At 44.0% G+C, this 113,795-nt stretch overlaps 5 protein-coding genes across 12 annotated transcripts in view; 2 read left to right on the top strand and 3 right to left on the bottom strand.

Annotated features, from left to right (window-relative positions):
- Window positions 1-13,015: 13,015 nt before the first annotated feature.
- znf385a (zinc finger protein 385A) lies at window positions 13,016-67,014 on the bottom strand. Its single transcript, XM_062392900.1, has 8 exons — window positions 66,708-67,014; window positions 38,065-38,216; window positions 32,187-32,297; window positions 26,991-27,165; window positions 20,879-21,226; window positions 16,949-17,133; window positions 16,743-16,835; window positions 13,016-16,448 (listed from the first exon to the last, which is right to left on the bottom strand). The coding sequence occupies exons 1-8, from the start codon at window positions 66,715-66,717 to the stop codon at window positions 16,191-16,193; spliced, it is 1,332 nt and encodes a 443-aa protein (XP_062248884.1). The 5' UTR covers window positions 66,718-67,014; the 3' UTR covers window positions 13,016-16,190.
- A 9,620-nt stretch (window positions 67,015-76,634) lies between these two features.
- birc5b (baculoviral IAP repeat containing 5b) lies at window positions 76,635-79,133 on the top strand. Its single transcript, XM_062392581.1, has 4 exons — window positions 76,635-76,883; window positions 77,620-77,729; window positions 78,712-78,829; window positions 78,926-79,133. The coding sequence occupies exons 1-4, from the start codon at window positions 76,758-76,760 to the stop codon at window positions 79,016-79,018; spliced, it is 447 nt and encodes a 148-aa protein (XP_062248565.1). The 5' UTR covers window positions 76,635-76,757; the 3' UTR covers window positions 79,019-79,133.
- A 6,574-nt stretch (window positions 79,134-85,707) lies between these two features.
- Window positions 85,708-88,473, bottom strand: neurod4 (neuronal differentiation 4). Its single transcript, XM_062392300.1, has 2 exons — window positions 88,311-88,473; window positions 85,708-87,487 (listed from the first exon to the last, which is right to left on the bottom strand). Exon 2 carries the CDS (start codon window positions 87,478-87,480, stop codon window positions 86,401-86,403), a length of 1,080 nt encoding a protein of 359 aa, XP_062248284.1. The 5' UTR covers window positions 87,481-87,487; window positions 88,311-88,473; the 3' UTR covers window positions 85,708-86,400.
- Window positions 88,474-97,479: 9,006 nt separating this feature from the next.
- Window positions 97,480-107,775, top strand: zgc:153867 (uncharacterized protein LOC337226 homolog). 8 transcript variants are annotated; one of them, XM_062391520.1, is made up of 7 exons: window positions 97,480-97,671; window positions 102,870-102,897; window positions 104,796-104,939; window positions 105,054-105,227; window positions 105,486-105,563; window positions 106,440-106,487; window positions 107,528-107,775. In XM_062391520.1, exons 1-6 carry the CDS (start codon window positions 97,495-97,497, stop codon window positions 106,466-106,468), a joined length of 630 nt encoding a protein of 209 aa, XP_062247504.1. In that variant the 5' UTR covers window positions 97,480-97,494; the 3' UTR covers window positions 106,469-106,487; window positions 107,528-107,775. The 8 variants fall into 8 exon arrangements, with proteins under 8 accessions (XP_062247504.1, XP_062247502.1, XP_062247500.1 ...); XM_062391518.1 differs by having other exon boundaries at window positions 104,796-104,945; window positions 106,440-106,474; XM_062391516.1 differs by having other exon boundaries at window positions 104,796-104,945.
- A 2,003-nt stretch (window positions 107,776-109,778) lies between these two features.
- c1ql4a (complement component 1, q subcomponent-like 4) overlaps window positions 109,779-113,795 on the bottom strand; it is a 9,190-nt gene continuing 5,173 nt past the window's right edge. The window contains exon 2 of the mRNA XM_062392761.1: window positions 109,779-111,025. Within this exon, the coding sequence (XP_062248745.1) occupies window positions 110,846-111,025 (180 nt within the window). The 3' untranslated portion in view covers window positions 109,779-110,845. The remainder of the gene's footprint in view (window positions 111,026-113,795) is intronic.

The raw sequence follows: 113,795 nt of genomic DNA, 5'->3' as shown, positions 1-113,795 counted from the left end.
TTTGTAAGTGAATAAATGTTTGTCTGAAGTTAATCTATAGCGTCTGGGTTAGGGTTCTCCCTTTCAGATGTTTGCCCTATTTTCTCTGCATTGACTTATTGAATGAACAGGCTGAAAGGATTGAAATAACCTTGCTGTGGCTCATATATTAACAGAGAAAATATTAATAAAAGATGTTTGAAGGCCAAATCAACCGCGTAGGCCTGAAAACAAACTGGCCCTTCACTTTGCTGTGGGGTCCCTGTAATGACATGAGCAGACCCATTCATTCTTCTATAGTGGTGGAGGAGAGCAGCAGATGGAGCCTGGAGTACAGTCCCACTGTTATTCCTCTCCGGTCCCTCTAATGGAGCTGCCAATCATCCATCTGTGCAGGCTTTCATGGCCTGAGAGGGCGAAGATAAAGAAAGATGCACCCTGGAGTTAAGAGGAGACAGTGACGCCACAGCCCTCATACGGGAGAGGTGTTATGAAAGGACGAGCGACCCTGGGAAGACGGAAGCAGCGCCCGGGGGCGAGAGAGCGAGATCGAAAAGATGTGCCACAATTTTGCAGGACGTGGATCTAGCCATATTTGCGCACACGCAGGCTTGGCTGGACGCACGGCTCGAATTATCTCTGGCCAGCAAGTCCAAAGGTAGTTCCGTCTGTGTCAACATGATGAAAGCAGTCCCTCACACACCCGGTGGCCGTTCCTGCTGTTTGCTGTTGCTTGTGGCGACTAAATCTAGACGCCGATGCACACACCTGTCAATAATTGAGTTAACAGGCTCTAATCTAATCGGGGGGGGGGGGGGGGGGGGGGGGGGTGAAGACGACTTAGAGTCGTCTTCAACTTCGCCTCGGGGCATGCAAAATGACTTTGATGAATGCATTTTTTTTTCTTCATTCCATCTACTCCTCCCTGATCTCTGACTGGTGGGGTCCTGCAGTGTCACTTCCATCTAAATGTTAATTTGAAGGCTGTTTCTTTGAGACTGGCACGGATGCTGATTCGCTGTGAAGGTCTATCTGCATCGGTCGTCACCGGGTATGAGAAACCGTGAGCTGTGGAGTTGCCAAAACAAACGACAATGTCTCTTTCTCCCCCCTTACTTTTCAGACAAGTGTTTTTCAGCTTCCTCCTCGTAGACCGCTTTTCGCTCCCTTTAATCTTCTCTGAGCGACACTAGTTAGCACAGAAGCCTTTGGGAGAAAATAAGCCACTCTGACAGCATTTAGGTTCCTGGACCCCTCCTCAGACTGGGGCACTGTTTTGATCTTAACGGAACAGCCTATTTTCCACTCGTGATGACACGAGAATACTCTGGAAGACGCATTACCATCTTGTTTGTCACAGACACAATCAGTGCCTTTTATAGGCTACGCACTGTAGTCGAGGAAACAGATGCAATCAGACGCTCAAGTGAGGTTTTCAACTCTAGAAATGTGTTTTCTGTCCTGAGGAGGTTCGGTGTTGGAAATCAGAGGAAAAGTGCAGAATTTCTTCTTTTATTTTCGGCCAAAGGATTCACCTTTTTAATAATAAATCTTTATTTTAAGATGATCAGAAATGGAAGATGTTCCAGTTCCAGTGTGATGCTAACTGCCTTAATTTTTCTTATGTGTTTAGATGTGATGATTGCTTCATTCTACATTTCATCTTTCCTTCCATTGCCACCCGCAGCTCCTCTCTTCCCCCTTTATCTGTTCTCACCCCCACCATTCAACTCAAAACGGCATTATTTACTTGTTTTTAGCCTAAAACTGTGAAATATCCCTTTTAAACCATGAATGATTTGCATTAAAGCACCAAGACTGTGCCAAGAAAAACATTACCACACACTATTACACTACTACTAGCAACCTGGACTGGTCAAACGGCTTCATTCTGATCCTACCGTCTGTGCATCTCAGCAGAAATCCACATTCATTGAACCAGGCAATGTTGTTCCTGTCTACAGCTGAGAACCTGAGAATTCACCATAGAAGTCCCAAAATGCATCTTTTCTTCTTTCACGGTCATAAACGTAGACGGCAGCAGCATGAGTAACGATGGTGGTGTCAGTTTTTGGACATCTGAGTGGATGATGGGGAAGTAAAATGGGGTTTATTGCCCATTATGCTGTGAAAGAGAGCTGGAAATATTTGAGTTGAGCCTCCAACACCTTCATGTGAGGCTGAGTGACTGTGCCCTGCAGGTGTGAACTCTCGCCGCTGCTTATTTCATTTCTGTTCCTCCAGCTCTTAAAAATCGTGTCAAGGGAAATTATGGAATCATGAGAGCAACGTGTGCAAGGTAGTGACTGAAACCATGTAACACTTGATTGTTGCATTATTCAACGCGATTGTTCCCCCTTCTCACTATGCGTTCTTCTGTTTGAGCATGTGACCATATAGCAGTAATGACGACGTGACCATTTTTCAGCTAGAGATTAAATAAACAGGAACACCAAAGTGCACATATTTTATTGGGCTGTAATGTGACACATGAGACGATGTTGAAATTTCCCCGGACAGTGCTGGAGAAAAACGATAGGTCACATTGATCCGACCTCCTCTACGGCAATTACCTCAGTCATTTCCTGGGGGGCGTTGGATTAGTTCACTGTTCTTTGCTAATATGGTCAGTAGGCTCCATATTAGATCCATTAAAAAAAGCAGAAGAGGATTTAGGATTTTGCTGAGCACTGTACGCTCATAATTGCAGAATTTCAAAGCAGGAGACGTGTTATGGATGCGACAGGGATGAGACTGGACCAAGGGTGGAGTCCTGCATAAAAGGTAATTTCAGAGACCATAAAAAACTTGTCTATGAAAGGCCTCTGGCCTTTTTGGGTTCCAATTTGTCTTTCCTTCACAAGAGACCAAGTCGATGAAACACATTATTCATGGAGCACTCACCTCGTTAACTGGACACATTCCCTGCAAGAAACAGCAGTTATTGCTTTCATGGCATGAGGGGTCAGCTGCTGATGAATCCTGACACATCAGCACTGTCGGGTCTCTGAGCTCAGAGGGTGTGAGGCACACAGACGTCAGGTAATCATGAAATATCACAACAAAACTGGTTGTTGATTATAAGGGGTGTGGGGATATTGAGAGAAATCAGTCAAATTAAATAAATACATTGATGTAAAAACATACTTTTCATTCTGTTCCATGTAACACTCTACAGATCTAATCATTTTCTAACCAAATAGTTTTTCTAAAATTTTTAATGGACTTTTTTGGTTAAATATGAAGAAAAATATATACATATGTTTTAAAATCAATTGTCCTGATTATCTAAGACCTTGTTTTTTCTGTTTTAAAAGAAAATTAATTTGAAAAATACCTATTTAAGATTATCATACTTGTTTAAAACCAGGATTTTAGACTGACGCGGTGCACACATGGGTGGCATCGGGATAGTTTCAGGTTGTGTTGGTTGATGTAGCAGTAGCATTATTGATTGTGATGACATTTTTATATTAACAATGGATCAAAGTAGGTTTGTGTAATGGCAATAGAGTAACAAAAACAACCCCAGGCACTAACTTATTTGTAATATACATAGTACACTGCCTGGCCTAATGTGTGAATGTCAACAGTGTATTCTAACAAGTAAAATTTCTTGCGTTGCCCCATTTCATACAAATTGAAAATCTGTCTTCCATCAATGGCCAATATTTCTCAAGATTGAGAATGTACCAGTTTTATCTGGGTGTCAGACTCTGGTGGCCATTAGAGGAAGTGCAGCCTACATTAACACGTGGTTTTGACTTGGTACACTCATGTCAGTCATGATCTCTATATAATAGCATTGATTTCCACCTCCCCTTATCCTATTGGAAGAACATTATTGAGATCACAGTTGTAGTCGGTTTGAATGTGCTCCAGCCAAACATAACCGAGAACTGTTTTGCATATGTTCTAATTGCATCTGACCATTTGTGCGCGTTGAACTGTTCAAATGTGTGTGTCCCCCTCAGTGAGTGCAGCATTTTCATTTTCTCTGATTACTGATCATGCATGAGAAGATCAAACCAAGCCCACCCCCTCAACCGCCCACAGACACACACACAGTCATGTCTCCAAGACATTTCCTGGACTAAGATTAGTTTCTTTGAGTCACACTCTAACCCTCAGCGATAGCTATTACCTGCCCAAACCTAGCCTTAATGCCCCTGCCCTAAAATGTATCATTCACATTAACCATATGAACGTGTTAACAGATCAAGGTCCCCACAACATGACAAATACGCAGACCACTCACACACTCCCAGATGACTGATGGCCCTGGGCTCTCCTCTGTAAATGACAAGTGCCATCCATAACAGGCAGGCAGGGGCTGGTAAAGTGATTACTTTCATAACACACAGTGTCCTGGTAAACACAGCTGGCACCACGTCTGTCACCCTAGACACCGAGGCAAATTGCTCAGTCCATGTAAAGTTACAGATGATGTTTTAGGTTGGTCTTAACAGATGGATGGGCTGCACCTTTATTCCACCTCACTGACCGAGGCAATGGTCTGAGCCCGAGGATGTCAGGGACGGACGAGTATGATAAACATGGATAAGATACCGGGAGGCACGGGGGAGCAGAGTATAAACTCATTATATGTCACTATCTGATAATCACATGCATTATAATTCATTACAAATCTGGCACAGCTGTATAATGAGATTTTTTATCTGACTGCACCATATCCTGATTCTAATGACTGTACTGTGATTTGCTTATCATATTACAGCATAAGTACAAACACAGAGTATTCTCTCAAACATTTCACATTTGTCTGATTGGACCTGTGGGGTGCAGCATAGACTGTTTCCATAGGAATTCAGGTCTCATAAAACGGGCAGATTGAAACTTTGGGACGTCACTGACAGTCAAGAAAGTATCAATGTCTTTAACGGCTTTTGTTGTCCAGGTTCTGCATGAGTATGTCATGAACATCCATTTTATGTTTTAATGTCGTGCAGCTGCCAGGATCATTGTGCATTGCATCATGGGACAATAACGTACTGAATACTCAAAGTATGAACACTGACTTTTTCAAGTTATAATTAATGTTAGAGCCGAATGGATGTTTTTAGGTTTCTTTTTGGCGTGTTGTTATGCCACGCCAAGAAGATTCAAAAACTGGTTGGTGATGGGTCATTTCCCCCAATTAAGTATTTAATATATATATGTGTGTGTGTGTGTTGGACATATAAAGATTCATTCAAGTTAAAGTTCACAATGCAGTAGTCTCTAAATTTTAAACAAATACTGATGATTAAGAATTCCCATTCGGTGGCTGTCCATAAGTGTTGAGCCAATTAGTCCAAACAATGAATACTGTTAGCGTAAACACACTTCATACTTAGAACTAATACTATTTGTGGTAGACACTGGAAAACCACAGGTTCAATTAATGACGATATATTTTCAGGTCTCCTTATCGTGCATTCTCGCCTATTTCATGAAACATGCATCATTAAAAAGCTGAGTTTTATTCATTGTCATATTTCCCAGGTGACCTCAACACAACCTCATCCAACAGAATAACTGAAAACACCAGCGTGGACGTGTTGATAGGGAAGGAGGTGCAGGTCGTCAGTGATTCCATTAAAACACTGACGGGGAAAACGTTGATTATGAAGAACTTGTTTCATCTTGAAGTGAAATAAATGCGCAAACTGAGTAAATCATCTTCAGGGCTGAGGATTGCAAATGACCGCAGCTGCTTTGTGAAAAAGTCGATGGTCCTCTCTTCCTTTTTTTTCTTTCTTCCAAAGACAAACACTTGCTCATACACGTCAGTTCCTTGGGTATTCATCAAGACTCAGTTATTTTCTCAATTATGATGCTTAGTGTGATTTTTTTTTTTTTTTAATACAGCGGCATGTGAAAGAGATATTGCTTCGGAGCTTCGGAGATGAAGACACAGATGTCAGGGGACATACAGATAATTAGTGAGCGGCTGTCACAATAGGATACTGTTGAATGACAACATTATTTGTTTTCCTCCATCAGTAACTCATCATCTAATTAAAGGTGGCACTTTCTCCTTCACATTATATCCATTGTCTCACCATCAAGCCTCAGTGTCACTGTTTACCCGTCTCCCACTCGTCATACCATCGGTTTAGTCACCACAGTTCCCTGAAATGCTCCGGGGTTTTACATTGCATGCATTGTGGGAGATTTAATTAGAACATTCTTAGGAGAACATCTGTGACGCACTGTGCCTTTTGGGTAATCGCATCATTAAGGAGCTGTACAGTAAGGACAGTGTAGGTGTGGACAGCTGGGCAGGAGGTTAAACACCAGAGGGTGGATGTGTCAAAGTGATTCTCTAAACATCAAGGTTGTTGATAGAAAATATATATTATATATTCAAAAATGAACAATATTGAAGTGGAATGCTTTCAAACCTGCCGATCCAGGTCCTGCAATGTGACCTCGGAGTCCATTGTCTGAAGCTGAATGGTTGTGTAGTCTTCGGTATTTATTTGCATCCTTTAAGTTGTTGACTTTTTGAGTAAAATTACATGTGTAGTTCTTTTTTATGCTTCAGTTTAACTGTAGTATTGGTTGACTTGATTAGAACAGACCCAATGATCTTTCTTAATTCTCTTGTTGGGATCTCCAGTGATTAATATTTATGTTTTTTTTGTCTGCTTTTAATCTTATTATTATTCTTTTTTAATTATTCTACCGATATGTGGCTTCTCTGTGTCTTGCTGTTTGAATGATCAAGTTTTATTCAGTTTGTACTTTGACTGAAATCCAGTTATTATTATTATGGCTGCGTGATAAATGTGTGTATGATACTTGATGTATCACCGTGTTCCTTCCATGCACTAGTCATTGAGATGGTTTTTGTTGCTTAAAACCATCTCTGTCTTTTTATTGAAATATAAACTTAAAATAAAACACCAAATAAGTTTCAAATATTGGACCTCAGCGTATGCATGACAAAATATCTGCTGTAAAAAAGTGAAGGCTGTTTTATCTTTTGTAATTTCTTTGACTCATGACTTCACTCGATCATAACATTGAGATTATTTCCCAGCATGCATTGATTACGTATTAAACTTGTCCTTTCTTCATAGTCTAAGAAACACACAGTAGGTGATCGGGACTTGATGTGCATGTTTAATAAAATTTGTATGATGTAAGATGTAAAAGTTTCTTTTGATTATAGTTAAGTAAGAGATGATCACAATAAAGGTCAGTGTCAAAGTCTGTACTTTCCTGCATCTTCATTTGAATAACAGCATTGGAAGCAGCTTCGTATTGTGTTAATAATGAGCTGTATTACAAAATGGCTCCTTGGAGCAGCTGCACCTCTAAGTTCAAAATGTCTTCAAACTGGGAACATATAAGTGATGTACAACTTATTACCTTGAGTTTATTGAAAATAATGATAAACTTGAACATTTCCAAAATCTCATAAAACTGCTTAAATTGAGTTAACTCTGATCTGTACAGCAGCGGGGCGACTTTTTAAATTAAACCTCAAATGATTTACATTTATATTTGCTCTGTTGGCGACTCGGTGCTCCACGATCAGTTTATTACAGTATGAAAATTACACAATCCATAACCAGTTCCAGTGTCCAGTATACTGCCGCTCTTAGTGTTTTCTTCGAAAGTTTACTCATGATATAAAAATTTTCACTCATGTACACCTGCAATTGGCCTTTTGAAAAAATTGAAATGATCTAATGTTAATTAGCTACTCGCATCATGATTGCAGTATTAAGCTGTAACTTAAAAATGACTGTAATGAAATGATGCTTGGACCGAACTCGTTTCTCTGACACTTGACAGATATTAATAAATGTCCTAATTTACAGCAGTTTATTTACTTTCTAAAGTCCTGTTCTTGCTCAAGGACAACAATCAATGTTGGCTCACCGTCAATTTCCTCCCCCCCACACATTTTATTACATTGCTTCCATTCACTGCTCGAAAAAAACGTTGATTGGATTCACCCTTGCCATGGCCTGTGCTGCGTCAATGCAGGAGGGCGATTTTCCTTGACCGCCTACTCCAGCATGAAGCACGACACACAGGTCTCTCTCTACCTCGGCTTTTGTATTGAGCAGCTGCCATGCCAACACTACTCAGCCATCCGACTGCCAATCGCCTCGGCCCTCGAACTGATGTCAAACTGTTAAAGCTCCTCTAAAGACAAGAATGTGAGGCTCAAGATCTACCGCAATATACACAAAACTTAGAGCTGCATCGTGTAAATCCCCTTGTATCTAGAGTGTGGTGATTTGGAAGTTTAGTTATTGCATGTATTGTTGAGGATGTTATTTCCAGAGCCAGAGCTTTTAGTCATCAAGCCCCTCTGCTGTGGAATAATCTACCACTATCAGATCGGGAGGCAGACACCATCTGTTTGTCTAAGAGAATGTAACTTGTTCTATTTTCTAAAATAGGAAGTGTTTAGTCTAAAATGGCATAGAGGTATTGATGGTTGATCTACTGAGTGGGCCACATGGTTTTCATCGTACCATCATACAAACCAGTAGCCAGTCAGATTTACCTTGAGCCTCAGTGTAGCCCCAAGTTCAGCCTGTATCATTGTATCATTGATTACAAGGCAAAACCCCCTGATGACACTAAGACGCAAAGGGAATTTATGACACATGACACACAGAGCTTCTCTTTCCAGCTTGTCCTTCCTCTTCTCCATCCCTATCCCCCTTCCCCGGAATCCCTTGAGGCGGACCCTGTGTCGCGTTGGCAATGGGTAAGGGCGGTGGACCAGGACCGCGGTGGTGGCTCGTGGTGGGTCCTGGTGGGCGGCGGTGGACGGTGACTGAGGTTTGGAGTGGCGTCTGGTCTGGATGGTGGATCGTGGTCCTGCTGGTTGCTGACCACGGACTGTGATTGCAGCGGGACTGCTTGGCATGTCATGTTGGGGTTGTCCTTTGGGATGTTTACCCTCAACAAATGCTGCTAAAAACTTAATCTTGATGATGTTTTCCTACACGTGGCATCTATTGCACTTCTGTCCGTCCTGGGAGAGGGATCCCTCGCATGTGGCTCTCTCTGAGGTTTCTATGTATTTTTACCCTGTTCAAAGTTTTTTTTTGTAGTTTTTCCTTCCTCTTGCTGAGGGTTAAGGACAGAGGATGTCACACCCTGTTAAAGCCCAATGAGACGAATTGTAATTTGTGAATATGGGCTATACAAATAAAATGTGATGATTTGATTTGATTTCCATGAAGAAGACAAGATGTTAGGCAGGGGACGGATCCCTCTGTCTCGTGGCCTACACACATTCCAGTCTTGAGGTTTTCACAGAAATACTGCGGCCAAGTGAGGGTTGATACATCATAGGGTTCGCCACAGCAAGATGGTACCTTAAGTTAGAATGTAGAGAATACAGAAACAAAAGAACATCAATGAAACAGGGAAAAAGACCAAGCGCTACAGTTGGTCAATTTCGTGACTAGTTGCAGAAATGAGATTACATTTGCTTGCGTCACACGGTCTTCTGTCTCTCTCCTCCCAGCCTGCGCTAGTAATCTCTGATGCACTCGAACCTGCCAGCTCATGTTGGTGGAGATAGACAGGAGAGCACACGCCTGGATTCACCTTAACAGTAACGCTGAGGGAGATGTGTTTTCATGCTGATGATGTCATGTTCCATCCCACTCTGCCTCTGATACGGTGTTATCTTAGGGTGCTGACATTTTGCATTTGGGATCACATGTTTGAGCCCGTTCACTCTGCGGATGAAGGGCAGCGCAGAGTGTACACACTTTGAGTCGGTGGCAAATGTTTGCTCGGAGGAGGTCTCATAAAATGAATGGCTGTCACGATCGTTCTTCTGTCATAGGCATAAAGGCTTTTAAAAGCTTTTATATTATAGTCATGTGGACTAAGATATTAATCATGTGGACTCATATCCTGCGTATGATTCCTTTAAATTCAATTACATTTTATTTGTGTAGCGCAAACACAACATAAAACATATTCACTCATCACACTTGGACAAGATCGTCAGTGTCATGCTCTTTCAACAATCGCACAAGTGGTACCTTTTAACATTTCATATCAGGGTTAAGTTAACATTCCGATATTAGAATATATTTAAACATTTAATATCCAGTGAGACTTCATTCATCCACAATATGGAAATTTGTAGCAACCAAGAAGAGCTTGCTATTCCCTGCTATATTTCTGATCCCAAATGCCTCAGATTTCTTGTTTTTTGAGTCTCTTCAGTCCTGAAAAGATCATGTTCCCTAATTAGATTGGAAACATGTGCATTGGACGTAGTTTTAACATCTCAATCATGCTCCAAATTCATTTGGATTGTTTTATCAATTTTTTTTTTTCACGAGGATGCCAAAATTGATTTGATTGATTCTTGTTGGCGAACAGCTGTCAACAGCTTATCTTCTTTTAAAAAGCAGAAAGGGACATTCTTGTTTTTCATAAGTATCAAAGATCAGATCTGTCTTGCAGCTTTCGCTTTGCATTTTCCACCATTTGTGATGCAAAACTCTTCACAGAGAGAGGGAGCCCAGCGAGGAGGAGAGACAGGGAGGCTGAAGAACATTGGCTCTATTCCGCAGACTTCCATTTAGACAAAAGTGCAGGTTCGCATTCTACCTCTTCAAATTCCATTTGAGGATCCCCGTCTGGCCACATCTCAGTGTGTTATTGCCACATCTCAATGTACGGAGTTCTGAAGATAAGAGCTTTTTGCTCCCCCTCTCATGGCTATCTAGTGCCAACCAAGGTCAGTGCCATTATGCTTTTGCTTTTAGGACTTCTGATCTTTAGAAATGAAACCTTTTTCACCCCCAGTTTGTGCAAAAAGGAGGAAAAAACCTAGTGAGGGCTCTTAATGTCAAAAAGTGATGCAGGGTTTAACTATCTGCCACGATAAATATACTATATTTCAAATTCAATGTTGAGAACCTTGATTTTCATTATTTAGGATGACTATTACTATTATTTAATATTACAGCAATATTGCACAGAAGGACAGTGTCTGTTGTATATGATTAGGACAGCCTCAGCAAACCAAGATGGTACATTTTTCTGTTAATGCTTTTACATTTTTTAATTCATAGCACCAAATAAAGATACATTTTTATAAAAGCGATTATGTTCCCACAATTCCTGCCAAAGTGCAAGAGTTTCCTCTCTTAATACTGTTTATTCTATCTCAGGAGGGTTAAAGTATAACAACCTGCGATATAAAGAGTCAACTTTGAGTTTAAAGCCATATAATCCTACTGTAAGAAACACTTCACTTTTACAATGGCCGTCCAGCATACAGAAAGTGATGATGGTAATGATATATAGTGTATATATTTAAATATTCACAGAGCTGAAGGTACGGCTCTACTAAATGCACTGGATAGGTACTTTCTGCAGATATCAGTACTGAATGTCCTAGATCATCGGTCTTCATTTTAAGTCTAAAACACAGCGTTTTTACAGAAGGCTGATGTGCTCATAAGTTTAACTGCTTGTGCTGTGTTGAATAAAGAGCTCTTTGTTGGTCTCGCTGCATTGTTCAATACGGGACCTGCTTCCCCTTCAGGACAGCAGGACCATCTAGTGGCAGATTTCTATATTGTTAAAAGAGGCAGAGAATTGCAGTCATTGTAGTTAGAAATTGTTTTAAAAAAATGTCCCAGTGGAACGACACAAGGGTCGTGTCTGACAGGAAATCAGCAATCCTCTGAAGGCAGAACAAGGCCGCTCTTCATCACACAGCACAATGCAGCACCAGTCTTCTGACTGAATCTGCTCCTCACCGAGGAGTCACAAAGTCTCTAATATTCTGGCCCCTGTCTGAAGAAAAGCTGAACATCTTGAGCTCTGTATAGAAACATGACAGAGAAGTTGTATTAGATTGCCTTCGACTAAAGTGAAGGAAAAAATTTGCTCTTTAGGCTTCTCAAATGTGTTTTTTCATATTTACAATGCAATGCAAATGAGCTCATCCAAACCTGGAGAAAAGAAAACTGAAAACAACACACATGAAAACCTTACGTGAAACAATCCGTTGCAATAAAGAGCTTTAACTTTGGGCCCTTGGTGCCGACTGTGGCCCTCTCATGAAGGGATGGTCTGAATCTGAACCATGACATCAGGGGAGAAGCTCCCTCCACTGTTTATAGCTCCTTCTTCTCCAGGAAACAGCACTTGAGTTAATGTTAGTGAGTGTTTACCGAGAGATAAATAGTATTCATTAACAATAGAATAACACTCTTGAAACAATGATGTTGTATATATGTACATTTCCAGTGGAACAATTCCACATGGAAACAAGTAAAGGGCAAGAAAGGGCAGAACCAATGATAGTTAAGGTTTTGCCTACGGGATAAGTCACCGAAATCTCATCTACTCACCACTATGCCGATGGAGGGGTTGGTGAAAAGTGAATTATCCCTTTAAGGTCGGGAATTCTAAATATTGTGTCTGGTCTTCCTTTCCAATAAATTCAGAAGTGTCTGTTTGTAAAGTGAGCTGAGCACTTTCATATACAATCGATTCCTGAAGAGGTACAAATTTGTCTAAACAAATTTTCTTTGTCAATCTGCAGCTCCTCAAATTTGTGCTGTGGCCTCCTGGAGTAATGTGGACTCCAGAAGCATCAGGCAAATAGTCTTGTCAATAAATCATCTTCTGACTTCATTCCACAGTGAAGTTATAGTGGTTAATTATCAGGCATCATCTGATCAAATCTGAACATGTCTCCCCTTTTGTTTGAAAGCAACAGATGTGACATTGGTGTCATTTTGGGATAAATCTCCTCCGACAGTTAATAATTGAGCAACTCCTGATTAATGGAAGCAGGTTTTACTTAGTTTTAAAATATATGTATATATATATATATTTGTGGTTGCACAAATTCTCTCCTAAAAAATTAACTTTGAAATATTTCATTTCTTTAACATTTTGATTCCAGCTTTACCACCTAAAACCATTAATGTCAAGTCAACCAAACAATTACTGATTCATAAAAAGCACAGACGTTCATTTCATTTAATGATTTATTGACATGTACTTTTTTTTTTTATATCCACCATGGTTTCTCTTGATACCAATAGTATTTACCATAAAGTTTCTTTTTCATTTAAATTACATTTATAATGTTTTACTCACATACACATTTATTGTTTCATTTTCTTATTGCAATAAACAAGAGTAGCCAGAATGAGTCAGGTATTGCTACAGTTCGCCATACAAACTCGTTGTCCCCCGTGACAATGAAATTCAAAAAATAACTTTATTGGCAAGACAAAAAAAGTACACCATAGCCTCTCTATCTCTCTCTCTCTCTTTTCTCTGGGAGAGACTGAGGGCAGAATAAGGCTAAGGCTAGGAGCCTAAACACAGCTAACATGAAATACCTGCCCAATAGGAATCTAACATTTATTTCCCATACGTGAATGATGAGATGGATCAATGGAAATAACCACAGACTGAACATGTTAAGGACAATATGAACATATCTGTGGTGCTGCTACCTGACTGACCTACCGGGGACAGGACTGCAGTACTTTTTCAGGTCGGGTCTTTGATGAAGTCTAATAGGAATCCAGGATGGCTGATAAATCTTCCCAAAACCAAACGTTGGTGCAGGTTTTTGTTTTGATTTGTTAGGGCACTTTAGCTCCAGGTCACTTCTGTCTCTGATTGGTGGGGGAGAGGGGGTGAGAGCTGGTCCCAACACACACAAAAGTACATATGGTAACAAACACACACACACACACCGATGGGAGCGAGAGAGAGAGCACAGATCCTGGAAGAGTGATCTCACACGCAGAATGAGCTGCAAAGGAGGCTTCGTCCAGCAACAACAGAAAAAAGAGCACAATGGTGGAAGCTGACCCAGAGCCAGCTTCTTCTTTAAGTAATGGCATTGATAATGTTCCTCAGGACTTACACTTAAACACATTTCACACACACAGAAAAAAAAAATGCAATTCAGTAAGTTGAGAAAAAAAAAAGATACACATCTATCTTTAATCCCTTGATACCTGGCATTGTACCCTGTTCCCCAAGCAGAGATTACCATAGTAAAAAATCCCTTTAATATGAAGGGTCGGTACCTAAACCCAGCTCCACCTCTGCCTCTCCCTCTTTAAATCCCTGCGAGGGTCTGCACCTGCCTCATGGAAGAACCGAAAAGTCTGTCCGCTGGCATGCTACCGGTTTACACATGAATCCAGACGACATGTCACAACGCTAACAGGTCACTCTGATAGAAATTGCTCATTGCATTGCAATATTCAGACGAGGGTAAGACATTAGAGCTCATTGCTTCTCAATGAAAGGGCACAGTGTACATCTTGTTCAGAAAAAAAAAGGGAGTGATAGCTTCAGGCAGTCGAGCGGGACAGGTCTGCGGCCGCCGAGCTCAGCTGGGCTTCTGTGGCTGCCCGCTGAGTTAGATTCTGTGTCTAAGTCAAAGCCACGATCCATCAAACTCCACCCCCTTTCTGCTCCTACCTTCACGGATGCAGATATCAACATTTTCCATCTACAAAAATATTTTTTATTGTGTTTTTTTCTTATCCAGCTCATTTGTACGCATGATATAAACACGAACAGTCCCATCAAACAAAACAAAGTGCTCACCAGTCTTTGTTGAAGAAAACAAATCATGGTGCGTTTCATGGCTTTCAGTTGCAAGACAGGAAGTATTGATGGATGCCTTGGGCTCAAGCTCCCAGTGGCCTCGCTGTGGGCTTCTGAACTCGGCTGTCACTCTGGCTCCACATCATCTCTCCGAGAACGTATTTGGCTTGGCTTTCATCTTCCTTTTATCAATTTGTTCCCTTTCAGCATTATTGTTGCCAGCGCCGGTGTGCCCTCGCCCATAGACTAATTTAAACCTTTGGATACGGGGGAGGGGAGGAGGATGGGGCAGGAATGGAAGAGTTTGACCCAGTGATGCAGAGGCCTGACCCTTCAGGAGCTTATTGCGTGGCGGCGGCTGTGAGCAGGAACAACCCGAACACATCGGAGCCCAGGGTCACACCTAAGTCAGACCTTCACACCTACACAGCCAATCAAAAGACCAGGGCGACGTCCAGGATGTCAGTAAATGTTTTTTTGATAACATGTGAATAGAAGTCTCACGCTTAAATCATATGTGTTATGTTCCTGAACATTCCTCTCTACTGTGAGTAAAAGCACACAACCTTCCCATCTAAGGGAATCTAGGCTGTGGACGGGGATTGTGTGTAATACAGCAGCACAGTACGTACCAATGTGTGAATTCTGTTGTTTTCCCCATCGTCTCTCCCCTTCGGAGAGGTTCTGCTCTGACTGATATGAAGGTTGGCAGACGTGCCCTGTAGCGATGCATGTTGGTGCGGTCTATTTTAAAAACCACAGATTTGCTCAGGCCTGTGTGTGTCTGCATGCCGCCTGGGGTCAATCCCTCCACTGACCCGTGCCAGCCCTCCTCTCGCCTCGCCCTCCCAGGAAATGACAGTGGGGAGCGCAATCCCCCACAGTCACTTCTCTGCTCCCTTAAACCCCCCACATTCACACACACACATACACACCCACAGAAAAACACGCACACACACCCATCAGACGTGCCAAGATGCGGCCACCAACTGCCTGTCATGCTGTATCTAGCGAGAAGCTAAGTGTCACAAACTGAGTAGTCGCTGGCCTCCGGTGCAGAAGGGGGCATGTACAGTATGGGTGGAGGCTGCCACAGCTACATGTGACGCAAACAGAGAGGACCCCACTAACATTACTGCCTTGGTTTTTTGAGGTGCATAGGATGAGGAGAAGACGTTGAGCCGTGATGACTGAATAATGACGTAACACTACATGTGGTTTAATGTTTCTAGAAAGGTCTGCATGGGTTTTGTCTGTAGCGATCGAGGCGGCCGTGACAGGGCCACAGTGCAAGGGAGAGGGACCGGGGGGAGGTGAGAGATGCCCAAGGGAGTTCAATGCATAATGAAGATGTCTCCTCTGCTCATTCCATCACCCAGAAGTCTTTGAAATGAAGGGAGAGTTTCAGGTAAAGGGAAGAAAGAGAGACATATACTTCTACTCCTCTCTGCGGCTCCTTTCCCTTGTTTTCTCTCAGTTCGTTATTTAAATGATTGGATTCCCCCGCCCCCCCTATCAATTGCTGTTTGTTGATCATGTTTGTATCTTCACAGTGTGCTTTTGGAGTGGCTGTTCCTGCCGGGCCGGAGTCAGCCGGTGATGTGTCAGTAAGGGGAGAAGAGGATTGGCCCGTGGGTGGTGCGCATGGGCCCCGGAGCAGGTCTTAGGATGGCGTGGCTGAGAGGTGGGCCTTGCAATAGGTGATGATGATGATGGTGCGCGTGTTGCCCGGAAGCTGCCACTCGAAGGGCCATCTGGTTCGACGATGCTGCAGCGGCCATTGCTGCAGCAACAGCCAAGGGGCTGGGCAAGAGGCCCGCACCCAAAGCTTTGGTGAGATCCTTGGAGAAGGTCAAAGTAGACTAAAAACAGAAGGGGGTGAGGCAGGAAACACAAGACCAGGGGGAAGGGAGAGAGAGGGATAAAATAATTAGAACCAGAAGGTCGAAACATGTCGGCGAAACAAATATAGACCTCCTTTTTCAGACTCTTTGGATCAGTCATAATGCAGAGGTTTCAGACACAGCCAAAAGCAGGGCGACCGGATCAACATGCTTGAACCACGCGTCATGTTCTTGTTTATCACTGTGTATTTGCTTTTTGGCTTTCGGGTTTGTTGACTCAGTCAGAATTAGACTGTGAGCTTGAAAGGTTACCGTCAGATCAGCTCCCCTGTGCTTCTTGTGTCGGCTGAGGAGGGGGTTAGGCTTGCCCGCCATGCCGTCCCGGTGCCTTCGACTCGATATGTGCTGGGAGGAAAGAACACAGGAAGACAGATTAGCCCCACTATCTGTAAGCATAAACGTTTTCCAGTCAAAAGGATGAAAAATCCAGCCACTTGGGTTGATTATCTTCCTTCTACCTGTTTGAGTTGTAGTTCAGAGTTGACCCGCACGTTGCAAATCTCACAGTGGAAGGTTCTTTCCTGAGTGTTGGGGTCCACCGGCCCCCCTCCCTGCTCTCCAATGGGTTTGGGGCCCAGGCGAGGATACGCCTTGATTGGGCCCAGCCCGCTCCGTGCCTCCAGGATAGTTTTGTGTTTGGTACCTGCACAAAGAGACGCACACAAACAAATACACGGCAATGTCATTAACCGAGATGAAATAACCTATTTAGAGGCTAATGGAATAAAATGGAGTAATATAGTGGAGATGTATCACTATATATAACATATGAGTCATGCTGCTTCCACCTGACTAAATCAAAATGAGCGTGGACAGGGTTTCTCTGCAGCACAATGCACTGAAATCAGTAACAGCCACAAAGATCAGAGCATAAAGAAAAGAATATGTATGGGGCCCTTGATTCTCCAGTAAATCATAACATATGCAGGACATAAATAACCGAATGTGCTGTAATATAACGTTGTAGTGCCAGCTTTTCACCGGTAGATGGCAGCAGCTGGACAGCTGTGCAGCTGGTGATGTGGAGGACGAACTCCAAGCCCCCTCTAATGTTAATATTATTATAACAGATCTATTATGTTTAAATGAGGGGAGAGGTTGAGATGAGGTCATACATTATTTGCAGTATGTAGTAAATTTCCTCCACCACATGTCCCAACACCGATGAAAGCACAAAACCACCGAAGCTTCACCTTCAAAATAAATAATTTTGGCCGTAAATGTCAAAGTCAGAAATTTGAAGGGCAGGTTATTATGAGAAGCAGGTTTGTCCTGGCAGGGATTACAGAGTCTTTGCTGTAAGATCATTCCACCTGTGCTTTTCACAGTTTCACAGTGGGAACAAATAAAGATGTTGAACTCTGAATGAAGCCCATGCTGTGAAATGGTGTCTGCTGTTGAAAGGCCATTGTTTCTGTCGACCATCAATAATGCTGAGCAGTCAAAACACTGAGCAGCTTCATTATAGAGGTGTGTTCAACACAGTGGACATAAATCAACATATAACACATAAACTCAGACATCTTAATGTGCTGACCCCCTGCGTCCTGCTTTAAATCCAATTATTATTCCTGCAATAATAAAAATTTGAATACTGAGCATTTCAGAAGAAATATATTCTGTCAGACGCCTGTGATTAAATGATGTCCACACACTAAAAATAATATAAGATATTCTGAACTGTGGGGATGCATGTTTCATACTTTCATGTATAGCATTTCTATGTTCAGCATATTTATCTAATAATTTCAACAAATGCCAGCGGCGGAATTGGCAACAAAGATCTGATATAGAAAAGAAGCTCTCTTACTTTCCATTTCAAGTGGTATGCAAAGCAGCACACGACAAGAGTGTGCCAGAATAGTATCTCATTAAATAATCACACGTTTTGTTCCTGGCTGAGGGAACAACTGCTTGGCCTCTCTGCTCTGAGAGTAGAGTCTTGCACTGTCACTGGCTCCGACTTTGAATCGCAGTCACTCTCTAAAATCCCTTTGAACAGAGTTAAGGTTACAGAAGAGAGCGGAAATCATGGCGGTCGGCTGGTAGACGGGGAACATGGAGGCTCCACTGGGGAGGAGAGGGGCTGGAATGGTGTAGTTTGATCGTGGCCAGAAAAGTGCTCCTTGGGTGTCTGTTATTGGTCTTTGTTTTATTCCGGTCCCACAATGGATGGCTCAGTGGAGTTCTCGTCTTCGTAAGGTTTACTCACATCGTAAACCGACACACATGGAGACAAGGAGCATTTGCGAACTCAAAAAAATGCAGTGCGTTGACAGCACAAATACTAAAAGAACATTACATAGGCTTCATCAATCTTACTCTCCTCTTTCTTCTCTGCAGTGTGTTCTGTGTCACGCATTCTGCATGGCATATGTGTCTGCACGGCATATGCTTTTTTTTGGAACTATGCTAACATGGATCGTAGAGATTTTGAGAAGGATTGAGGTGATTGTTTCCAGATCATTTCGCTGTTAGAGCTTCAGCCATTTCCTCTCTTATTAATCCAGGGTATAAACTTTATTAATTATCTATCCAGGCTGTGGTTATGTTTAGAAGCTGTAGTATACTGTGTGTGTGTGTGTGTGTGTGTGTGTGTGTGTTTGTGTGTGTGTGTTTGATATATTGCTTTACCTCCATGTTCATGTACATAGTCAATGTGCTAGTGGGCAGATGTAATGCAAATGTACTGTTAGGTGGTTGATGCAAGAGAATGAATCAAAGCGTGATATAATGTGAATTCAAAAAGCCTTCCACGGGTTAATCGGACCATGAAGTGAGTCCATATTTATCGATTAACACTTCAGCATTAAGAGGTATCGGTTGGCTGCCTTCTATCAATCCTCAAAGGAAGCAGGATTGAGTAACACTGGTGAAGAGGCCGTCCCCTGTTGTGCGTTGTAGTTTTTTTTTTGTGGAGTAGAAGACAGGGTGGAGATCCAGCAGATAGAAACTGTTCTCAGAGGTAAACAGGATCCCAGGCAGCACTGACGTGTGTAGGCCATAAAGAATTAAAGCAGGCAGACAGAACCTCTGGGGATATATGGACCCCATGAGAAAGTATTGTCATGTGTGAAAGCTGTCTGACTGAATGTTGAGGCAGGTGTTGTGGTGAGCTCACACACATACCCGCCTATTTAGGGCCCGAGCACTGACAGGTACTGACAGTGAGGCCCTTTTCAATTTGAGAGGATCATTATTTATTTTTTTCATGCAAATTAATTGGCCTTTTGTTATTATATACATTTTTTAATGTTTTTAATTTTATTTAAATTTTCTTTTTTATTTACCTCCTGCGCAGGAATAATTAAATTAAATTAAATCATATTTTTTTCCGCTTATTTTCCCTCTAAATCCCGATACAGTGGTTACACGCCTAAACCATCCCTCTCTACAACTTCTCAAGGGAAAGGCTCCAGGCTATGCAATACCCAGTTTTTTTTTTAAACGTCTCCAGCTGCCAATGACAAGATAAATCATGAGTCCCTGAGTCGAGGGGAAAGCTGTCTTTTAGATAATGATATGTCTTGTGTGATTTGGGTGTTGCAGCATGCCATGGGAGAGAGCAGACACTCTCATGTGAGATGAGCCACCCTGACTGAGCCGCTGGAACCTGGAGATCAAGGCTCGGTTACAGAGGTGCTGCCCCTCAGTGTCAAACAGATCAGCTATCTGCTGATCAGTGTTATTCTCAGGATCCTGTGCTGGGTCGCACTCAACCTGAAACGGCTACTAAGGACATTTCTTCAATCGACTTTATGCGTGTATGTGTGTGTAACTTTGAGGAGGATAAGCGAATTTAAATATGATACATCAGTCCATTAAATACATCTTCACCGGCACTAGTTTACATGTGATTACCACCAAGGAGGATATCATTTCATCGGTATTTGTTTGTTATTGTGCAGGATCTGAAATTGTGAGAAATTTTGTGCAGTTCCAGATAAAAATCCTAATCTTTGAATTTCAATGTGGTTTCATAATGGGGCTGTTGGGCCTTGGCAAAGGAATTCACTCTACTGAGCGACATTCTATTTCTTTATGAAGTTACTATTTGATTGTCCTGGCAACAGTGATGTTAAGCTTTCAAAGTTGTGAAATAAAATATAAATTTTCATTTCAATTTAAATTCTCTCCCCACTTTCCACCCACCTATCTTCTCTCCTCCCTTTCTGATTTCTTACTCCGACTAGTCGAGGACAAATTACTTTTGACACACACAGGTTGGGAAACATTGTGTTTGCAGCAACAAAATCAGCAGTGTTTTCACAATCCTACCACAGAGACAACCCAGAAACACAACATCCAAAGAGGAAACACACTCAACCCCTCATGGTTTGATTGACAGTTATTTTCAGGCGGCAGTCAGAGCTCACACATGAACTCACCTTTGTTGTGGGCCTCCAGCTGTGACAATGAGTTGACTGCCACCTTGCACAGTGAGCAGTACAGCAGCTTCTTGGCCTTGTCCTCCTCTGTCTCGGGGTTGGATGGGCTGCTGGAGGCCGGAGCGCCGGCGGCTCCCATTCCGGATCCCAGCTGCTCCGAGGGGGCGCTGCCACCGCCGCAGCCTGGGGAGGGGGAAGGGGGGATCAAGGGAGGGGTAAGGGTGGGCAGGAGGGGGCACACTGTGGGCACGGAGGTGTCCATGGGCGTGGTGGGCGGGGTGGTCAGGGTGGGAAGGGGACCCGGGGCCAGGAGGGGCACATTTAACTGTGATAGAGGCCGTGGTTCATCTGCAAAACACAAAGGAGAGAAAGAAAGTGAGCGTCAAATTCGAAGTGTGGAAGAAAATAAGCAGTTGTTTTGTCCAAAAACTAAAATACACACACAACAGAGTCAGACGCCATTGTCTTTAAACTCTGTGGTGAAGGCTGGAGTACAACTCTACCACGTCAAACCACATGGGTAAACAACAGCCGGCTGCACGAGGAAGGCTGCTCCACAGATCAGACAAACCAGCATAAAGCGCTCACAGGCGGAAGTGCTCTCTATATCCTACTGTACAGGCCCATCCAGAGAGCACCCCCTTTTAATTAAAGCTACACATAAAGTGGTTGAGTGGAGGAAAACTCATGTCCCACGTGTTTGAAGGGATGGCCATGTGTTTAATATGTTTCAAGGCTTTTTGAAGTCTGCAGGCCAATCTGTCACTGATGTGGTCTGAATATCTTCTGAAGCGAGGAATAGGAAACAGATAGCCCAGCCTGCATGTGCATGTTTCCACTCTTTCCTGCACACCTGCTGTTCTTGGCAGGGGTTGAAGCTAAATGACACCTTCTTTGTCATAGTTCAGTTCGGTGGGTCCAAAGAAAATATCATTAGGTGAGTCCTGCTCTCGCTTTCTGCACACGTCTCCCTCTGCTCTCTCTCCCTCACTGCAGTTTCTTATTATGGTATTTTCTCTTTCCCCTCACGGAACATGTTTATACATACATTTCCAAACACATGTTTCTGGTCAGCCACTCCCATGTGCAATGCCTTCGGTATTCACCAAGTGGTGGGCGTTGACTGATAAAAGACCCCCTAAATTTGGGTGGGGTATTCTGAACTCTCCCATCAGGAGGCACCAGTAGGCCCCTTTCTGGAGCTCCCCAGGATGTAGCGCCAAAGACACACAATGCAAAAAGCCCCAGTGGATTATGGTCTTAAAGGGATAACGTGGAGTATTTCTGTGAAGAAAGAAGTATTGACTTTAACTACTCTGTGTCCTTTTTAAGGATCACATCGCTTTGTCGTTTGTGTCACGTGAAAGAGACCATACATGGGCGGTGGAGTTTTCTGCTTTTGTTCCACCCTGAGACTCTTATGTGAATATATGGTAATTTGTGCATTGTATAACTACAGAGCTGCTCTGCCTATTCTATTGCATCATCTCTGGTGAAAATGCCATTTTGAGTGCTTTCCATTCCACTGCTTTCCAGGATCAAAATTCCCTCTCTTTCCATGGTTAGAGTTTCCAGCTGCAGAGCTGCTGGCTGCATGTAGCGTTTGTCAAACAGATGTTTAATTAAAAAGGATAAAATAATTTCTAGCGCCGACTCTCTGCAGCAATAGAGAGGCCATAAAGCAGGATCAAAGTGCTGTGTGCAGCCCTGAAGTGGTAATTGTGACTCTTAATGTGCCTGCTTGTGCCACTGTGCAACAGAGCTAGATGGGTTGAGTAGCCCAGAATGACTAGGCAGAATAATAATAATGATACGTAATCTCCAGTATGGATGTCAACGTTTGCCCACACACAGCACAAACACATGCCCTTTAATTCATAAAAATGTGGGGGGGAAAACAAAACTCCACAGAGCCAATAACATGTGGTTTGAGTTAAAATCAAGAGGGGAGAACAGAGGTGGCTGCCCAGATAGAAGTGAGGGATAACCTGGAGGACCGCCACACGCTGAACCATCACATCCAGTCACCATTACACATCATACCACACTGAACGTATCCTACACCCCCCCCCCCCCCCCCTCAGTACAAGTTCAGCTTGAGGCCAACCCCTTTAGGCTGCCTAGCAATGAAGCCACAGTAATGCACTGAGTCTGTCCCAAAACCAAATCCCCTCCTCCCAGGGAGTGAGTGTCTCTTTTTGTCACAGTTAGTGTCTAAAATCCAAAGCCTGAAAGATTCTGCACAGAGAAGATAAAATGCTTTGTTTTTCCTCACCCGAAACTCAGATTATCCAATTTTTCAGAGTTCCTCGATTCTTCAGAAAGTGCTGTAAGTCTAATTAAAGATTGATAAGGCAGTTGACCTTTGTCCCCTTGTAGCTGGCCTCACAGCCAAACAGAAGAAGGGATTATTCACAGGGAGAGGTCAGCGGAGGGAGATAACTCAGTCCAGATGCTTTACACTACAGCCTGGTGTGTCTGCATGGACTTAATCCGCTTCAGGAAATTAAAGCTATGTATAGAATGCAGTCCATGGGGAGAGGTTCTGTTGATAAAGCCACGGGATTGAATACAGACAAATTCAAATTCAGGCCCAAGGAACTTCCACTGGTGGCGGGGGGAGAGTCAATGTTCATCCCAACTCCTTGGGGGGGGGGGGGGGGGGTGGGGGGGGGGCATTCTATCCTCTCGCAAAAGCTTGTTGGAAATTAAAAATATATCTGATCCTGGAATTGGTGTGGAAGGCAGAGAATTAAAGAGTTCCTGCCTAAGCTTTGAATATGCCTTTACATCATGGAGTCTGTTACTCCAACTGGTCCTCACAAAAATAGAAATTCTGTGTAACTTTCAGTTTCAAGTTAACAGGTTTGCCTCAGCAATGGGGTATTGAGTGAGCGCTGGTATGGCCATTTGTAGGGCATTTGTGTGTGTGTGTTTGTGTGTCTGTTTGTGTGTTTGTGAGTGTGATCAGGGGTAAGAGTTACATAGGCAGGCTGACATTTTCTGCTACCAGTGCCCTGCTGGTGTCCTGCCAGTGCCCATTCTTAATGATTAACGAGCAACGAAACGTAATGCAAGACCCGAGCCTCATTCATTATGCAGCTTGGTGCTGTTTTCCCCCGTCTGGCCCACATCTGAACTCTGAGTCGCACACTCCCACACAAATGCACACATACACACTGACAAGCAAATTCTGTTTATCAGATACCCGTGTTATTGCAGGTACATTTCATCAACTAGCTCACCAAGGAGGAAAAATCGGGTGAATTCCCAGAAACTAAAAAGTCCAAGGCAAACAGCAAATGTATCAGCTCCGTGTAAGCCGACACTGCAGTCACCTCACTGCCGTGCAACACTAGCCCTCACACGCAAGTCCTCTGTTTAATTGACCTTGGGTGTGTGTGTGCGTGCCCTGGGACTGTGTGTGTGGACTCAAGCACGCTATAATATCAGGGTGGTTTTAACAGGGCCCTTCATTAGTGTGGGAGTGGCAGCGGAGGGATGAAGAGAATGGGGAGGCAGGGAGGGAGAGCAGGGTTTCTCTCCGAGTAAACAGCTGCCGCTCCATCGGCCAAACCCTCAGTTCTCTAGGCCAAATCCCCCAGAGCCAAGGGCCTCGTCTTTGGGGATGACACCGACCACAAACCCGCGAAGGGCCATAAAAGTCCCGACCTGCTCTGGCAGCCATTCGGTTGAAGAAGAAAGAGCAAAACAAAAGCATAACTGACCTTCCACTGTTTAAGCCGTCAGCAAGGTCTTAATGTTATATCCTGCTTATGGCCATCACTATTTCATGTGAGGGTGTAACGAAAAGATCATTATTGCCATGCTAGACTGTGTAATTGTTCAATGTCTCAGGATACCGTGATACTGTTCAATATCCCATATCAACAAATAAACCATTCACAAGAAACACATGCTGTTCTAAGGGATTTGGACTGGGAGAAATACTCTTCTTCCTCACAATAGGGCTTGCACCGGCCAAACCACATTGTTTGTGTATGTGAGTTTGTCTACGTGTGTTTGTTTATGTGTGTGCATAAACTTATGTGTGTAGCCCAATGTGTCTTTGTCAGTTTCCGGGTGACTAGCCCCTGTGTGACCTGTGTCTGTCTATAGATGCATGCATTCCCAGTTGAGGTCATGCACAGATGTCTGCTCCCAGAGCTCTGCCCCCATATACCATGGAGCAGTGGGACAAACAGGATGTACATACACAGACACACAGACACACAGACACACTGACACACACAAACGCACAAAAGTAAGCAAGCATACAGGCAGATCAGGAAGAGATGAGGTTCCAGGGTCAAGAGAAAAAGGCTTGGACGGAAAAAGGCATTCTTTCACATGTTGCTACTTTCAGATCTCAATCATGGCAGGCTTGTTTTGGCTCCTCGAGTTTTTGGAGCTCACCCCGGGAAGTCTCACTAATGGCGATAGGCCTGGAGTTGATGTAAGATCCCCCATGAGGGAGAGTGAGTGAAACGAAAAGGGCTTGCTTCTTACTACTCTGGATCAGCAAGAATAAATGTGAAAAGTTATTTTTATGGACAGTAAAATATAAAAGTCAAAGACAGCGCTCTGGCAATACTTGCCCTTTTATTGGACCTGTTTCATCTCCGTTCATCATCTTTGCTCTGTGCCCTCCTGTCAATAAGGTGGAAATGTCTGGTAAACAGTCAGCGACAGGAACCTTTTGTAAATGTCACCGAAACACGACTAGTCTATTCATTCCCCCGTGTTTGATCCAAAGACAGAGCGGTGACTCTGAGGCAATGGAAAATCTCCTGAGTGGAGACAAGAGAAGGGCAGAGGCCCACGTGTACCCCAGTCTCTGAACTATAGCTGGAAATAGGAAGATGAGCACGACAGGAAGAGAAAAAGAAAAACCAAGTAATTCTGCCATGTGAAATTACTCTTCACTTTTTTCAGATCAGCTGTTATCTCTGTGCTTTCTGTCTTCTGGTCCCATTCAGCAATGGTGTCCTCTTTATTTGTCTCCCGTTATCCCCACGACTCAGGCGACATGGTCTATTTTGAAGTTGTGGTGTCACACTTACTCGGTCACACAAAGACAAACACATGGCAAGAAACTGCCACGTTTTCATCGCTCAATGCCAACACACCCACTCACAGTCTAAATGGACGAGCTCCAAACCAGTTTCACTTTGACCAGCTGAACAAAGCATCGCTGTGGTTGGACTGGACTAATACAGAGGACAATCTGTGGTGGGATGATGATGTGTCTACTTTCATCCACCTGTCACTCAGAGAGCGAGACACCTGACATCTGGGTTGGTTAACTCCCCTATCTCTCCCTCTCTCTTTCTCTCTCTCTCTCTCTCTCTCTCTCTCTCTCTCTCTCTCTCTCTCTCTCTCTCGCTCTCTGCTGCTCAGCTGTTGGCCAGACAGGATCAATAAAAAGTGATCCCCTGGCATGTTGTACTAAATTAAGCTGAAAAAGAAAAGCCTGTGATGTAAACTGATGGTCTAACACTAAACATCTGTTTGTTTGAGCTTCATACAAGTTCTTTATTATCTTTTTAAAAGTAGGCTCTGGTTGGAGATGTAAATATTTTGCCTCTTGGCAGAATTGACTGCCCAGTGCTTGTAAACCGATGAGAACATTCTGCTTAAAGCTCAATTTAATACCATTTAATATCTTGATTAAACTGTATGTGTCTAGATTCACAGAAGCTGATTGCTTCATCGGTGTCCAACTTTAACGCAACTTCCCCGGAACTCTGAGTCACATTTAGGCATTTATGAATTCTTTGTTTTTTATTTTCTCCATCCAATAAACGCTGTCAGTGCAAGCCCTTTCTGGAGGTTTGTGTTGTTAGCCAGAAAAATAATGCCCGAGCCAAATCAGACCACACACAGTGCTGAATGGCACACAAGAAAAACAACACACTGCAAAAAGCTGCAGGGATCAGATTCCTTTGTTATTCTTGCACATTTTCCATTTTACTTCCATGCAAAACGATATAAAAGCCACCAAACACACTGCAAGGGTTGAAATGATTATTCCTACATCAAAAGACACATCTTATTAATTATTAGTCTCTTTTTTTAGTTCTAGTCCTGGCACCAGTTTCTGCTCTCTCACCCGCTTTGCTGGGCTCAATGTCTGAGATGATGCTCAGGGGTCCGGGCGGAGACGGGGAGCAGGTGGGGGGCACAGTGTGAGGCTTGTCCCCCTCCTGAGGACGACTCTTGGAGGTTTCGATGCCTTTGACTCTCCTGGCGTGGCGGTTTCCTTTGTAATGCGCTTCTGCCTGACTCTGAGAACACGGGACAAAGTACACGTTAACTTTGCAGGCGAACAGGTAAAAAAAAAAAAACATATCAAAAGGGATACATATGCATGTTATTATGATGTAATCCAATATTCTGAGAATGGAGCCACAGACAGCAGGCAGGTTTACAGTGGACGATCAGATTGATTACAAGCATGGGAAAAAAAAAGATCCGATGGTGCAGTGAAGGAGACACCTGAGACATATACCTGTCTGCCCCGCCTGCAGCTCCGTCCTCTTACAGGTTTCCAATTTAACAATAAATAAATCATGCAGTATATCCAGACTTATGCGTATTGTGGGTGATCTGTTTGTCCCCATTGGACTAACTGCTCAGCTCAAAGTGACATACATCCTCTAGCCTCTACTGTATTTGACTGACATTACTAGAGACCTCCTGAGGGAAAGTATGACGCCATGCTTTTTGCCTGGAGAACCTATAAACCCCTTCACTGACCGGCCCTACCTCCTACAACACAAACACATTATTAGCGTACATATTATCAACAGGCATATCCGGATTCTTACAACAATGCTGACTGCAGCGGCTACTGCACAATACCATATAAAGTGATAGTTGAAATGAGAATTCACCCAGTCTGCAGATGGAGGGGTGAGTGAAGTGTTTGAGTCCATAAAAAGCGTTTGGAGTCTCAGGGGTAAACAACTGAAGGAAATGGTGACAATTTCTTCAAATATTACAAAACAACAAAGCTAAAACATAAAATGCCTCCATACTGCTCCTGTGGTGTCATCCAAGTGTCTGTAAGCCCCGAAATACAAATTCCACTCGAAGAGAGAAAGACTCACTGGAGGAGGCTAACAGCGGCCATTTAGGATAACAACATGGTGTAAATGATGGTGTTTCGAGTGGAATTTGAACGTCGGGTCTTGCAGACGCTTGGATGTCACCACACAAGCATTTGAAGCTCCAAAAGCTTTTTATGGACCCAAACACTTTTATTTTGGAAACTGAAGATCACCGGGGATGCAAGCCAAGAAGAAAACAATGGTGCAAGGAGGTTTATTACAGAAGCTTTAGCCACTATATAGATAGAAAAAGCTACGAGCTAATGTGTTTGTTCGGCGCGTAAACAACAGAGGTGAGTCATCTGAGAGGAGACTCAGCGGAGTCTGTCTCCAGTCTGTGTTTGCTTGTGTCTGCAGAGAGGTATGTGAGTCGGGGACGAAACGGTGGACGAGATGTGCGCTGGCTACACTGAGCTGTCACAGGTGGTCTGGCCTCACAGTATGGTGACTTTAAAACAAAAACACAGTCACACACGCACACACACTCGCACGTTGGCCGGGTGGCATACATGACACCCTATTTGCCATCTGTTCACCCGCAATCTCCCCTCTTTGACTCAGATAGCTCCCTGCTGTCTCCACGAGTCTACTGTGTGAGCACTTGTGCCAAATACTTTTCGCATCGAGGGGCCAATGATGAAGATGATTGTTAAGTGGCTGGATTACAGCTCATTGCCAGGGAGCGGGAGCGTCATGGTCTTGACTCGTGAAGAGCGGCTGACAGCTGCCATAGGTGCTGAAAGGCTTAGAGAATTTGACTGACACTCAGGCCGTCACGCCGGCCGCGGGCTCAACAGCGAGGGTCGACTGGCTCGGCGAAGGAGGCAGGGGGTCGATGAGCTATGCATGTGAGCCCCGGTTGTGTATGTTTGCCTTATGCGTGCCTGATGGCATCCAGGACACCAGCCGGCAGGGTAAACCAGGGGTTTGGGCTGCAGTGATTGAGAAGATCACATGAGTCTTGTAAATCATGAAGACAAATCGGGCTGTAACCGTACGCTGTCAGAGGGGTCTTAAGGAGCTGCTCCAGCAAAGCCAACTCCGTTAGACCAGCCGATCAAGGTGGAGGGAGCCGTGGGTGGAAAGAGGGGTGGGTCAGGGGAATAGGGGCGGGGGCAGCTGAAAGAAAAGTGATCTCTCAGATGAGGAAGGGAATGCGGGCGGTTGGAATGTACATGGTGGCGAATGGTGAGGCAGAAACAAGAGGCTTTCTTAACCTCTCCCACCAAGCCTAGGGGATCAACCGCCAAGCTGCTGAATGACAGTTTGAGGTCCTGGATGGAGAGGAAGGAGAGAACGGAAGGAAAGATAAAGCTCCTCGCCAGGGAACAAGACAAGGTGATTCAAAAAGATGAACGGAAAATAGGAATGATGTAAAAGAGAAAGACAAGAACTCAGACATGAAACACTGTGCGGCATCAGCCTGTGATGACCGTATTTCATTATCACTTCCCAGCACGACTCTGATTTTCAGAGGAAAGCTGTGTGATGTCCGAGCACAGCTTCAGCTGCAGCTCCAGATAAGGGGGGGGAGAAAAAAAGGAGAGGAAGTTAAAAGTGACAGAAAAAATTAAACAAGGGAGGAACAGAGTGAGGGAGAGAGTCCTGAAGGAGAGAGCAAGAGGAAGGAAACGAGTGAAGCATATCAGCCAGAATCTTGCTGCAGCGGCTGTGACGTTGGTCAATGCAGCGCGACGGACCCTGTGATGTCACTAATGCGGCACGCCTCCAAGGTTACTCTGCATAAAACCCCCGTTTAGCACCTCACAGCACCGCACAACGCAGGGACAGTGGGGCACAACACCCCCCCCCCCTTCCCCCTCCAAGCCTCCTCACTCCCACTTTCCCAAGATGCACTGGGGCAGGCAGAACCAGACAGTAATCCATGCCCTTGACAAATGCATCTTATAATAAGTAGTGGCAGGCAATTTTAGGCATTTCTACACTGTAAATAATGCATCCTGAGAGGGGGAGACGGACAGAAAGATGGGGGGGAAGGTTGCTGGGAGAGGGGAAGGCGTAGAATGGGGGGGAGGCACAGAAGAGAAAGATCAAATGAGATGAGTAAATGATGGCAAAATGAGGCGTGAAATGAGGGGCGCACAGGGCGGGTGCAAGGAGCCAGAACTGGATCCTTCTGAAGACAAATAAATTGATTACGACATAATACGTTAGCCCTCATCTCCATCTTGGACCTGAGCAGACCCGGTCCGCTCACAGACAAAGACAGAGAAATGTCAATATCAAGGGCAGAACTGGAAGAAATTAGGCTGGAAACGGCGGCGCAGGATTCTTCAACGCGTTTTCCTGAAATATTCATCCTCACTTGAGAGGGAGTAACAGCGAGGAGTGTGGGTGGGAAGTAATTCTACAGCAATATGGAGGCCAGTGTTTCTCCCACCGAACGTGATGGAGCAACGACAGCCTGCTGCAAGGGCGTCGCTGCGGACACATTACGTCGCAGTGGGGGCTTTAATCGGGGACATGTGATAGTGACAATGACAACAGAGAGGTGGCGTAGTCCTGCAGTCCCGATCCTGAGGCTGAACAAGCATTTTGCAGTTTTCACTCGCTTATCCCTGCAGATTTTACAAACATAAATGCTCTATTAAGCATTACAACTCAGTGTTGTACTTAATATGGTTAACATTGTGCGACATATATGATAAGAGTAAATCCTGACATATTTAAGGGTTCCTTTGTCTTTTCCTCTTCGCTCTCCGGTTCAAAACAACACATTTACAGTGTACATTCACAGTTACGTTATGTATTCAAATTCTACACAGATGCACTGCATATTTTAACCTCATCCAAGAGGACACGTCTTAACTAAAGATGCCACTATTTGATGGCTAGCTGCAGGTCTCTAAGTATTTCACTGTTTAAACATCTCGGTCCAACGGTTTTCTTTGCCTTGGAGGATATACAGCAGAGGACTGTATAAAGAGCAGGCTTCACATCACAGCCCTGCAGCTCCCAGACCACACGGAAACCATGATTGTAGGCCTGAGGAGTATTTAAAGCACGGGTCCACTCCTTAATTTTGTGTTTTGAGGATGGATGCACGCCCTAGACCTGAAGTCTGCACCACGGAATATGGAGAATCAGCCAAATTATACGCTGCACACTTGACATTTGCCGTGGTCGTGTGTCTGTCCTCGTGTGCAGCAAAAAGACAAAACTGATCCTGAGTTGTTGTCACTGCACCTAAAATGCTTCCATATGATTTTTGTTTGCTTTATTTTGTCCATCAGTAATCTATGCAAGTTGTCCAGGGGCACACCATGCCATTAAACTCACATTACGAGTTAGGATAAACTACACCATATGGACAAACTGATGAAACTGCTGCTAATATTAATTGATAGAATTATACAAAAGCATGAAAAAACATAATTAAGATTTTACGTCATGCCTAGTGCCAATGTGAAATTAACTTTCCACACGCTCTAGATATCAATCAAGCTTTGTCCGTGTTGACGAGCGAAAGAAAATCTCTTTGAAAAAGCTGGAAATAAAATCCCATCTCCAGCTCCTTGCCTCTGCAGCGGCTCTTGAGGCTTTGTGCTGCAGTGATTATCGCTTCTAAACTCTGCGCTGTCTTGAAACACAAATAAATTCCACTCGGAGCGCATCTGCCAAAACTCAGCCCAAACAAATGTACCGCATCCTCCGTGTCGGTACGTGCTCTCAGGAGAACAAATAGGATGGACAGCCCTCCAACACATTCCTCCGGATAATGTGTTTGTGAAAGGTGGTGTTGGATTGTGATGCTGGATAATGTTCACAACTTGAGTTATACAATATTCCTACTCTACACATCTATCATTGGCAATACATCTTTCATTAAAGGTGCCATTACTGCTCCTTCATCTCTGTTTTACATTTTCGTAATATTTATGCTGAAACATTGATATTGTAATTATTGTTATTTTGTCGAGACAGAGAAATGTCAAGAGTGTCACTCTTGCTGAGGGTTAAGGACGGAGGCTCTCACATGTTTTTAAGCCCTATGAGACAAATTGTAAGTTGTGAATATGGGCTATACAAATAATGTTTGATTCTTTTATTGATTGAAGATGTGAAGGATAGAATACAACATTTTTAATGCTGTGTAGGGAAAATGAAACAACATGAGACATGAAGGCAGAGAAATGCTGCGTATGTGCTGGTGCGTTTCTTCAGCGTCCCTGTACCTCTGAGTTGAAGCGGATCTGGCAGACGTTACAGGAGATGACTGGCCGCTTGGTTTTGACCAGAGGAACTCCAAAGGTGTGGTTGATCACGGCCTTCTGCACCGGGTCCATCTGACAGAAAAACAACAGGGGAGGAGACAGAGAGAGAAACGAGAGAGAAGATAAGGAATCTGTGAGCTACAGTTCATACTTCATAATGACAGGGGTCACTGTGCTCCGCCCACTCACTCTTATGGAAGAGGACGGACAGTGTGGGGTAAAGAGGCCCCCAGTTTTTTCTGCCCCTCTACAAAGACCACGCAAAATCCAAAGACACGAATGTTAAACGCATCTTTCCAGTGTTTATTGTACGTCTGTGTTTGCAGTCAGCAAACACTGGTCAACACTGTTGACAGCTTGTTGCTACAACTGAGACACCTGTTGTGCCCTACCTAAGCTCAGGCTGATGATCCTGACCAAGTTGTAGCTTCATACTGTCCCTGTGCTAATTTCCTCAGCTAGGACGTCCGTCATCTATGTATAAATTTAACTGACTTTCTTCAGCATGTGTCGGCGGCTAAGCCTCCGACTTAAAGCCTGACCCAGACACCAAAGGCCTTGTCTGTACTCATCTAAAAGGGCTTCCTTTGAGTTATTTATCTGGGTTTGAAGCTGAATTTAACCCGCGATCATTGTTAATAGACCTTTAGAATTAGTCTGGAGTCAATGACTGGTTGGGATTTCCCTAACAAACAACTGTCTGGCATGGAGGTCTGCAGATTAAGAAGATGATGTGGTTCGGTACGGGTGTGCAAAAGAGAGGACAACAAACAAAAGTACTGGCCTGAAGAACAATATTGACATGGAGTGTGTGTGTTTGTGTGTGTTTGTGTGTGTGTTTTGAATTAATAAGAGGGAATGTTCCAGAGAGTTCTCCTGGTCTGATGCAAGTGTTTTGGTTTGGGGGGGCCTGACAAACTCTAAAAGACACAATTTGGGTCTTCAATGTGTTTAATTTGGCTAATGCACAAGCTACATTTCACCCAGAGCCATGCTCTCTTGTAATATTCAAAGACTCTTTCCCTGAAGAGTGAAGAGCTGGGAGAGGAGGATATGAATCTCCTCACAGCAAGGACAAGTTTAAACAATTTGAATTTCTGCACAGAGCTTGTTCCTCGGCAACTGCAAAGAAACAGGGTAAACAGTAAAAGTAAGGCGGGGGGGGGGGGGGGGTGACCAAGAGGTTTAGCTGGGTGACAGGACAGCCGAGAAACACACCATCTGGAGGAGCGGAGGAGTGGGAGAGGAAGATGTACTGGGAGGAGTAGAAAGAGGAGGGGAGGGGGGGGGGGGCGAGAGCTAGAGAAAGAGCGAGGCAGAGGCGCAGGGGCCGGACATCCTCACATCGCACATTCTTATCTCATTTGGCTCTGTTCACCATACTCCTCATTCCATGACTACTTCTACGTCTCTCCCCAGAAACACAACATCAGCTCTGTTGCTGCTGCTGCTGCTGCGGATTCACATAGACTGAGGCGTGGGGGTGGAAGATACAATTATGCACTAGCCATCCGAAACCAACACGGATGATTCGTGTTGTTCTGGGTTTGTACCCTCACGGTTGAATGCACTTATTGTAAGTCACTTTGGATAAAAGTGAAATGTAACACAATGAGTGCAAATAAACACTAGTTTGTATCAACAATCAACTCAACGTTGTGAGTCCAAAGACCACCAAACGTCACTTTATTAACTCCACACTCAGGGCGTCCACGCTGTTACCCATCATCGCCCCTTCCAGTAAATGTGAACAATAACAAGCGGTGGAGTAACTGCACATGTGAATCATGGGCCTTTCCCCATCCCGTCAGTTCAGTGCAGCACTCTGGGTGCGGGTCACCAACGATCCCTCCAGTAACTCCTGCTGTTACTAAACCCGCTCTCCAGCTGCCAACAAGCCTTTTTGGATGGCTGCTCACACGGACTCTCAGCCCAACGCTCTCCAAAACATGTCCTCATGAAATAGGAGTGGAGCGCTATGATGTAATTGAAGAGAAAAGTTTCCAAAACACGCTTGGTTGCTTGGACCGGTTTTGAGACAAATCAGCATTGGGGTTTCAAATTGGCTGCAAACCACTCAGTCTGAGAAAAGAACAATTAGCACATAATAGGAAGAGTTGTCTTGTTGAATAAAACCCAGCTGGGTGAGTTCCGTAAAATTCCATGTCACCTAGAGTCCGGAGACGTTTGGACGTGGTGAGAGCGTTGGATGTGAACCACACAGATCACTGACCTCGAGCATAACTCAGTCACTCACTCAGACATATCAACAGCTCCACAGGCCTTTGAGACCCAAACACCGCAGAGTATGTATTTACCACAGAGCCTCTGGAGTAGAGAAACTGATAAAAGAGCCACAACGCATCCTCTGGGACTTCACTGACCTACGCCTCATCTACATCCTCTTTCTTCTGTCTTTCACTTCTTTTTCGTTATAGCTCACTTCTCCCCACTCTTTCTTTTTCACTCTTTCATCCTTTTTGATCGTTTCTCTTCTCTCCCTCTTGCATGTTTGATCAATTTCCTGCAACAAAATGCTTTAAATTCCTGAGTTCCATCAACACCGATCGTGTTGCTGTGGGACTCTTTGAGGGGCCGTGCACTGTGGCAGTCACAGTGGATGCGTGCACGCTGCCAGATAAAGAAGACAACACCCCTTTGAAGTTCAACACCACGTCTGGATTACGTCCGGAAGAAACCAAAACGAAGCGAAAAAGCTCCAAAGGTTCAGGTTCTCACTCACCTTCTGCTCCTCCGTGTCTGTGGGAGCCTGGAGCTGCATTGGTCCAGTGTGTGTGCTACCGGCCGAGGTGAATTTGTGGGTCTCAGAATGTGTGAGACTCAGAGCTAGTGTTGCACCTTCCTCACTCATTCAGCCTCCTGCTCAGTTGCCAATGCATAAAACAACTAACTAAAAAACTTGGTGCCTAATGAATGAAAAACCAGTGTCTGCTGAAGGGATGATTTCAGATCTCTCCCTCACACATTACCTAACAAGTGCCTATCCTTCCTGCTCAGCCTCCACCTCCTCTCCTCTCAGCTGTTTTCTCTCTGTATCACGCGTCCCCTCACCACGCTTCCCAGTTTTCTCCTCCCCTTCTCTCTCTTGCTCTCTCTCTCTCTCTTTCTCTCTCTACCCCATTTCTTCATGCCTGCTCAGAGTGTCCAGAGCCAGATGCAGCCGAGGATTGTGTGTCCCAATGTCCTCCTGCTCAACTTTTCCCCTTTTCCCCAAGTTCACACAATCAATCAAAGGTTATCATCAGCCGGTTGGAGCCTGCACCCCCCCCACACCCCCCCCCACCCCAGCCCACAAATCCCCCACTTCAGCCATGTGTGAAAACACACAATACTATGAGGTTTTTACAGTGGTTTTAACAGGTACAGTGTGTGATGTCTCTCACATAGGCACGATACACATACTGTGAGCCCCACCAGGAACTGGACAAAATGAACCTTTAACTGGTGCTAGTTCTGATTGATCCACCTCAGTGTGAAACCTGCAGAGGCAGCAAGTTTGATGAAACATCAGTGAGTCCTGGGATGTTTAATACTGAGATAAAAGTGCTATGAAGGAGGAGCTGCGCTGTGTTTAGCAGGAGAGGGGAACAGAGATGAAAGCTGGACCAGCGGCAGGTCACATTCAACAAGTAAGCGCGCAGCCTTTGCATGATTCGACACCTTCATCAGAAATTCCTGACTCTGCTCAGAGGCTCAGAGCTGTGTGTGAGCGTGTTCATCTACATCAGGAGCCGCTTCGGCAGATACATAATTCAGCCTCATCACTGTCTACAGGCACATTGGGAGAGACAGGCAGGTAGAGGACGAATCACATTAGAGCACCATTAAAGCTGAATATGGCTTCTGGAGAGGCCGTTCCTCTAGTGCGAGGATAATAACCCTCAACGTGAAGCAGCGTCTCATTAAGACTGTACAAACTCAGCACAGATCACTTATTAAGAGAGAATGATAAAATAACTAGCTGCCAGCTTTGTGCGGGAACATCTCTCATTGTAACTGCTGCTATTACGCTGTGCTTTCACTGAAATATTGTGAATATCCGTATTTATTACAGTGCGCCGGTGCGGGCAGAAAGCAAGAGGCATCAGAGATACATCTCAATGTGAAATAGTAATATAATTCAGCCTCCATTCATACAGTTGTGAAGAGAATACAGAAAACGATTGTTCAAACATTTTCCAGCCCAAAAGCCTAACAACACATAAAATATAGTCTGGGATGTAGGCAGAGCGGCAAACTCATTAACTCTGGGACTTCCTGTATAAACTGACTCAACTACACGGCAGTAAATCAAACAGAGAAAGTTCTCTGGGAAAAGCTGAGGGCCACGACTTCATCTGTTGGAAAACATCAAGACAGCGTTTTCATCAGCAGCATCCTCAGTTGTATCCTTTCATTTGTTTACAGCTGAAAATATTGCAGAGTTATTCAGTAAGCGATAAAACAGCTTAAAGTCAGGCACCAGCTCCGGTGTTTTTAATGCAATGCAATGTGCCAGTGTGCAGTTGAGCTATAAGGTCACTTTGTCCTCCAAGACCTCTCCTATGGCCCCATCTCCTGGACACAGGGCTGTAGAACACCCCCCCCCACACACACTCAGGCCTGACTCACAGTCACCAGCAGCAGCTACAGCAGCTATTATCATTCCCTGCGTCCCTGCGGACCCTCAGACGCAGGTTGATGTTCTGAGGATGAAGACGGGGAGCGGAGGGATGTTACAGAAAGAGGAAGAGAGAGATTCAGAGAGGGGGCTGGGGCCGCAGAGGCAGCGAGACAAAAATGAAGAAAGAGCGAGCAAGACTGAGTTTCAGGGCTGTGCCAACAGATGCAAGAGAGGAAACCGAGTGGCTGCATCATTTCAGTATCTCTATTAATCCATGTCTGCTGGCTGCGCTGCAGTTTTAAGATCAGAGCTCCCACTTATGCCCTGGCCCTGTGGAGGGCAATTAGAATGACTGTATAGTTAAAAGGGGGTTTAACAGTGTCTGGACCTGTGTCACTATCCCTGTAGTAACATACATGGCTACAGCACATGCCAGTTAATTCCAATTAGTGACAGGAGATTGCCATGTCTCGTCTTTGAAGGATACAGCCAACTTAACCCGGATGACACGCAGAAAATAACTCCGGTGCAGACATGGTCCAGGAATAGCAGTGCCCCACATACTGCACATATACAAGGTTCACTAATTTTACATATTGCTGACAAGAAATGTGTTGACAATCCCTAATGGAGTCTGGAAGAGCAGGCAGCCCATTATGCTGAGCTGGTGAAATGCCAAATGTCTCCACAGTCTAATCTAAATTATAAGATGTTAGTCGGGGCCTGGGGAAACAGGAAGATCCCTCTCCGTTAAAATAAATACCACATCAAACAAGCTGCGATGTTTGAAGTACGTAGCTATAAGGATGGGCTTAGAGCCGCTCTTTAATTCTCTGGTCTTTGATTTAAGGAATAGGAGAAGGGTGTGTGTGTACAAGAAATAATACAGTCTCGGGAATGTCTTGCTTCCCTTATAGAATGCATTTTTAATGTGGGTATAGCAGCCATTCAACAATTAGAAGACACAACTTATGCATTAAAATGTATAAGTTGCACATGGATATCATGATGAAATCATCATGAAGGTAAATACAATGACAACTTTAATGTCCTGAATTCAATACAAGGCTGATTACTGGGAGAATCTAAACATCTTGTGTGTTCCTCACTGCACAGACTGAGTTAGCAGACTGCAGTGTGTGTGTGTGTGTGTGTGTGTGTGTGTGTGTGTGTGTGTGTGTGTGTGTGTGTGTGTGTGTATCTGCATCAACTCACCGTGCTGAAGTTGTGGAAGAGGTTCATGCTGTGTGCGGGATGTTGGGTCTCCATGGGGAACTGCAGGAAGGGCTTCAAGTCCAGGTGGGGCTGGAGCATCGTGGGGGTCCGCAGGAACGTCGGCACCGCCCCCCCGGCCCGGTTTATTCCTCCTACAAGAACGCAAAAGGCAGAGATAGATAAATATACAAATAATTTGATACTTGAGTGTATAACATTATTCAGAGGCATAAGGTTCCCATGGTTGTTTCAACAACGTAAAGACATTTGTGCAAGTATTAAATGTCCTAGATATATTTCTTAAATAAAATAACAACCGTTGTTCACTGAAAATCTTCTATTGACTTCCAAAAAGCACAATGGACCATTTTAGCTCTGCAAAAGCAATTATTTCTCAATGGACAGAGTAAAGTTATGTGGCCCCCAGTGGAACACACAAGCTCCAATCTGTGTGAAAAAGCAGCATTTGCCGTTAACAGCCCTGCAGTGATTGCTGCGGACAGACATCCTGCTTTCTCCTGACAAACTGACAAGACTTATACACTCTGGGTTTCTGGGCTTTACGGAGTTTGCAGCACCGAAGCCTAAAACATTCACAGCAAGTGAAGCAGGAATGCCACAGAGGCCGTGGGGATTCCTCCACCTGCCTGCCAGTCTCCTCTCTTCTCTCTCCTGCTCTCCTCCCCTGGGAGACATCTGCAGCTCGATGATAATGAGTTTCATCGCAGCATGTGTTGCTTTATGTCATCCTGACCCGTGCACCAGAGTTGGATCACTTGGTTGCGTCTAATTGTAGAATGAAAGAATCATAGACCCTGATTCCCCTACGCCCGTCTGACACATGCTCCTCTGGCTTTGATTGTATCCAGCATACTGTTTGATGGGATAGAAGAACAAAGACACCTGTGAGCAGGTACTACGAAGGTACACACATACACACCCACCTGTGCACTATATGTCAGTGTTTAATTCTCCTACAGAAGCGTGCCGTGCTGTCATGATGATACACAGCTCCCTCTTCGCATTGTTGCTCCCATCTGCCTCCTCTACCTCTCCTCCTTATCCCTCCCTTGTCTCCTCTTTAACCTCTGTCAAGGATGATAGTGATGGGACCCACACAGCAAAACTCAACCTCAGCAAGCTCTTAGATTAAGCCTCTTAATATCCGCAACTGGATTTTCTGTGGCTTTCAAATTCCCCCGAGACTTAAAGCTCTGCCGCTTTCCTTTTTGGGTCTGCTCTAAGATATACACTCTCTCTCTCTGTCTCTCTCTCTCTCTCTCTCTCTCTCTCTCTCGCTCTCTCTCTCTTTCTCTCTCTCTCTCTCTCTCTCTCTGCTTCCCACAGCAATTTGTTCTTCTGCCCACCTCCACGCTTTCACATGATAATTTGGACATTGTGAGGCACCCCTTCATTTTCATCGAGCTTTGTGTTGTCTGGATGTGATCAGGGAAATGATACGGCTGTGGAGTGGAGAGAGATAGTGTGGGGAGATTCAGTGAACAAAGTCTGGATTAGAGCGAGTGGCTGAGAAAGATGGAGAGAGATTGACTTTGTCAGACTGGGTGAAAGTGCTGTCTCAGCTGAAGCCCAGCTGCCTTCTGCTGCGCATCTGTGGGCCTGGAGGTGGAGAGTACTGCATCATTACCTCTAGTTAGGTAGGGAGGTTCTTCCAGTGAACCAACCACTAATACACACACGCACACCCACAAACACACACAAAACTATTCTTCTAGTATTAGAAACAAATTAGCTGCCTTGTGCCTGTTGGTTTTCCAGCTGGTGCATTGTTTGTTTCACCAGCTGACTCTCTCACACACTCCATTTGCGTTTCAGTATGTTCCAGTGTTAAAACTGGACCTGATGCGTTTGTGTGTGTTGTCCCAAATCATTTCTCAGAAGAACAAACAGCCCGCCAGCCAATCTTCTGTCAGTCTTTTAAACTGAGCTCCACCTCGATGCCGTTGGCTGTGATGCCAGAGGATGTGAGGTCCTTCAGCTGCTCTCTCCTCTGCCTTTCCCCTTCATGACTGATGAAGGCAGTTTGATCCTCTGGGTCTGCGGCAGTAACAAGAGGACTAATCCACTGCCTCTTGAATGCATTTATTAGGTGCCTATGCGTGTGGGTTTTGTTTAGAATGAGTGACACCCTGTCAGCTGTAGTTGCACAGTAGTAATGTTTTTGCCGCTCCCCAGCGAGTCTGCACTTGAACACGGAGGCTGTTCCTGGCAGTAGGTCAGCCAGCCTCTGGCATGCAGACACACACAGAGACTGGCCGACCAGGGACCACAACATGTCTCTGCAGCAGCAGGAGGAGCTGCAGTCTAAAGTGAATGGAGCTCAGGATCAGCCAGGAGAGAGAGAGAGGAGCAGTCGTCCTTGAAGCAAAGACAGTCTGTCCCATGGGGGGGCATGCATGCGTGGAGCAGGCACGTGTGTTTGCCAGTGTGTGTAATTCAAGTGTGTGGCTGCTTTCTTCTCCCAGTGTATAATTACCCACATTAATTTAAACCTCTCTTTGGGGACCTTCTCACAGTGTAAATCAAACAAATCGCTGTGTAGCAGAGTGCCTGTGTGACCCACACAATGTTTTTTTTCTTTTTGCATATGTGTGTTTGCACAGATTGTGAGTAAGTGCATATTTGAGTATGGTCCCACCAGGCTCGGCTCTGCTCATTGACAAAATCTGGCATTAGAGCCAGAGCTAATAAAACGATAAAACCAAAACGAAACGAAGTCATAAGTGCTTGTTATTAAAAACAACTGTTGTGTAACAACAAAGAAAGTCAATCAAATGACATACTAAAACCACAGCACTCTGTGCACGAAAACAAGCATCTTTGGAGATGCAACCTTCAGGAAATTAAAGAATACTGTTTTCTGTCATTCCATTACTTACCTGATTATCATTTAATAGATAAAACAGAATGGCAAAATGGCAATCAATAATGGCCAAACCTGTAGGCTTTAACCCTCTGTAGTGCAAATTAAGACCTAAAAAGCCAATAGCACCACAGAGAAGCAAGTGAGGATAAATTGTGTCTTTATTATGTGTTTCACCATATTTCCTCCCTCTGTCCTTTTCCCTGACATTTTGAGCTTGTTCTGCATAGATGCCAGAGTGAGACAGACTGACTGACAGGCCGGTCTGGAAGAGCAGCCAGGACTCGGTCAGTGATTTGGATGCTGTTTAACTCTCAGTCATGCCAGGAACCCACTGCTCTACCAGCGACCATAAAACCAGTGCCCTTAAACAGCCTAAAAGCTTGTGGCTGCAGCTCATATTCACATGTGTGTCTGTATAAGCTCTCACACAACAGGCAAAAACCAATACTTGCATTGCTGATCCGCAGAGACACAGATGACAGTAAGAAAGGATAGAACTAGCCATGTGCAGGTGGAGGCAGCGGGGGAGGAAAGAAAGATGAAAACTGGTGCAGTATAGACAGAGTGGAAAGGGGGAAAAGAAGGAGGGTTAAAATTAGAGAGCAGGCAGCAGTGAGATCAAAGAAGAGAGTGACTGATTCTCCTATTTGGAATAATTTGCCAGCCTGCATGGCCCTGATAAGTCTGCTATTGGTCACATCAGCGCTTCCACTCTGGAAATACATACAGTACGTACACACACACACACATACAAAAAGTGTGTGTGTGTGTGTGTGTGTGTGTGTACATGTATGTATGTGTGGTTTGTACAATTGGAGGAAATCAACATAACAGTTAAGTGCAAATAATAGATTGGGGATCATTGCCTTCTTATATTGTTTCTATTGCCTATGTATTGTGTGATGTGCCCCTATGTCCTTCATGCAATGATTATGAAAAGTTGTAATATTGTTGATGATAGTAGAAAACAAACCTCTGAAACTATTAAAAACTAAAAAAAAAATCAAATCGATGAATGTCTGACTCTAGAAACAGAAGCTAATAGAGGAAGAATCTTAAAAATATCCCTGTCGGGGGTTTTCCTAGCCAATGCTGCAAAACAAAAAGCTGTTTCTAGAATCTAGGCTGAGAGAATCTTTTCATGTCTGGAGATTATCTAACAGGCTGTGTAGGTTGTGCCACACTGTGTTCAGCCTTCTTTCCCATGGGCGTTGGGTGCATTCAGGAGAGAACAATAAGAGCGGGGTAAGTTGGCACACTGCGGGCTGGACAGGCACAGATGTGCCAGGGCTGTTGGCAGCAGAGGCCGGGGAGAGCGAGGCGGCAGCAGTCGGTCTGCCAACTTGCCTTTTCTGCAGGGCCGTAAAGCGGGCACCTGTCCTGCACATGGCCCAGTGGGGAGGGGGACATCAGGAAACACACACACACACGGTTTAGTCATAGCTGTCGATGTACTTGATTATGGAATATCAACCAACAGGGACACAGATATGATTCAATACATCTGATAATAGTCAAGTCAAGTTTATTTAGCAACACAATACAATTAAAGAAGACACACTGCGGATTACCAGAAAATAATCAAATTGAATTAAATAAAAAGGCTTTATGATGTGGAGCAAAGCAACTCAAGGACACTCAAACTCCCAGAGTATTCAGTCTAGTCTTAAATATGTCGACAGAAGGGGAGAAGACTGGGGGCAGCTAGAGAGAACGCACCCTCACCCTCACCCTCACCCTCACCCCTCACCCCTCACCCCTCACCCCTCAGCCTCGACTGGAAGTGGAAAGGGGCCAAAGAAGATATGTAGTTAGAAGTCAGGACTTTTTGTGCTTTAAAAACCAATAGAAGAACCTTTAACCTGTAATAGACAATACAGCGCCTTACTGGGGGTTAATAAGACAACAATTCAGAAATACTTTTTGGGGGATTCTCAAAGGTTTGTGTCAAGCAGCAAGTAATGATCATAACTGTCTTAATCAGCCCTGTGTGTGTGTGTGCGATGCAGTGAGATATCAGAGAAACGACTGTCTCAGCCGGAGAAAACCTGCCCTTGCTCCATGTGTTCGTTGTTGACAGAGCTCTGAGACGGTGGGATGATTTGAAGAGACCGGGAGCTGGGAGCTTCCTCGTAGACCCCAATATAGCTTCTCATCAAACCTCCACTCTCTCTCTCTCTTGCTCTCTCTCTCTCTCTCTGTTTCTAACACAAGAGGGAACAGCAGACTGGTACTGTAGAAGCACCATTAGTGGCTGCTCAGACCCAGTCTGACAGATCAGAGGATGAAGGCTGTCTGCACATTGACAAACTCATGGCAGGGAAACAAACTGGGGATGCCAGACTGTCTCATAACCACGGACGAGGGGGGGGGGGGGGGGGGGGGATTCCCATGACCAAAATGACTGGTTTACTTTTCAAATATTGCGATCAGGCGAAGCTGTCAGATTTTGCACTGTTTCATATGTGTTGTAGAGTGTGACGGATGGCTGCCCCTCCGTCTGGCTGTCCACCTCCATTTCTCCGACCATCGCTCTCTCTCTCTAAATTCGTTCCTCGCCTCCCTCATGATCAGCTCAGTGTGTATTCGGTGCTGTACACAGCTGTGCCCAGGACTGCAGGAATAGCCAATTCATTTCAGTGGCGGAGGCAGCGGGATAGAGAGTGGACACAATGCACAGGAGGGAGAGAGAGAGAGAATGAAAATTTCGTCCTGTTCCATTCAGTATTCCCTTCCAGTCTCAGGCTCAGCAGGACATTGTGCCTCCCTTTCCCCTGACCACCGGGCCAATCAACAGGATCACAGGCCTCGCCAAAAGCTCTGCTGAATGGTACAGAGATAATAACACACTCACACACCACTCACACACACATACACACACACACACACACAAACACACACACACACATACACACGCACACACACACAATATTTTTAAGGTTCAATCTAAGGTTGGCAGATGTGTATGTACGTAATAGATAAATGCTTGATCACACACATTACAGACACAAACATATGTCCGTGCACACACTCACACACACACACACACACACACACACACACACACACATACTAAGGTTGGCAGATGTGTATGTAGTAATAGATAAATGCTTGATCACACACATTACAGACACAAGCATATGTCCGTGCACACACACACACACACACACACACTGTTCCAAAAGACTGAATGCACACTTACACCTCAGTGCACTCAGGTTTGCACATTTAGGATTATGAAGTCAGGCCCTTTAGAGCCAACATTCCTCTGACTCACATGTCACACTGGCTTTATACCGGTGTCCATCATAAGGCACATGACTCTGTTTTAACTTTGCCTCCCCTGTCACCTTGATCATCAGTCCTAAAGGTTTTTTAATATTTCTGCTGGCCCTATTCTGAGCTGCTTGCCTGGATGTTCCCCTCACAGACAGCGGTGGCAGCAGCATCCCTCCTCCAGATTGCTGCCTCAGCCCGAACTCACAGTGCCTGACTTACGATGCACTCCACCGGAGGAGGTAAACAAGGCTCACACAGCGCTGGGAGTCACACAGTGAAGCTTCCCACCTTCACACAAGCAGGCTAAACCTTTAAACCCCGAAACTGGAGCAGGTTTGACTGTCAGTGACCACAAGAGGGTGCTGCTGAGCCCCTGTGTAAATGTCAGAGAAGCAACTTCAAGTCCATCCTTTGGCATCTGAAAGTGATTATAAAATATAACTGCGTGTTCCTATCAAACTCTATCTCCCCCCATCTCCTCTAATCACGGTATGCTAATTTCTAGCTTCCTGTGAAGGTTAATATATGCACACGGGGCAGGTGGATGGTGATAAAGATCTGTTTGGTTTGCTGCAGCCTGGAACCGCTGGTGTTATGCTACGTTATGAGAGGATTACGCGGGGAAAGCTGAAACTTTGTGTGAGTGCCACAAATCAGAGTTGGCTTCTCTGTTCGCGCTAGTGTTGTGTGTAAGGTATGTCTGTGTGTGTGTGTGTGTGTGTGTGTGTGTGTGTGTGTGTTTGAGAACCTGTTTGAGTTATAGACCTTATGGTGTGTGGACATTTGAGGAACGTGAGAACATTTTGACTGGTCCTCACCTTCGGAAAAACACCTTTACGATTGGTTGGAATTGGGTTTGGGTAAGCTTTAGGATAAGGGTCGGGATGTAGGCATTTAGTTGCATGGTGAATGTCAGGGATTAGGGAATGCATTATGTGGATGAGTAAGGCAGAAGTACAAGTGTGTGTGTGTGTGTGTGTGTGTGTGTGCGTGTGTGTGAGTGTGTGTCTTCTTGACAGTGTTCACACTGTGGGGAAGTGTAAAAAAGGTTATGAGAGCTTAGTTACTGTGATATGATACAGTGGTTGATGCTCAAGACTTCAGCACAGTTCCTAAGTATTAGTCAGAACATGTCTCAGTGCTTAAGCCAAATATAAGCACTGCAGTGAGACTCGTGAACACACAAACACACAGCGACACACACACACATACACGCACACACACACATGCACACTGCAGATATTCAGTAATGTGCCGTGCCAGTAGTAAAATGTGATGCTTTACCGAAATGCCTTAAAAATGAACTGCAGCTTTTATTTGTTTTAATTGTTTTTTCGAGCATCGGTGCAGCACAATCAACATGTTTGTGTCTGTACATTTTTCTCCGCGTCACTGGGAGGGTGTTAAACTTTCCCCTCTAATTGTAGGTCTTTCAGATTTTACCCAACCTACCAATTTTGAGAACAGCAATTTACCTAATTTCATTGTACTCTAAAGTACGGCTAAAGTACAGCCTGGTGCAGCACGTGCACACATGTGGTGTTATGCTCTGTGGCTGGGTTAGGGTTAGAAAAAAAAAAAAACAGTACCAGCATAGTGAAGGTCAAACAAAGTTAGAGCAGCTTCAAAGTCTCACACGCATAGTTTACATTTTTAGGTGAAAGGACAAATGAGGGTGAGTCCCCTCCCTGCACACAGTCACACAGCAGAGAGCCAATCTGCTGCCACTTGCAATCTGATCGGAGAACTGAATTCCAATCCAGAGCAGCTTTTATTCCAAAATACTAACAAACAACATTCAGCTTACATACCAGCTATTAAAAAACAAGTAGACATACTTTATATAAGGAAGAGTAAAGCCTCAGTCTCGCCCACAGAGGATTATCATGCATAATGACAGAGTGGAATGGGGTGGTAATGACACCCTAGTGAGATAATATGATAGAGGAAGGCCCCCCCCCCCCTTCAAAAAACCCTACCTTGATCTCTCCTAAGTAGCTGAATCAAGGCCAGGAGGATTTAATTGCCTGGCTGAATCTTTGGTAGGAACAGAGGAGCTGCTGACTGGGGACTCCAAGAAAGATAGTTTGAAGAACGATGGAAGCTCGGGGAGGAGAGGCATGATGCGAATATAATGCAAAGGAATGAGGGTGAAGACAGTGTGTCTCTGATCCCCCCCCCCCCGTCTACGATGCCTGTCGGCCCTCAGCCTGTCAGACGCATGTGATCGAGCCACAGAAGCAGATGCACACCCCCTTTAAATCCTTCTGTTAAATCCCTGGCCGGCTACCCGTCCAGCAGTGACTGACCTTTTGGAGACTGTTGGCTTTCGTTGCAACACACAACCACACGAGGCACACTCACACACGCACAGACACACACAAGCGCACACATCTAGTGGTCTGATCTCTGCTGTGACCTGACTAATTCGTTCTGTAGATATGGTGTAGCGCTCCAAACGCCTCTTCAAGGCTAAATCCTTTGGCTGCGTAATTTTTCTTTTGATTTTAAGTTCGATCTGTATTATCTATCCATCAAAGTGCAGTAAAGGTGGGCTGGTAAAATGATCCAGGTGTATTTCTTCCCTGACTGATATCCCGGATGTCTCTGGTTCCACCTTAAATCAATATCTGATAAGGATAGTGATGACACTTTGGGAGAGTAGCCATACGTCTGGCTTCATGTTGGAACCAGCACCAACACATTCAGGACGGGTTGAATAGATTTAATGAAGATATTATGAATTTGGTCTTGTTACATTCCAATGTGATATTTATCACTGGAGCACCTTTTGCGATGAGAGCATACGGTGTAATTACGTTTAAACTGTAGCGCAGGCACATAATAATTTCGCAGTGCTAGGATCAGCAAGTGTGCAGCCTGTGTGTGTGTGTGTGTGTGTGTGTGTGTGTGTGTGTGGTGACGCAGAGTGTTGGTGCTGTTTTGAGGTCAGTAATGACAGACAAATAGCTGTCAGGGCTAATGGATGAGGACAGCCAGGAATGATGGGAACACAGAGAGAACAGTGCAGCACAGCTCGATGCAGGCCAACTGCAGGGACACGGCACGGAGCACGGCCACAGTGTTCACACAGAGAGCGGGTCACAATGAGCGCATAAAACACACACACAAATATGAACAAACACACACCCCTGTGTGGTTACCCTTGTCAGTGCACAGGCTCACATTCATTCCCCTTTCGCACTAATCCTAACTCACAGGGTCAGACAGCTAACCCTGTTTTATGTAACTTTAATCCCAGTATAAACGTTGACCTTTTACCAAAGCATGTAACCCTTGAAAATAATTAAGGGCTATAATCCAAATAATCACTGTCTGTTAAAGATAGAATATGTAACAAATCTTCATTAATATGTCTACAAATAGACCTGTGATACATTTTTTGTGTACTGAGATGTGAATGTTTCCAACCATGTTCAAACCAACCATTTTTAGGTAAGAGTCATTTTTCAGATAAAACCTGCAGATAAAGTCTTGAGATTTGGGTCTGGACTTCACTCGCGGTTTGTCTTTCTCACATGCACAATGCAGCGAGGTTTATTCAGTTCAGATTCTGTTCACAACAGCAACAAATCTTCCACGTTATTCAAGCCAGAGGTGGTGCAGCCGGGTGCAGCCGGCCGAGGCAGGAATGAATTTGTATTTATTCCACTGCAGAGAGCACGTGATTTCACAACACACAGATAGTCAGCTCTTTTCACCACAAATTCTTTTGACGTCTTTGTCTGTGTCTTCTATGACAACGTTTTTCACCTTGAGATATTTGGGATTTGTTTTTTAAGGTTTTTTTCCATCCTTGCATCTGTCGTGTGCAGGAAGCGTCATCAACGCCCCCACTCTCTGGCTGAGAATCCAGCAGGGACACTCCTGCTGTGTTCTCTTATCAGATTCTACAGAATGTCTAAGAATTTTAGAAGGGGCCAGGCAGATAAAGTCTGCAGATAATTCGGAGGCTCTCACTGGTAAATTTGCGTTCACACATGCACCTCCTCCAGGGAATGTGCGAAGAATCTCCAGAGTTCGATGCATGTCTGAAAGCGGCTAAAGTAACAGGACGCTTCATTTTGGTCACCTTTAAATTGCATCATAACCGCTTTGCCAATGGCTTTGCTCATCTCTGCTATGGAGGCAGCCTGCTTTAACCTTTGGGGCAAACAACTTATGAGAAAGGAAAACCACACTGCTAGCCAGTTGGCTAGTTGGCCAGGAAGCAGTTTTTTTCCTTCCACTGTTTGTATTGGTCACACCTGATGACATCACAATGATTCATTAAGCACAACAGAGGAATCAAGCGATCCAAGAAGCTGGGACAAGAAATGGTGGTGAAGACAACAACTCCCATTATCCCACGCTGCTTTGTGATGTCATCAAACTAGATCTTTTGTTTAGACTGAGGGACCCCTAGCTGCAGAAGTTACATATTGTACGTTTAAGAACGTGGCTCTGAAAAGTTTCCCAAACGACCAGTGTTGGAGAGAACTGGTATGACACGTTGCTGTAGACATTAGATACTTGGCTCTGACTCTCTACACACGCTTTTTGAATATGTGAATATGTGAATGTGACAGTATTCACTGCCGTCCTCACCTTACCAGCCTCAAGGTGACACATTTAGAACTTCAAAGACTGATCTTTTGGTGTAGTATAGTGTTTATTTTCATATATTTATATGTTGGGGATAACCTGATTGACTCACTGAATCATCCAGCAGCAAAAAACACAAAAAGATTCACAGCGGATTCCAAATTAATCCTCTTTGAAATCCCCTGCTGCCTGCTCTCTTTCTTTCTCAGGTTTCTGTCTTTTTATGTATTTTTCTTTTGTAATGAACGCTCCTCCCTTGGCTGACGGCCAGTCAGGTTTGTAAGATAATCAGAGAGTTTGTTCAACGGAGGTGTGTCTGAAGGTCTCTGCATGGCTGAGGGCGCAGTCTTAGGCAGTGATGGATGTACTGTTGGAATGCTGTGGAGAAGGAACACGAGCAGTCTACCTTGTGGTGTCTGCTGAGAGACACTGATCCACTGCAGTGGGGGGAGACTAGACATGCAGCACTGGTAGAAAGGAGAGAGAAGACGCTGTCAGTGCACAGGTGAGGCACAAAGAGATGGAGAGAGAAAACCAGAAAAAGAGGGAGAGACAGGGGAAAGAAGGACAAGGTGACATTCTGGGCCTAAGAAGGCAGCCCACCGTAACATGTATCCTCTTCCCCTCTCCCCCTCTCCCCCTCTCTCCCCCTCTTCCCCTGTCCTCCGCCTGTTCAGAACCGCTCCTACTTGTTCCTTGCCGCCCAGCCCCCACAGCCTTACCCTCATGTCTCTCCTGTCTCCTCCCCTCCTTCCCTTGTTCGAGGCAGCGGTCACAGGTGGAACAATAGCCAGCGACTTCATTCCCATGCACCTCCCAGAATCCTGCGCCCTCAGGTATGGAATTCTATCACTCAGCCACAAGCAGGTGGACGAACCCAAATACACTTCGGAGGAGAGCAACAATGGAGCCAGATTCTCTATTAGATTATACCAGAAGCCCTAAGGCCTGAAGAGAACAGGAGAAGGCATGAAGGGCTGGCAGAGGGTGGATGTGAAGATTAGAAAAAAAAACAAAAAAACTGAGCTGTTTGAAGAACATCAACCATAATATACCCCTGCCCGGTGTTTGCCAGTCCATTTCATTTCTTCCGGTCCCCAGGGAGGGTAGAGGGCAAAATGCTATCAGCCGAATAGAGTGGGGGGAGGATACTTTGTGGTTGACGACCCCTGCTTTCATTGCGGCCCTGCAGTGTTTTGTCATTGAATATGGAGTAGCCTAACAAACGGGCATGTCCTCTAACACAGTGCTCTCCGTTCATCCTTGGCCAGTCTAACCACAGCCCAATCTCTTTAAGTGCTGGGGGGGAGGTGGGGGGGGGGTCTCCTCTGTAATGTCACTTGGCAGTGGTGTGACCACAAATGACGTTTTGTTTAAATCAGCATCCATCATTTCCACCCTACAAAGAACTGCAGGCAGCTCAGGAGGTTTGCTAATATCAGGATGAGCTGCCGAGGATTTTATGGAGGTTAATACAAGAACTTAGTCTTAAAAGAATGCTGGAGACTTCTTGAGTCAAACGCACACTCAAGTCCCCCATGAAGGCAGATTCCCCTGGCAAAGCTCATTATATGACAGAGGGAAACCTCCTTGAAACAGGCCGGAGCTCATTTGTCAAGACACATGAGCAACACAATCCCTCTGCTGTCTCGTACACTGAAGCTAAATTGAGCAACAAGCTTTACGTGATTTCGCGACTCCTCCCGCACCTTCTGCTCAGCTGAGGCATATTCAGCATATTTCTTTCCACGGTAGTCAGGTGATGCATTATTCAGTGAGCGCCGGGTTGATCTCGGTTGTGATAAATCTCTCGTCTGTGGGCATGTGGACATAAACCCGCACCAACTCACAAACAAACTTCCACTCTCCGGTGTTGATTCATGGCGCATAAAGGGGAACCGAGCTTCCATGAATCACACCTCCACGGAGAGAGGTCTCAAACAAAGCGTACGGTGGATGAGAGGAGCTCGGGCTTTTGAGCGGCTCTCCAAAGCGTCACAGTAATGAGATTAATGAGGATATCAGATTCTGAATGTGGTGCAATATGCTTGTTAAATGTGACAGCTGAATTACATCAGACGTTCATTTGACGGTGAATCAAATCCCGGCTGAAGCCAATATGATGTCCTGTGGCTTAACATTTCCTCGGCTCACACTGACATTTAAGAAGGCCCCCACCGCGCCATCGTGGTAGACATGTTCAGACTCATTGCGTAACTTACAACATGGGCAGCAGGGAGATCCGTTCAGATCCTTTTTTTCCCCTCTCAATTCCTCCTACCTCAGTAACATGAAATACTAGATCACTGTGGTGCTATTTCAAATAAGTAACTAATCTTCAAGTTCAACATTTTGGGAAATGCTTTAATTTGCTTTCTGGCTGTTAGATGTCAAGATTGATAAACATTTTCAATATCTCTGTTCAGCAAAAGATTCCCTGAGTTAAACAAACAGAAGAAAATCCCCCCCTGACTTGCTCACTACAGCTGCTCTCAGACTTGAAAACAGAAAGACAAGATTCAAAAGCCTGTGTGTTAATGTGCTGTAAAGGTAAAGGTCGTGTCCCGCGTCAATCATGTCCACCCAGACATTTCTAACCCAGACAGTCTCCTGCTGATCTTTTTATATGTGGAAGCTAAACTGAAAATGTTTGGATCAAATTTTCTGGAATCCATGTCCGAAATTGGCTTAATCTACATGCTATATATTGTTTGCTTGGACCAAGGCACTGGACAAACATTTCCTAATATTATTTTAAAGTTAAGTAAGATTATGGTTATTCAAGTAGTGGTTATGTTTAAGGTCAGAGCAAGTCCCAAGGATGTAATGTAATTTGTGTGTGTGTGTATGTGTGTGTTTGTGTGAGAGAGAGAGAGCAAGAGCGAGAGAGAGAGAGAGAGAGAGAGAGAGAGAGAGAGAGAGAGAGAGAGAGAGAGAGAGAGAGAGAGAGCAATAGACAAGGTTGAGGGACAGAGGGAGTACGATTAACCAAAACCTGAGACAGAGTGTTGACTTGACATAATCTATTTTTGTTTTGTTATATGATTGAAGGAGTCTGCGAGATCACTCACACTTGACCTGTTCCTCCACCTCCTCCTGCGCCTCCCTCACACTCACCAACCCACTCTTCCGAAGATCAGAGGGAGGACGGGAGGATGGGTGGAAGAGAGGGATGATGGTCCAGTGGTGTTTTCTGAGAGAGCAGAGTCAGGGAGCGAGTTCAACGCCACGGTTTAGGAGCTGCTCGCCCTCTGCGGCCAGGGCCTCATTGTTGTTATTATTTATTTTTTAATGAGCAGCGCTGCCCTCCCCTCTACCATACAAAGGCCTGATTGAATCTGGCGTTCCATTAGCATGTTAAAGAGGCCCGGCATCATCTGTGAGCCGCTGACTGACAGTGGATATCATCTCTGTAATTGCTCTGTATACTGGAGCCGGGGCCAACTAGAGAGAGGGGACGCACACACCCACACACGCACATGCACACGCACACTCACACACAGAAAGAGAGAGAAGGACTGTGAAGGAAGGGGGGAGTTGAACGAGGATGAGAAGGGAGGGATTAGAATTTTAAAGAGGGGGGGGATGCAGAAAAGAGGGGGAGACTTGATGAGAGGAGCTGGAGGATCACGCTTCATCTCTGTATATCTCAATTTGGTACGGTGGGGACCCCATGCAGAGAGCTGGGAAAGTCTGTTTGAATGTGGGTTTTTTCAAAGTTACCCTCACAACCCGTGACACTTATCAAAGTAGAGGCAGTGGCGGCGTTTCATAACAGAAGCCCTGCATGTACGAGGCTGTTATACAAGGAAATCATGCCGCACAGGTTCTACGTCCTTTATCGCGAAACTCCCAGAAATCCACAGACGAGACGGTGTCGTGTGACATTTTGGAGCCGAAGCGGTCGAGCACCGGCGGGACTCGACCCCTGTACCTGACACCTGTACGTGACACGTTCTCCTCTCTGTCAGCTCCGCACCACGTCTCACCCTGTGTCCTCTGCTCCTCGCCCTGCCGCTGTATACAGATTGTTTTGGCTTGTTCCCTCTCTCTCTCTCTCTCTCTCTCTCTCTCTCTCTCTCTCTCTCTCTCTCTCTCTCCTTCTGTTTTTGTTCTCTCTCTATTCTCCCCAACTCTTTCGCATCTACCTCCTCATCCCCTGCATCACTGAGCACCACTCCTCCTCCTCCTCCTCCTCCTCCTCCTCCTCTCCTTCCATCGCCCTTGATCTTCCCTCTCTCAGTTCCCTTTGCCTCTCCCCCTCTCTCTCTCTTTCTCTTTCTCTCCCTCTCTCTCTTTCTCTCTCCTTCCCTCTTTCTGAGTGCCCCTCTCTTTCTCTGCAGTAAATGGTAATTGAACAAACAGTGTGGCGGAGGAGAGCTGCAGAAAAAGATGGTTATCCTAACTCCACATGCCATGCATCCTAAATTGGCCCCCTCCCTCTCCCTTCCTCTCCGTCTCTCCGTCTCTCCATCTCTCTCTCTCTCTTGCACCCCCACCTCTCTCTCCCCTCCTCTGCTCGGCTGTGACAGTGACAGTGTGACATGTGTACAGTCCCACAGCATCATCACCCTCATGTATTAATATTGGAGGACAGCGCAGCGTTAGCGTGGTGAGTGAGTGTGCATGTGTGTACGCGCGTGTGTGTGCGGAGGTGTGTGCAGATGTGCAGCGCCAGCACATGTCCAATCCTGGTGACAACAAAGGATGACAAGCTCACAGAAGTGCTCTTATTCCAAATCTGCACAACGTTGCACACAGGAACTCTCAAGAGTGTCAACAAGCCCCACGTAATCCTAACTCATTGTGTTACATTTTGTACTGTTTGTCCCAGCGTTATATAACGGGATCGGTGCTGTGTGAACTTTCTAGATATGTCTGCCTGTATGAACGTGTTTTCACTTTTTGACAAAAAAAACACATAATCGGGCTTTCATATCACAAACGACAATCCACAAAGATTGTCTACAAGGTCTAATTTAAAAAGACTGGATAGATACTAATGACATTATTAACGTGTTCAGGTTTAACTGTGACACAAAGCATCCATCAACTACAGGAGGCTCTAGTCGCTGAGCTCTATTGGTCGATGAATATTCTTTTTTAAACAAAAACAGTAAGTGTTCCTGGCCTGAGTTATTTTCAGCTACTTCTAAACTAATCTGCCAGAGTAGCTCTCTGGTATGAATGTGTGGATTTATGTTATTTTGGGTCGTCTCACACTCATAAAGCTCTGACAAACTAACAATTAACTTTCTTCCTTTGCTCCTTTCCAGTGAAAAATGCTGAAGTGGCCGAGTGCAGAATATGAGTTTTGTAAAAGTAAACGTGGATTTCTAAGTTTAATTTAGTTTTAAAGAATACAGTGGCCAAGTGCTAAATCGGCTTCACCCGCACTAAATCTAAGGAGCCGTATAGTGCTAGTCACCAGAAAGAAAAATGCTCTGAAAATGATCGTATTCAATGAAAGAAGAAGAGCATTCTTTTTTTAATAGCAACCATTTAACCTCACAAAGAATATTTGTGACCTCATATGGGAATGAGCCATTTTTACTTTTAGTATTATCCAACAATTTCATCGACATGTGTGTTTAATACAGCACGTTTTTCCTTTTACTATATGTTGTAGTTTTTCAATATTTCAATATTTCAGCTTTACTTTTCCCCCAAAAACTGGTGAAAGGTCGTGTAAATTGTTTGTAATTATACAAACAATTTTCTTGTGCATCTACCAATGTCTCTATCAGGGGAAATTTGGGGTTTAGTATCTTGCCGATGCACTTCGCCTCACAGAATGAGGGAAACTGTCTTGAAAAGAGGAAAGTGCAAAAGCATCTTCATAAGCAATAATGACCTTAGTCTTCATCATGACCATAATGTCTTCACATCAGGTGTGAAAGCCACATGGCAACTCAATTAAAATTCACTCAAATATCCCCCCCCCATCCCACTAGCACACATCTGCCCTGTCCCCTTTCCCCCACCTTCATGTGTGCCTCCATTTAACATCCTAAAATTAAAAAAGCACAAACGAGGGGCTCTTGACTCTGACGCAGAGCACCTGAGCACAATGTACCCTGCAAATACACACACAGACACACACACATTCATGAACACATGCACCCACACATAGCAGTCCCCCTCCCTACCCTCCAGGCGCTGCTTGCTCCACTAACACACCATGAAAGCTCCAACACTCACAATACATTTACATGACATTACTGCTGAAGTGCTATAAAATTGGTGCCTGAATAGCTACTGCTGAGATGCATTGTTTGCGTGTGTGTGTGTGAGTGTGTGTGGGGGTGTGCACATGTGAGAGCAAAGCACAACAGGAGTTTCAGCAGCCATTTACATTATGCTGATTGTCAAAAACACAATTTTACAAATGGTCTGTAAAATGGAGAATATCAGTGTTTGGGGGGAAAAAGAACTCCACATGTGCGTATGGGTCTATTGTCTGCCGGTAATGATCTCCTGTGGTCTCCCACGAGCTGCTATGGGATTAGAATGGTAATCATGGAGCATGTTGACACACACTGTTAGTCAGATTGATGTGTTTGTTTGAGTGCGGTACAGACACACAGCTTTACACACCGGCTGTCTGCATTAGCCACTTTCCAACTAATCGGAGCGTTAATGGCTTTCCCCAACAATGTTGTGCGTACGCAATGTTTTATTCAAATGCTCGCCGGGTCCATCTGCAAAGTGTTGAAATCTATCACTGTTGCTTTCCCTTACACAAATGCTCTGTCCAAATCAATGTAGCAGTGTCTGAAGAGGTAGTTTATCACCAGCAATTAGCCTCCGAGTAATACCCTCCCTTGTTTGTCTTGGACCAAGCGAATGGGACAAGTCCGAGTTTCAGATCCAATGAATATTGATGCAATCCCTCGGGCCAATGCTGACATATGTATATATGTGTGTGTGAGTGTGTGTGTGCGTGTGTGTGTGTGCATGTTTGTGAATGTGTCAAAACTGGATCAGCTGCGACACTGGTTTTATCTGCAACAATACAAACAGCCACAGGAAAAAACGCAGACTGCAGTGTTCACTTCCCTCTCACCCCTCCCTGTTTGCCCAGTTGCTTCTGTTCTGAAACACTTCGATATATATGACATGTGTAAATCAAAGGCTGCAACTGTTATTGTTAGAGCTATTTTAGATTTGACCACAGCTATGGCAAAGATTTCCTACCGTCTCGGATATAATTTATATTCCTGGCCTTACTTGTGGAGGGAGCTCTTACTCCGGGTACGCTAGCACTCAACGCCAAATCAGCAGAAGCTTGGTGGCAGTAATCTAAAGTGTCTCCCCTCAGGTCTGCATATGCAGTTTGCATGCTTTTACAAGTCTGCATGCTTTTACAAGTCTGAGTGCATGCATGCTTTCAGCCACTGTCATCCTGGTGTCACTGTGGTGTCAGTGGCCTCACGCCACCGACAAACAGCTCACCCACACAGTCTGGTGCGCAGCTAAAAGGACAGACAGATGTGACGCTACAGTGCCGATGACAACAAACCATTATGTTGCCTTTCTCGTTCCTGACTGCGTGTTGCACGTCCCATGCCCCCCCCCCCCCCCCCCCCCCTGCCCCTTCTTACTCTCATCCCTCTTTTCCCCTCTCCTGCTATCAGAGCCTCAGACTGCGGCAGCACGGGGCAGTGAGACGGAAAATACAGTGATTGTTTCTGACGAAAATAGAGGGGGCTCAGGGAGATGGAGATGCTAAGAGAGAGACGGAGAAAGCAAGAGAGAGGGAGTCAAAGGATGACAGAGCAAGGGGGAAAAGCTACGGAGGAACGGCAGGGAGAGAGAGACGGAGCATTAAAGGAGACCATTTTGAGGTCACTGTGTGGCAATGCAGACCCGAGGGAGGAACATCTCCACTGAGAAGCCCTTAAATTGTGTGCATTTGACGGGGGGACTAAAAGAAAGAAGAAGGAGGGAGAGAGACAAACAGAGAGAGGGAGAGAGAGTGGTGGACTGTGCCATAAAGAGTCTTACCTTGTTCTGCACCATGCACACACAGCACCCCAGCTGTCATCCAGCTTTGCTCTCTTTCTCCATCAGAGCCGGTGGGGACATGCATCATTCATGAGCAGGGGACTTATTTGGCTGCGTCATCTACTCACACAACTGTCAATAACTTGTTCTGCCTCTGGTCTCACCGTTACTTCAGGCAGCAGGATGCACTGGATGCAAACAGCCATCATTGAAAAAAATAGCAAATAGCATCTTTGTCCAAGACAAACAGGGAACGGCACGAAATGGTTTAATGGCCAACGATGGGACTTTCACTGATAAATATTTAACACCAAAAGTTGCAGTTATACAAAGGTTTTCTAAATACGGATTCACCCGCTTAAAGTGATTGGCTCCTTTCCCACTGCCTCTCGCCCGATTGGTCATGTTTGACGTCACAAATGCGCCAAAAATTGAGGAGCGCTCTCGCCTCGCTGTCTTGCCAAATTTGCGCTATCATCTGGGTGTCACGTTTTCTTCCCTGCTGATCTGAGCCGGAGTCGATAAAAACCTGAGTCTACTGCAGAGTCATTTAACCTGGGACTAAATGCCAATTGTATTCTTTCCAATTGCAGATAAATGCCAGAATTGAGTCGGTATTACTTGTTTTTTTGATTTTATAAAGTGCTTTTCTCCATTAGACCCTGCAGCACATAAAATGATAGATGTTAGATAGATGTTTCAAGTCCAGCCTTGTTCGAATGATATAAAAAAATGGGAATCACTAAAGAAGATTAAATGAATGTGTTTTGTTTTTTTTAAAACAGCCTTTAGGAAAAGAACAATTAAATATTCATTATGGCAGTCGCACGAGACAGAGAATCCCATGCAGACGTGCAGAGAACTGCCGTGTCCAGCCCCCGTGTCCAGCCTGTCCTCTTCCCTGAGTGCCTGTGTCGCAGGCTGCTGTGAGGCTGCCTGCTGTGAAGGTCACCCTCCCTGCAGCTATGGATTACACAGTCGCGCACAGTCAGGCAGAATACGACACTGCCCTTCAGGGGAGGTCCGAGGCTCAGGATGGCAGAGATGAGGCCTCTGGACCCCATCGGGACCAGCCTTTAACATATAGCTTTAGTCTTTCTATCCATAGACAACAAAGAGACAACAGTTTGCCTCAGCAGTGTGTCCATGGCTTCTGTGTATGTTCACCAACCAAGGTGTGTGAATAGGAGCCCCCGGGTATCAGCGAAGCACTGATGGGCCGACAACAGCCCGAGATGAGTCACAACGCTCCCAGCAGGAACAAGAGGGAATTTAATCCTGTGGTCTTCATCAGGTGAAATCAAAGAGCCTTCAAAAGAGCATTCATCACTCTGTTTTTCATGCCTGGATTCAAAGACTGGGGGTAGGCCCCTTTTATCCTGCAGAATGGTGCAATGAGGGTCAGTTTTCCTTTGAACAGGACCAGAGTCATTTGACAGTAGATCTCTCTGGAGTCGTGCCAATGATTAAAGGTCGCAAGAGGCAAATAAATATATATATAAATATATATATACATGCACATTACACACAGATATACTTGGCAGATCATGTTGTCCTTCACTGCCTCGGCTCTCCCTGCTGTGACCTTAATTTGTTGTGTCTTGAATATGAGTGCCCACCGGGCTGCTGATGCACCTCAAGGGAACAAACTGACAGGATCTGTGTGCATGATGTAGATGCAGATTTAAACATATGCGGGGACAAAGTCAGAGATAGAATGAGATGAGAAGAGGAGGGTAAAGAGGGAGACAAAGACAAAGGCACAAATACAGAGTCGGTGTGTGCCCCTGGTGTGAGTGTGAGATTCTCAGGTGAGCTGCAGTGACAGGAGATAGGAAGGAGAGAGACCAGGGCTGAAAGCACTGGATTCCCGGCCACCAGTAAAAGCAAAGGAACACAAGCTGTCTCCCTGACGGCTAATCCTTTAATGAAGATTTGTGGCAGTGGCTGGCTGGTGATTATTGCCGCAGCACAGTGACAAAAAAACATCTTCGGTGCTACTGTAAATACAATCTCTCACATTTACACAAGCTATCACTGGAGCAAATGAGAAATGTTGAGAAAAGGGCGGAGGCCAAAGCAGTGCTGTTACAATATATATGTGCCTGTTACTGCTGTGCTTTGACATCCTGTCAAAACCCTGACGCTAAATTAATAAGCAAACCAATTACAAGTCCAAACATTAACCAACATTATTTGGATGTGAGAAACACAATCTGAAGGCGCTTCGTCCTGTCTCGTCCGGGCCATTTGCACCGATCCTGACTGTGCTAATTAAATGGAAATACTTGTTTCCATCCTTCCTCTCTGCGTATCCATGTGTTACATTTCATCAGTGCGCTCTCGAACTGCGTTAACAGCCACTGTGTTAGCTGAGAGCTGTGTTGAGCATACAAGAAGGAGTATATTCATCCGTGTATCCGATAACAGACGCTGCACGGAGAAGCTGTCAGCAGGAGATTTGAGAATTCAGTCCTTGTTAACATCCAATGCTCTAACTTATATTAAATCAAATAAATATGTTTATAATAAAAGGAAATCAAGGAACAAAATGTGACACCAGCCACAAGGTAGAGACTTAGGAATGGACGACCTCAGATACCAAATTACCCCTGTGTCCCTTACAGCCTTCTTATCCGCACCTCTGGCAGCTCACCCTCCTGATCTTCCCTTTCTCCTCCCCCGCTCTGCCCCTAGGCAGGGGCAGGGTGCTGTGGTGCAGGTCCTGGCAGAGCCCCCTCTCCTCCCCACCCTCTCTTCCTCTCTGAGGGGTAGGGCGGCTTGTTTGGGGAAGAACTTGTGTGGAGACAGGTGTGCATACCAGACGCCTGTACTAAGCCCTGCGCCACGCGGATCCCGTAACTACCTGCTAGGGAGAGAACTCCCCGGCTCTCGTCCGACACAGAACTAAAGCATTTCCAAAAGAGATCTTTTACAGTCGCCGTCAATGGGCAACATGCCACAAGGGGCAGGTCTGACCTCAGCCTACTGACGCCTTCTTTAATCACCCTGCACTTTCTGCGTCTCGTCAGCCGTTACAGAAACCATTAAAACACTCAGATGGCTGAGTAGATTTTGATGGCTGGGGGAAGGCGTTGAGGCTGGAGATTTAAGCTATTTTGAGCTGTTCATGTAACTTTAAGGATTAAATGCAAGCTCAAGGCTTCTTGGAAGCAAAAGCACGATTGCTTGAGTCTGTGTGCCTAACCCCGTGCTAGTAAAGCCTGAGCTGCTTGGGTGGATGAGGTCACAGAGTGAGGAGACGTCCTTGTGGCTATAAGTGAAGTTCACACAGGGCTGTAAGGATGACATGCCCGACAGTGTGTCAGATACACTGCTCACAATTCCCCTCTGCATGAGTCAGATGATACACAGAGACTACAGTTCAATGCATCCAGTCAGCAAGGAAGCATAGATTTCTCCCTCATAGGCCGGCTTGAAACGGAAAAACCGTCTCCCCCCCGCTCACCACATAACATATTGAGTCTTCCTCATCTCGCCGTTTGCTCATTTCCTCCCCGACTTTATCCCTTCAATGCTCCCTTAAGTCTCTCTCCTCCTACACTATTCACTCAGCCCCGCTCTCCCATTCTTTGGTTGCTTCATCAACTTCCTCCTCCTCTTCCTCCTCCTCCTTCCCTTCAGCTTTCTCCTCTACAGCCATGCCCCTATGAATTGACCTTGCTGCATCTCAAGGAGAATTGATTTCTCTTTTGGTCTTTGTGTGAAACCCTATCTCAACTGCACTCAGAGGAATTTCCTCTCCCCCCAGAGCTGGATGGAGGTAATTCTCTTTCATGAGGACACTTTTCACTCCATTTTATGTCTGCCTCTCTCTCTCTCTCTCTCTTTCCCCCTCCTCTGCTACCGATCTTCTCCGCCGAGCACACAGAACTAGAACAGACATGATTAATGCAACATCCATCGCCGAAAACGTTAGTTTTGCTCAAACCTTTTTATGCTTGGATGCTGTTCGGGAAATTGTTAGTGAAGCACCTCTCACCGCTGTTACTGAATTATCACAATAATTGATTGATGAAATTGTTTTTACTTTCGATGAGTGTGATTGTCCAAGAGAGAACACAGAGACTGCATACGGCATTCATTGTATTTCATATGTTTTCGAATGTGAAAACCGAGGGAAATCACATTCCTCTTTTTTTCCAAGCACTGTAGCATCAGAGGGCTGTGTATGATTTGGAAAAATCTTAAATGCAATTGACCTTTTAAAAGTAGCGTGGCCGTTATGAAGCTGTGTTTCTCCAATATAGTATAGCTGCACTTGTATGAAACGTACAACACAATGGTTGTCAATAATATCAGCCGACATATCGCTAAGATGGGCAATGATGTTTACAATTACATAAGAAAAAAAAAATATTTGCTGGATTCAAGCACTAGATATTCAGTTGACATTTTTTTATGTTTTCTTTGTCAATAGTTATTTATAATAAGGTTTTATTTTAAAATTAATTCTTATTTACAGACCAGATTTGTAAAATATAAATACATCAGTCAATATATCTGAAAAATCAGTCAGGTTCTGATGCACATTATGTCAGTATACATTGTGGGACTCTGGTTGAAATTGAGTTCCCACATTTCCCTAACAGAATAAGCATAACCAAAATAATAACCTTTATTTGTATTCAAACAGAACACTGAGACATTCAGTCCTAACTATCTCAAGCTGAGGAGTAAAAGAATGTTGTGGACACGTACCTGCGTTGCTAATAATCAAGCAAAGATCCAAAGGTCAGCATGATCATGAACATAAATCAAAACGTAATTGCCAACCAACATATCAATAGGTTCGGGCTTTGAGTAAAAGTTCGGTTAAACAAAGACTTAGGAAAGAAAAGGAGATAGAAAATAAATAATCGACATGACAAAGGCAACAGTGGCACTTTGTAAACCCTAGAGAGCTGCAGCGTGAAGAATCATCTGTGCCTCTTTCCACTTTGTGATCAGAGCGACTGCTGAAGCATTCAGAACATTTTTCAGGCTTCAACTCCCAGGTGTCGTGTAGCCCCAGGACTCCCAGTAAGAAGTCAGCCAGGCTTCCTTGGTGAATGCACTAATGTGACATCATAATCACGCACAGGTGCATTTTTGCGCTTCACGGAGCAACAGCACCGAGCTGCTGGCGGTGGCAGGTGCCGGCGCTGGTGAGCGTGTAAACTTTAGCCCACATTCTTTATGTATATGCGTTCACCGAGGAGCTGCATCGTGGTTACATTCAGTGTGTGTTCTGTGTAAAGAAAGGGAAAAGTGAAAAGGCCTCATCACTCAAATTCACAAATTGAAACCGTGCATTTACTCTTGTGTCGCTGTGGCCTTTGCTTTTAATGAATGGTCATTGACAGAGGGCACTGCAGTGACGCCAGGGAAGCAGTGGGAGTAGGAGGAACAGACACCTCCACCTCCCTCCCCTCTGCAGTGCTTCACACACTGATCGCCCACACACACACACACACGCACACGCGCACGCACAACTACACAGAGCCACTCACAGACACAATGGGTTGTCTTCCCACCAGTCCAATAACAAGCCTATTTATTAGAGTCTCTTACAAATAATATTGACAACCTGCTGACATGGAGTCACTCCAGCGTAAACAAATGGAGCAATAGAGGAGAGCAGGGGAGGGCAGGAAGCAAAGGAGAAGAGACCTGTTATGGTGGCTTTTTGACTGAGGACTGATTTTTCTGCAAGCCATGAGTGCGACAGATTTAGAGAAAGACAAGAAAAGAGAAAGAGAGCAGCCACTTCTTCTTCTTCTACCCGTCCACATACATAAATCCACACATGCACAGACACAGTACACAGAGTCACATTAATATTGGATCCTATGTTACTCCGGAGATATGAGGCCTATTTTAATTATGATTGTGGGAATAAGTGAATGATTGTGAGCGTCAATGAGCCCCTACCCATATGGAGGAGGTACTGAAAACTGAGCTGGGTCAAGTTTAGAGAACCAGCCCATCTACACCGAGTCGCCGGCAGAAAAAAAAATATTCCCCTTGAAGAGAAACAGGATATTCAGCAAAACAATGTGGTGAAATATGAAGCCAGTGTCCCACTTGTTGGGAAAATGTACAGCATGCGCATTAAAGTGAGGGTTGGTAATCCTGGGAAAGCTAGAAGGAGCAGGCTACACTGATACGTCCCACCCGTCCCAACTGCCCTTGAGACATAGCTACACTCCGAAAACACATGCTGCTTGAAGAAGACTTTTCTGTGACTTGCTCGCTAACTTCTGGCTGCTCTGTCTCCTCTGCTAGACAGGCAGGTCAGCTAGTGACAGACCGGTACTCCAGCCAATCATTTCAATTTGTCCAAATAAGATGATTGGTCGTGTTTATTAAAGTCCTGCATGGGCCAGGACAACTTAACATAACGATAGCTATCGGTACGTGAAGAGGATTTCAACAAACAAAGTTTTTCAGAAGCAACCTACTATCGCCATTTTTAAGTTCTAACTTAAATAACAGAACATCCAACTGAGATCAGAGAGTGATTAATCATTCAAAGGTAAACTTAGGACCGAGGATATCTTGGTATTTCCAAAGCATCGGAAAGAAGCAATGCATATGACTGTTTAGCAAGTTTCACTGCAGAATCCTCCAGGTTTAGCTGCAATGAGGCGTTCCAGTTATATCTTGGATATGCAAAGAAGCCTAAAGGGACTCAGTGTACTATGCATACCAAATATCTGGCTCATTAAGAAGTTATAATTACTGTGTCAGTTTGACATCAACTAAAAGAGCAGAGCGGTCACAGAGAAAATGCAGGGGGAAAAAAACTGCTGATCCGCGCAGACATATTCGAAGGCGTTTGTTCGAGCTGACCTCTAGAGCCAGGTGAGCGTGTGCAGGCAGTCACAGGGAGGGAGGGGGGAAGGGGGGGAGAAGGGCTCGGTTAATGGAATGAGCAATAGCTATGCAGACGGGTCAACTGAGAGACACACTTTATGAAGACAGATGAGGCCGGAGTGGGCCCGCAAACACAGAGACAAAGAGACAGAGAGACCGCGTGGCCCTGAGCTGTGGAGGTCATCGCTGACTCAAACAGACAGGTCCGATGAGCCGCTGAACAACATTATAACACGAACCAGTTGTGACTGAAGCTCCGCAAAACACACTGAGATGGAGCCAAACAGAATGGAGTGTCCCAGGAACACGCTCGTCAGACAATCATCATGCTGCCTCTTTGGGTGACAGCGAGACGACACTGCTACAGGAGCTCCCCTCCGGGCATCGGCGAGCTGGAGGCGGAGTATTTTTTTGTCACTCAACATGGCGGCTGGCCACAATGACGCCACAGTGTATCGAGAGGTTCTACACCTACAGGAGCCCGCAGATCATGTTCTCTATCAGCTCACCATTGTAACGTTTCGCTCTGTTCTCCGTTCCAGATGACACACACTCACAGTTAAATAGGCAAACACACGCACACAAAACACAACACCAGCAGCAGCAACCCCGTACCCCCCAACTTGGTGCAGAGCCCATGTCAGGCTGAGCAAAGCTGGCTGCCCGCGGCTTTGTTTAGAGCACTCTGTACAGCACAACCACACCATGCCATTATCAGCATCAGGGCTGTCATCACTATCACAGTGGCCAAAGACCTCTGCCAGGGCCACGGGTTGCAGACACAGCTAGTTATCATGGATTTGTGAATACGATATCATGGACGGAGCCGCATGAGGAACGGGTGTTTGCTCAAGGTCAAACAAAACAACGGCTAGGAAACGACTATGAGCCACACAGCTAGTGATGCATTCAGTGAATGCCGGCAGAAGCACACCATTTATATTACGCGTGCTTTAAAAAAAAAAACCGAATGACATATATCGGCATTTGTCAGAGATACCATATCACACCCTTGCAGATTTATATCAGCGAGGTGAATCAGCTAATTTGCTGATTGGAGGTCCAGATCAGCCAGCGCCGGAATTGAAAGGTCATTACAATGTCATTACCCTTTTCAGGGGGAAGAAACCAGAAATGTCAAATCGCTCAGCTGTCAAATCATCATGCAAATAGAGCAGAATGTTAGAGACGGGAAAGAAACTCAATTTTCAGACAGAAATAATAGAAGATACCTATCTGATTGACAAATGAATAATAAGGAGGAGCCGCAGTCAGCTTTTTAAGCTGTGTGTGCGTGGAGAGAAGATTTCCTCACACCATTAGAAGTGACGAAAAACACATGGATTTGGCATTACTGAGCTACAGCTACATTACCGCTGTTTAAGCACCACTCAGGCTGCTGTTAATGTCGGCCGTGCAATGCAATGACACTGACAGCAGAGGCTGAAAACATGATACTGCACAACACAAGTCACATTCCATGTTTTATTACTACCGCCACAATTGAAATAGACCCACTGTAATAACTACCCTACCCTCAAACCATTGCTCCGATGAGCGAGTTTACCCAATGTTTGTTACCGTGCCACAGCTACCGCTCAGGGTTAAAGCTGCCGCTAACATGTCCTGACCAAAATTAATTTACGAGAGCTTCTACCATCTGCGAGCTGATCAAGACAGTGCTTGCCTAACTGTTAACTGGAGCTGAAGCGAGGAAACAGTTTTTACTTTTGACCGGCAGCATTACCTGGAAATGTAACCAAGGCACAAACACCATCACAGACAGAAATCTCCGTATAAAACAAATGATAAACTGGAGAAAGTGCAAAAGTTCCTCCCGTCACTGTTCAGCGTGAACTTTGACATCTTGCTTTAAGCCTTTCCCTCACGGGAGTTTCTTCAACACGTCAAACTCACCCACCTCTGACAACACGACTCCCTATAATCATTAGAGATGTCTGCCTGAAAAACATGCCTGCCGGGAGAGCAGGAATCAGCCCAGGCATGCGTTAAAACCAAGTGGCCTCTCGCCAAGCCCATAACAACACATACACACTTTAAACAAATGCACGCACGGTAGCCACACACAAGTCTCTGGGGCATATAGCACGGAATTAGAAAACTTTCACAAGCTGACACACACACACACACACAACGCGTTGCTTGGTGAGCATAAACACACACACACACACACAAACACACACGTTGTTGCTATCATATCCATACATCCAGGGTCACTCATTTCACTACATAGATGCGTAGCTCCCGTCGTCTATGTGAATTTACAGGCTGACTTTGTGGAGACCACACAGAATCCCCTCTCTCTCTCTCAGACATGGCCAATATGAGAGCGGAATACTAAAGAAGAAAGCGCCGGCTGACTCAGAACAGCGCAACCCTGTAGAATACCTCAGAGCTGTACAGTGCAGCGAGCAGAGCACAGAATCTTTTTGTTTTTCTTTACAATAGGACACTTGTGTGATGACCTGATTGCTCATCTCCGATTGGGATGGATAGAGGAGAAGTGTGCATAGGAACTGGGTGTAAATTCCCTAAAGAAGTGCACATGTGCGTGATTAAGTCCATATCAAGTCTTTGTGCACATCTGCATTCCAATGGTTACCAATACGTTGGTGTGAAGCCATATTTGTCACCACAGCTCTCCAAGCAGGATGTGAGAATAGTGGAGCCTTGTCATGTGACCAAACAGCCCATAATGATACAGTCCACTTTGACCTTCCCTGTCATCACTCACACCTGCCCCATCGATGGCACGCTATTACAGCAATTACACCCACTAACCATGATTTAAGGGTTCATCCCAGCCAGCGCTCAATAGTGATGGATGTCTGTGTGGCATGGGAACCAAGCAGTGCAGACCAGTAATGAAGAGGCGCTGCTGGTCCAGAATAAGGATGAGTGGACCGAGAGAACACGACTGACCTTTAAAAAGTTCCGTCCGCCCAATAGAAAAGCCACAACTCACCTAGAATCATGCTGTGTGTTGCCTTTGGTGTCCCTGGGTTGACAAGAGATCCCTCACTGCCCCTGTCTCTCCTGCTTTGTCCAAGGGAGAACGGCTCCAAATTTTCTCTTCTCAGAGTTCCTCTCTCCCCCACTCTCCAAAAAGAGGCGACTCAGAGAGGCAGCACTGGATGTGAGGAGAGTCTGCTCTCGCTGCTGCTGCTGCACATGTCCTCCCTAGCGCCTGTCCTCTCCAGGTGAAAAGCTGAGTTTCTGTGTGTGGGTGAGGGAGAGGGACAGAGAGAGCGAGTGTGTGTATGTGTGTGTGTATGAGGAGGAGATGGGGGGGGGGTGGTCCAGAGCTTCTGCAGTTGAGGCTCAGGTAAAGCCTGAGGACAGTATGGAGGGAGTGAGAAGCTCAGGGTAGTGAGAGAGAGAGAGAGAGAGAGAGAGAGAAGTAGGGAGTCAGAGAGAGGAGGGGGAGCCTAAAGTGTGACAGCCAATCGCAGGGGGCGACTACAGAACCAATATCATCTTCTCCACAGCAGCCAGGAGGAATTGCAGAGGTCTCCAACAAACAGCTGACATGCAGTTTCCCCTCAGATGCATCATCTCACTGGGAGCTTCAGAGGGATGGTCTTCAGTGCTCTGTCAAGTCGGCGCCTGCTTTGGTCTCTCTAGTAAAACACACACACACACACACACTCACTTTCTCACCCTGCCTCTCTCTCTCTCTCTCTCTCCCTGCTCCTTGTTTTTAGGGCTGGGTATAACCTAAAGGCACCTTACATGCCTCTGCTCCGATTGGTGGCAGCCTCGACCAATGGGAGCAGCAGCAAACACTTGTCATCATGCAGAGTGGAAGTCATGAAGGAGAGACAGAACCCCCCCCCCTTCCATTCTCCTCACCCTCCTCCCCCTGATTGTCAGAGCTGTTTATTGCATTTTGTTGTCTGCCACGCCACCCCCTCGCTGTCCTTTGACTCCATGTGTATGTGGACCTGTTAAAGGATTAACCTTTTATCTGTGTGGCTCTGTCTCTCCCTCCACCCCCTAACCTGCCCAGACAAGGTTACACATTTTATCAGCCTCTGTGTTCGTCAAAGGGATGGAATTTAGACTGGGATTGGAGCGGGGAGTGTGTGTGTGTGTGTGTGTGTGTGTGTGTGTGTGTTTGGGGGGGATGGCAAGCAAGAGAGTAGAGATGAAATAGAAAGCGACAGAGCAGAGGAAGCAGGAGAAGGAGGGGCAGAGATTAAACTAAATACAAACTGACAGAGGGATGAAGAGACGTGGAGTGACAAGAAGAGACAACCGGGAGGATGGAATACAGAGGCGCACACACAGACACAGGAGAGGAAGGTCTGTGGGAGAATGTCACTGTTGACCACCACAGCAATGCGGTCACTAATTGAAGACGGGCTTCACGGCCAGCTCCTCATGGTCCACTTCCTTCACGCCGAGAAGCCACTCAAACAGCGTCTGCTAACATGTCCAAGAGCCACTCTCTGCTTCTATCTCTCGAGTCCCCCCCCCCCCCGTAAAGAGGAATCACAGGGAAGCCACAGAGCGCGAGGAAGGGAGAGAGAGTGAGAGACCTTTTGAAAATCACACAGCCACAATGTTACTGAGAAGCTCGGCGCTTAAGAGAAGGCTTAACAAAGCTGTCAAAAAATGAATCCCCTTGGGCAGGCACGCTTGCAAACACACAGATACAAACACGTGAGCCCAGGGCTATGGGGGGGAGAACGCCGCCTGATGTTTCACAGTACCTCCTCTTGTCCTGCTCTCTCCTTCTCTTTTTCTTTTCTATCTCTGCTCTCCCCCCCCACCCCCCCACCCTTCTCACGCTCTCAGGCTGAGGCAGTGAGTCACAGGGTGTTGGAGTGAATACTAAGGAGGCTGGCGAACACCTTCAGTACCTCTCTGCACAGCAGCTCGCAGTTGCACACATTTAATCCATTGTATGTAAACACTGGCAGTCTTAGGGGTCCATAAACACCCACGCAAGTTCTTATAGATTGTACGTTTGGAAAAAAAAATCCACTGATGAAAAGCTGCTGGTATTATAGAGCATATGGCAGCTCTTAGCTACAGTGAGGTGCAAAACAATCATCTTGCAGTCACAACCACCAACCAAAATCGAAACAGAGAAGTAGTTTTATCGTATGTAATAAATAATAAAACTAAGATGGATGTTGAAGATGTGGGCCAAACCTCTTCCAACACAAAAGGATAAACCCGCAAATTTGAAAAGGAATTCAACCCAGTGAGTCCTTAGATCAGGTCTGCAGTTTTTAAAAAGGGGACACATAACATAGTACAAAAGTCATCAGCAATGCATGCCAGTCCTCCAATGTGCATGTGTGTGTGTGTGTGTGTGTGTGTGTGTGCGTTTGTGTGTCAGCAAAAGAGCTGAGATAGGGTTTCCTCATTAGTTGTGTTGGTATCAATAATTTAGAGCGGGTCCTTGTTGGCGTTCAATGGGCCGAGTGCTAATGTGCTGTCGGGCCAACGGGGGCCCAGGGCCCAGCGCCACTTTAATGGGTGTCATGATGAGAGGGTGGAATCGGAGCAGGGGGATCCTGTATCATCCGTATAGGAAAGAAGAAGGAGGGATGAGAGGCCAGAGGAGAGGAGGTCGGGCCACCAGAGGGGACGACAGATGTCACTTTTGGACAGGTATGTGAACTGAGGGGCGATGAGGAGAAACAGGAGGAAGCGAGAGGGAGGAGGGAAGGAAATTGGATGTTTAGGTTCCTTTGTTTGCCACTGAAGATGATGGGCTGACCTCTGTCACCTCCCTGGGGAGGTGTTAAATGGACAAATCTTAGGGGGGAATATTTTAAATGAATGATGCCATTATTTCATTTGTCATCCACTTAAATTGCTAGAGGTACTTCACTTACAAATGGCACTTTAAAAGTAACAGAAAAAATAGAAAACAGGGTGAAGCTTTATCTTGCAGGTCCATAATTTCCAAATAATTTCCAAAGAAGTTTCGGGGGAATTTGTAATCCAGGACCAACTATAGGTAAAGACGTCCCCTATTCAAATGCTTCTTTTATTATAATCTATATATGTTTCACTCTATGCTGGTTGCTTTTCTAATTTTGCATATTCAGCTAACCTGCAGTTCTTTGACCAAAAACAAAAGTAAAAAACTGGAGGAATATCACTGTTTCTTATTTCCATTTCAAAACTATCAGCTTACATCACTACTTTTATAGTTTTTAAGAAGTCACTAGGATGAAATCCAGACGTCAGGGACACGTAAAGTAAAGTGCTTTTAATAGATAGTTTTTCAATAATAACAACACAAAAAGATTCATCTCAACAATAATGAATGCAATGCTTGTGAGGGGAAACTGAGTCACACAGCATTGTCTAAAAGTAAATGGGAGTTTTATTTCCTATAATTCCTGTCGATGCAATTTCTAGAATGTTGTTTCTCCCAATGTTAAAGGAGAAGTGTGTAGAATTTAATGAAATCTGGTGGTTAAGTTACATGTTGCAGCTGAATCCCCCCCACCTCTCCCTCCCCTTGCAAACATGCAAGAGAACCTGTGGAAACCTTTATTTGTCAAAAAAAATCGAAGGTGTTTAGTTTGTCCATTTTGGGCTACTGTAAAAAAACATGGCGGCCATCGTAGAGAGGACCCGCTTTCTGTGTAAATATAAAGTATTAAACATAAAGGGCTGATTCTAGGGTAAATAAAACAACATTCATACAATTTAGATGAAAGACACTAGTGACAACATCACTAAGATTATTTCATATTCAATTTCTGCCAAAAGATCCCTTACACCTAAATCTTACACACTGGAACTTTAATACAATTGTTCACCCACACGCACAAACACAAAAGCTGAACCTGTACAGTGATAATTGGTTTAGTGTATGCTGCTCTCTACTGGAGCGAGCCTGTCAACACAATACTATATTTCCTCATGAACATAAGAAATTTCTCGACCCCTTTCCAGTTTGAGTGACTCTGTTACTACATGGGAAGTTCCGTAATGAAAAATGGATGAAACGAGAGGCTATACTGTTCCCAGAGCCATGTCAGCACACGCACGGATAAATAAGGGAACCAGAGAGACGTGGGGCAGCTGGTGTGGTATTAATGGCCTGTCAGACTTAATCAGAAACGCCTCACTCAAGCAGGAAGCTGTGGAGTCGACACAACAAAGTTGACAAAGCTGCCGTTGCCAATATCGTTACTGGAAACGTTATTTATCTGCAGAATTGAGAATTAGGCAAAGTGCACATAGCCCAAGTGCAGCAGGTCAAATGTGAAGGGACTTGTAGAGACGATGCGCGGTAATAGTCTGTGAGGGTTTATCACACCTGAGGGAGCGACTATATCAGATTCCACCAATCATATAATGCTATAATCTGTCTTTTTCATTCAATCCTGCAGGGAGGGAAACACACTATAAATCTTCACACAGTGACAAATGTCAGACAGACTCTAACTCACGGCGCTTCAGCAGCTCAAAGGCAAGTGTCAGAATGCAGCTTTTGTTGATCATAAATTCTGCTCATATTTCATTTCCTGGTCCATGGCCTGCAGGACATTCTAGAAATTGTGTTCACTCTTTTCTGATTCTTCTAGACTCTGCGTTGCTTGATGTAATGACAAGGATTTGTGTTGATTCAGAGTCCGCACACAGAGGTCACGTATCATGCGTTGGGTGTGTCCTGACACTGTGGTGGTGAATTTAGAGACTGCCTTCGAAGGTCAAAGGTGAGGGGGCCAGGCAACTGTCAGGCAGCATACATGTTCCGCCTCTCACAACGTGGCAAAGCATTTACTGAAGCTTCTTAGACTATCAAGTATGATTCAAATAGACTGTGTTACTTGAAGGAGAGCTGGAAAGGCCCTCAGTAGAGTGCAAACGTTAAAATAGTCCCCTTCTGAAACTACATTTAAACTCACTAAATACAGACTTTTATTTGGAACCAATTTGCACACACTCATAAATACCAGTCCCCCAAGAATACCAGATTTTTCAATGTTAAAAAAAGTAGAAAAGAAAATGTCCTAGTCCCTTCAGTTGTTTTTGCGTTAACCTTACTCACTAAATAAATAAACTAACAAGCGAACGGACAGGAGTGAAAATATATACAATCCTTGGTGGAGTTAATAATCAATTATATATGATAATGACACACATCCCATTTACGGGCTTCATTAAGAACATTCACGTATAGCGCAGAAGTCAGCCAAGTACGAACAGAAGGACCTTTGCATTCCCCTTGAACCTGCCTGAGCCTGCAAGTCTGACGCTTCAGCGTATCAGTTTGCAAATGTGAGGGATAATCATCTCACTAAATTTAGATTATTGATTAGGTGAGGATATGTGCAGGAAATGTTACCAAGCTGAACCGTATATATCCTGTGCATTGGTTGTTCCCGAGGAAAGACTTAACAAAATGAGGATACCCACAGGCCTTTGGAGTAATGAAGTGCTTTGTTGCTTAGCAGAGGCTATAGACATTCAGAAACAGAGTGAGAGAGAGAGAGAGAGAGAGGGGGGGGGAGAACAGAAGTCGATTTCCCTATAGAATACCTAAGATACAATATCTTCTGAGATTCACCTTCCACTGAATTTACCTGGTTTTTAACATGTAATTGCTTGTTGGAAATAATGACAAGAAAACAAGGATGACATTTTTCTTTATGGTAATAAAGTGTAAAACAAATAGTTTTCTAAATTTTCTTTTCCTTTACAGATTCTGAGTAATTTTCTTCTTAAGTGTCAGCAGCCAGTAGTTTGATTACCTCAACCGGAGAGGTAATGTCTGTTTGTTTGTAAGAAAGACTATGCAGAAAATCCCTGGATAGGTTACTTTAGGTGGAAGGATGTGGTTTGTTTCAGGGAAATCCCCATTTCATTGTGTTGCATATCAAGATCACAGGAAAGATCAACGATTTATTTTGTCCACTTTCTTTAACTTTGCGAGACAAGGGCATTCCTTAAAAGTTTCCTTGATTTCTTATATAGAATAAATAACAGATCTAGATAAAAACACATCAGACACATTAAGGGGACTGATATTTATGAGTGTGTGCAATTTGGAGTAGATCCAAATATCAAAGATCTAGTGATTTCAAAAGGGCTATTGTAAGGGAGGCTTTAGAGAGTTAGCAAAGGTTCTACTGAGTGCCATTCTAGTTTCATATGCTTGCGTTCATTCAACACCGTTTTCGATTTACACAGTTTTCAAGCCAACCTGAATTTTAGGAGAGCTACAGACGAACATTAGGATGTGTGTTTGTGAGGAGTGTGTACTCAGGTGGGTGTGCCTGTTCTGTGAATCCACGCCTCCTACAGAGACGGAGAATGTGGATGTTGACTGTCACATTCTCACACATCCCTGACATTTTTACACCAGCACTGGAGGAGAGGACATCTTCTTTCCAACGGCACTGAAATCACACACCGAGCTCTAAAACTGAAGCATCGCTTCAGTAATTTCTGTTGTGCGGTGACTACTAGACTAAATGCTTTAGGGCTGACACGTTGCAAGTTGTCATTACATTATGATGTGTGGATTTTATGGCAATTTGAGCGGATTATATTCTCCATAGATTATAGTGTATTTCTTAAACTCAGTTTAGATTTACGTGGCGGATGGATGAAATGAAAAAGGATAAATCACAACCCCTGCGACAAAGCATAGTCTCATCAGACATGACAAATGTTCTACCTTATTTTAAACAAATAACTAAAAAGGGCGCACACACCAACATGACCAACTCTCACACAAGCAGCTACACATGGACATACACACAATATTCTAGCAGCTCTGCTTAAAACTGTGTATGTTCAGTCTAGATGAGATGGCAGCAGAGGACAGGTGGAGCTATCAGGACCGTCCTCAGCTCCACAGACTCATGTCGTGTACATATTCAAGCAGAGAGTTGAGATCAGTCACTTACATACATGCACCTAACTGCATGTATCTAATCATTCATTGAAATAAAGTTGTTTGTGTTGTGCCGAGGCAAATTTATAACATCACAAATTCAAACAATCACCACAAAAATGGTAGTGAAGGTATTTCTTGCTCCCCAGAAAGGACAATGCCAGATCATTTGAAAAAGAAGCCGACAGACACAGAAGCATTAGATAGGTTTGATTTCTTACCTGTGTTCCACATTGACTGTTCTTCTAGTCCTGTTACTTGCACCGACTGAGTCCAAACTATGAACCTTTGCAGGAAAACTGAGTCACAACAGTTTCAGCATGCAGCATGAAAGTGACAAGAACTCTTCACATACAATAAAACCAAAAATGTCCCCAGTGGTTCTCATGAGTCCGAAAAGATTCCAGTAGCTGCGTGGGCAAACAACATACCCTTCCACCCATAAGGCAATGCGAAGGACATGGCGGAAATAGAGACCACAGACACATTGCTTCTATCACCTACCCTCCTCTACATCCTCCTATCTCCTCCCGCCCTCTCTCCCTCACCCTCTCGGCCCGGTGTGAAAAACAAAGCTGGCGCAGGAGATTCCAGCAGCTGATCGTGGCAGACCTTAATAAGTGAGGGCAGGGGAAGGAGAGAGCAGGGAGTGAAGGAAAGGGAGTCATATGTCAATGAAGGAATAAGGAATGAAAGTGAGGTGCAGTGTAAGAGAGAAGAGAAAACGCCGACCCGTGGAGAGGTGATTTGTTGCAAAGAGTTCCACTGTCTCTCATGGAGGATCACCCATTAGGAGATGGAAACCAACAAGGCACAAGCATGTGTCAATAGCTGTTATGGGCCTTTATTTTCAAGAAATCCTCAACTCCACAAAAGGTGTCCGCTGGTGCAACATGCTCGACGGCCACGGTCTGCACCAGGAATGAAGGAGGGCGAACAGATGAAGCTCACACCTATGGGGCAGCAATGTTGAGGGAAACATCAGAAGCTGAGAGGAACAGAGCAATGTATGGAAAAATGTCAAGAGACAACAGTGACAGGCACATGCAGAAATTCAGAAGTAGATGTTAGTCTCCATGTGTCTGCACAGAGCAGCCACCCAGCACACAGGCCCTTCTGGAGCCTACGTAAAATGATGTCAACACATGTCCAGTCAGTTCAGGCACAGGGCTGCAGACTATTTGGTTTCATACACACCGAATAGAAAAAGTGCTACACGCAGACGCGCTGTGTCTCCGCACTCCCAAAGGCACAAGGTTAGATGGGGAAAAGGACACCGTCTTACAGTTGTTAGCACATTTCAGCACCGGGGGGCCTGAGGGGTAGAGTTACAGGGGCACACTGTGGACCAAGGCTGTCTCTGACACTCATAAACACACTGGTAAAGTTCACACCACAAACCATTAAAGTGGACAACTGGATTTCTGGATTTCTGGATTTCTTCATTACCTTTTATATTCTCTCGGCTGGAAAATGTGATTCATTTCAATAAGAGCACTAATCTTACTTTTTTATCCATCCGTTAATATCTTTACTGTGAGTTTTTGTCCCGTTTTGACTTTTATTTATTCGATATATTGTACTTTTGAGATTTGCTATTATATAATTTATCATAGTTTTCAAAAGATCTTTTATGTTATTTGTCAGCATTTTATTAGTTTTGTCTTTTGTTGGCTCATCAGTCAATTGTGAAGCACTTTGAACTGCACCTGCCTGTATGGAAGGTGCTTTACAAACAAAGTTTAATTGATTTATTGATTACCTGTCACTGTAGGAACAAATGTACTTTTTTATGTAAATTGTTTGGTTTCAGGTGCAGGTTTAAAATGATCTCATCACAGGATTAAACCCAAATGTGCGTCGATAAAAAAGGATCAGTGCATCGTCTTTAAATTTCTCTCAATTGCCAGCAGAGGGAGATAAAGTTCACATAACATTTGATGTGACTTTAATTTTGAATAGATAGAGGTTATATAATCCTAAAGTGTTAATTAAATTTATGAATTAGACTTCTGGGGATCAGATGTTTGATTAAGGTGATAGTGAGTGATTAAGTAAGTTCCTGCATGAGGAAATTCATGTATATAATTCATTACAAAAATAGTTTTTTTAAACCGAACACGTTTCCAAAACAAAATAATTTCATTTTTAATGAAATTCCCTTTGAGATGAGTAACTTGAGAACTTTTCTCATATTTATTCTCTTTTTCCATTAGGAATGAATGCTGGAAGAAGAAACCTCAACGGGAACTCTATGTTCTTATTTGGAGATTTCCGTGTACTTAATAGATTAAAGATCATTTTCATCTTGGCAAGTGTAGCCAAATTAAAGTCAGACTTTCAACGTTGTCCCCTTTACTCCTCAAAGTAGCAGTAAAAAAGACATAATAAGAATTGACTGTGCAATGCTGCTGAATTGAAAAATGAGTTGAAAGATCTTGACTGGAGTTAAAATTCATTTAGAAATCTCCTTCACACCTGAGAGCATTCAGAAATAAATCCTGATGTGTGCAGTGGAATGAAATTCATTCAGTAACCTCTGAAAAGGAGGTTATGATTTCACCCCTCAAGCAAGGTTAAATAAAAACTACAAAACTAGGTGGAAGGACGTGATACGTGTGAGGGAAGATCCATTAAACTGGAGGAGATGCAGGAAGTCTTTCTCACTGGGTTTAACATTTGGATATATTTGAGAATTTCCAAAGAAATCAGACAAATTTTGAAGAGTTCTACTGAGGTGAAATTTGGTGTGGATCTGGAGGATGATTTGGATTTTGTGAATCAAAATAACTATTAATTATTGTTAGGAGGGTGTAGTGTAGCACTACAGTTGTTGTTGTTGTGTCATGAAAGTAGGATATACAGAACAAATGCAAGTGAAGTAAATAATAAATAAAAATGTCTAAAACCGCCCAAATAGTGGAGACCATGACTACTTCCTGATCAGACCTCTTCTAGATGAGTCTGGTGACCTCACATCCCCCGTCGCAGCCCGGCCCACCTCGAACCTGAGCAGGCCTCCATCAGTGGAAAACTGAAATCACCTGTGTTAGTGTGCAGGAGCTAGTGTGGAGCCATCTTGGAGCCATTGTGACTTCAGACACACGTTGGCTTGAGCCCGTTCCCGCTGAAGACATGGCCAGCATAGACGTACTGAGCACCAGGTTCCGCTTTTATGACAACATGTACAGTCAGGATTTACGAGAACAAAGCTTTGCTGACTGGCCGTTTAGGGAGGAATGTAACTGCACCCCTGAGAAGGTGAGGAGGACACTTGCTTTGCCGTGGCAGAGATCTTGACACTTCTTGACACCGCTAAATCAACATTTGTCAACATTTGTTGATTTAGTATTAAAAAAAACATCTGTGATTGATGATTAGTTTTGACAGAGCAGTTGGACAATGTGTGTTTATAGCATGAGGAGAGCATGTCTGCAGGGAAGACGTTAAAGTTCAGGTCCATGTGAAGTCAGACTCGTATCTCAGATGTTTCCTCTCATTTCAGACAGGATGTGTCAGATAGCTCTTCAGAATACAGCCCATTATACATAAACCTGCACATTACATAACAGTGGGTTTTATGAGATCAATTATTAAAAGCTATTAAACCTCAACCTTGTGTTCACAGGCATTTTACACTGCAAGGCTGTGACAGGTTGTGATTTACGGTTAAGCAGGTGCCAGATTTAGTTTCACGGACTGTCCCTCTGACACCCCCCCCCCCCCCCCCCGCTCTAGCCATGACGGACGAGCTGCTGACACCTCACTTGATGAGCAACACTACACCCCATGTTACCAGATCATAACTTCCCGACCAGTTAAAAGGAGATCAGCCGCACTGACACTTCTCCTCCTTTAGCTCTGACCTTTCTGTCTTGTATCACACTTGTTATCTTTGTCATTGAGTTATCAGCACATATCATTCCTTCAGTTAGTGCTTGGCTTTTTATTTGATAAGACATTAAGGCCGTTTGTTGCTGTTTGTTTGCTCTATCAGATGGCCAGGGCCGGGTTCATCCACTGCCCCAGTGAGAATGAGCCTGATGTCGCCTCGTGTTTCTACTGCCTGATTGAGCTCGAGGGTTGGGAGCCAGATGATGATCCCTGGTAAGAAAAGCATGTCAACCTATTCAGCCCCCCCCCCCCCCCCCTCCCCTTTACCTTATCTACCTTCATATACGCACTGAAGAACATTATGCCAATGTTGTAGATTCAGAACTGAGGCCTCTTTGCTGCAGGTTGTGATCCGACACAAGACCTTTGCTCCGTGTCTGGACCACTATCTCTCAACATCTCATGCTAAGAATCTGCACTGTCAATAAAAGCAACAGTGCCCGATATTATATTTAAAATGTTTGTTACAGGGTAAATGTCAGATGAATGGATAGCACTCAGAAGAGGGCAGAGCTCTGCCAAGACCAAACAGTCCCATTTAAGTCAAGCTGAACACATATCATCGGTTATTCCTTGAGGAAAATGGTGAAAAATGTTAAGAAAAAAAAGATGCCCCATCTCACAAAGTTGAAGAAAGTTTTAAAAAGTCTTGGTCCAAACCTTGATCTGGATCAGCACCAACATCTAATGGGTTCCTCCCTGATAAATACCACATCCTCCCACCATGGTCTGGGTGATAGGATGTTCAGTATTTGTTGTGTAATGCGGCTATCTAAGACATTAATAAATGACCAGTGTCTTCGCAGGCAACAGCTTACACACATTTCTTTGCATTTATTAGGCCTTCTTGCTGTTTGATTTTAAATATTGCACTTAAATTTATATTACTGCATTTGTCTACCATATGACTGCATCGTGTCTTTGAGGATGACATTATATTTATATGCATTTTTGCTCCATTTTTTACGTATTAATGACAATAATGTAACCCAGAACCATAATTCCCACTTGATGCAGCTGTTTCTCAGACTTGATCAGCAGATTACCACATTACGCATATTGTAGTTTTGTGGTATTTGCTTTTACAGAGGATTATACGCCGAGTGAAACTGCATTATATTAAAAGACCATGACCTTTTTATGTGCCACTCTCAGTTAAATATAATCGTCTTTATATATCTTTTCTCCTGCCCAGGACTGAACATGTAAAACGCTCTCCTAACTGTGGATTCTTAACCATGAAGAAAGACTTCACTAAGCTAACTGCGGCAGAATACTATGTCATCGAGAAAAAGAGGATAAAGGTCTTCCTTGTAAGTGTCTTTGTAGATTATATGACACAAAGTGAGGGGTTGAATACTTGTGCTGCACTTTCTCATCATGTTCTGCTGCTTCTGCTGTTTTTCCAGAGGAAAGTCTGTCACAAGAAGATGGCATATTTACGGGACGAAATCGACCAAACTCTTGAGAGGCTAAAATCCCAGTTTGACTCTGAGATTTAAGGAAAGTGACCATTCTCTGCTTCACTCATCTTGAGGGTGTCACAGGAGCCTGTGGTCTTCACTCAGTAGCTTGATGCAATACCAGTTTATATCAATAAAGTTTTGAAGAATATAATGCCTTTGGGTGTAGTATTTTGTTGAACCACAAGATGGTGCTTTTGCACTAAAAGCTCCACAGTTTTCTCCTGTCCCAGACAATATGTGGAGTTCCCTAATCTTACACTCACAACCTTCACAAAGGCAGCGTGAAATGAAAGCGCACATTGAGCTGCATTACAATGCTTGCTATATTCCCCCTTTTACAACCAAATACTTACCATTTTCCTGAACGTGCCGCCATCTCGACCAGGCCTTTTCAAACCTTGACCCTGGACAGATGGCCTGAAGCCCCTCCCTCTCAATACCAACTGTTGCCCCAGTAACATCTGTTACATCTAGAGGGACAGTGAGCACTGGGGGCTCACCAGGGCACTCGCCTTGCCCAGTGAGGAGGCCTGAGATTCAGGAAACACTGAAGGATGCTGCAGCTGACAATGGAAAGTCCATAGAAAAGGTGCTCATGCAGTAAACACTTCTAGAAAGCCCTTCCACTCTGTGATGCTCCACTGGTCTTGTTGAGCCTTTAAAGACCAAAGGGTTACCATTCAATTATTTGCACGAGTTGGTGTAAAGTTTTGAGATTTACACGCTTGTTTGTATGAAGCAGGAACAGGATGTCGGGCTCAGCGTGAGTGAGTCGCTCCTGTGTGCGATGAAAGGGTTGGCTTGGATGGAGCCTGGGATTAAAAGATGCTATTCCCTTCTCCAACCGTCCACTGTTCTGGATTAATGTCAAATGTAACACTCTGGCCACTGAGCCCAGATCTGCTGCTTAATTCTCTTATCCGCTCGCTGTGGAGCAAATTGAAGAGGGCATATTTTTAGCCCCACAAAAGTAAAATACCCATAGGTGATGTAAGGTTTCTAATAACTCTTTTTCAGGACTCTAATTTCTTCTTTAATGAAAGCTATTACTAAAATACTAATATTTGTGCAAAAGTAATCATTTTACATGCATGTGGCTTTGGCGTGCCAACAGGAGCATCAGCTAAATGAACCACTTACAAAAATTGAGTTACTGATGAGATGGTGGGTTTTGACATTTAGGTAAGTGGTGTGATATTTGCACAGATCATGAGGGGCATGTTTACATCAATTGCTAATGTAACTGTAATCAGGGCTCATACCCACATACCATGTCATCCACTTACTTCTGTGTGCTTCAGAAAATGAACAAAGAGAATGGCATGGCGTGACTCCTGTCCCAGAGTAGCACAGATGTGATAAATACGCTTATCTGTGGGAATGGTGCAGCACTGTTGATTTGATTGGATCCCAAAATGAGGAGGGGGGGGGGGGGGTGAAGTTTTGCTTCATGTGTTTCCTCCCAACCCAGCTTTTTTTGCAATTATAATTATAAACCTATTAAATTGCATTTAAAATGATTCATTAGGCTAATAGGAATTTGCATTTCACCAGTGCACGTACTCGGTTATTTTCCGTATCTAATTAATAAACTGTGACAAAAGGTTTGCACCAGTGGCCTCTCGTGCATTTTTCTAATTAATGAGTTTCTGCTAAACAAACTGTAAACAGAGAGTGTAGCAGATGGACAAATGGACAGATGTTACCAACAGAAAGTTTACAACCTGAGCTTTAGGCCCCATCTGTTGCTCCTGCGACTGGTACCTCCCTCTACCCTCCTCCAATGCTTCTCCTCGCTCCTCATCAGCATCTATCATGGAACCGTCGCCCTTCATGCTCCACACACTGCATTACCCTAAGTGAATGACTTCAGTATTCAGCCCCAACAGCCTGACCTGGTATAACCTTGGATATACAAAGGCTAAATGAACAGAATTTCCTCACATCGCAAATATTTAACCCACGTTTCACACTGTCAATCTGTTCTTTGCTTCACTCTGAAAAGTTCTACCTGAGGCAGGAGAAGTGATTATACAGGCCAGATGACCAAACGGCCGGGACCCCACAGTGGTCCTGATCCCGAGCCACGTGAATTTGTCTTTATCGTGCTGCATTCACAGATAACAAAGGGACACGCCAAGTTACTTTCTTCCTTGCATCACAATTGGCAAGAAATTAAAATCCCTTTTCAGCTCTTCCGCCTCTTTAATGTTCTCCCACGTCTCTAGCAGCGAGGCGTGCTGGCCGCTCGCTCTCAGACACCATCGGCCCTCCTACCTCGGCTGTGTTTTTTTGTGCCCTCTTCCAAAGGGACCTCCATCTGTCCCTGCACTCAGCCCATTGTGGTGTCCCAAAGCCCAGCAACTTCTACAATGCAGGGGGCGTGCATGGAGGGGGGGGCCAGAGTAAACACGACAGCATCCAGATCCCATTAGAAGCTCTTTAACTCCAACACCCTAATACTCTCAGAGAACTCTGCAAGGAGAGGGTGCACCCCGTACCCTCGTGCACACAATATCACCTTTTACACCCCTCTCCCTTAGGTAATGAGTCTGAAAGTAGCCCTCATCCCTCCCCATCCATCTCCTTTTTCCTTTTTCTCTTGTAACAAGCTGTCAATCAATTTCGTTATCGTTGTGTTCTCTGACAAAACTGACATGGTTATTTGAGTTTTACTCAAAGTTTTAAAGGAGGCAGGGTAATTCTTGTTCTTGTTCAACATGTTGATGTAGAGAACCCTCCTCTGATTTTTATTATTACCTCTGAAAAGTAGGTTTTAAAGGAGGTTGCGTTTTTATCAGTTTTTTTTGTCTTAACCAAGATTACACACAAACTACAGGATGGATATCTGTTAAACTTGGTGGAGGGACGTGGTATCTGTCAAGGAAGAAGCCGTTAAATTGGGGTGTGGAAACTGATCGGGGGGGGTCAGGGGATTTATTTTTTCTCATTGCGAGATAGGGTGTTCCTCCATTTTCACTGATTGCCCTAAAGATAATTCACAGAGATTTAGAGAGGTGATTTCTATGAGCATGTGCAACTTGGTGCAATTTGATTAAATTGAAACAGGACTATTTGGCGGAGTGCCACTCAAGTTTAAAGCTGCAATTAATTTTGTTCATGACTCAAGAGAGTTTAGTTTATAAATGATTAAGCTGATAAAATTGGATGTGATGTGGTAATAAAAGGCAATATTTTATATATATATTTATTTACATCGAATTGCTTAACAGTGTTGACAAACCCGGGCCTCGTCATTTAAATTCTATACATCTTCTCATGATGCCAACCTCACCATCTCTCATTGTTTTTATCGGTCGTTGCCCACGTCTCTGTTTCCATCTATTTGGTCTTTCTTCCACCAGCTGCTTGTCTAAGTCTTGGGCGTCTCTGTTTCAGAGTGCATGCTCCACCTCTCAATTCGGGCGCTCACATGCTCCCCACAGAGTTCTGTTTGTGTGTGTGTGCGTACTGTGGCACAGGAGGAAGAGGAGGAAGGGGTGGGAGTCACTGTGTTCGCCCCAGCTTAAAGGCAGAGGGATTACCGGCACACAGACACTGATTAAAGCCTTCCAGCCTCCTATGGCCCCATTAATACTATCTTAATCACAATGCTTTATCCCTCCATCTCGCTCCTATGGATCAGGACCTTTTCATTTTAGTGGGAGCAACTCTTGTTTGGCCAGTGGATTAAGTGTGCTGCACGTAGAGACTAGAATATGAGCACGAGACAGAAAGAGAGTGTAAGCTTCATACAGCCCTTCAAAAACTCTGTTGGGTCAAAGTCTGTTTTAACTTTATCCTCTTTTTTTCTGTGTCTTCAACTTCCCCTGTCAAACTGAATTATCTTCAAATCCTAATATTTGAAATTGTAATAAGGGATCATGTTTATAATGTGCAGTTTTGTAAAACTAAAATCCACAAAGATCACACAAATGTAATGATCAGTAGTTTGAGTGCAGCTACATTGATTATCTGTGGGCTGATATCTGACATGACCTCACGCCCCCAGGGGGACGGTGCCACAGGTCGTGCTCTGCACCTCGGCCAAGATTGCATTACAGAGCATGTGTTCTCTTACATCCCTCATGGCCCGTGTCATAGATATGATGCACTTCAGTCTGTGTGCACTGTCTGTAATACAAAGTACAGCCAGGTCACACACACCTCAATCAATAAACGTTAATGGGACAGAATTGTCTTGCGTGCACCGATAAAATATCAAATTGAAGAGCAAATCCTAACCTTGTATCTTTTTCGACATCTTTTTTTAATTGTTTTATGTGTAACCGTCAAACTATTTTTTCTGCAATCTCAAGGGACAGTCGTGCATCTCTGGTTTCTGTAATCTTGTATCCAAAGTTAATTTACGTGGATTATTTCCATATCCACCCACTCATGTATTTGGACTCTGGAGGATAATCCACGCACCCTGCCCCCCCGCAGCTTGCGCAGAAACAAAACAGCCGAGGCACAAAGAGGGTGTACGCCAGCAGCTAACTCTGCCAGTACTTTCTCACAGGCCAAATGTCTGCCTGTGTGTAAAGCTATGTGTCATTCTTATGCCAAGACTGACACACAAGAGCAGAGAGCACAAACTCGTGAATGAGGAGCAAGGACCTCGTTCACCTCCCCTGCCCTTTCCTCCTCTTTCCTCTTCCCCTTTTACCCCTTCAACACACTGAGTCTCCTCTTCCTCTCTCATCCCTCTCTCTCTCTCTCTCTCTCTCATGCTCTCACTCTCTCTCTCTATCCCTGCAAATTGGCCCAGCTGTCCATCAGCCCCCCCGCAGTTCCCCCAGCTGTCTGCCCTCCCCGAACGAGAAACCCCACAACAATACGGGTCACAGGTCAAGAGAAAGAACAGGCTGCATTCACAATGGACCAGTGGCGCCCAGTAAAACAATCGCTCCCTTTTTCTCCTGCAGCCTCTCTGAACTGTTGCCTGGACTGGAAAAGACAAACCTTTGGAGAGGTAGCTGAAGAGGGGGAAAGTCCTCTAGGACAACAGCCTCCGGGGCACACTGCCGTCCTCACAATTGTCTGAAGGAGCACAATGATAAACACACTCGCTCACATTGGCGCTTGCACTCACCACTCCATCTTTGCACCACGGTGTTTGTTAATGTCAAGAGCCATCATGTCCTTCAGCGCGGTCATTAAAGTCAAAACAAAGACTTTTGTCATTCTTCGTGACTTTAATGCAAAATAAATGTGTTAGGAACCTTGCCACTTGGAATTGATCTGACATATAGGTATTGGAATACAGTACATTTTACTGTCTTGGTGCTAAAGTTGGAATTAAAATGTTTCAATCTTCATTGTATATTGAGATCATTCTCAAAGTGAAGTTAAAAAAGTCTGATTGGTTATAGTCCCAGCTCCTCAAATCCACATGTCATGTCCCTGGACAGAAATCTGATGCTTTTCTCTCTTTTGACTTAATGTGAATGAGTTCTTTGAGAATGAGTTCTTGCCCTACAGTGTTTTGGCATGAGCTGGATGGGAAAGTGGGACATGTGGCAGAGAACGCCAACGATAGGGAATCAGAAAGGCCTCTGTGACACGTTCACCTGTTCCCTAGAGCTGTTTTCCCATGGCCCACAACAGCCTCCTGCCTGACCTGGTAGAAACCCTGGAGCAAGCCTCTGAATGACATCACACACACACACTTGCATACCCCCCCCCCCCCCCCCCCCACACACACACACACACGCACACACACACATACACACACATCCTGCAATAGATCTCTTTTGCCCGGCAACAAAGTGTGTCTTTATTCCATCAACTGAAACTTGTGCAGTTTCATTGGTTTTTATATCAGTGTGTCCATTCTAGCAATTGTGAAGTAGAGCCTCAGGGATTAAAATTCTCTTTAATCTGAGATTCCTCAGCTTTATATTGAAACAGCACTTTGCATTGAATTGAAGGACTGCAAAGCTGTATAATCACTATACTGTTCCCTGTGAATTCAGTCAGACAGATGAAAGTGACTGACAGGAACTCACAGGGTCAGAATGATGGATGAGGAGCCATTGATTCACTTAAATTACTTAAATACTGATAACAATAATAACAATAATTATACTAATAATAATTGATGATGATGTTCCTTATTTTTAATAATAATTGTAGCTATATTGTGTTAAATTATCGAGATTCCTATATTGCCTTGTATCATCTTATGCACGTTATAGGATCTAGAGAACAGCAGGAAAACTTACATCTAACCACAAAGCAATGGTGTGAAAATGCTAAATTAAGTCTATTTCAGTTATTTGCTAGTGCTATACGAAGGAACTGGACCTCTTTAATGTTCTTTAAGAAATGTAAAGTCTTATCTGAAAGGTTTCCTCAGTTCAGGCTGAACAATGAAGAGCCTCAGTTTTGAAGAAGTCTTTGAAACGAGAGGTCAAATCTCTTGAAGAACCTCAAACAAGCCCAAATGCCTTCGTATCACATTTAGAAATACCAGAACCTGCAGAATGTTCACCAACATCTAGCTAAATTACCATTTTGTTGCTGGAAATGTGACTATATTACATAATTAATATTCAAGTGTCCATATTCATTGATTCATTGGAGCTTCATATAAGTCTCTTGTATACACTGGGAGGTGTAGACTTTCTATTAAGTCCAGCATAACACTAGAAAAAACATGGAAAGCATTGTTACTATGGAAATAGCATATAATATAAGAATATTTATTCAATTAAGTGCGAAACAGCAAAATATTTACAACAGTACAGTATGACAAACATTGTGACACCAAGTTCCTGAAAAAGCTCAAATAAATAATTTAAATACAGTACAGCTGCCTGTGACTGACAATAAACCATGAAGACAGTGAAACAAAAAAAACTGTGCTGAGAATATAAAAAGGACAAGACCATGTCAAAATAAATATTAAATACAGATATAAATAAATGCATTGCTTTTCTTATGACAAGAGGGACATTGGCAGGAGGCCTCAGTGCACAATTTAGGATGGATGGCTATTCGATCTTTTGATATGTAGACATACAGAAGTTTTCATGTTTATGTTCAAACCCTGCACACGAACCACATGTGTGCTGCTTAGGGTGATTTGGTACACTAATCTTTAGCTCGACTCCGCAACAACTGAGGGGGAAACTTAAATAGAAATATTGAAATCCAAATAACAACATATAGAAAAAATAATAAATAAAATATTAAAAAGTTATGGGTGCATGTTTGTGTCAGGTAGATTGAGTTGAGGTGACGAGTCTCTCTCTCTCTCTGAGCATTCAGTGCTCTCCCAGAGTACTAACGTAAATGGAAACCGTTATTTTCTGTACAGTTACGTTGGCCATTGTTCTCACAGCAGTTTGTCCAGGGGCAGCGTGTCTCCCCGCTGGCAAGTGTTCAGTCACACGTCCTTCACTCGTCTCATTTCAGATGTTACCCATGTGAGTGGGGACCAGGTGAGAGGGAGCGAAGGAGTCAAAGCCCACCTCCAGGGGCAGCTCATAGCGTGAAGCCTGGAAGAGCGGGTGGCTCTGTGGCCCGCCTGGTAGGACACCTGTCGTGGAGGTGGGGTAGTGGTGCGACATGAGGTAGTGGGCATGGTGGCCGGGGTGGGGCGTGTAGTTCCTCTCTGACTCGTGGGGAGAGGGCTCATGCTTCAGGGCGAAGTTGCCACTGATGCTGAGGGGAGGGGTGAGGGGCCCGTCGTATGGCGGGGTGCCACTGCTGCACTCGTTTGAGGAGGGGTTGTCATACACAGGCCCTTTGAATCCCTTCATGTGGAGGAGGTGGGATGCCTCCAGGGAGCCATAGGGGGGGCTGGGAAGGCCTGGGGACGGGTAGCTGAGGGGATGGCCAGCCTGACCCCCCACACCGCCCTGCCCCGGGCCTCCACACTTGTCCTCCAGCTTGGTGAGCATCATCGGGGTGGGTGCCAGCTGCAGGCAGCCGGCCACGAGGTTACTGGTGGGCTGGGACAAACCTTTACACAGCATCTCCATGAAGCCATTGCTCTCTGTGGATTGGCCACTCTCAAGCACCTCGGACAGGGCCCAGATGTAGTTGCGTGCCAGGCGTAGAGTCTCAATTTTTGACAGCTTCTGTGTCTTGGAGTAGCAGGGCATAACTCTGCGGAGACAATCCAGGGCATCGTTCAACCCGTGCATTCGGGAGCGTTCTCTGGCATTGGCCTTGACCCGCCGGACACGAAACCTCTCCTGTCGTGCTTTGGTCATCTTCTTCTTCTTGGGGCCTCTCCTTTTGGGACCCTGCTCTCCATTTTGTCCATTCTCGCCGTTCTCATCCTCTTCCTCCTCCTCCATATCTTCACTGCCCAGCTCTGTGCAGGAGCGGACATTCAGACCAAGGCGGGTCCTCATGTCTGGGTACTCGTCCCCATCCTGTGAGCTGCCGTCGTCATCCTCCTCCTCCTCCTCATCCTCAAGCCAGCTGAGGGAGCTCACCAGCTCACTCACGTCCCCGCTCTTCACAAATGGTTTGGTCATCATTTTCTATCTGAGGAAAAACAACAAGAAAACGTTCAATCATTTAATACCACATATCCAGTTTTTAATATCTATTGTTGCTTTCCACAAAGAACAAACATAGTGATGAAATTATCTTCTGTGATTGATTAGGGACAGGACTTTTAACTGGCAACTTGTGTTCCCTCTGTCTAACAAATATTTGGCAGAAACCATGAAATTATTCAAAGCATATTATATCTGACGTTGAGGTATAGATGGCTGTTTTGAGAATAAAGTGACCCCTGCTGTTTACGCTGTAGTCTTCTCTGAGACACTGTTAATCTGGGACATGACCGGATTTACTTAGCATACAAAATTAAAAGATTAAATAGGCAACCTCGAGACCAACGTGGACATATCGCTCCCACACAGTTTATAACTTTAAAATGAAGTCACTTCATTTCAATAAAACTTTTAACATTTTACAAAATAAACTCACAACTGGAGCATAAACATTATTGTTATTCAAGAGAAATGCGGACCTGGGACATGAGCATGTGCTATTGTTTTGAAAAACACTGTCCCAATTAATTATTGTGCACTAAGGCGTATAAGTGGGACAGATTAGGCAACTGCAATTATAAATTCAGAAGTTAAGATGGAATTATGTCTGGACTGTGTGCTACTGGATATAATTAAACATAATTACTAGAACAGTACAAATATAAGATTTGAAATCTATATTTTCTCAGCATTCTTAAATTAACTGTTTCTGGTTTAAAATATAAGTGCGTCCATATAGTGCCTGTGCTGAATTTAGACTCCCAAATCTGGTTTCACTAATATGATTTTAATAAATAACTAATTCTCACCTGTTTGGATTTTCTCTCAGTGAAAAAAAAAACGGTCTGATTCAAAAAGACTTGCAGCAACTGAGTGATGAATCCAGAGTGTCTGATGTGTTTCTCTCTTCGTGCGTGTGCGAGTGTCCTGAGCTGCTCTTCTCTCTCACACATACATGAGCGTGCATGGAACTTTCATATCCAAGTGGTCCAGACCCGGCTCGTCCTTCTTCGCTTTAAACCGGGTGAAGCCCCTCCCTCCTGGCGGCCCCACCCACCATCAACTCATCCGAACGCGCGTGGCGGGCTCGTGGCCAGAAGTTTCACCCGCATGCAAATGAGTGAGGGACAAGAGGAGGAGGAGGAGGCGCAGGACCGGGTGCACGTGCGGGAGGTCCAGCAAATGTAAATGTGCGCATATTGGGAAACACCATTAAATATGTTAATCAGGGATGTTGAGACAACCTCTTTGCAGTATAAGGCCCATGATGTCACAATGGAGTTAAGAAGCACATAAACACCCATTGGACATCTACACGTTCATTGGTCACGGTCTATAAGCTTATTGCTGCAGTGCTTGTAATGTGCAAAAAACAAATATTCTTAAACATCCCTTCCCTCTGATGCCAAGTTCCCTGTATCCCACAATAGTTTTAAACTTTACCAACTTGAGACAGGTTCTGCATGCATCACAAAATTCAAATATCAGACGTTAATGTATCACATCATGTCAAAATTCCATTAACTATAACATATAATATAATGTTTTTCTTCTTACTTAGTTGATTTAGTTTCACAGGATCTGATCTGGAACGACCCTCTGAAATGAATTTTTTGAATCTACAGGCCTTCCCTGATTTAGTCTTCACACTTGTAAATGTAGGACACGAAAAAAAAAAGTAAACCAAAACACCATTCTGTTTTGATGTCCTGTGTTAACTATCTTAATCGATTGTCTATCTCTTCATTAGTCGGTTGGATTAGACATTTTCCACTTAATTAAACACAGCGTAGGCCCGGTCATCGCTGCGTAAAGAGACGCTCCTCCGTGTGTGCGCATTTAAGTGATTTTGACAGCTTGGTGCGCGGAGAGCAGGTGTGCCTTGTTCAGCCGCTCATTCAATTGTTTTCTTGCATTTTGAGCGTCATATTCGGCCCCCGAGGACTGGTCCGTTTATTGAAATGATCGGTGCAGTTATGAAGAGACTGCAGGTACTTGCACACAGTAAACAACAACTCAACTTTTATTTGTAACTAACGCACATTCCCCACGTGGCCTACAGTGCTCACACTGCAACACAAAACAATAAAGTAAGAATGAAATTAAAGGGATTATAATAAAATAAATGGACGAGAATAAAAGAGCCAATAAAACCAACCTAAATGGTTAAAATTCAAGACGTATTATACAGTATCACTCCGAATTGAAACGTTATCAGTTTTGCATTAGGAAGTCATAGTTAAATGTCAACAATACAACATTGTCATTTTATTTTATTGTTTACTAATAAAGGTTAATAAACTCATTAACACTGACAGGCCCCAGAAGACTTGACTCTTCCACTCATCAGACCCCGTGGATACCCTTTAAACGACGCTATGGCCGTTTATTGTTTATAATCGTATCTCAATATTGAGCATTTTCCCACTTTTGACCATAAATACCAGGGCATAATGAGCGCCCCGCCAGTCCTCGTGCATGGCGAGCCGCGGCGCAGTGGGGGTCTATTGTTATCACCGGCCATTGACTGCCGGGGTCTCGCGAGTCGCACGTGCCCCCGCATTGATCCCATTGTGCGCGCGACTGCGCACAGCTGTGCTTGAGACTAAACTTTGCCAACACACACCGTGCGTGGACCGAACCTCAATATCCAGGGTCCGGGGGAATCATGTTTGGTCACGTGGCGAATCGGCAACATCGCGTAAAAAACAGGCACTTTTCCAACGATTTATTGAACAGAGCCGAACAGATGGCTGCTTATAGGAAGCGTTAGGAGGGGTGTGAGGGTGTGTGTGGGGAGGGGTGTGTGGGGAGGGGTGCATCTGTTGCTTGGATGCTCACGCGTCACTCGCTCGCACAAGAGGATGTCTCGTGCTGAAACAGCGTTTACGCACCTCACTAACGGCCTAATCACTGCTGGTCACTGGCCATAAAGGCATCTGTAGAGAGAGAGAGAGAGAGAGAGAAGCCAAGTGTTTGTGTGTGTGTGTGTGTGTGTGTGTGTGTGTGTGTGTGTGTGTGTGTGTGTGTGTGTGTGTGTGTGTGTGTGTGTGTGTGTGTGTGTGTGTGTGTGTGTGTGTGTGTGTGTGTGTGTGTGTGTGTGTGTGTAGTGAAGCCTTTGTGTAAGTTATAAACCTTACAGAGGAAGGATGGTTAACTCTGGGGTATGGATGTATAAAGACTGTTGTGTCATTGAGTGCCCTAACAAAGATAAAACTGTGTGGCCATGGATAACTTCAAGGGGCTAGAGTACAAGGGACTGTGGTTGCAAAGCCCCTTTTCTACTGGGGTTAAAAACCTTACCGCCAATAATTTTGTCTGATAAGGGAATGAATATAATCAGCATTCCCTCCCAGGTCAGATGACTCTGCAGTACACACAGCTGACGCTGCACTTTTTCTGTGCGATTCTATGAAGCACAATGAACTTCTCGTCCTTGGCGCCTAAATAGCCATGAAGGTCTTACTTACTGTTTTTTTCACATCTTGAAACTGACATATTTTTGTCTTTGTATCATGAAAAAACGCAACACCGGCAAGGCAGCGTGGTAAGAGAGCTTCTCCGTTTCTGGCACATTCATGATGTCAATCATCGCCCACAAGGAAAATATACAGAGAGGCAAACTCCTCCAGTGGCAATCGGAAAGAAGTCAATCGCCGTTGTAGCAAGTTTACCAGGATTTAAAAAATACCAGTTAATTTTGATGTAAACAGTTAAAAGTGTGGTTGTGCGTCACAAAGATGGACGTACACTCACAAATTGGTCATGGTTAAGGTTATGGATAAGGAACAAGGTTTTGGGGTTAGACTGTGTGTGTGTGTGTGATGCTGCTTGTGAATCAGACATGTGTACGGCCACAACTCTAGACTAATGTGACGTGCTCAATGCTCCCCAGGTACACCCCCCCCCCCCCCCCCCCCCACCCCACCTCCAAACACACTACTGCCCTTCTGTCCCATGAGTGAGTGTGTGGCCTCCACCACACCTGCAGCCTGCATGGGGAATTGGAGTCTCGCTGTCTCCTACAATCCCCATCGGTTTCCCAAATGACTGACTGACTAGCAGATAGGGAATTGCCCTGCTCCCATTTCAGCAATAACATATAAGCCAATCTTCTGGAAGAGGTCATGATGAGCACATCTGATCTGATCCAACTTTTGAAGAGTTTGCATTATTGTGACCTGGGTACTTCAAAAGAAATGAATTATGATACAAAATGGTGCATTTCGTTGGCGTCTTAACCTGTTACCGTAAGATATTTGAAATGTAAATGAAGAAAGACTCAGATGGTGATTTTGGGGGATTTATCTTAAGTGCCTGTGTAGAAGAATGGCTAATAAATGCATAGTCATGAACTGTCCAAAAGAAGTTTCTCTGCACAGATTTGTGCAAAGGAGTACCAGCGCAGGTCTTGCAGGAGCTTTTTAAGTGCTGTTGTTTCTAGTAATGGGGTAACCCCCTTCCTTACAAAAAACACTGCCACAAGTGAGTTGTCTCTCGCTCGTCTCCCCTGGGACTCGGAGTGGAATGGGAGGGATTGGTGCACTGCAGTGTTGACAGATGGGTCCTTGTTCCTGTCTTTTTTCTTCATCTCTATCTCCCTCTCCCTCTTTTGCAAAAAAACACAGACACACTCACACACCAAAGACTGCTGGAACACAATAGGAATTAAAGCTCCACACACATGCGCCCGGCTCTGCTCCTGAAAGCTGAGCCCCTCGCAGTGATCATAAAAGATATTGAGAGCCAGGATTTGTGAGGGGTTGGGGTGAGGTGGCACAGGGTGGTGAGACTAGAGAGATTAAATTGTATTGTTGTGAAACATGAATAAAAAAAGTTTGATATCATCTAGTTCTACTTAATTATATACATGTTTAAGTTTTATCTTGATCATGCTTAAGAGATCCAAAGAAAAGAGCTCCAAAAGTTTCAGCAAACATTTCCTGTTTGCATGCAGCTTATCTGTCTGTGTATGTATAAAGCTTTACAGTTATATTGTAAAGTATTGCATGAGCGTGTCAGAGCTCATTTGCTGCTCATAGAGGCTGAATATAGCTACAGAGCAGACTTTGACTCTGCATGCTGAGGAACATCAGTTCACAGATACACACACACACACACACACAGACACACACTTCTATCTTTACCCTCACAATAAATTGCCAAACCTAATTTAAAAATTACCTTAATATCAAGTCTTAACCCTCAAACAGCTTTTTGAAGTTGTGAGGACCAACAGACACAGAGCTGTGATTCGTGGACTTTAAAACTCAGTTAAATCTCCCAATCAAAACTGACTACACCATTGGTTCATTTTTTTGTATTTATTTGAATGGCACTCACACCATTGAGAGGAGGCTCAATTGTCCTCTAATCTCAAGCTGCACCAAAATTCAGATTTATTCAAGATTCATTTCAAGATTCATGGAAACGAATTTATGGGAAATATCTCACAATGTAAAAAATCTACCCCATGTTGCAGATCCACAGCAAAAATTGAATGAGCCCTTCCCTGACCAGTACCACATTGGCAGACCAAGTTTCAAGGTAATCCATCTGGTAGTGTTTGTGTAATTTTGCTTTAAAAAGCAACCAACGAATAAACTCGTACACAGGGTGAAAACACAACTTCCTTGGTGGAGGTAAGAAGAAATCTAAAATAAAATGTGCCTAAGTGCTTTTTTTCTATGTCTCAGACTAGTGCCTTCATAGATGATGCATGCTCTCACACTGGGCCAGCTGCAGCCTACTCATTGTATCAGTGCAATTAAGACATATGAGCTGTAGTCTTAAAAAAAAAAAGAAGGTGTGTTTGAACTTTTAACCCAGTTATCTCCATGTTTATGGGAATATAATCCCGTGTTTGTCTTTGAATTGCACGTGCCTTTCTGGAGCAAGGGTTGTCATATCCATACAATTATACTGTCAACAACTTAAGAGTGTCCTCGATCACAGAGTTAAATTTGATAAGATCTATCGCCGCATTTCATCCCGGCAACATGAGCAGATTGGTTGCAGCTTATTCGTCTTCCTTTGGGCTAATGGATTTGGAACACATTCCAATCGGCCAGAAATATAGCTACAGAATGGGAATCAGGCCTGGGGGCAATTCTCACTAAGTGGGGAGAGAGCCATTAAACAAAGGTGCCTGTGGTTTCATATTCAGGATACTTTACAACCGCCGTCCCAGGACATCAACAGTGTTTTTGGGTGAGCTGTTAGAGGGGGCAGGAGAGGGGGAGGAGGATCCATCTGCCACGCTGCCGGTCCTCAGGGAGACGGGCATATCCCAGGGGTGTTTTGGAGAGAGAGGGGCTGAAAGGATTACACCCAACCACTAATCAACGACGGTAATCTGTGGGCCCCCATACAAAATCCCCTTCGATCCAAACAACAATTTGGAACACAGGATAAAAATCTCAGAGTACAGGAACATTTACCTGATCTTGGACAAACCGACAAATAAAAATGATAAATGCAGGTGAATTTTTTAATTGGAAGTATCGAGTGCAGAGGTGTGATTGGCAAAAAGCCATAGTGTGTCTGTGATCAGGTGCAAGTGTCCCACAAGTGGCCTAGCCTGATTCCCAGTGTGACCATTATGCAAATAGAGCAACTAGACAAGCCTCCAACGTAAATTAGACTAACGGATAAAAGCACTTTTCTAATCAATTCAGATTGCAAAAGGTTATTTTTCTTCTTAAATTGCATTTTCTTGAATACGACCTCAAGTAAACAAAAAGGTTTCTTTAACTTCATGGACACTTTTTTTCGAACAATGTTTTCATATTTCTTGAACATGAATTTCATTAGCCAACGTTCTGCTGTCACCACATGAACTTTCCAGTGCAGTTGTCCCATGCGTCTTATCCGAGGACTGTGTGTCACAGCGGGAACCTACACAAGGTGCAGCTGCTGAGGTGTCCTCCTGGCAGGTTTCCCCATCCGGCCAAAGAATGGAATCGAATCAAGTTTCCACTACTTTCACGGTCCCTTGTCACCGGGGTTTTGATGTCTGGGGCTGGGTGGGGTTTGTATCTGGTATTTGTGGGTTTAAAGCTCCACAGGACTGTAGGAGAAGCCGCCTAATGATGGCACCAGTCCTCCGGGGCATAGGGAACTGGAGCATCCTGGCCTGCATCTCCTCTACCTCCTGCAGTATGCCCATTGGCGAGGCAGCCTCTAAGCTCCCTATCCCCGTAGCCTCATTGTTTAGTAGGCCCGGCGCTGTCAATATTAAGCCCGGCTAATGTGATCTAGAGGCAGCTGGAGCACCCCGATTATTACCATGACACAGCCGACTGAGGGGTGTAATATCATTAAAAATAAATCAGGTGGTTTGGAGATTTGCTGTGGTGGTGGTGGTGTGTGTGTGGGGGGGGGGGGGGGGGGACTCTGAATCACATTACGTGGGAGAACTGCCATAATTTCATTAGTCAATTGGGGCACCTCAGAGGATCTGTTGAAACATTTCCTTTAAGTTGCCGTAATTGAATTTGCTTTCACAACACCGAAACACAAAATGAAAGATGGGGAAAAATGATGTGGGTAATTTTTTTCCAATTAAGTGCCTAATAATTTAGAAAATCAATTTCAGACCTGCAAAGACCAATGCAGACACCAGGGTAGGATAGTATTTCAATTTCAAAATTACAATTTGAAAGCAGACATGTAGGGTACTGCTGTTTTCTATTATTAGCTTCTTGCGGTGGATTATCGTCTCAAACGATGAGGAAAACGTGAGGCCCTGCTAATCTTCTTAACGTGTTTGACACCGAGCTGTCTGCTCGGCAGACTCATCAGCAATCAGCTGCTGGGTGAATAGGCTGGAGGCTGGACTGAATCTATTAGCACGACATATAAGCCCAATCAAAATCTATTCTATATTGTCCCATGTTGTTGGATCATATTTATTGTCGTTTCAACAATAGGTCTGGTCTTGCTGACTTTGATGGGAGGTGTGTTTTTCTGCGCTTATTTGACATGTTCGATAGGCCGACGATGACGTCAGCAGGGCCGTTGGTCTCACAGCGAGGGTCTCGTGTCCCTATTGTTTTGAGGCTCGAGCCGCGTAAACGCTGATTTCAAGGCCCATTTAGCGCGCGATGGATTGTGCCCGATATCCACGGACCAATGGAGAGCATCGATTATTGGAGGAGCGGGTGGAGTGACGCCAGGAGTTGTAAAGCGGATGGATAGATGGATAGATGGATAGATGGATAGATGGATGGATGGATTGATAGATGGATAGATGGATGGATGGATAGATAGATTGACAGACAGACAGACAGAGAGTCAGATAAACTTCTATAACAACTACCACCTCTATTCGAGACAAATCTGCAAGTCAATTCTTTTTACACAAATGAGTCCTGAGGCTCTATGGGGCTTCCTGTTATGCAACAGTGACATCTAGTGGCACCCTTCAGAATTACGATCTCTCTGTGGTTTTGAGTTTACTTTACCAATGCATGTAAACACTACCTCAATACCACAACATAAAATCAATATCATATTAGCACAAGTATGATAAATGGCTGTTGTTTTAACACTGTGAATTGGGAACAGCTGTGGTTGTGGTTGAGCTTTATATACAATTGGCTTGTCTTTAAAATATATTAAGATACCTCAATTGTAGTTGTACAGCCCAAAATAACAAATCACATGTTTTTAAGTAACAGCTTTACAATCTATGCAAACAGCAGCATCTTAGATCCTGCAGGAAGTAGGGTATTTTATAGGCTTATTTTGCAATATATGTAAAATGTGGCAAGGCATTAGGGCAAACAAATTTGAGACTTCATAAACAGTTAAACATTTTACAAATATGAGGTTCAACATTAAAACCAATTGTGTGTAATCCTCCTCACTGTGCTTGTACGATGCATAAGAATGATATCGATTTAAACATTTGTTATATTGCTATTGATGAAAGCAATATTGTTATCATTTTATCATCAAGCCCTGCTGTAAAGTATCTGAAAAGAATACTGCAGACTATCTATAGTTGATTAATAAATACATTGGAGTGCAAATATTTTTTTTCCATGGACCTCAATGGACCTCAATATACAAAGACACTGTTATTTTGGAAAAATTATATTCAAATTCTAATTGTTGTGTCCCTGTCAACCTCAAAGCAAAAATTAATGGTAACCAATATCATATGGCAAAACAAATTAGATAAGATACAAGCAACATAACATCCAGTTATGCACAACTGACATCACAGGGTCCTTGTGCACTGTACGGTCCAAAATCATGTGTAAGAATCACAGAGCCTTCACAGAGCAAAACACATAGTGGAGTCTAAATCTCACGGTGATCTGTTTGGCACCTTAGTGTTCCGCTCCTCTGTTTCTGGGCATGTAGCGCCGGTGCCTCCCACTCTGCAGGAAACAAGAGCAAGTGAGTATCTCGGGAGCAATATAAATAAAACATATTTTTTATCATCCAAACCTGAAGAACCTATTAGCTGCACGATTCAGTCTCTCTCATTGTTAATGAGAGAGACTGCATTTGTCCATGAGATCACTCATCACTCAAACATAAGAGACTGGTATATGATTTGGTCTATCCTCTGTGTGTGAAGCTTGACACAGAATCCCTGCTTGGTGCCGCTTCACTGCTGATTGCATTTCTGACCCAAATAAAAGCATGTGCTTAGCGTCATTCAGCTGAGCCTGGTTCTTTCTATATATATCTCCCTGTTTATCCTACTCCCAAGCTTTCATCGCCACCCCTACGCTCTCCTTTATAAATTTGCTCCCACGCTATTCAATGCATCCACCTCTGCCTCTTCCACCTGCCAGTCCCAGAGCATCATCGGCATCATCAAGCTGCTTCCCCTCAACCCCCTCCCGTGCACAGGACACACACAGCTGACACACTTAACTTCACAGCTTGAACACTCCTCTCGGCAGACACACCGGCAGCGGGTGCAGAGATTTCAGACAACATTTACTTTTAGGGCTTTTTCCAGGGTGTGAGGGAATGGCTCCGAAAAGAGAATCCTCTATTAAGAAATCACCTTCACCAGTGTCCCAACCGAGACTGGGTCCCCCTTACCCAAGCCTGCCTGCGACTGCTTCAGCACCGAAATCATCTCTGGACCAGAAACCAAGGATGCTGCGTCCCTCAGATTCACCGTTTGACCCCAGTACTTTGGAGGTGAGTGGGGTTGCTGCAGTATCATTTTTGTGGCAAAGCTAATGTGGGGCATAAAGTAGGTCTATTGGAATCATTTGTTCAGGTCATTCCTAAAATATTATTTCACAACCTTAGCCAACATAATAGATCTCAGCCAGAAACACAAATTAGTGCTGCTGCCGGTAGTGTGGAAGTCTAAAAACATCTTATGCGGAATATTTGCTGGAGCTTTCTGTGACTCGGAAGCTATGATGGACCAAATGGTCTTCATCAATTTACAATGAGAGACTGCAAAGAAGTGGGGCAGTGAGGGTGAGACTGTCAGTCAGTGGCCTCCTTAGAGAGAAAGAGGCTGCTTCCTGCCTCAGTATGTTCTACTTCTTCCATCAGGCAGGTGATCGGAATAAAATCAGGAACTTTTCCCGGATGAGCTGCAAACTCACAACTATTGCAAAAAAGACAAAATGTCTAATGCCTGCCCTCTATTTCATGACTCAAAATATGAACTGAGGGTGTGGACTTCCCTTTATCCTGCTACCATTTCAGACCACACACATTGACTTGTCACAGCAGTACATGTAACTGATGATATTAAAAATTACTAAATTGAGTCATTTTGAGGGTTCTGGTTTTATGCATGCTGGCACATTGACCTGGTTTACAAGAACTCTTAGTGGAGCTGAGCCTTTCACCTCATCTGTTCTTGTCCCTGCTAAGTCAGAATGGCCACTGTGAAAACGCTTCTGTCCAGGGGCTCAGACAGAAGCTGACCTCTAGATAAACCGTGTCACAGACCTCCTTCGCCCCAGACACTTTTAATTGTCATGGCAGGGAAAAGCAAAGACTTTACGAATAACATTAGCCATCCATTCTATTCAACAGTCCCATTGAACATGACAGCGTGACAGTGATGCAGCACGCTCAATACCAGGACCATGAAGCCAAAACAGCAGAGAGAATTGAGCATTATGTTAGCTTATTATGTTAGCTTATCACTAATATACTGGTAGTAGCGTCTCCGGGCTGCCCCAATGCAATGCAGTAAATTAGTTATCAAGTAATCAAGAAAAGTTAATTCATTAATTGCGTATTTTATATTTATCCAGCAGGAAATTATGGATTCTAAAGTATGTGATACATCACAACTGAATAGATAATTATCTATGCATAATCTATATGCATATATACCTCTTTATATACAGTCCATGATGTAAAATAATATATTTAAACAGATACATAAACATACTAGGGCTGGGCAATTAACAGAACATGGATTGAAACTGACATTTATAATCTCTAACCAATGTAATTTTACTCATGTCAGTTAATTTGGTTAATACTTGTTTGGGTTTCCGCTACGTGTCCTATGTCCTCCATAGCTGCGCTCACATTACACGTTAGCAATAAACTCTAATAAGATGTCATTAGGTAGGCTGCAGGACTTGAAGTTTGCTTTGTTTGTCTGATTCGTTCAAAAGCTCAGGAGACACGTACTTTAACAGATTGAAAAAGAGTCCAACATTTGCCGCTCACTAAATTCACACATCCAGCAACGACATCAAGGTGAAAGTGACCAGAACGATCCAGATTCATGAGCTATCATCATCGATTAATAATTAAAGGTTCAGTGTGTAGAATTCAGGGAAATCTAGTGGTGAAGTTGCATGTTGCAGCTGAATACCCCTCACCTCACATTACATTACATTACATGTCATTTAGCTGACGCTTTTGTCCAAAGCGACTTACAATTAGTACACTCAACCTTTATGAGGGGCCATTTAGGGGTTCAGTATCTTGCCAAGGACACTTTGGCATTCAGATGGGGTAGAGTGGGATTTGAACTGGCAACCTTCTTGTTGGAGAGCGACCACTCTACCCCCGAGGCTACACCTCGGCCACATCTCGGCCACACCTCACCCTCCCCTTCCAAACGTAAAGACTCAAAAGGTTGTTAGTTTGTCCGGTGTGGGCTACTGAGGAACAACATGGCGGCCTCTATGGAGAGAACCCACTCCTGATGTAAATATAAAACATTTGATTATAAAAGGGCCCATTCAGGAGTAAAGAAAACAACAATTTGTACAATTTAGATATTTACAAAACTTTGAAAACCTCACAAGGATTATTTTTTATTCAATATCTACCACCTAAATCGTACACATTGGACCTTTAAAGAAAACTGCGACACACAAAATCGAGGTAAAGGTTTGAAATAATAACAAAATTTATTTGAAGTCATATAGTCATATACTATTATGAAATCTATACTTTACTCCGATTTCATCAGCTGTTTTACTGTAAACAAAGTAGGCTCTTTGACCAAACTGTTAAATGAAAATATTTTAACATTACACATACAGTGTGCTTAGGTCAAAGCAGGCATAGTTCAACAAGACAATTATTTTGACATTATGTAAAAAAGAAACTGAATATCTCATGATATATCTGATGCCCACATTAGACTTTGCATGAACATGCTCTGCTGGTGCTTTAGCTTTGCTGCCACCCTCATGCTTTCAGTGTGCAGGCAATGATTTGTCCCATTTCGCCTGTGAGGATATGTGGGACATGTTAGATACACACGCTTCGGCTCCCAGTGGGATCACAGACATGACAGGAGGCCAGAGCTCCTGCTGGGCAAAGACAGCACTTTAGCCGGGCTGTTGAGAGATGTGGCTTCAGTCCTAGATCTTACTGGCCTAAAGTAATCCATCATTCCAGCATGGCCAGACACTCACATCCTTAATGCAAAGCCGAGCAAAGTCATTCACTGCAGTCATGCATTAATTTACTCAAGTGGGGTCAAAACCAACAAAGTCAAACAAACACCACAAAGTGACACACAATGTCACCCTCAGGTCTAAGGATTCTCCGATTAATTTACAAGGTTTAGGGCGTGATGATTATCCCTGTGTTTTATACATTTTAGTACATGCTACACCCTCCTTAATTACCATGTCAAATATTCTTAATATCAACTCTAGGTCAACTTTATCAAACAATTCTAAATCTGTAAATAAACATAATATTGTTAATTTCAAACGTTTAATGAATTGACACAAGATGTCTCCTACTTCACTGAAAGCGCTGCAGATTTGCCAGGATTGAATCTAAATTGGTTTCTTGTTTCAAAGCCATGTTTGTAGTAATTTTTATTTCAAATAAAATGAGAGCACAGAGAAATGTTCCACCTTCCGCAGATAAAAATGAAAACAGACTTTTAGTTGCAATAGTTTTGCAAGTGTCTATATGTGTGCACTCAGATTTGTGAATCTGCAAATATGTATTCAGATCTGTATATGTATTGACACTAATCCATAAATATGTAGCTGAGATTTGCAAATGTTTAGACATTGTCTGGCCTGAAGGCAAAGGAAGATAAGACAGCCCCCCTCAAGCTGATGACAGATTGCCACACCCCCTAAGATGTCAGGCATAGTGGTATAGTGATAGTGGTAAAATCACATTAGGAAAAAAAAGAGAGCAATACCTGAGGTGGGAGGACAGCATGAAGCCAAATACTGTCATCCATTATCCGTGTCCTTTGAGGGTCGTGGTAAGGCTGGGTCCAGCAGCTGATAACAAGAGGCGGGGTAGATCCTTGACTGGTCAACGGCATATCTCATGGGGGCTGACAAACTGTAAAGAGACAAACAACCATTCAACCTGTCCCCAAGTGCACATTGTTGTGTTACACGTGTACAAATCTTTTCCACATCTATATATTTGTGTAAATATTTGCAAATCCCAGTAAACATTTACACAATCCCGAGCACATTTGAAAATGTGAGCACATTTGCAGATTAATTTACACATTCACAAATAAGACAGTAACATTCACATATCTAAGTACACAGATACTTTCACAACTCTCCACAAAGATTATATATAATATACTGTCGCTATTATAATATTGTCATATTCTGGTGTCAAATCCATTATGAACATGTCTGATGGTCAGACGGCTCAGAAAAAAAGAAACAAGCAACACAACAATATGAATGAAAGACAACTTAAAGTGTTTAAATCCCTTCATCTTTTCATGCCAGAGCAAACTGAGCAACACAGTTTTTAATGTTGAGGCCTTCTTCACCTCTTGCTTAGCTTACATTAAACTCTGTAGATTCAGATTAAACCCATAGATGATATAACAGTCATCTCATTTATAGACTTGGAAGTTTAGAGAGTAATAATATACACATGTAAGGTAACAGTGAACAACACACTACACCTTGATGTTTGTTTCTATATATGGAGCGTGGCTGCCCGGTCTTCCCTCCTTCGCTATTTTCCCCACCCGGGGTGAGCGGAACGCCATAGCACGTCTCTGATTGGCTTACCTTGTTATTACCCCCTACGTGTAACCAATGGTCACGCTCACTACCTAAATCTAAACCAATCACAGGCAGCAAAGGGGCGGGTCTTCGCTCAGCTCGGGTAGGATAGTTCATATGACGCAGACGGTGCTGCTGGGGTTTTGTCACCGTGCTCTTCTCCGACTCCCCGTCACATTCTTCGCTCTAGCCTACGCCCGGGACACACCTCAGCCTTCACAGGAAAATGGTGGGTTTGTTTCCAGACCACTCACTCTTTCCACTTTGTTGCCGCTCGTGTGTATTTGGCTCGTGGGGTCGTTGTTTTCGGGAGAACGGTTTATCTTTGCAGAGCCGTTCATTTGTTACCTCAGTCGTCTCGCTCTTCGCTAGCGGAAGTGCAACTTTTCGAGAAGCTAACGTTAGCTTGCGCGCTGGACAAACTTAGCAATCACACGGCGAGCTTCGTTATGTCACTGAAACACCTCCATGTACTTAAATCAGGACTGAATGTGGGGTAGTTAGATGATGTTTGTTGTGGGGGGGTAAATGTAAATACGACTAAAATGTGCTCAAAGGGCCTCCGAGGTTAACCTGAGCTAGCTTTGCCACAGCCTTCATGTAGCCTGATTTCTCTTTGAACAGTCTGACTTCTCGGAAGATCAAATCCTCGGTGAGTTGTGAATTTGTGTTTTGACGTCTCCCCCCCCTCCTGAATCCAGCTTGTTTTGCATGCCCTCATTCTCGCCTGGTATCCGATGACACTTTGCCCTGTATCTCCACTATCACCCTGCTCTCTCTGTACCTGCCTGTCACAGTAGTCGTGGTTAGGCTAGGTTTGTTTCCTCCTTTTATTTCCGCGCTGTTTCAATCACTTTTCCACTTGCAACTGCTTGTCCTTTCCAGATTGAGTTTAACCTGGATCAGATTCATGGTAAGTCAGTGAAGCGGGGGTGCTGCCTTGACAGAGAAGGACTGGTGCCTCTCTCGGCAGTGTTTCAGGGTGTGATCTGCATGTTGCGTTTTGGTTCAAGCAAATTGTCCTACGTGTGAATGAGAGTCGCTTTGCACTGTCGTCTGGTTCGTCAAAGTCATACTGTGCACATAACGTCATAACCCTGACCAGCTTCGACCATGTGTTGCAGTGTTTTTGTATTGTTGGGGTCCCCCAAATTGTAAGACCACTGGAAAGTGGACCCCACCGGTCATGCATTAGGATCTGTCCCCATAAGTCTTGTCCTGTTGGATCGTAGTCATTCCTGGCTGTGTCAGTTTGCCCGGACCCGTGTCTGTTATCTCTCAAGCTGCTCATCTTCACGCGCGTGTCCTTTTTTGGTGCGGTATACAGTGGTGGATGGTTTTTGTCCCCGGGTTGGGTTGTTTAATCACTGTTGACATAATAGGCCATACTCTCACTCTCCTCCTACTTTCCTCCACTCCTCTAATACCAAATATGGTGCTGGGAAAAGTGCTCACACGCCAGAAGGGAAGAGGCACATTCCTCCGAACAGGAAGAACTCCACAACAGTGCCTGAGCCTTTTCTGAGGAGGAATTGCTTGGCCCATAAAATTAGGAACAGCTTGCCTTCCCCGGATATTGTGCAAGACAACTTTGTGTCTCCCTGATCACTAGAAGATAGCAGAGCTTTGTGTTTTGTTATCAGGCTTAACTAGACTGCCTGATGTGGATCAAAGCTAAGTTAAGCAATCCTTTGACCAACAACACAATTGCTTCATTGCTGAGTGTTGATCAATCCTCTGTAACTCCACTTAAACAACAACACAGATACTCATTACTTGTTGTTGTGAATGCTTTCGCGGGCCTGTGTAGTTGCAGCCCACAGTCGTATTGACTAGACAGCAGTGCTGTAAAATATAATAGTAATAGAAGGGAGTTCAGATGAAACTTAAATGGTTTGAGAAGAAAAAGCCCCAAGCCATCTGAAAGATCAGTCTGCCAGATCTATTCACGTTGAAACAGGTCAAACATGAAGCAAAGCAGTGACGTCTCTGTTGTTGTTCACAACACATGCTAATTTAAATACTTTGTTTGGAGGGATATGAACCAAACTGTAGCTCAAAAATTGATGTCTGAACAACCAAATTTTGTATTTATTAATTATTAACAAGTATTATATCCACATCTGTTTGCTCCATTGTTAGTTATTTTAGTAACACTATATATTTACTGCTGCATTGTTGGGACAATTCATCGTAGCTCAGACATTTGATGTTTAGAAAAGTAACTGATTAGTGTTTGCGTGTTCATTCTGCAGAAAACATAACAGGAGCATGTAGTGTTGCATTAAAATAGTTTAACCTTGTTGGTGTGAAGTGAAAAAGTCAGACTGACCAGTTGACTAACACGTTTATTTGCTGTTTAAGGAAGTAAGAGTGTTTTTGACAACCAGCAGAGTTTAACATTTGAACCACACTCTTCTGGAGTGAAGTATTGATCAGTTTAATACAATTTAGTTTTGTGTGTTGAAGCAATGTATTGGCGTGCATCATTATTTTTAGTTTCTTTTATAAATTGCCTAGAGTTATCTCTTATCCTATCAAGGGTGGCGCAGGAAACCAGAGCAGGCTTGTCCATGTGGTGCTTTGTGCCCTGTCTTTTCTTTTCTCTTTTAAATGTAAGCCTCCCCTGAGAGAACGTGATCATTTTAACTCATTTTTCATAGCCTGTGCTCTCTGTCTGCTTGTTCTCATTTTGTTCACACTCTGATTTCTGATTTGACCTTTTTTGCAAATTTCTCCCTATCCCCATTAATCCTCCATACCTGTCCGCTTATCTCCACAGCATTTTTCACATGTCTTTGTAACCTGCAGAGTTCAAGGAAGCATTCCTGCTCTTCGACAAGACCGGAGATGGGAAGATCAACTTCAGCCAGTGTGGGGACGTCATGCGGGCCCTGGGACAGAACCCTGTCAACGCTGAGGTGCTCAAGGTCCTGGGCAACCCAAAGGCTGAGGGTGAGGGTAAAGATATATTTTGCTTGAAGTGGTCTATGATAAATGTAAATCATGAAATAGTCTCTAGAGGCTCATACTGAAAATAGCCTTAATTATTCTTGTCTTTTTTTGCAGAGATGAACAGCAAGATGCTCGATTTTGAGCAGTTCCTGCCCATGTTCCAGGCCATCGCTAAGAATAAAGACCAGGGCTCCATGGAGGATTTTGTGGAGGGACTGCGTGTCTTTGACAAGGAGGGCAACGGCACAGTAATGGGAGCAGAGCTACGTCACGTCCTCACCACGCTAGGCAAGTCCCCTTTTTTTGTGATCTTCCTTAAATAGATGGCTGCCACTTTTTATACAGGGGATATACTGCAATCCTCAGAATAAAAAGCTCACTGCACATCTGTCGTTATGAAATCTGAATGTTCATAGCATCGCAAGTAAATGTGTTACATTTCTGAGAATTGATTTTACATAAAGAAATCTGTATTTTGTAATTTTGAAAAATAAGTGTTAAGTCACTTGTATAATATGAATAAACATATTCATGTTTCGTTTTCAGGCGAGAAAATGTCAGAGGAGGAAGTGGAGACGCTGCTGGCAGGACACGAAGATGCAAATGGTTGCATCAATTATGAAGGTGAGATTAGCAAAATATAAGGGAACAAAATGTAATGCCGGCTTTTATTAGGTTGATGGGGTGTGACGGTGATAATACAATAAATCGGCAAACTAACCATTGTACCCAGTATCAGAGATGTCACTGATAACTGAGAGTCTTCATAATATGCGAGGTATGATATATTGTGTTACTTAAATGTTGATTGAATAGCCTGTGTATCTGACACCTTCAAATAAATGTAGATGTAGACTGGTTAACCTCAAACACCTTGTTCAATTAAGAGCTCATTGATCCAAGTGCTGAAGGTCATAAGTCTGTAAACTAAATGTTTTGATATATAAATGAAAAGTTTATTTTTGGAAAATCCCAAATTAGTTGAAACTGCAGAGGTTGTACAGTGGTGTTGCAGAATGGTGTTTATTTTCCTCACGCAAACTAACTTTGACAAGATAACAGTGTTCAAAGTGTGCATAAACTTACATCAGCAATGTTTCATTTACTCCTGAGATCCAGTTCATTGGTTAGAGCTGATATGAAACACCACCAGCACATGTGTTTCCTAAACTGGCGACAGTGGCTCCCAGCACCAGCTCGAAGTGAGAAGCTGCAGCTGAATGTTTCCTTGGGTCATATGTTACTCTGAGTGTTTGCTTTGACGTAAAATATTGTGTAACTTTTATTTTGAGTTTTTGTAAATTCACATATTGTGTTTTCAATGATTAGAGGCACATATAATACTAAACAGTGATGTTTGGTCAATCTTATGATGGGATGTTGTTCGTGTTGAGAGTTACTGTCTAATAAGTGTTCTTTACACTCGTTGTAAATTGACCTCTCTAAGACCCTGTGTACATGTCATCTGCTGACAGTTTGTTAACTCTTCTTCCTCCACAGCGTTTGTTCGCCACATCATGTCCGGCTGAGGGCCGGTACGGGCATTGGGTATACATGAGATGGCACCCCCAGGCTTTCCTGCATTTTATGTCTTTAATAATACCCATCAGGCCATTCCAACACTAATCAGCTGTAGTTATCACATTTTATATTGGCAAGAAACGAGCGATCGCAAAAGTAGATTTGACCTGTAGGTGCCCTGGGGAAACCCTGGTGGGTCCTTATCATCTTTAGTCCTGAGGCTTTGACCAATGCGTAGCCACCTGCTGCTCTGTCTCTGTCTCTCCTGCAGCCCTCCGTCTTGGCCCCTGGCTGCAGAATGTCCCACTGCATGTGTCTGAGACCCCCCTCCATTTGTATGGGGATGTGGTGGACACAGGAAAGAGACTGGTCTCATTCAGGCAAAACCTGGTGGCCACCGTTGAGCCGTTTGAGCTGATTGGTGTTGTGGCCCTGAAGCAGCTCTTCTAATCTCATTTGCATGTCATCGGTGCTATTAAAATAGGCCCTTTCTTCTGTTGGTGTCAGAGGTGCTGCTCTTTTCATAGACACTGAGTTAGATGTTTCAGTTCATTACATTGTTTTACATTCAAGCATAGCCCCCCGCTTCAGGAGAGTGAAGCAATCCTTTTTTCTACTAACCAGAGAATTGCGATGAGTTGCTAATGTGCTGATTGTTTTCTCCTCTGTACTGACGGAAGCTGAATTTGTAGCTGCCCACTCTGACTGGACTGTAGCTGCCTTGATCTTCTCCCCTTTTCTGTGCTTCTCAACTAGAGGAAAGCATACAGCGATGATGGCTTCTCTAACCAGCTCTTCTTGGATCATAGACATGGCCTTAATACTTGGGCTGAATTGGAGATAGAGATGATTTCCTCACCTGTTTCTCTTAGTGCCCAGTTCAAACCCTCTTTCCACTGGGCGAGCGGAAATGGGGATCTGCCCCTACATGCAGCATGTCCCACCCAGGTTCACCGCTAACCTGGTTGAGGAGAGCAGCCATAGCTCCAGTTGCTGCAGTTGGAGTAGATCTCTGTAAATATCCAGACGATAACACTCACCTTTTCTTTGTCTCATGTCTTTTACAGAACTGGTCAGGATGGTGATGAACGGGTGAAGAAACAAAGATCATCCTACAGTTTTTTTTTACCCTGTCACATAAACCCTCTTTTTGCAGTTGGCCTCTACATTCCTGCCCCTCCTCATTCCATGGATTAGTTTTCCACATTTAATTTAAGAAGTGCCTTTACATTCCCATCAAAAGACCACAAATAATCTGGCTGTTGCTCCCAATTATGTTGTTTGCATTTAAATAAATGTTTTCCCTGAAAACTTATCATGGTTCCTTTGAGTGAATTTGTTTGATTCAGTAGAATAATGCACATGAGGCTTTTATTGGACTTCTGCACAGTGCATGAATGTGTACTTTCTTGTATTGACACAAGAGGGCAGTGTTGCAGCTGTAACCTGTTAAATTGGCCAATTTGTAAAAAAAAAAAAATATATACACCGAGATATAAGAGGACTGATACTTTTTGTGTTTCCATGAGCCAATTGAAGATTTTAAAACAAACCACTTGTCTAGAATGTGGTCCTCGTGTAATTTCAGACAAAATGTTTTTCTCTCTTGTTGCAAATCTAAAGGATCATAATAAAATTCTACTCTTATATTAACAAATGATTGATTTTATTGCTTCTGTCGCCATGTCATATATTTTCCGAGACATCATCGGTGGCAAACACTAGAGCTGCAGAAGGATGTTTGCTTTCTGACCTTTTCTTCATTTTCCTCACTAGCAGCCACAACTATTTCCCCTCATTAGGCACCACAGTTATCAGAGTGTGGAGCTTATGTGTGTGTGGGGTAAGGTTCAGGAGGGTGGCGTAGTCCATCGCTGAATAGATTGTCCACTAATTACGCTGTGTGCGGTGGTCGATGGAAGTCAAGGCTATTGATTATTTTAATCCTCCCTATTTGTGAGTCTGTGATCCTCATGGCTCTGCATTCGACAGGGGAATCTCTAATGGGCCTCAGCGCAGCCTGTCTCAGACCTCTCCCCGTCCAATTAACTTTCAGCTGGAATCTGGCAGGAGCGAGAGCCGGGGGCTGGGCCCGGGCTTGGCACAGCTGCATCCCACTTTCTCAGCTCAGGAGCAACAGATTCACCAAATCCTTTAAGTCCAGAACGCCATCGACTCTTTGCACTAATTACATGTTTTCCCAATAAAATAAGAGGTATTTGAGATTCATTCTCCTAATGCTACGATGATGTCTCTCTTTCTTACCTGCTTTAAGAATGCCCCCTGAATAAAACTGTGAAATTCACTGTTGAAAACATAATAGTATAAATGTCAATGTACTGTTTTGTACCAATTTGTTACAGCAATTTTAGACGGTATTATTCAGATCATATATCCCATAGTATATAACATGAACAAACATCCACAATTTCAATACAAATAGGATTTTATGTCTGTCAGCAACTAGATTGTTAATAAATCATAAACATGTTCTTGTCAGACAAATAATTGTTTTAAACTGTCAGTTGTCTAATGACTAATTCAACACTTAAATTCCAATTACTTCCAATATGTTTTTTTAACAACTAAAAGGAAACTCCCAATAATTCTAGTAGCTAAATACCTTTAACGTTTTATTTGATAACATAGACTTAATCATTAGTGAATAAACTCAAAGATATAATTAGAACAGTAAATTAAAAATATAATTGTTGGACTAATCAAATGGTGGTGGAAAAAGTTATTTATACATCGCTGTAAGAATATCAATAAATGCAGAGAACTGCATTGATATTATTTCTGAAATAATTCCCTGGATCTGTTTCTTGTTACTGGTGCTATTCCACAAATGGGCCTGGATTCAAACCCCTGATCAGCGAGAGCCACCGTTGATCCAACACTGATCCACTTTGGTGTGTTTGTACAATTGATCACTATATTGCTTCCATTTAAAATGTACATCGGCTGAATTTTGTAGATCCTGGGTGTATTATAAGCTGAGATCAATATAGCAGGTATTAATGTCCGTGTCTTAGACAGTGTCGTAAGACATTGGAAATCCATGTTGTAGCAGGCGGTGGCTGTGGTCAGCTGCTGTGGCTTTGATCCCAGCTGCGAGTCCACGCGGCCATGTTGTATATCTAACTCTCCACATTGGTCACTGCAAATTACACATGACTGTTGAACGTGCACGCTTTTATTCAGACCCTGATTTTCCACGACTTCAGAATACATATAAGAACACAGACAGGGTAGGTATAGATATTTTTAATTGCAATATTGTCTGCTCCACCTGCTCGACATACCAGACAGCCCGTCCCAGGATTACTGTGTTTATACATATGATGGTACTTTTACAGGGTCTCTCAAAAATAAAGTACTGAATAAGTATGGCAGTGTAGTTACAGCAACAATCTGTAAAGTATTGTACAACAATTAATGTCAGGGAAAACACTGCAGCTGTCTCACTTTTGGCGCCCTTGTATCTCACAGTATCTGTAATATATTTTCACTCTCACACGCACACGCACACACACACACACACACACACATACACATACTATTGTCAATAATGCACTTGTCAAGTTAAACTTCATCATACTCATATGCAAACCTTAAAATAGGATTTGTTTTTTTTTCTTAACTTCGAATATTAATATTTCTTGTTTTTTCTTTAAATCCCGATTGCCTCATTTTGAACAGCACTCTCCCAATTAATCACAACACGGGCTCGGTTAATTTCCACAGGTGTAATTCCCTCTGACGCACAGGGGGCAGAAAAAATATTCATAAAGACGAGTTGCAAAATATAGACAGGCCATTCGATTAGTGGTCATTAAAATGGAGAGCGAGATGTGTGAGTGAAGACTGGAATAAAGTGTGCATTTGTCAGCTCTGTCGTCTCAGTGGATGACACCTTTGATACCCTTATTGCATTGTCAAAACAATCACACTGATGGTGTTTGTTACATTCTAGTTATCACAATGTCAGTTAATATGGAACACATTATAATATTTTGGATATTTCCGAGCCACAACGTGCAATTTCCATGTGCACTCAGACTGTACATATTCTGAAAAGTCGTGTTTGCACACAATGGGCGCCAACAAATTCGGTTGCTCGTCATGATGACTGACATTTTGGGATTTTCACTTAATTCACCTTTCTGTCTGTTGGAATCTCAGCGTGTCTGCATGTAGAAATGGTGTTGATGTGTGTGTTTGTCTGTGTGTGTGTGTGTGTGTGTGTGTGTGTGTGTGTGTGTGTGTGTGCATGTCTGAGCAGCTGCATGAATTTGCATACATACGTGTCTGTGTATGTGTGAGTTTGTGTGTGTTGATGTTCCTCTAGCACCTCCTCTCCCCTGCATGGGTCACAACGAGATTCAGTCTGGGTAGACGAGGAAGCCGGAGAAGGTGCTGTACTTGTTTGTGTTCCCCCCGTGGACCTTGCCTCCGTCCAGCTGCACGCACACCTCGTCGCCCACGTCCAGATGCAGGATCACACTGTTGGAGGCGTAGTCGTAATTCTGATCAGCGTCCTGAGCGATGGCGCTGGCTTTCACCTGTCGGCCCCGGGGGACATGCGGATTGACAATTAGAACGCGGACCAAACTGAGCAAACACTTCGCAAATGTCACCGTCACTTCCCTACCCAGAACTACCACACCTCACCCACTCTCTTCTTTCATTACATCCTGTTGTTTTTGTTTACCTTCTCCAGGCTTGGGCTATAATTAATTATTTACAACCTTCAAATGACACAATCACGAGTATGACATCACAGATGGAATGGGAGTGCGACCTGTGACCCCAGATGTGGACTGGAAACACGAGCCGCCCTGCGTCTTATCGATCGGCTGTAGCTGGGCTCGGTGTAAAGGAGCAAAGGATGGTGATCTGATTGGGTTGTGGAGATAAGCGGACTCAGAGGGGACAACAGGTTGTCTATGGGGAAACCGGCTCAGCCAAGAAAGAGCAGCTATTGACCTGTTGCTTACAGTGCTGGCCCAGCTCAATATGCACGATATCGAGTGGCTACGCCGGAGCCAGACAGTTTTACATTTGCATGCTGCGTGTTAGTTCGGTCCTATTGACCCCAGCGGCAGTGGATCTTTACTTGTTTGTTAACACATTTAATTGGGTTTACTCTCTACTCTTTGTGGATATTTAAATACACATGCTCACATCCAGTTACAGTTGCAGAGGAAACAGGATTCGTTCATTTATTCTTTGTCTAATTGGGTGCATAGCAAGAATAATGTTTGTTTAACTGTTTGGGGCTTAATGTAAGGACTATGTACTCAAGTAAAATATTAAATATTATCAAGCCCCTTTATTTAATCTGATTAATCAATAATTAAAAGTTTCAAATTATACTTTATTGCAGTAAAACCCTTTAAGGTTTCTATTTAAAGTGTTACTAAAACAATTATAGTGTTTCTGACAAATGCACTCAGTAACCTCCTTAGAGGGACGTATCAATAATTCGGGTGTAGCAGCTCCCATCATCAGACATATGTCAGCCATCAGTGGCCCTCTGTCTGACTCAGTGTCCATCTGTGGCGGGAGCACTCAATCTATGTCAGCAGCGAGACGAGTCACGCACACCTCCGTGACAGCCACAGAATATGATCTGCAACTCAACTACCATCATGTCGCCCCCTGTCAACCGGGCCTCGTTCTCCCCAATGAGCACGCATCAATTTGAAAACGGTCAATCACTCCGCGACAGAGCCAGCCCGAATTACTGTAACTTAAAAAAAACAAAAACAGAAGCTATTTTCCCCTGCACTCAAACATTTTGCTCCCCCCCCCCCCCCCCCGCAGTTGTGCTCTATTACCTGGACACTATCTGCGGGTCTCCTCAAATGAGATTCAGGTCATGGATACTACAATCCAACCTAGAGCATGTTGGCCACCAGTGGTAAAGCATGTCCCTGTCCTCTCTAAAGCAGATTGATTAGGGGGGCAGAGAAGTCGCTCTCCCGGGGCTCCACAGCTCAACAACTGCACAATAAAACCGTCCACAGTTATTGTTCCACTGTTACAATGGTCTTGTTCTATTAGATTTCATATTGTGGTTAGTCCACAGGGGTGTTCTTAAATCTAAATAAGCAAGGGCAACCAGATCTAGCTTTCCTGACCGGGCGTTGCAAGAGTTTCGGAAAAGGTGGGACTGTCAGGAAGTGTAAGTTTGATACCCTCTTCCTCAGTATGTCTCAAACATGCCTGCACTGACAACCAGGGAATTAATATTAGAATGATATAATTTTCTACAGCTTTACAAGGTATTGTTTTATATTTACTGTATCTATCATTTCCATGCCATACCTTCAATTTCTACAATTCATTATTTTATTATTTAAAATCAATTTCATTAATTGCATTTCTTGTCTTTCCCCCTGGTCTTTCTCTGCGTTCTCTCCATAGATCACTAAAGTCTTGTCCTAAAAAGGAGCTGAAGAGCCAGGATACTGTGTTCCATGTAAACATCATGTTCTGAGTATGATTTTAAATATAACACTTACCAGCCTGGTATATAAAGCAAACATATTTGTTTGTTGTTCATGAGGTTTAGCACAAAAACATCTTAAATATATATTTTAACCTGAGGAGCCCAAATCTAAATAAGAGCCAAACAGTGATTATATGACAGTCATGCCTGTTGACACCATGCAGCACTTTACACTGCTCTATCTCAATAAGTTGAATGATAATCAAGCAAACAAAATGAGTGACGCCCCTCATTAAAACGGAAAATCAAGATTTATACATTTAAAGTGATTCTAGAGTCACCTGACATCCTTAATATGTTTTCATCTGCGTTTGTTTTTTGTTATTTAAAAGGATTATGCAAAAAACGACCTCACACTTATTGGAAGACTGCAGTATATGGGTCACGAGAGAACCTTTTCAATCTCGGTCTGGATCCTGATCAGGGGGTGGAACCAGGAACCTTTTTTTCACTTTCCTTAACCTTGTGACATGAGGTTTTACATTTTCGTAAAATTGTCACAGAATAATTCAGGGATCTTGATTTAAAAAAAAAAAAATTGCATGTTAAGGAGACTGATTTTTATGTTTGTGTGCAATGTTTTGCAGATCCAAATAGAAATCCTGATCTAGTGAATTTAAATGTGGTTTCATGAAGACACTGTTGGGCCTTGGCAGAGGTTCACACTCTGCTGAGTGTCATTCTAGTTTTATCTGTCTTAAAATTGTCCACGGCATTAATTTAGGACCCTCGACCTTTCGAACCTTTCCATCATGGATGTGACGAAACATTGAGCATAATCCCTAAGCCCCCCCCCAATAAGACCTCCTCTTAAAATA

The sequence above is a fragment of the Platichthys flesus genome, chromosome 7 (genome assembly GCF_949316205.1).
Source record: "Platichthys flesus chromosome 7, fPlaFle2.1, whole genome shotgun sequence".
Taxonomy (NCBI): Eukaryota; Metazoa; Chordata; class Actinopteri; order Pleuronectiformes; family Pleuronectidae; genus Platichthys; species Platichthys flesus.
The sequence above is the reverse complement of the archived record's forward strand: the minus strand, read 5'-3'. Positions and strand labels throughout refer to the sequence as shown.

What these genes read in the sequence shown, in the direction of transcription:
- znf385a (XM_062392900.1), bottom strand. An exon ending in AGATCCGCTTCAACTCAGAG is followed by an intron (nt 27,166 to 32,186) that starts GTACAGGGACGC and finishes CCGTGTTCTCAG; the next exon opens with AGTCAGGCAGAAGCGCATTA. An exon ending in GCTGGAGGCCCACAACAAAG is followed by an intron (nt 17,134 to 20,878) that starts GTGAGTTCATGT and finishes CTCTTTGTGCAG; the next exon opens with GTACCAAACACAAAACTATC.
- birc5b (XM_062392581.1), top strand. Translation starts at nt 76,758, where the DNA reads ATGGCCAGCATAGACGTACTGAGCACCAGGTTCCGCTTTTATGACAAC. An exon ending in GTAACTGCACCCCTGAGAAG is followed by an intron (nt 76,884 to 77,619) that starts GTGAGGAGGACA and finishes TTGCTCTATCAG; the next exon opens with ATGGCCAGGGCCGGGTTCAT. An exon ending in GAGCCAGATGATGATCCCTG is followed by an intron (nt 77,730 to 78,711) that starts GTAAGAAAAGCA and finishes TCTCCTGCCCAG; the next exon opens with GACTGAACATGTAAAACGCT.
- neurod4 (XM_062392300.1), bottom strand. Translation starts at nt 87,480, where the DNA reads ATGATGACCAAACCATTTGTGAAGAGCGGGGACGTGAGTGAGCTGGTG.
- zgc:153867 (XM_062391515.1), top strand. Translation starts at nt 97,495, where the DNA reads ATGGCTCCGAAAAGAGAATCCTCTATTAAGAAATCACCTTCACCAGTG. An exon ending in TTGACCCCAGTACTTTGGAG is followed by an intron (nt 97,672 to 102,869) that starts GTGAGTGGGGTT and finishes TGTCCTTTCCAG; the next exon opens with ATTGAGTTTAACCTGGATCA. An exon ending in TAACCTGGATCAGATTCATG is followed by an intron (nt 102,898 to 104,795) that starts GTAAGTCAGTGA and finishes TGTAACCTGCAG; the next exon opens with AGTTCAAGGAAGCATTCCTG.